We start from the raw sequence: 144,179 nt of genomic DNA, 5'->3' as shown, positions 1-144,179 counted from the left end.
CGAACCTGGGACCCTGGCGCTGTAAATCAACAGTACTAACCACTGTGTTACCGTGCTGCCCATTATTACACATTTCAGCATATTAATTCTGTTTTTACATTGGAAAAATATTCCATCGGAAACTTTGTTTTCAGTACTCAGTTGTTTGACTCTGTACTTTTTATTCCATTAGCTCATTCGCTAGCTATAATAGCTATAAAATAGACTTGATGTATAAACTCTGATATGTTCAGTCAGAATTGTTAAATCAGTATTTTAAAATACATTTTAATGCATGCACAGAGGGCAGAAAATATAAACCGTTTAGTGATATGATAGATATAGAAAGTAGAATTAAAATTCAATCAACTTGGGGTTGATCCAGTTTTGTAACTCCAAAGTGATTCACCTGTTAATAATTTTTAACATTTTATGTATGATCATATATTCATTAAGTTCAGCAAAATACAAATGTATTTTGTATTGGAGGGGCTGGTTTAGCTCACTCAGCTAAATCGCTGGCATTTAAACCAGACCAGGCAGGCCAGCAGCACGGTTCGATTCCGGTACCAGCCTCCCCGAACAGGCGCCAGAATGTGGCAACTAGGGGCTTTTCACAGTAACTTCATTGAAGCCTACTCGTGACAATAAGCGATTTTCATTTCATGTAACTAAACTGGCGTAAAAAATGCCAAACATTCGAAAGAGCATCTTTATACCAGGCGAGGGCCTATAATAAGTACTGCCTCTACAAGGTCATTTAATGTATTGTAATTTTGACATTCCCTTTGACAAAATAAAATACCTTAGCTGAGAAATTGGACATCTTAGCATTTGTTTTTCGTGCACTATGAGGGCTCTTAGTTCACCAAAATGCCATTTGCAAGTGTGCATACTTTTGGGGCAATTCGCATGTGATGCCATATTGGATTGGATTGGATTGGATTTGTTTATTGTCACGTGTACCGAGGTACAGTGAAAAGTATTTTTCTGCAAGCAGCTCAACAGATCATTCAGTACATTGGAAGAAAGGGAATTGAACAGAATTCAAGAAAGTACATGAGAATACATAATAGGGCTACACAATATATACAATGTAACTACATAAGCATTGGCATCGGATGAAGCAGACAGGGTGTAGTATTAATGAGGACAGTCCATAAAAGGGTCGTTTAGGAGTCTGGTGACAGTGGGGAAGAAGCTGTTTTTGAGTCTGTTCGTCCGTGTTCTCAGACTTCTGAATCTCCTGCCCGATGGAAGAAGTTGGAAAAGTGAGTAAGCCGGGTGGGAGGGATCCTTGATTATGCTGCCTGCTTTCCCCCGGCAGCGGGAGGTGTAGATGGAATCAATGGATGGGAGGCAGGTTCGTGTGATGGACTGGGCGGTATTCACGACTCTCTGAAGTGAGTGTGTGTGTGTGTGCAGAGGGTTCCCTTGATTTCTATCAGATATCAGGGCATCCTTTACCCCGTAATTCCTAGCTGCCATCATTTTTAACCCCTACACGCCCAGTGAAATGTGCCATGCCTGAAGATCTTTTCTGCACAGATTCTGCTGGATTATCTGGCGAGAAAAATCGACCATGCAGCCTGTGAGCTTCACTCTCGTTTTCTCACCTCAGCCAGCACTTTGTCGCAGAAAATGGAAAGTTTTGCCCAGTGTGTTGCCCCGGTTGAACTGAACAAAGTAGGCAACAGCCATTCTCTGGTTCATTTCTCAGGGCAATGTCTTGACCAATCAGAGTCAACCTGTGGAATTTGAATTTAAACAAGGCTTGGCAGTTCGTTGTCATTCGTCAGTTAACTGGTGCATTCTTCAAAGCCTCTAACAATTGGAATCCACTTCATAACCAATCAGCATTCACTTCTCATGACGCATAAATTGCTGCACCCTGCACATTTGGCTTTCTTGTCAATGTCCTGGTTTGTTTGTGTCAGACAAACAGCTTCAACAACATCCATGTGTTTTTATTCAGCAATGCTCAAAACTATAAATATTTGATAAGAAACAATGAAAAGAGCAACATTTTTCTTCTTCCTTGCGACATACTTTCAATTAACCTATTCAGCTGCTATCTTTCTGTCTCCGTATCTTGTTTCATTTCCATTAGTTTGACCTGACTCCATTGTTCTTCGCTGAAAATTTAGACATGGCTTCCTGTTAACCAGGTAGGTATAAAGAGGCTTAAATTTCAATGTATTTTTCATATGAATGATATTGAGGAAATTCCAGAGTATGAATAATTACATTTTCATGGAACTTAACAGACCACAAAATATCTCTCTTTTTATTTTTTTCCTCAACGACACGACCAGAAGTAGATAATTGGCCGTATTTGCGACTTCCTGAGTTTGTGAATATAAGCGAAGGTCATTTCTCTCCAGCCCCTAAATAAACAATAAATAAGGCGAGTTTACTCGCACCATGGTTTTTGAAATGCATACTCTTTAAAAATAAATGTACAAAATACATGCATGGCTCTTTGATAAAGCTGTGCTCATTATTATAAATGATTGCAAAATGCTGAATGATTTCCAATCGCAATAACATTTATTTCTAATCTTCAGCGACCTAATTGTGTTGGAGTATGTTTGTGATAATCCAGGCAGCCTTTTGTTCGTTTGAAAGCACTGCTGCTTTGCTACAATTTGTGTCATTTTGTGGAACCGAATTAACATTGGTTGGCATATGTTATAGATTTTAAAAATGTAATACCTCACATTCCTATCACATCTGGTTAAGCTTATGAAAACTGCTGTGAAGTAACAGGAAGTGTTAAGTGTTAACAGATACTGCAGTCTCGACTTGGACCATTTTAAATATATTCATGAAGTCTAAATTTGGCCCAATTTTAGATATTTAGATTTTGTTGTGTTTTTGCCTTTGTGAGAGTATATGGGTGGATGTGCACAGACATGGAATTTCATCCTCGAGGTGGGTAGTAGGAATCAGGCAAATTTCCAACTCGGCCCACCTGCCTCAGGGTAAAGTGACCACAAAGGCGGGATATTCATTGTTTGAGGGGGCGTGTGTGGGCTAGAGTCGGGCCAGCCAACCAAGGGGTTTAATTGCAGCCAGGTTGCCGGGTGTGGAAGTGGGCTGTTTCACAGGCCTGCCTCGGTGCTGTGGGACTTGTCACAGTTGAAATGAAAACACAAAGGTCCTCCATCCCTCACACTTTCTCACCCCTCCGAACAATGCCACCTCCTGCCCTCAGCCACTCCCCGTGCTCCTCATGTTCAGTAGGCCAAGTTATGCCCTTCCAACCATTCCCTATGGTCCCTCATGCCCCAGATGGCAAGGTCTGCCCTTTCACCCCTTTCTGTGACCCCCTATGCGAATCAATTATTTTCAAAGCTTTCTTTTCACACATCCCAATATCCACTCTTGGGCTAATTTGTTCCAGTGAGTGTATAGTGGGTCAATGGGAAACGGAAGTGGCGTAGTTTGGCATAGGGGAGATGAGGGTTCATCGGGTGTGGGTGGAATGGCAGGACAGCACGGTAGCATTGTGGATAGCACAATTGCTTCACAGCTCCAGTGTCCCAGGTTCGATTCCGGCTTGGGTCACTGTCTGTGCGGAGTCTGCACATCCTCCCCGTGTGTGCGTGGGTTTCCTCCGGGTGCTCCAGTTTCCTCCCACAGTCCAAAGATGTGCAGGTTAGGTGGATTGGCCATGATAAATTGCCCTTAGTGTCCAAAATTTCTCTTAGTGTTGGGTGTGGTTACTGGGTTATGGGGATAGGGTGGAGGTGTTAACCTTGGGTAGGGTGCTCTTTCCAGGAGCCGGTGCAGACTCGATGGGCCGAATGGCCTCCTTCTGCACTGTAAATTCTATGTAAAATTCTATGACATGGGACAGGGGATATGAGGAGGACCTTTTGAACTTACCTTTTAAAAGACCCCTCACAGACAGGGGTTCAGAACTCCTCTGAGGGGCCGTGAACCCCTCTTTAAAAACCTGGCCCAGCTCCAATTAGAATTGCGGAGGAGATGAACATCCCTATCTCCGCTATGGAGCCAGTTAGGTCGGGGTGTCAGCAGCTAGATTTTGACAGGAACCAGCCTGCATCCTTTAAAAGCACACCCCAAATGTCAGACAACCTGGGAATGGGGTGAAGAATTGCTGAACTGCCAGCTATATATAAAGGGTTCCCGAGTCGTCCTGACTTGGTAAAAACCCAATCTGACATATCTCATTAAAAAGATGCAATTTGACTTTCAGCACTGTTTTACCACTACAGTCTGCCTGGGATAATTTAAATGTTCATGAAAGAAGGGAAGAGTGATGGAGTTGGAATAATGTAGAATGATAGTTTATATAGAGCATTGATGAGATGGGGAAAGTAAGCAGCGATAGATTTACATGCCTTTCTATAATGTGCAGACAGAGGGTTTGGTCCCTTCCTGGGAGTGTGAAGAATCTAAAACTATACAATGGGACTTTAAGCATTTGAAGCTCCATCTAATGGTGGAAGTGAGCAGATTCCGAGCTGACAATGTTGTTGTTGTGGTGATGCCCAAACAAGGAGAGTGCAATATGCATAGGCTATTTAAAAAGATGTGGAGATGCCGGCGTTGGACTGGGGTGAGCACAGTAAGAAATCTTACAACACCAGATTAAAGTCCAACATGTTTGTTTCAAACACTAGCTTTCGGAGCACTGCTCCTTCCTCAGGTGAATGAAGAGGTATGTTCCAGAAACATATATACAGACAAATTCAAAGATGCCGGACAATGCTTAGAATGCGAGCATTTGCAGGTAATTAATTCTTTACAGATCCAGGGATAGGGGTAACCCCAGGTTAAAGAGGTGTGAATTGTCTCAAGCCAGGACAGTTGGTAGGATTTCGCAAGCCCAGGCCAGATGGTGGGGGATGGATGTAATGCAATATGAATCCCAGGTCCTGGTTGAGGCCGTACTCATGTGTGCAGAACTTGAAACGTTCCTCCGGGTGCTCCGGTGTCCTCCCAGAAGTACCAAAAGATCTGGGGTGGGATGCTCCGACCCCCTGCCAGGCCGGGGAATCGCCGGCGGGGGGCGGCGTGAATCCCGACCCGCCACCCCGACGCCGGCTGCCGAATTCTCCAGCATCGGTTTTCTGGCAGGGGCGGGAATCGCGCGGCGCCGGTCAGGGGCCGTTGGCAGCGCCCCCTCCCCCCCCCCAGCTGATTCTCCGCTCCGCGATGGGCCGAGCGGCCGCCCGTTTTTGGCCAGACCCGCCAGCGTAAATTACACAAGGTTTTTACTGGCGGGACCTGGCTCTGCGGGCGGCCTGTGAGTCCTCGGGGGGGGGGGGGGGGGGGGGGGGGAGGGCGCATAGGGATCTGGCCCCGGGGGGCCGCCACAGCGCCCTGGCCTGCAATCGAGGACCACCGATCTGCGGGCGGGCCTGTGCCGTGGGGGCACTCTTTCTCTCCACGCCGGCCACTATAAATCTCCGCCATGGCCGGCAAGGAGAAGAAACCCACTGCGCATGCGCAGCAATCATGCCAGCACTTCTGGGAACGCTGGAGCTCCAGCGCATGTGCCAACTCGCGCCGGCCAGCAGAGGCCCTTCGGCGCTGGTTGGCGCACCGCCAATCATTCCAGCGCCGGCCTAGCCCCCGAAAGGGCAAAGGATTCTGCACCTTCCAGGCGGCCCGACGCTGGAGAGGTTCATGCCACTGTATACCGGAGAATCCCGTCCCTGAGGTGGGATTCTGTGATCCTGAGGCTGAGTGTTGATGCCATCAAAAACACCGTTGTGTTTCTCGATGGCATCAACACGGCCTCAGGGTCAGCAATTCTGGCCCATACACGGGGCCAGCACGGCACTGGAGCGATCCACGCCACTCCAGCTGCTGATCCTGGTGTGAACTCGGCGCCGCGGGGTCAGCGCATGCGCAGTGGCGCCGCTTCTCCGTGTCGGCCCCGACGCAACGTAGCGCAAGGCTACAGGGGCCGTGTGGAAGAAAGGAGGCCCCCAGCCAGAGAGGCCGGCCCACTGATTGGTGCGCCCCAATTGCTGCAAGGCCACATCGGAGGCCCCCCCCAGGGGTCGGACCCCCGATCTCCCGATCCCCCGCTACACGCTGCTCCCGGACCCTTCCATGCAAGGTCCCGCCGGCTGAAAGCAGGTGTGAATGGCGCCGGCGGGACTCGGGTTTTTTACTACGGCCGCTCGGCCCATCCCGGGCCGAGAATTGACGGCTCTGCGGAGAATTGTGTCCCAGCGTAGGGGCGGCGTGGCACGATTCACGGGGATTCTCCGGCCTGGTCCTGGGCTGAGAGGATCGCGCCCATGCTGTTAGGGGAATTGGACATTCTTAATTCTCCCCCTGTGTACCTGAACAGGAGCCGGAATGTGGCGACTCGGAGCTTTTCACAGTAACTTAATTGCAGTGTTAATGTAAGCCTACTTGTGACAATAAAGATTATTATTATTATTGTGCTCGTTCATCAGCAATATGCATCTTATAATAATAAGGTTTATTATTGTCACAAGTAGGCTTACATTAACACTCCAATTAAGTTACTCTAAATCTGATGGGCACTTGCCTGAAACATTTTAAATGGGGCAGTATGGGTTGAAATTCCAACCAACTGGCTGCATATTTAAACTAGAATCATCTAGAAGCATGTAAACCCAAAATGCAATAAAAGGTCCATGAGATCATCAGAATAGGATGTTATATAATAACGCCTCTGTCAGTGATGAATAAATACATTATTGTGTCAGGAATGCAAGCCTCAGTAAAATGTCAGTGCACTCATATAAAAATGGTAGCTTTCCATACACTGGTGATATAGTAGTTGGAGTTTTCTTACACTGTGGAGCCTTTTATGAAATAGTTACCATTAATGACACTGGAAAAGTTAAATTGAAATTTTTTTTTACTGGGGGCTTATTCATAAGGGTCATAAAATAAAGAAATTTGCTTCAGTCTTATTATCTGTGCAATGTCCCCAGTCTGGGATGAATAATAAAGCATGTCATGTTCAACAGATGTCCTGAAATCATCAGTTGATTGCCATCGGATGTCATGAGAACTTTCACACAACTTTGTCTTCGTGGGAGGTTTACCTGAAGGTAGCCACTTCCCCTGGGAGCATTAAATAAATTGGAAAGAGTCCACAATAAATTCATACATTGCTTTTATATCGTTACAATGTCAGTCCCCACCCCAAAATGGGTCGAGATAAAATTTATGACACAAAGCCATTCATGACGTTAATCATCGTGATCCCTTTGCAAAATAAAAACCTTTCAAATACAAACTGCGGTTACACTGGGGAAAGACGCTAGAAATTATAAATCCATCAACAACGACAAAGCTCAAGCGGGACTGTTCCCTCAGCTTTCATTGAACTCTATAGGTTTCCGAATCTTTGAAGGTTTATTGGGTTAAGCGATTCGCTAGATTATCAGTTAAACACTCTATGAATTGCCTCATTGTGCTTGCATGTTAGCAGAGGTTCTGACTAAAGACAATTTCCTTTGTTGACAGTTTGATATCTACAAGGCATATATTCTGACATTAGTAACCCCCATATAACCCAGACGCTGATTTGCGGATAAGTATTTTGTACCAAATTCTTATTTTGCTAAATGAGTTCACTAAATATTTCCAAATCAACTGTTTCTCAAATATGGGTGGCAATTGGAACTTTGACACTATAATTGAAACTGGAATTAATCCAGCAACATCATGGTGTAGAAAATGCTCTCAGGCAGTTTTTACTGTGTTGGTGCCCAAGGCTGCGGAGTCACTTGGAAGCTGTGAATACAAGAAAATCAGGTTGGGAGAAACAAATGCCTGTAAGGGAGTAAGTCTAATTCTTATGCACATTTACACATACAAATGGAAAATGAGGGCTTGAGGGTGGTTTATTAAAGGCTTGTGTTCCTCGCAGTCACATCGCCCTCTGTTTATTGTATAATGAGAATCCAATAGTCCTAAGTGAAGGCAAGGGGGACTTTTGCCTATTTGTTGCTTTTTCCCGAGTTCACATGGGTGAGGGAATATTAAACAATGCATACACAGTCAATTAGTAGGATATGTGGAAGACTTAAATATATGGGGCGGGATTCTCCGACTCCCCCTCTGGGTCGGAGAATTGCCGGGGGGGGGGGGGGGGGGGTCGGCGTGAATCCCGCCCCGCCACTCCGACGCCGGCTGACGAATTCTCCGGCACCGGTTTTTTGACGGGAGCGGGCATCGCGCCGGTCGGGAGCCATTGGCAGTCACCCCACTGCCGGTTCTCCGGTCCCTGATGGGCCAAGCGGCCGCCCGTTTTCGGCCAGTCCCGCCGGCTTGAATTACACAAGGTTTGTACCGGCGGGACCTGCCTCTGACGGCCTGCAGAGTCCTCAGGGAGGCGCGAGGAGAATCTGGCCCCGGGGGGTCCCCCACGGTGGCCTCGCCCGCGATCGGGGCCCACCGGTCTGCGGGCAGGCCTGTGCCATGAGGACACTCTTTCCCTCCGCGCCGGCCTGTGTAAAGCTCCGCCATGGCCAGCGCGGAGAAGAAACCTCTTGCGCATGCGCAGGAATCACGTCAGCAGTTCTGGGAACATGCTGGCACTCCTGTACATGTGCCAACTCGTGCCGGCTGGCGGAGGCGCTTTGGCGCCGGTTGGCGCAGCGCCAATCACTCCAGCGCCGGCCTAGCCCCTGAAAGTGCTCAGGATTTTGCACCTTCCGGGCGGCCCGATGCCGGAGTGGTTCACGCCACTCTTTGGCGCCAGTACGGCCTGCCCGCCGGATACCGGAGAATCCCGCCCATGACTGTGAAGCCTTGGCAGAAAACCTGTTCACACCCATTCAAAAATGGGTTAATAACCGTTGGTGCTCTATTGGTGTAAAGTAGCTAGAGTCCCAGATTACCATAGGCTGCCTTCCCCTTTTGAGGGGGGAGAGCTCACTCGTGGTGATTTAACCTGAGGGTCACCACACCTCAGGCGAGGGGCAAGGTTCATGAATAACTTCAGCTGGTTCAGGAATTGAACCCGAGCTGCTGGCCTCGCTCTGCAACGCAAACTATCTGTCCAGATAACTGAGCGAAAATGACCCCCATTAAAAACTGGTATAATAGGATCCTGATTTGCATAAATTCATGAGGTGCCACCATGGGCACTCCATACACTGCCCACCGGCCCGGTTTCCATCACTCATGTTGGGTTAATGTTGAGCCAGTAGTCAATCTCAGTTGTTCCACCATTTTGAGTAAGCTGGAGTTTGCAGTTAGCAGCGAAGCAAGGCCACTCACTGACCATTGGAGTGCACTGAAAGTGGCGAGAATCTTACCTCTCTATCTAACTGATGGTGTCATTCATTATCTTTGTCATTCCCAATGTAGAGCGGCAGTGAAGTCATCAGGCTGTTCAAGTCACCAATCACATTAAAGGATTTTCAAAGACACCCAAACAGGAAACAAAGAGCAGTAAAACAAAATCACTTCTAAAAATCATTACACAAAGAAAATTAAAGGTGGGAACGTACACACGGGATGAACTTAGAAGCTATATTTAGCTTATAAAAATCTACTAATAAATCATTTGACAGCGCTCAATGATTTTTTTTCAGGCCAATTCTGTTGATGGTCAAATTTTATTAATCCTATCAGTATTAAAAGCTCAGTTATACCTGACTGAACAATGGGTAACATTGAAAGGGTTTCAAACAGCAATGTGGGGTGATGGGTGTGGGGGTGAGGTGGGGGGGAGGGGGAGGTAGGGGGGGAGGAGGGGTGAGGGAGTTGAAATTCTTGCTGATTTTAATGCTGCCTGTGGGGGCTGGATCCACAGCACAGCCTGCGTCAGGCCTCTGAATGACAGGCAGCAACTTCAGGATTTCTGAGCTGAACTGAGCCGAGGTTGTCGTCAGGTTCAGAGGGGTAATGATGGCAGACACCAACAATTCACCATCAACCTCCTCGACCCCCCCCCCCACCCCCCCCCCCCCCCCCCCCCCCCCCCACCCCCACCCCCCAAAATCTGCTGAGTATATATTAGGTTTAGAATAAAACGCTAGAAAACAAAATATCAAAAGATTAATGAACACAGGAAAATATTTAAGGATCTGATTCCCCTTTTGTGCTGTGTAAACAGAATTTCATGTGAAAACTGAGGAATTGGCACCAAAGCTGCTCTTGATTTATTTTTCCTTTCCTGATGATGGGTTACCCAAATGTTAAACAGATTTAAGTGTTGATGTTGCATATATCAGGCCTGCATTATTGTAGGCAGACAATTTCAGCCTGGTTACATGTCAAAGCAAGGACCTTTTGTTAATAATAATAATCTTTGTTAGTGTCACAAGTGAGCTTAAATTAACACTGCAATGAGTTACTGTGAAAATCCCCCAGTCGCCACACTAAGGCGCCTGTTCGGGTACACAGACGGAGGATTCAGAATGTCCGATTCATCAAACAGCACATCTTTTGGGACATGTGGGAGGAAACCGGAGCACCCAGAGGAAACCCACGCAGACACGTGGAAAACGTGCAGGCTCCGCACAGACAGTGACACAAGCCGGGAATCGAACCCGGGTCCCTGGAGCTGTGAAACAACAGTGCTACAGATACGTAAGTGACATCAGCTGAATATTTGCATGAGCTTTGGGAAGATCACCGCCTTTATTGTATGACTAACACCCCTTAATAAACCTCCCAACATGTTTTACAGGAATCCAGGGTGTGGCACCTTCATACCTTTTACCTTTGCAGCAACCAAGAAATATAATGGGCTGGGATTCTCCGTAGCCCGACGCCGAAATCAAGAACGGCAATTGGGCGGAAAATGGCTCCCGACGGGGAAGGCGCCAGTTTGACGCCGGTTGCCGATTCTCCGCCTCCTCCAAATTGCTGTCATCGGGACGCGTGCCGCGCACAGTTTCAACGGCGATGGCAGTGATGCCCAGCCTCCGATGGGCTGAGTTCCCGATGGTGCGGGCCACGTGCGGTCCCAGTGGTTGGGAGCCTTGCGAGGCAGCTGCGGACAGTGTCCAGTGCCGCCATACTCGGCCGATATCCGTGCCGCTGTCTGAGGGCCTCCGCTTGCACTGGGGGGAGTGGTGGGGGGGTGGCAGGGGGTGGGCTGTGGGGTCGGGGTGGATGGGTTTGTGGCCCAGCACAGCCGGTGTGGGTGTAGGCGTGCGTGGCTGCAGCTTGTTAGCCCAACGCATGTGCAGCCCGGAACCCGGCGATTCCCCAGCCATTTTCCGCAAGTTCCACGCATGTTCCTCGCGGTGCCGGTGCTCGCTCCTCACCGGTACCTGAATTGGTGAGGGTTTCGCAATGATTTTCCAATCATAGAACACCACAGATTCTCCGTTGGTGCCGGCACTTAACCTCAGAAACAAATCATCCAGCCCAACATCCTTTCCACTGATTTTAGCAGTTGTAAAATGTAGCCATGACCAAATAAAGTAGGAATTGTGTTGGCATGAGAATCACAAGAGTGTCGAAAGCAAATCAGTCTTGCTCCCTAAAATTTCTTCCAATCATCAGAGGACACAACTCTAGTATAAGAATACCTGCCATAGCAAAGATTAGTGTGGGATGGGGAAAGATTACAGTGTGATATGCTGAGACACATGACATGAAACTAGAGTTTCATGGACAGAGACCTGTGTAAAAACAAGCTCATAGCTTAGGATATGCCCTGTATATATGTACGTAAATATGTTTTATCAATAAACACTTATGTTCAACCAGACAAGACTTAGAAGCCCTTTGTGAGACCTACTGAACATATAGCGGGGCCCCAGCATACGCATAATTTGCTGTTAATGAAGCTCTCCACAGGTTCATGAGATGCCACTTTCAGTTCTTTTTTAAAAAATAAATTTAGATTACCCAATAATTTTTTCTATTAAGGGGCAATTTAGCGTGGCCAATCCACCTACTCTGCACATTTTTGGGTTGTGGGGGCGAAACCCACGCAGACACGGGGAGAATGTGCAAACTCCACACGGACAGTGATCCAGAGCCGGGATCGAACCTGGGACCTCAGCGCCGTGAGGCGGTTATGCTAACCACTAGGCCACCGTGCTGCCCTTCCACTTTCAGTTCTGATAAAGTTCAGCAGCTGGATTCTCCAAAAATGGGACTATGTCCCCACGCCAGTGCAAAAACGCTGGAGTTTTACTCTGGAGGTTCCTTAAAAATATTACCAGCTATTCACTTACCTGCAGGGGAATGGCAGCGACGCGGGGAGCTTCTCGTAGCTTCAGCTGTGGATACGGGCCCCCGCATTTCCAGTTGCAAGTCCGTGCGTGCGCACAGTGGCGATCTTCAGTGGCTGCACCGAACGCTATGGCAGACTCAGCCGACGGACCTGGACAAGGAAAGAAGATCCCAACGATCAGCCCCGCGCCACTACATCTCACACGCCCGATCGCTGCCCCGGCCACCCATAAGGCCCCCCCCCCCCCTGATCCCCCCCCCGGTACTTGATCCCCCCCCCCACCCGCCACCAGGGCATCTGCGGACTGAGTCGCGCGAGAGTCCCGACCGGCCAGATGTGGTTAGAACCACGGCGTCGGGAATTGGGCCTGTCGTGACGGGAGCATCGCTGGGAGGGCCTCTGGCAATGGTCCCCCAGCCGGGCCGTATAAAGCGTGCGTGAGCGCCAGGCCCGATCATGTCGTAAAAGTGGATTCTCCACCCAAGCGCCAAACGCGATTTTGGCGTGCGGCTGCGGAGAATCCAGCCCCAGAATTTTCACCTGAAGACAACTGGATGTGGCAAATCAAAAATCAAGACTGAGTAAAATCAAAAGAGTTACAAAATAAAGTTTTTTTTTAAATGTCCTTTTAATGTTTTGTTTATTAGTTATAAAAATATTGGAATTGGCTATGTCCAATCAGAGTTGGGAAACTTAAAGCACACACTGAAATCCCATTTATACTCTCAACCTCATGGAGATCACAGATTAGGTCAGGATGGCTTGAACGAACTGCAATTGGCACTGATTTCTGAAATATCTGCTCATTAAATTGCTTACTAGATGCAAGTTTGAAATTTGCAGAAGAATTGTTTCAGCCACACATCTCCCATTGTCCCTGCTGTAAGGAAAAGTTGCAATTTGTTTCACTGTGAAATCTTTATAATTCCATTCTTTCAGTCAAGCTCACTCAAAATAAAAACCTCTAACAGGGTGTCAATAACACGGCACTGCGGAATCATAGAATCCCTACAGTACAGAAGGAGGTCATTCAGCCCATTTAGTTTCATTGACTCTCCAAAAGAGCTCTCCACCCAGGTCTACTCCCCACCCACCCCACTCTATCTCCCTAATCCTGTAAACTGACCTGCATATCCCTGGACACTAAGGGGCAATTTAGCATGGCCAATCCACCTAACCCGCACATCTTTTGACAGTGGGAGGAAACTGGAGCATCCCGAGAAGACCAACGCAGGCACGGGGAGAGCGTGAAAACTACACACGAACTGTCACCGAAGGCTGGAATCGAACCCGGGTCCCTGGCGCAGTGAGGCAGCAGTCAATGTGCCACCATGCTAGAGTTTCATAGGAAATTTAACAAAAAGCTCATTTTCAGCTACATGGTAAATATATTTTCCGTTGTTAAGCCAAGAGAAAACATTTGAATTTTTAATCCATTGATTTTGCAGCCCAGCGATAGTAGCTCATCTGCACCCTATACTTGTCATGCTGAACAGAAGTTGACAGGCATTAATACAAGAATGGAGTGTACAGACGGAAAATAATTTAGAACAATTAAAAGTTATGAAACTAGCCAGCACAGAATTTGTGATGCTATCGTGTGTGTTCTGGGGAAGTGGTGGTACTGATACTGGACCAGTAATCCAGAAACCCAGGATAATGCTCTGGGAATTGGGGTTCGAATCCCACCACGGTAGATGATCAAATTCAATAAAAATCAGAAATTAAATATCCAATGATAACCATGAGACCATTGTAGTAAAAACCCATCTAGTTCACCATTGGCCCTGTAAGGAAGGATGCTTGCCACCCTTACCTAGTCTGGCCTGTATTTGACTCCAGATCCACAGCAATGTGGCTGACTCTGAAATGACTGAGCAAGCCACTCAGTTGAATTAGAGATGGGAAATAAAACATTCTTTTTTCTTTATCCTGTTAACTTTTTTAGGAAACAGCAGATGAACGTCGTGAGTTTTTTCCACAAAGCAATAATTTTTTGTTATAGTATAAAATAAAAACAAAGTGCTAGAGATATTTAGCAGGTTAGGCAGTATCAGCAGGTTGAATTTTTTTTACTGGCGTGCCATGGGTTCTGCCACCAGGGCCCAATGCATATCCTGAGCCCACCCGGGTGGACAGCGAAGCTATGGAAAGGGTTTTACCGGTGACAGCAAATTAAGAATGGAGGCCTCATGTACCATCAATTCGACTCAAGACACAATTAGGATCCGAACTGTGGCTTTAATCAGCTAGTTGTTAGCCCGGTGGTCGACTACAGAGTAAGGCCGACCGCCGGGAACTCTGGGTACTTATACCCCGCCTCAGAGGCGGGGTCTACTTGCCTCTCGACCAATTGGTGAGCAGTCACAAGACTAGTCCCAGCCAATCGGACGAGAGGTACATGACCAGCCAGAGCCAATGGGAAACCCATGCTCTGCACCAATGGCAGTGCTCACATTCATACTACCACAAGGCCTATGGCCCTAGTTGCCATCCCAATCAGAGGGCCAATGGCTGTGTAGCCTCAGCAATGCCAAGTATAGAGGTGACTACTGCTGAGGCTGGAGGAAGAAGGAGAGGACGCCTCCACGTTAAGACCCTCTAAGGGCCAGTCAGAAATGTTTTCAATGTTTCAAGGCAGTCAGGCAAGCCCTGAAAATCGGATGTGCAAATCCTCCAGCAGCAGTGAAGGAAGTGAGAGTGGAAATTACAGGGGCACTGGCCATAATCTTTCAGTCTCCTGTACACTCAGGGGAGGTTCCAGAGTACTGGTGAATTGCAAATGGTACGTCCTTGTTCCAAAAAGGTTGTAAGGATAGTCCTAGCAATTACAGGCCAGTCAGTTTAACAGCAGTAGTGAGCACGCTTCTAGAAACAATTATTCAGGATAGAATTAGCAGTCACATGGAAAAATGTAACTTGATTATGAAGAACCAACATGGATTTCTCAAGGGGAAATAACGTTTAACTAACTTGCTGGAGTTTTTTGAGAAGGAAGCGTGTATGAGGTTAATGCTGTTGATGTGGTGTACATAGACTTCCAGAAGGCATTCGATACCGTACCACAAAGCAGACTTGTGAGAAAAGCTATGCCTCAAGGAATAACGGGTACAGTAGCAACATGGATGCAAAATTGGCGGTATCACAGGAAACAGAGAGTAATGCTCAATGGATAGTTTTGGGCTGGAGGAAAGTTTGTCGACACTCGGGAGGCTAACAAGCTGCAGCCGCATATCAGCACTTCACCCCCCACACACACACTCTCATCCAAGCCAACAACATGGCACTGGTTACGTTAGAGCACGCCAATCCCGTTGATGGGTCGGCTGGGGCCAGAGGGTACTTAAGGGGCTGGCAGGGGGCACCCATACGACCTGTGGTGCTACGTTCACAGTGGGTAGTCAGCGGCATGTGCAGCCGCATGGTGTTCCGTGCCCATCCACCCCGACACTACAGCCCACCTCCGGGCCACCCTCCACCACTCCCTGGCAAAGCACCCAGGCCAGCGGCACAACTGTCAGCACACTATGGCAAATGTTGGACACTTTCCACACGCCCCCTCACCCCTTCATCAGCCGTGGCACCAGTTGCACAATTTATGAAAGCACAAGAGAACCTTACCATCGGGAATTCACTCCGGTGGAGGCGGAGGAGCGCGGAGACCATGGAGAATACCGGGTCATGCCCGCTAATGATATGCCAACGGCGTTTACTGTAAATGGAGTGGAACACATTGACGCCTCTGTCAAGGCACAGGAGAATTGCAATTTGGCGTGAACCCGGCGCCTGCCACAATTTCGGCGTCAAAATCGATTCTCCACCCAATCGCGTTTTGCGATTCTGGCGTCGGCCGACAGAGAATCCCGCCCCTTTTTTGTGATGTAGATTGGCATGTAAGTATTTGTCGGGACTCTGGAAATAACACCTCTGTTCTTCAAGATGGTGCCATTTTACATTTACCCGAGCAGGCCATGTGACCATTGTTTCATTTCTCATCTGCACTCTGACAGAACAGCCTTCTCTCAGTACTGCACTGACGGTCATCCTTGAGTTTTGTGCCTCAGCCCTGGACTAGAAATTGGACCAAGAAACTTAGGACGCAGTGCTATCAACTGAGTCATAGCGAGGGCAGCATGTGGTGCAGTGGTTAGCAGTGGGACTGCGTCGCTGAGGACCCGGGTTCGAATCCCAGCCCTTGGGTCACTGTCCGTAAGGATTTTGCACATTCTCCCCATGTCTGCGTGGGTTTCACCCCCACAACCAAATATGTGCAGGTTAGGTGGATTGGCCATGGAAAATTGCCCCTTAATTGGAAAAAAATATAATTGGGTAATCTAAATTTTTTTTAAAAACTGAGTCACAGCGGATGATGTGTAGATAGAATTTTTTTAGCCCTTTAGGCAGATCAACTATTTTTGGTGGTGCAATGAAAAATGAAAATGTTTAAGCCAGTCATATACAGGGTTATTCAACTAGCTCAGTGAAAGTGTGTATAGCTTGAAATTTGCTGAGTTCTTGATATATACTTGTACAAATGTTAAATTCTTTCTAGTTCTAGTCAAAAAATCTTTTTATTTCTTTAAACATAAGAAGTTATCCACAGCAGCGTTCTTCAGCAATCCATGCCCACACTAACATTTCATTAGAGAGAGTCAGCAGCATTAGGGAAACTAAATCGATTCCTCGGAAGAGCATCATCCAGGAAACTATAAAGTGTTCAAGTGCTGCCTGATGGAAAGGTCACTGGCCGCATTTGGGAAGTGCCAGAAGAAAGTGTCAAGTCCTTCAATACTTGTACCTGTATCTTTGATACATTCTCCAATCAATTATTGGAGAAGAGTTTTGGCATGATCCCCTTGTTATTTTGGTTGAATTCTGGACAATACAAAATTGGATTTCTTTTTAGATTCAGTAGATATCTGTCCAATTTTGGAAGTGTTCCCTTTGACAAGCATCATTTGGGAGTCTTCACCAGACTGCAAAGATTGAATTGAATTAGGCTTTTGTAACCCTGGTTCCAAACTTGGCCTACGCTAATAAAACTGTTTGTTCCTCAGATGCATCCTGTTGAAGCTTTCCTGAAGACATAATATACTTTCCTTTGGATATTTTCCATGCTGAATGAGTCTGTCATCTCTTCTATCTGTACTCCGTCCAATCCCTCTCTTGCAGCAGGGAAGAATCTATTGTCTTTGCATCCAGAGCTCGAGCTGTCTGGCAAAATCCCAGGATGTCAAAAAAAAAACAAAGCATGTGTTTATACTTAATTCAAACGTATTGTGTTCGGTCCACCTTTATCGTGTTTCTATGTGGGGCCTGTATTTAAATATCTCTACCCAATAATGACCTATTTGGGGTGTCAGTCTATCGGAACTAATTTGGAGATTAGCCATAGAAAAGGGTGGAGAAAATTCTCAAAAAGCAGCTGCAAGGGAGTATCTGGAGATTTAAGGGTGGTACAATTAAATAAAATGTCTTTGTTTCAAATTTTCTCTTTTTTTTAGTGCAGTCAGTGCACTTCATCTGCCTAATTTCAAAAATGTGGCCAAACCTGGCCCCTGTAAAAATCACAAGAAGCAAAAGGAAGTCTTGTGGAGGACATAATAAGCTACAAACCGGCAGGCTTTCTGAAAACTATACTGTGGTATGCCACTCCATACCAGTGCAGTGCAGTAAATTATAAACCATTGTACCATAGAATTCCCACAGTGCAGAAGGAGGCCACATGGCTCATTGGGTCTGCACCGACCCTCTGCAAGTGCACCCTACCAAGGCCCACTCCCCCGCCCTATCCCCGTAACACCATCGATACACATCTTTGGCATTATGCATTAAATTGCCTCACATTTTCCCTTAGTCGGACCTTGTCTTTTTTTAGAACAGATGTTATTAATTAAGATTCTACTCAGTATTTTTTACTATAGTGTCCATAAACTGCAGTCTATTAGGCAAGGAATGGGCAGAAAGCTCATGGTAAGGTCCTAAACTATCAGTCAATATACCATTATTGAATAAAGAGTGAAGTGCACGATAGTTTCATGAAAACGAATCATAGCCTCAAATTACTTGTGGACATATTGTACATTTACATAAGACAAAAACTGGCTGAGATTGTAAAATAATCATTTGGGGGAATATTCATGTGTGGATTACACTTGACTAACTGGCCTGGAGAGTACGGAATGTCACACCCATTTTCAGACAGTAACTTCAAAGGAAGAGATGCAGTGCAATGCAAAAACTATGCTGTAACCTCTTGTTGGTGCAGATTACCATCTCAGCAGAAACCATCTCAGCAGAAACCACCTCCTGTGAGTTATATCCCAGAGTGTGGATGTGATGTGAGTTGAAAGGAAGCTGTTTCTGGGAAAAGACATCACCCGAAACCTTCTGCCATTGTTTGCAGTCGGGGTTTTCAGTGCTGCTGAAAGTTTAGTATGAAATACATTTTATTCCAAACCTTATCAAATTCTCACATACAAAGGTATAACTATATAATACAAACAGTTTGTCATTTTTATCTTAATGAAGTAACAGTAACGACCTATAATCCCCTCTCCCCCTCAGCCCGACTATCCTCTCTCCCTCACCCCCTCCCATCCTAACATGTCCCCCTAACTGCTAGCCACAAACAGGTCCTTAAAGAAAGTGATGAATGGCATGTACCTGGATAGAACCTTTCTTCCAGCCCTCTCAGGGTATATTTGATCTTTTCCAATCATAGGAATTCTGCCAGGACCCCCAACCATGCCGAGGCCCTGGGGGGGTACCACCGACCTCATCCAAGCAGGACTCACCTCCACCCCATCAAGGAGGAAAAGACCAAGACATCAGCCTTCCCTCCACTCAAGGAGGTCTAGGGAGTCTGACACCCCAAAGATTGATAATAGTGGGCACAGATCCATGTTGACTCCAACAATTACCAAGAGCCAGAACCCAAATAGCTTGGTGCAGGACCAGAACATATGTGAGTGATTCACTGGCTCCCTTGAACACCGCTTACAGCTGACCTCCACCCCAGAGAAGAACCCACTCATACACGTCGTAGTTAAGTGCACTCTATGTACTAATTTAATCTGTATCAGGCTCAGCCTAGCGAAAGAGGAGGTAAAGTTCACCCTGTGCAAGATCTCACTCCACACCCCTCCCTCTAGCCCTGGGCCCAACTCATCCTCACACTCCCCCTTCACCTCTTCTAGCAATGGTTTCCCTGTCTCCAGCAAACACCCATATATATAGGAGGTCATCCCTTGCCCCATCTCATCCCGTGATAGAATCCTATAGCGCCAACCCACCCAATTGTAGCCCTCTCTCCAGGAAGACTCTCCTGGCAGTCTTTCCTGCTCAGGGAAAGGTAGAGATTAATCTATTAACCCGAGTGAAAAAAAGATTTGGGGAAGAAGATCGGAAGACACTGGAACACAAATAGAAACCGTGGCAAAATGTTAATTTTGACTGTATGTACTCTACCAGCCAAGGATAGCGGGAGGGCATCCCATCTCTTCAGATCCCCTTTACCTTCTCCATCGGACTGGCCAAGTTTAGCTTATGTAACAATACCCAAACATGCGCCACCTGAATTCTAAATACCTAAACTTCATCTTGGCTTGTTTAAAAGGCAGCCGCCCCAGATCAGCCCTCTTCCCCAGGGAATCTACCGGGAAAATTTCACTCTTGCTCATATTCAACCTGTACGGTGAGAAGGATTCAAATTTATTCAACAGTTCCATAATTTCTCCCATACCTGTGAGAGGATCAGAGGCGTACAACAACAAATGGTCCACGTAAAGGGACACCACAAGTTCCTCACCCCTACCCCCACCCCCCAATTTAGAATTTAGAACAGTACAGCACAGAACAGGCCCTTCAGCCCTCGATGTTGTGCCGAGCAATGATCACCCTGCTCAAACTCACGTATCTACCCTATACCCGTAACCCAACAACTCCCCCTTAACCTTACTTTTTAGGACACTACGGGCAATTTAGCATGGCCAATCCACCTAACCCCGCACATCTTTGGACTGTGGGAGGAAACCGGAGCACCCGGAGGAAACCCACGCACACACGGGGAGGACGTGCAGACTCCACACAGACAGTGACCCAGCCGGGAATCGAACCTGGGACCCTGGAGCTGTGAAGCATTGATGCTAACCACTATGCTACCATGCTGCCCCAATGTTTCTCCATTCCCTTGATGATCTAAGCGCAATGATCAATGTTTCAATCGCTAGCGTGAACAATGGTGGGGACAGCAGACATCCCTGTCCCATGCCCCTGTAGAGTCGGAAATATCATGAGCTCACAGCATTAGACTGGACACTAGCCACGGGGCATTATATAGCAGTTACACCCAGGAAATAAATGTTTAACCAAAGCCAAATCGCCCAAGACATCGAAGAGGTAGCTCCCCTCCGCCCAGTCAAAGGCCCTATCGATAGAGATGATTACCACTGGCACCTGCTCCACAGAGGGTGGCATGATCACACTCAAAAGCCTTCTGATGTTGGATGATAACTGTTGGCCCCTGACTAACACTGTCTGGTCCTCAAAAGATCACTTCTGGTAGGCCCCCCTCCAAAGCTTTCGCCAGAACTTTAGCTAGTATTTTTACACCAGTATTTAATAGTAAAATAGGCCTATAAGACCCACGCTCTCGGGAATCTTTGACCGTTTTCGGGATGCGAGGAATCGAGGCCTGTGTCAGTGTGGCAGGCAGCCCCCCCCAGCGGAGAGTCATTGAACATTCCAGTAAGTGCGGCGCCAACAATGCCATGAACTGTTTGTGAGGTTCCACTGGAAAACCATCCGCCCCCGATGCTTTTCCCGGTTGCATGAAACCAATACACTCCATAATTTCCTCCAACCACAACGGTTCCTCCAGCCCCTCCCTCTTCACCCTTTCCACCACCAGGAAGTCGAATCCGTCCAAAGATTGCTCCAACTCCAAGCCATCCTCCAGCGGTTCAGACTTGTATAGCCCTCGATAAAAACCCTCAAAAGCTCTTGCCCAGGACAGTAAACAGCTCTCCCTCCGCGTCTTTAACCTGGGCTATCTCCCATGTGGCTGCCTGCCGTCTCAATTGGTGAGCCAATAATTGACTGTCTTTATCCCCGTACTCATAAACTGTTCTTGAAGTGCTGAGGGTTCTGACCAAAGGTGGTATCATGACCGGTACAGACTTGGAGGGCCGAAGGGCCTGTTCCCAGTGCTATATTGTTCTTTGTTCTTGTCCCTCACAGATGGCAAAGCTGGCTCACCGTATGTCATAGGCCAGGGTTTAGAGAACCTCAAAGTGTATCATGGAGGTCACCTGACCCACAACTTTTAATAGATTGTGGTATGGGGAGCACACGGACCACTCTGCAGGTGTGGTACAGCAGAAATTGAAAAGTATTTTTTAAAGCAAAACAATGTTTATTCTATGAACTGAAGTTAATATTTTTAAAACATACAGTGAAAATCTTATCAACCATTAATTCAAATACAACCCCCAAAGAATACACTACGTAATCCTTAAGCTGTCCTTTTAACATCCGTAAGACTTAAACAAAATCTTTAAACAGAAGCACATCAGTTTAAAGTCACTACTGAGAGCGGTTATTAGTTTTAAATCACCACAGGATCGATTTACAGTCTTTAGATCACAGAGAGAGAGAGACTGATATCCCTTCTGGCTGTGACTGCAGCTATCCAGCTCTGAAAACAAAACTAAAACACACCCTGCAGCAAACAGCCTAAATCAAAAGTAAAAAGCTGACAGACAGCCCAGCTTTATCCACAGTCTGACATTACTGATAAACACGCATTTCTTAAAGGTACATTTCTTAAACACCCATTTTTTAAAGGTACTCTCACATGACACCTCCCCCCAAGAAAAAAACCCCATCAACTTCAAGATGGTTTAATTTTTCGCCTTTTCACTATCCTTTAAGAAATGCACACAATAAATATACTTTTTTGTTTCAAAAAAACAACACACGCAAACAGGTATAATAATATAGTCCATTTTTTTCATTCTTCTTCCTCCAACTGAAAACCTTCTCGATTGACAGTCTCTTTGAACAAGAAGGTCCTTGCACGATTCGTCCATTTCTCTACGCCTCGGCATTTCTCTTTAAAGTCATATACTTTAGTTCAATCTGATCACAGAGTCCCTTGTAATTCTCCAAACATGAGCATTAGTTATCACAGCTTTCAGGCAGTCAACTGCCTGTAGAAAGTCCGCTGTCCACTGAAATGTTTGCGTTTCTTCAGCAAGTCCATCAGTGGACCAACCACGCTACAAAAACTTTTCATCAATGTTCGATCAAATCCACTCATGCCAAGGAATCGCATTAATTTCCTTCATCTCGAGGGTATCAGAAACTCCTCAAGGAAAGTGACTTGGGCTTTTCCAAATTCACTTTTGGCTCGGTTTATCACCAAACCCGCCTCCTGAAGTCGATCGAATAACTCCATCAGATGTTTTAAATGTTCTTTCCATGTCTGGCTGAAAATTTCCAGATCGTCGATGTGTACCGCACAATTGGGTAATCCTGAAATGACTTCGTTAGTTAACCATTGAAATGTGGCTGGGACATTTTTCATGCCAAATGGCATAACTTTGAATTGGTATATACCATTTGGAGTCACAAAAGCTGAAATCTTCTTCGCCCTTTCGGATAAAGGTACCTGCCAGTAACCTTTAAGTAAATCCGATTTGGAAATAAAAGCTTTTCAATGCAATCCTCCAAACGTGGGATGGGATAAGAGTCCATTCTTGTAACTGCATTAACCTTTCTATCGTCCACACACAACCGTTGGATACCATCTGGTTTAGGAACCATCATTATGGGTGAGAGCCATTACGTCCCCCAATGTTCCACGTATCCAACCTACTGGGGGAGGGGGGTGTCTGGACTCTTGCTCTAGTAGAGTCAGTCATATCCCCTCCATGAGGACCTCCAATTGGGCCCAACCTAACTCAAACCCAGACACACCCAAATGGATGCTGCCTCCACCCGCACACAGGCCCATGCATAAAGGGACCATCGCCCCGCCAGCATTTTATCTACACCCTCGCCCCTCCTGACCACCTCCCCCCCCTCCCCCCCCCCCCACCTCCCGGCTATCCACCCAACCCAAACAGAAAGAGTTAGACACCCATTTACCCCGGTCCCTCATCCAAACAAAATCAAGAAGTACATATTAGGAAAAGACAATAATGAGTCCACACCCCTCATCGAACAATCAAACTACCCCATACTGTCACATGCTAGAAGAAGAACATAGAACCCCAAATAGCCAAACCACAAACAGTGACTTGAACTATGAACATGAGCATACAAAATTCAAAAAACTCCCAAAACACCCCTGAACCACAATCAAATCTCACCTTCTCTGCTCCTTAGACAAATTGAATTCACCTTCTCCAGCGTTTTGAAGTACTGAGCCTTGTTTTTCAATGTGACCCACAATCGACCTGGGTACACCATTACAAATCGTACCTTTTTTTTGTAAAGCGCTGCCTTAGCCTGGTTGAACCCAACTTGTCGCTTTGCCGGTTCAGTCCCGATGTCCTGGTAAATCCGCATACGGTGCCCTTCCCAATAGCTTTCCGTTGTGGCCTTCTCCCATTTCATGATCCACTCTTTATTGAGAAATCTATGAAGGCGGACTATGACCATCGCCGGCGGATCCCCAGATTTCAGTTTCTGTCGTAGCGACCAGTGGGCCCAGTTCACCTCAGGAGGATTAGCAAAGACCCCCTTCCCCACCAACTTCCCGAACATCTTCACCACACATTCTGTGGCACTTGAACCTTTTATCCCCTCAGGTAGCACGACAATCTGCAGATTTTGGTACCTGGACCAGTTCTCTTGGTCTTCAACTATGGCTCTTAAAACCTATTGGGTCTCCGCCAGCAACAAAACCTCAGCCTCCAAAGAGACACCCGAGTCGCTACGATCCATGACTGCCTCTTCCATCTCATGGCTCTTCATGCTTTGTTCGTCCATCCGCTGCTCTACCCTCGCCAAGGTTACCCGAAGCGGGGTGGGGGGGGGGGGGGGGGGAGCACCGCTTCCTCAATTGTTCTGGAAAGATCCTCCACCAGCAACTGCCTTTGTTTATGGAACTCCCCCACAAGGAATTCCATCAATTTCTCTGTTGGTTCCTGGGATGGAGTCGATGACCCAGAGGGCTCCGCCATGTTTCTTTTTCTCCTCACCACGAGGTACTGCCGAATTCGGTGTGGAACGTCCACTCGTCTGCTGCCTGACTTTACCCCCTGCAGGTATCCCACATCGGAGGAGAGACTGGTAAGTTAAAATTCTCTTCTATTTTTCCTCAAAATCCCACCCGTAAATTGGGTGACAAGGACCAAAAGAGCATCACTCAACGGGCTCCGCCTTGTACACAACCACTCACTGCATTGCCACAACCGGAAGTCCCGGTCTGCTGATAGTATTGGAGTTTTGACTGGCACACCCAATGTTCAAATCTCGCTCGCAACAGTTCCCACCACAGATGAGACCGGAGAATCCCGTCCATGGTTGTTTTTCCTCTCCCTTCCAGGAATACACAGGACAAGGGGTTAAAAGCCAACTGCAATCCCGCTCCATGTATACAAGACTGGTGTTTTAGATCTGCTATGCTAGTGTGTATTATGAAGGTCACAGCTGATGAACATCCACTAGTGATCCTTGCATTTGCAGGTAAAAAAAAAGCCTCTTTCACTCTTATTGCTGGAAGCAAGTCACATGTCAGCATGGCATTCTGTTTGGCGCCCGGCGTCAACCTCGATTTTCTGCTGACGTTGAAAATGAAACAGGTCAACTCCTTTCAGCTAAACTGTAGAACCAAGAATCCCCAAACCAACTGGTCAACTGCCACAGTCAGCACTACCTGAATCACCCAACTTAACGGCTGCACTGTTTTACCATCTACTCTTCACAGATAAGCCAAAGACTAATTTGTATACCTTTAAAAAAAATTTTTTTGGAATCACTTCTCCAGCTGAATTCTCCATTTGAGAGACTAATTGCTGACATCTGGACTGAGCTGTGAGTGCTCTACGTGGGCGAAAGCGGTATCAGTCCCAGAGCGAATCAGGTCCCGTTAATGGACGAGCACCGGCGTCACTCGCACAATTGCAATGCATGCTGACCCTCATCCCAGCCAAGGTGATGGCACTGGTTGTACTGGAGCATGCCCATCCCTTTCATGGGTTGACTGGGGCCAGAGAGTACCTGGGGGGGGTGGCCTGGGGGAGCACCCATACGACCCATGGCATTAAGTTCCCAGTGGGCAGTCAGCGACATGCGCAGCTGCATGGCTGCCTTGCCGGCTGCGGCAATGGCAGTCCGTGCCAGCCACCCCGACCCCACAGCACCCCCCGCTACTCTGTCCTAGTCCTGGCAGAAACCCCCAGCAAACAGCAGCATAACTGTCCGCACTACTATAGTGATGTTGGATACTGTTTGTACCCTCTCCCACACGCTGAGCAGCCACGGCGCCTGTTTCCGATTTGAAATACCACAAGAAAACCTCGCCATCGTTAATTCATTCTAACGAAGATGAAGCATCGTGGAAAGCTCGGAAATTACTGGGTCGGGCCTGTTAATGAAATGCCAACGATCTTTACTGTACAAAATTCATGCCCACGTATTCACACACTGTTGACGGGCCGAAGCATGATGCAAACCTCAATTTTCAGTTGACGTTGAATTCTCCGCCCAATCGTATTTCCCAATTCCAGCGTCGCTGGACAGAGAATCCCGCACCTCATTTCCAGTCTGTGTGTTGGATTTTATTTAATTTTTTTCATATGTAACAACTAATAAACTCATTCTTTCCTTAACTTATGAACGTCTGATTAAATTGGTTATTTTAAAACATAAATACATTTGGACTTGGGAAATGTTTACGAGGGAGGGGATCCTTGATCCCAGTGAAATTTTGGAAGGGTGTTTGAGAAAGTCCGGAATCGTACGTTTTGCCACAATCACCTGAGAGGTGATTATCTCACTCCTGTCAGATGTTCCTGCCTCCTGCCACCTAGTCCCCCTCCACTCTCCCTTCATTTCTTTTGTAACAGTGCTTTATGTGAGGATAAGCAGCTGGAACCTCAAGCCCTGCCATCACTTAACTCAATGGTAACGGTCAAAGGCTGCACAGCTGACATTCCTGCTCAGGGAGGGAGGCAGGAAAACATTATTGGGCCCGTTCAGGGGTAGACCTTCACCGATTGACCTCCCCACCTCATTCTTTCAAGCTGTTCGGCTCCAGAATCACTCAAAAATTAACACTTGCGACAGGGAAAATCCAAGACAAATGTCTGACAAGTTAAACTCAAAACAACCACTGAGTTGCCTCAAAGTTGATACACTTATTATGACATGCATACAAGATGCGTGTAGCATGATTAATTTTTCTATAGCAATGATTTCACTATGTGATGACAAGCTCTTCATTTTAATGAAGAAACAGAAAATGCAGGAGATGCCCAGCAAGTAAGCAGGATCTGTGGCGAGCACATGAATGTTTTAAGCATAAACTAGCACCAGAACTAAAATCATAAAATCATAGAATTTACAGTGCAGAAGGAGTCCATTCGGCCCATCGAGTCTGCACCGGCCCTGGAACGAGCACCCGACAAAATGTTTACTTCCCTCCAGAGAAGCGGGCAGATTTGCCGGCTGTTTCCAACACTTCCTGGTTTTATTTTGGAGTCTCGTTGCACCTCACTCTGGGATCACGCCAAACATTAACACAAGTTACCAAACACGCAGCTTTACTTGAAAAGTTAATTTCACCAATCCGCTGTGCAAGTTCTGTACTTGTTATGTGAGTGCAGAGAATATGATCAAAAGCTTGGCTAAAATAGAAATGTAGCTCTCAACAATTTGCACCTTTTATCATAGTAATAAAATGCCCTTTGCATAGGAAATTAACATGAGTACATTCTGTAGCCAGGGGTTATTGGGCGGTGGGAGGTGGGGTGCAGACAGGAAAGTAGATTTGAGGCCACAATCAGACCTGCCAGGATCTTATTGAAAGATGGAGCAGGTTTGAAGGACAGAAGGTACTACTCCTGCTTCTATGTTCTATGTTCCTGTGTATAGTAATAGAGCACGTACAAAACATCCCAATGGTATACTTGGGGCATGCGCTTCCAAGGTACAACTGAACACCTGGCCAGGATCCCGCATCGTAAGCGAGCTGGTCAGTTGTGGTGACACCACAATTAGCCTCAATGTCCTTTGGCAAGCGAGGTTGTCACAACTGATCACTGCCCAATAGCCTGTGCTTCAAAATGTAGGCACATTGCAGGTGAACAGATTTTGACGTAGCTGTGAATTCCCCGATGTGTAATAGCTACCAGCACACCCTTTCTAGGTACAATGGATAAGAGTAGATCATGTAGACAAAACCATATCCAGCAAAGACCAGGGTCAAAAATAGAGGAAAAAAGGAGAAATGGGGGGGAAAAAAAACGCGAGCTTATAGTCAGAGATGTAAATCTATGGAGAAACTTATGCAGAAAGTGAAATATAAATTTATCTTCTCTTACACATCAGTGAAAGAATGCTTGCTAATTTTCACAAGGGTTTGGAAAGACAAAGGATGGGTAATTATCGAACTGCAACTATCCATTATCCAGACCAGCACATACTGACACTGATATGAGAGGGAAAATGTGGACAAATTGAATTTATTAGTTTGAAAATGGCTGTGCGAAATGGAGTTAAAACAGCGCCCTTCAAAATCCAACAAAAATTACAATGGCATGAATGAGACTTCAGCTGACCCCCTATCTGAAACGAAATGTGGAAATTAGCAATGTGCTGGCAAAAGAACGCTTGACTGTGATCCTACATCCTCTCCGAGGGTGTGTCTTTATCAATGGAATTTACTATGCAGCCTCATGGGAGAGTCTGCAGCTCAAATGTTTGAATGCTTTGGTGTATGAGTACAATATTTCTGGCAGGCCTGAGTGGAACATATGTGATGTACCTCTGCTCCTCGGCAAGCGAACTTCAGTCAAGTGGGTAAACACCCGGTGCCACGAATAAATTAGTGCTGGGTCCTTGTTAATAAAAAGCATTCTGTGTGCTCAGGACAACAGGCCAGGAATTGTACAGCTATTTTGGCCCAATATTTGGGGTAATTACATTGATGAAATAGAAATTGGGTTGAAATCTGGATCCCTTATACTCTGCGATATTTCTGGGGCGTTCCTGAATTTTCCTGGATTTTCTTTCAGAAGTGCCCTGATCAGGTCTGTGGGATCTACATCTGAGAATGCATGTTCATTCCATTATTGGCTTCGGCCTAAAATTGTAAAGGCAAATGCTAATCTATTCCAGGCATTGTGCGATTTAAACCTTTTTTTTGACGTACCATTTCCTTGTTGACCTAAGGGTATCTCTCTGACAAACACCTCTGTTCCACCATTCCAGGTGATGGCGCCTGCCATATTGTTTAATTGAGCCCATCGCTGTGATGGCGGGAAGTTAGCAGTGGGTAGAATTTCAGTCTTACTAAACTTTTGACAGAAAAATACTACATAAAAATTGGAGTTTGAAATCTGATGTTAAAATGATTATGATTTTTCCAAAGCCAATACTGCAAAATGATAATGGAATTGCAATGGACAATAGCTAAATTCGCTTACCTGAGGACAATCTAAATGCTTCCATTGATAATTAACTCGTTCTAGCAAGGCAAAGTAGTAAAACATTAAGTTATAGGTAGTTGTGAATAAATTACTTGGAAATTAGACAGGACATGCTCTTTTACATGCAGTTTATCAAGCAGCCTGTTAAACTCAAGTTTTCCTGCAGCAAACACCAATTAGTGATTCCACCAGACTTATTCTGGGAGTCAGACTAGTGACCTGTTTTGGGAATTACTGGCTGTGGAAACAGATGAAAGTCTGCCTTAGTGCACTACTAAGTGCGAGAAGAGAATTGGAATACAAAATGAGTCCTGTGTGCAGCTTTTGCGAGCAGACACATTTAACCGTACCATTAAACCAAAATGAAATCATGAAAAGATTTTTAAAATAGTGAACAAAGTTTATAGTCACTTTTTTAGTTGTTCAATAATAATGAATTTTCACGATCAGAATTAAGAGTTCACTCGATTGCCTCAATAGTGACTCTATTTCAGCTGGCGAGTAACTTCTGGGTTCATGATATGCCAGCTACCTCACAAACTCGTGTGCTGGTTGAAAGATGCCAGTGTAAAGATTGGAGGAACAATCTGAGCAATGACGGTAGATCTGGGTTGTATTTCATTGTTGTTGGCAGCAGACCAATATGCAGCAGCCCAGTGGGAGAATCCAGGATCGCACAACCTGAGGAATCTGAAACACGATCACAGCAACCACGGGAACGTTAGACATAAGTAGGACACTGGCTGCAGCTTCTCGCGTGCAAATTTTGTTTTGGTATTTTTACCTATTAAAAAGTACTCTGTTTTGCAAACCAGTCAGTGGAATTAAATTTTAGATAATGGCTGTGACATTCGGGTCTGTAGAGACGCTGATCCCAGATCTATGGGAGTAACAAATTACAAAATAAAAATCACTGGAACGCTTGAGGCCACTTCTGATGTGCCCTGCGCTGACTGACAGGGTGCCAATGTGGGTGTGCCACGCTAGAAGCATCCAGCACGGGCAGACCGTGATATCAGAAAGCCTTGAACATTGCTATACCTCACAATCTGCCATTTTGAACAACACAGGTCCAGTTAACGCCCCTTTCTTATCGCTCTGAGCATATCTTCAACTGCACAAAGGACTCCCATCCCACAGCTAGTGCTATTTTAAAGAGATAGTTAGATGATGTGCTTTGCAATTACAGGGGAAGGGTTTAGGGGTTGTGTCAGGGGGCTTGAGAGATCGGGACGCCATTTACAAATTGCGCCCTGATCTGTCGCTGCACTGGGGAGTTCCGGTGAGCGGGTAGTACCCACCAAGGCTCTTTAGGAACTTCCACTTTGGCTGGGAGTGGAGTGTAAGGCACTCATGTTTCATCAAGGAGGTGGCCACTGAACTGTGTCACCTCCTCCAACCTGGCCTCCACAGTAGGGCAAGGAAAGCATCATCAGTGGCCATCAAGGTCATTGTCACCCTGAATTTTTATGCCAGCGGATCTTTTTACACCACCTTTAAATTCCATGTTAAAATTCTGGAATGGAGGTGGTTCCCACATGTTGTCCTTAGACAGGCCTTCAAAAATCAGCTTCTCTGAGCTTGTAATCTCCGCTCCTTTGGCACACTGACTTTCTTCAATCTGTGATGGTACTAGAGAACCCTCTGGTATTGCTATCCTGAGGGAACCTCACATTTCCTGACTGCACATCCATCAGGATCTTGTTGCCACTGATCAATGTGACGAAGCCCTAAGAATATGAGTAATACATCTTAATCCCTGAAAACCCATTCCAATGATGCCATGGAGAGGACTTCTTCATTTTGTCACCCAAAGACTGAACTCCACCAGTCAAAATCTTTATTTTGCATCCATGTTTTTGGGTGGGATTTTCCACCACAGGCTGGTTATTTTTAGAAAACTATTTTTTTCTTTACTCTTTCATGGGATGTGGGTATCACCGGTTGGGCCAGCATTTGTTGCCCAGCCCTATAGTTGCCCTTTAAATAAATGGCTTGCAAGACCATTTCAGAGGGAAGTATTGCTGTGGGTCTGGAGTCATATGTTTGCCAGACCAGATAAAGATGGCAGGTTTCCTTCCGTAAAGGAAATTAGCGAACCAGATGGGTTTTTACAACAATGATAGTTTCATGGTCACCATTACTGCGACTGTTTTTTTATATTCCAGTTTTATTAATTAAGTTTAATTTCCACCAGCTACACAGTGGGATTTGACCCCAGGCCCTCAGGGTATTGGGAACCGTTGATTGAATTGCTGCTTTATAATAATTACCTCAATGATCATTGTGTTATCCAATGACTCTCTTGCCTGAAGGGCCTCCTGCGGACCACATCTCCGCCATTACCCTGGGCCCATGCATGTGTGATTAATGCTCAGTTCACAACAGGTGAGTTCTGTGTTATTTTTAACATTGACATTCAGAGGAAGGAGAGAGAGAGAAAGAAAGCGTAAAGATAAAGGCTTGAAAGTGGCCTTCAAGTAAGTTAATCTTTGAGACAATTATTCTTGAAAAAATGTTAGCAAGTACCTTTCCACAGGATTACATTGGATAGGCAGCACAGGAACAGGCCATTTCGCCCAACAATACCGTCACACTCATCTATTCTAGAGATCAAAAGCACAAGGAATCCTCCCAGATGTAGAAGTTTCAAAATGCAAACTATCTCGGACACAGTGATCCTAGTTAAAATCAAAACCCAAGCTCTCAATTTTACCAACATCCAAGTCTACGCAACAACATTCGATGGTGAGGAAGGAGATATTGATCATTTCTATAAAGACCTAATTAAAGCCAAACATAAATGCAGAAGCAAATGTGGTGGATTTTGTAATGGACGATCTAAATGCAAAAGTAGGTTCTCTCAGGAAAGGCGACATAATTGGACCAGCCTCATGGTCTCGGTGATCCCAGTGAGAGAGGCAAAACGTGGACCAATTGGTGTGCTGCAAATGATCTGGTTAAACTAAGTGTTTGGTTGAAGGAACATCCAATAAGGAAATACACCTGGGCAAGTCCCGGTGACATGACCAGAAATCAATTTGACTATGTGACATTAAACAGCAGATGCAAAAACACAGTTCAATTAGTAAAGACCCACCCAGACTCCGACAGTGGATGCGAGCATCTACCTCTAGTTCACACCATCAAAATAAAGCTGAGGAAGTTGAAAAAAATAGGTGGCGGGATTCTCCGTTTCTAAATGTTGACGCCAATGCAGAATTCGTGGAATTTCATGAGAGAAAAACTGGCACCACATGTGGACTGATTCCGCTACTGTTAAGGGGCTAGCATGGGTGCCATGTGGAACACAATCAATTCCAATGAAATATGGTGCGAGTTTTGCCGGTTCCGTGATCAACACTTGGGAGGCTGACAAGCTGCAGCTGCATATACACATTACACTCCCCGCGCACACTCATCCCAATCCAACAAGATGGCACTGGTTGTGCTCGAGCGCGCCCATACAACTGATGGGTCGGCTGGGGCCAAGGGCACCTAGGGGGTGGCCTGGAGGTACACCTATATGGCCCGTGGTCCTAAGTTTACAGTGGGCTGTTGGCGGCGTGTGCAGCTGCATGGCTGCCTTGCCAGTTGCGGAAATGGTATTTTGTGCCCGTCCACCCCGACCCCACAGCCCACCTCCTGGCTACCCCCCACTACTCCCCCTGGCCCTGGCAGAAGCCCCTCAGCCACCGGCACAACAGCCAGCAAACTATGGCGATGCTGGATGCTTTCCATGCCCCCTCTCTCTCCCTCAGCAGCCACGATGCCGATTTCACGATTTTTAAAAGCACAAGTGAACCGCGCCAATGGGAACTCGGCCCATCTGAGGCGGAGCATCACAGAGCCCCGGAGAATATCGGGTCGGACCTGCTAATGACATGCAAACTGTGTCCACTGTACATGTGATCCAGACCGCATTGACGCCACTGTCCAGGAGACGGAGAATCATGATTTGGCGTAAAATCGGCACCCGCCGCGATTTTGGTGCCGGAACCTATTCTCTGCTCGATCGCGTTTCGCAATTTTGGTTTTGGTAGAAGGAGAATCCCACCCAGGGATTTTAAAGAGAATAGATTGTGAGCTACTCAACACAGAGACAAAACTGAAGTGGAAGTTCAAAACCATTACGAAGAGCTTGAAGACCAAGGAAACCATTTAACATAGGAAATATCCAAAGCATTATTGTTAGAATCATCAAAAAATGCCATCCAGTTAACGAAAAGAGAAATCAATGGAAATACAAGACAGGTGAAATAATGGACCTAATGGATAACAGAATAGAGGTGAAGAACATATATCAATGAAAATATCAATAGGTTGGCACGGTGGCACAGTGGTTAGCACTGCTGCTATCACAGCACCAGGGACCCAGGTTCGATTCCAGCCTTGGGTGATTGTCTGTTGTGGAGTTTGCTCATTCTCCCCATGTCTGCCTGAGTTTCCTCCGGGTGCTCCGGATTCTTTCCACAGTCCAAAGATGTGGTTAGGTGGTTCGGCCATGATCAATGCACAGAGTTTACGGGGTAGGGCGGAGAAGTGTGCCTAGGTAGAGTGCTCTATCGGAAATGAAAAATGAAAATGAAAATCGCTTATTGTCACGAGTAGGCTTCAAATGAAGTTACTGTGAAAAGCCCCTAGTCGCCACATTCCGGCGCCTGTTCGGGGAGGCTGTTACGGGAGGGTTACTGCATTCTTCTGCATTGTAGCGATTCCAGCAAGAATTGGATAAAAAGACCAAACAAAAATACTTTGAAGAGAAGGCAAAATGATTGAACAAAATTGTGAAAGGAATGAAATATGTAAAAGCAGAGACTCAAGAACAATGCAATCAGGAAGTCACAGGAAAAACTGGGTGCACATCTGGTGGATGCATCAATGGGAAACATAGGGAAGATGTCATTGAAAAGGACCAAGGGCTTGCAAGGGAGACTGAATACATGCAAGACTATTTTGAGGAAAATAGACGGAAAAAAGCCAACAATTAGAAAACACATGGGTGGCCGAAAGACCATGAAAGACGAAATAAGACCAGCAATAAATAAGAAGAAAAACAATAAACTCAAAGGCCCAGATGAAATAGTCACCAAACACAGTAAAAGATTTTGGAATAGACTAACTGACTCTTGTCATTAATGAAGTTTATAACGTGAGAGAAATTCCAAAAGTTTTAAGTAAATCAGTATTTATGGCGTTCTGTAAAATGCCCGGAGCAATTGAATGTGAAGTCCAGTGCATCGTCAGTCCGATGAGCCTAATTACTAATTCAAGTGCTGACGAAGAGAGTGGGCAGCAAGATAAAGACACAAATTTCAACTCTCCAATATGGTATTTCAGATGTAGAGTGGTGGAACTGCTATGGCTGTGGTACGTATTCTATCAGAAAAAGAAAAAAAATTGTATTCATGTGTTTTATTGATTATAGTCAGGCATTTGATAAGATGGAACTGGTGAGCATGTTTGAGTATTTTGACCTTGATGGCAAAGATCTTAAAGTCACACGAAATCTGAATTGATAACAAACTGCAGCTGTAAAAGTTGAGAATGATCTAAGCGATTTTGTGCAGATTAAAAGAGGGGGTCAGACCAGGATATGTTTTCACCCCAGATTTATTCAGCTTGTGAAGTGAAAATATTCTGAGCAAGATTTCAGGATCATTAATTGGAGGTGATAACTTTAATAAGATAAGGTTCACTGATGACACCGTTCTTATTGCAGAATCTGAAGAGGACCTGCTGAAGATTGTGGGCAGTGAGTGATATTGAGAAGAAAGGGCTGAACATAAATTGTAAGTAAACAAAAGTTTCCAAAAAGAAAAGCATTCCAGAAAGTAGATCACGGTGAAGAATGAAAAGGTCACACAGGTAGTCAAACTTTGTTACCTAGGATGTCTGTTAACATGGACAGAAAGTGCGACCAACAAATAAGACAAAGGATTGGAATGGCGAAGGATGCATTTCAAAAAGTAAAAAAGATTAAGAACAGCTCAGAATAAGTTACGAAAACAGAGCTGTGAATCCTGGAATGCTACACCGTGCCAATTTTGACACATGGAAGCAAGTGTTGAACCATCAGTGAAGCAATTGAAGATTGAGACTGTAGAGTTGCAGTGTGTGAGGTGAATAATAAAGATATCTTAGACAAGTCACACTACCAGCAAAGAGGTGCTGGTAAAATCTGAGACCAAAAGAACTCTGCTAACCAAGATCAGGAATGATGTGGCGATGATTGGACTGGGGTGAGGACAGTAAGAAGTCTTACAACACCAGGTTAAAGTCCAACATGTTTGTTTCAAATGCTAGCTTTCGGAGCACTGCTCCCCATTCACCTGAGGAAGGAGCAGTGCTCCGAAAGCTAGTGTTTGAAAGAAACATGTTGAACTTTAACCTGGTGTTGTAAGATCAGGAAAACAGAGTCGGAATTTCTTGGCCACCTAATGAGAAATCATGATTTGGAAAATCTGATGTCTAATCTCTCTGTTGCCTCCTTAAAAAGTATAGTAAAGTTGGTCAAAGAAGATTCAAAGATTCAAGCTTTTTTGTTTTGAAAACCATGCTGACTATTAATTATTATTGGCAAGATTTCCACCCTCACCCCCACCCCTCCGCTAAATTGACCCCTCTTGTGCCACAATGTGTTTTACAGCGACTGGAGATGGCCGTCCATTGACAGCGGAGGGAACTCCCACCGCTGTCAATGGGGGTTCCCACTGTTCGCACCTTCCGCTGCCTGGGAGCCCACGGTGGGATTTGCCGTCGGTGGGACCGGTCAGAAATTTCCACCCTATATTTCTCATTTCTGGATGTTCTTCTATTCTCTCCATTAGTAAGGATTCCATTATGTTTCAGACCACTGGTGCTAAGTAATTCTCTGGACATGACATGCCCCATTTCTTAAATATAGGATTTACGTCAGCTATCCATCGGCCCTCTGGCACAATATCTTCTCTAGACAAAAGATTAATATGAGTAGTAATACCCTTGCAATCCTTTCCCTAGACTCTTCCAAAATAAGTGGATGCACTTAATTCCTCGAGTCTTTCAGCAGTTTTGTTTTTATTTCCCTCAAATAGCAATAGTTTCCATTACAACACCGCCAGTGACAGATTGCTTGTTATTACTTTTGTACCAACTGGTTAACATGCCCTCTCCAGAATTCAGACCATTATCTTATTTGATATATTACTGGCATTAAGACATTTTGTAGCGCAGTCTGATGTGGGTTTTTTTCAATGTTATCCATTTGTTAACTAATCTTTCCATCCAGTTTTAGACGTCTGACAGCAAATAACTCCTCATTGACGCAGCACAGATTTTTAAAGATTGCCAGACACACAGGGTCAACAAAGTTCATTGCGCCTTTGCAGCAAATCTAATGCTGTCAGATAGCTTCGAGCAAGTGTGGCAAATTCTGAATCATGTTTCCTATCAGTTATTATCTTGTCATTTTTATTGAATGGTTTTCAGTACTCTTTACTAATGGCCCCTTTACTTAATAAAAAAAAAAGCTGCTCACAATTGGTTTGTTCAATTTAACCTCCGCCACCTAATAGAGCAAGGGCAGCAGACACATGGGAGCACCACCACTTGCAAGTTCCACTCCAAGCCACAGATCATCATTATTTGGAAATATATCATTGTTCCGTCGCTGTCAATGGGTCAAAATTCAGGCACTTCTGATCAGCATTGTGGCTATACCCAAACCACAATGACTGCAAAGGCTTAAGAATGCAACTCAACATTACCTTCTCAAGAGTGGCTTGGAATGGGTGGCCTTGCCACTGATGGCCTGATCCCATGAAAGAATTTTTTAAAAATACAGATTACCATTCAGCCATCCATTAATGAGTTCTCTGTGTAGTATATCTGTACGAACTCAAGGTAAGTAACTAAGAGAAGAATGGTAATAATAATTAATTAAAATTACTACAGAAATTCCATGAAAACGAGCCACTGTAGGAAAGAATTGTTACTTTGGTTTGTAAAATAGTGTGCTAATGCACCAATGGGAGCAAGGTGACTTTCTTCACGATAGTGACATTTAAGGGGCATCTTGACAAATACATGAATAGGCTGGGAAGAGTGGGATACGAACCCAGGAAGTGTAGAAGATTTTAGTTTAGACGGGCAGCATGGTCGGCACAGGCTTGGAGGGCCGAAGGGTCTGTTCCTGTGCTGTACTTTACTTTGTTCTTTAGTTTTGCATCATTGCTGATGATTTGCGTCTCTTGCTCATCGATTGTGAGTTTTTAAGTAGGAGTACAGTTTTATTTGAGCAAGGCATTGTCGATAGCAGTGGGGACATCATAGGTCATTATTCGCTGCTGAAGGGTTTACTGCCACATGCTCCTTCTTGCAAAGGTGCTTTACTGTGTCAATCTGAAGATGTAGGGTGGAGCATTGTATCCTCCCTCATGGTGGGTTTAGTGACAGGGATGTTTAATCGGATCAGAGGGTGGTGGGTAGAGGCCATACCACCTTCCTGACTCCACCCCCAACCAAGTCCAATGTGGGAAGGCAAGTAGATATCCCCCTGTCTCTCCCCCCCCCCCCCACCCCCCACCCCCCCTCCAAATGAGGCCCTTGTGAGTAATTAGTACCCACTTAAAGTCCTCATCCCGCTGCCACCAGTGTTAGCCCTGCAGCAGGCGGGGAGCTTGCCATGTGTGAGCATGATGAGAAAACCTATGTGCATTGCTTGTGGTCAACCAGTGTGGGGGAATGGATCTCTCGTTCAAAGACACTCAGTCCCTGAACAAGGGACCTGGCATCAGGAAAGGTGTTCCACCAAGAGCCGACCCCTGCCTTTGTTGCCGACCCTCTTCCCCACAATCCTCATCCTGTGATCCTTTTCCCACCATCACTCATCTGGGCCTATGTCCTGCCTCGGCCCTGAGGGTTGGGTGAGTGCAGAACCGGCAGCAGCTACTCCTTGGGTGGGTGCAGTACTGGCAACAGCTACTCCTTCCCTGATGGATCTGCTGAGTACAGAAGAACGGCCAGGCTCTGATTGGCTCACTGCTCTTGCTGGGCGGGCCATCGACATCCAGGGCCCCTGATTCCAGAGGAAGTCTTAAAACTGGCCTGCCAGGTGCCTGAGTGAAAAGAGCTTTCTCTGGCTCTCCAGGCTGTGGGCTGAGACCAAAGTCACCTCCACAAGATTCTCCCCGTAGTTCATTCAGTTCCTGTGCTCCAGTGTGGACACTTCAATGCCAAGTTCTTTGGTCACATACAGATTGTCCCCAGACATTGAAGTCAATCTGAAATATTTACAATACATTGCAGAATCTGGCTATTTGGAACAAAGGAAGTTGAAGTGCGATTTAAAATCTTTCAGGACAGGTTTAGATAACAAAGAAAAGTAGTATCCATTAGTTGACAGCACAAGTTCCAGGGGAACAGAGATTTAAGGCTTTCGGCAAGACATGCAGGGGGGTTGTGAGGACAAATCTTTTAAAGCGGCAAGTGGCAGTGATCTGGCACTCGTTTATGAGGGTGGGGAAAGTGGCTGATGTGACCATCAATTCACATGACACGTAGTTGGAAGTGAACAGTGGTTTTAATGATCTTACAACGGAGCCTGCCTGCGACGCGATGAACTGGCAGGCAGGCTCAGACTGCCAGGCTTTATACTTCTGGTTAGTGGGAGGAGCCATGGGCGGAGCCACGGGTGGAGCCCAGTACAAACTCCTCATCTCCCCCTAGGGGCAGAGCCGTGCAACTGCTCGTATACCGAGCTTACACAGACACAGTACATCATATATAATAACAGTGTGAATAACACGGACTGTGATTCACCACATTCACCCCCTGTAAAAATTGAGTCCAGCGGGGGTGATGTGTCTACCAATTCCCAATTGCGAATTACAAGTTACAAGTTACAATTTACAGGTTATAAATTACAGGTAAAGTCGATCTGGCGGCCGAGTCGTCCTCTGGGATCGACGAAGCACCGGGGTTGCAGCCTCTTCTGGTGGCTGGGCGGTGGCGGTCGACGAGGGAACCATGGCGAACTCCGGGGGTGATTCGACCAGAGCTTCGTATCCGACTGGTTTGACTGGTGACGGGGAGCGCCGGAAACCCAATGGCGCGGGGGCGCGGAGCACGGGCAGCGGAACTGCAGGCGTGGGAGTGCCGGGCGCAGGGGGTTGGGAGGGGTATAGTATGAGGGGTATCTCAGTGGCGGTGGTGTCGGAGTTGGATCCTGCAGGTGCCAGGTCCCGGAGGGAAACAGTGTCCTGATGGCCGTCAGGGTACTCTATAAATGCGTAGTGTGAGTTTGAATGGAGCAGGAGCACTCTCTCTGGGTCAGTCTTGTGAGTCCGGACGTGCTTCCGGAGGAGAACTGGGCCCGGTGTCTTTAACCATGCTGGGAGCGAAACTCTCGTGGTAATGCCCCTGGAAAAAACAAATAGCCGCTCATGAGGGGTCTGGTTGGTGGCCGTACATAGGAGGGACCTAATAGCATGGAGCGCGTCGGGGAGGACCTCCTGCCAATGGGAGGTCGGGAGCTTCCTGGACCGGAGAGTCAGTAGGACGGTCTTCCAGACCGTCGCGTTCTCCCTCTCCACCTGCCCGTTCTCCCTGGGGTTGTAGCTGGTGGTCATGCTCGAGGCAATGCCCTTGTCGAGCAGGTACTGACACAGCTCGTCGCTCATAAAGGACGAACCCCTGTCGCTGTGTACGTAGCTAGGGAACCTGAACAGAGTGAAGATACTGTGCAGAGCTCTGATGACTGTGTGGGAGGTCATATCGGGGCACGGGATAGCAAAGAGAAAACGAGAGAACTCGTCGATGACGTTCAGGAAGTACACATTCCTATTGGTCGAGGGGAGTGGCATTTTGAAATCGATAGCGAGGCGTTCAAAGGGCAGAGAAGCCTTGACCAGGTGGGCCCTGTCTGGTCTATAGAAGTGCGGTTTGCACTCCGCACAGATCGGGCAGTCCCTGGTGATGGATTTCACCTCCTCTGTGGAGAAAGGCAGATTTCGGGCTTTGACGTAGTGGGCGAGCGGGTGACCCCCCGGGTGGCAGAGGTCATCGTGAATAGCTTTCAGGCAGTCATCTTGCGCGTGGCGCACGTGCCGCGGGACAGGGCATCTGGGGGCTCGTTGAGCTTCCTGGGTCGGTACATAATATCGTACTTGTAGGTGGAGAGTTCCACCGTAAGATCTTATCATTTTTGATCTTGCCCCTTTGAGAGTTGTCGAACATAAAGGCAACCGATCTTTGGCCGGTGATGAGGGTGAACCTCCTACCTGCGAGGTAGTGCCTCCAGTGACGTATCGCTTCCACGATGGCTTGTGCTTCCTTTTCGACCGAGGAGTGTCGAAGTTCCGAAGCGGAGAGTGTTCGGGAGAAAAAGGCGACTGGTCTCCCTGCCTGATTTAGTGTGGCTGTGAGAGCGACTTCTGAGGCATCGTTCTCTACCTGAAAGGGGACGGATTCATCCACCGCCCGCAAGGCTGCTTTGGCGATGTCCTCCTTGATACGAGTGAAGGCCTGGCGAGCCTCATCCGATAGAGGGAAGAGTGTGGCCTTAAATAGTGGCCGGGCTTTGTCTGCATATTGAGGGACCCACTGGGCATAATACGAGAAGAATCCCAGACACATTTTGAGGGCCCTGGGACAATGAGGGAGAGGGAGTTCTAAGAGGGGGCGCATACGGTCTGGGTCGGGGCCCAGGACTCTGTTCTCCACGACATAGCCGAGGATGGCTAGCCTGGTCTGGCGGAAAATGCATTTCCCTGTGTTATACGTGAGGTTGAGTTTCTGGGCAGTCTGGAGAAATCGATCGAGGTTAGCATCATGGTTCTACTGGTCGTGGCCACAGATGGTGACGTGATCCAGGTACGGAAACATGGCCCTCAGCCCATACTGGTCCACCATTCGGTCCATTGCTCGTTGGAACACCGAGACCCCACTAGTGACGCCAAAGGGAACCCGGAGGAAGTGGAAGAGGTGGCCGTCGGCCTCAAACGCAGTGAAGTGGCAGTCCTCCGGGCGGATTGGGAGCTGATGGTATGCAGACTTCAGATCCACCATGGAAAAGACTTTATAGTGGGCGATCTGATTCACCATGTCTGCAATTCTGGGGAGGGGATACGCATCAAGGAGCGTGAACCGATTAATGATCTGGCTCTAGTCCACTACCATTCGGAATTTTTCCCCGTTCTTGGCGACCACCACCTGAGCTTTCCAGGGACTGTTGCTGGCTTCTATGATCCCCTCACGTAGGAGCCTATGGACCTCGGTTCTGATAAATACCCTGTCCTACAGGCTGTATCGCCTGTTGCGAGTGGTTACGGGTTTGCAGTCCGGCGTGAGATTGGCAAAGAGTAGAGGGGGGTCAATTTTTAGGGTGGTGAGGCTGCAAATAGTGAGTGGGGGCAAGGGCCCACCGAAACTGAGTGTGAGGCTTTTGAGGTTGCACTGGAAATCGATTCCCAGTAGGAGTGGGTTGCAGAGTTCAGGGAGCATGTACAGCTGGAAGTTTCAGTAGCTAGTGCCCTGGACCGTTAGGGTCGCGATGGTGCGCCCTTGGAGATGAACAGAGTGGAAGCCCAAAGAGAGGGAGATCGTTTGCCGTGCATGGAAAATAGGGAGTGAACAGCGTCTTACCAGATCTGGGTGTACGAAGCTCGCGGTGCTCCCGAGTCGAAGATGCACGGTGTCCTGTACCCATTGATTTCAACGGTCATCATGGAGTTGCGGAGGTGCTTTGGACGCGACTGGTCCAGTGTTACTGCGCTGAGTTGCGGGTAGTCGGCGGCTCGATCAGCTGTGCTGGAGTGGCCCCGTGATGACTGCCCTCTGAGTTCGTAATCTTCTAGTCGAATTTCTGAGTTGGAAGAAGATGACTGCCCCCGTGGATTGCACATGGCGGGCGGCGAGGAAGATGGCGTCCAAGGTGGCGGCCCCCGTGAGTCGCACGTGGCCAGCCGCGTGGAGGGGGGTTGCCAAGATGGCGGCCCCCATGAGTTGCACGTGTCATTTGGGGGCGGAGTCGGAGTACAGGCCGCAGCATTTCGGGGCCTGCGCGCCTGTGGATTCTGGAAACGGGTGCTCTGGGCTGCGGGGGAGTTAGAAGAGGAGGCCTGTTTCGCCAGGCAGACCCGGGCGTAGTGTCCCTTGTGACCGCAGCTGCTGCAGGTCGTGTTACGGGCTGGGCAGTACTGCCGTGGGTGCTGAGGCTGCCCGCAAAAGTGGCACACGGGGCTGCATGATGGCTGGGTGGCCGCGTGGCACAGGCCTGGGGCAGTCGCTGGTCGGGGGCCCAGGATGGGGTCGCTTGGTCCGCGGGGACCGAGGTGAGGCTGCTGAATGAGACCTCCATAGTGGTAGCTAGTTCTACCGTGTCCTCTAAGTTCTGGGCCCCTTTTTCTAACAACCGCTGGCACACATAATTCGATCTGAGGCCTGCCACGTACGCATCTCTAACGGCAAGTTCCATGTGGTGTTCGGCTGATACAGCCTGATAATTACAGTCCTGAACTAAAATCTTCAACTCCCGCAGGAATTCTTCTAACGACTCCGTGGGGCGCTGGCAGCGGGTCGTAAAAATATGGCGTGCGTAGACCTCATTGATGGGCCTCACGTACATTCGATCTAGCATGGTTAGGGCCCCCGTATACGAGTTGGTACTATTTAGTTGAGAAGATATACGGTGGCTCACCCTTGCGTGCAGTAGACTGAATTTCTGCGCCTCTGTAGTTTCTGGAGTACTTGATTCAGCCAGGTAGGCCGTAAAACATCTGAGCCAGTGCTGGAAGATTTCTCTTGCCTCTGCAGCCTGCGGGTCGAGTTCTAGTTGGTCAGGTTTGAGGGCTGATTCCATAATTGTTTCTTGAGTTGTTTCTTCGATTTCTTCTTATCGATTTCTTCTTGTTTCCTAAGATCATTAAATTGATGTGACCATGAATTCACACGACACGTAGTTGGAAGTGAACAGTGGTTTTAATGATCTTACAACAGAGCCTGCCTGCGACGAGATGAACTGGCAGGCAGGCTCAGACTGCCAGGCTTTATACTTCCGGATAGTGGGAGGAGCCATGGGCGGAGCCAGGGGTGGAGCCCAGTACAAACTCCTCATCTCCCCCTAGGGGCAGAGCCACGCAACTGCTCGTATACCGAGCTTACACAGACACAGTACATCATATATAATAACAGTGTGAATAACACGGACTGTGATTCATCACAGTGGCAATGGCCAATAATTTCAAAATCAAATCGGATGGGCACTTGAAGGAAATAATTTTCCATGGCTCTGGAGATAGAGAAGGAAAACCGATCTGACAGGATTGTGCTATGGAGAACCAGCATGGACTAGATAGGACGAACTTCAGAATCCTTTGATGCAGAGGGATCTGAATGTCCTCGTGCATGAATCGCAGAAAACTATCACAGGTAAAGTCAGAAGGCAAATGGAATCTTGGCCTTTATAGCTAAAATTATAAAAGTAGGGAAGTGTTGCTGCAGCTGCACCTGGAGTACTGTGTACAGTTTTGGTCCAGTTATTTGAGGAGGGATGTTGTTGCATTGGAAGCAGCTTAGACTAGGTTCACTAGATTGATTCCAGAGCTGAGGGGTCTGTTTTATGAAGAGCGATTGAGCATTTTCGGCCTAGATTCTCTCAAGTGTCGAAAAATGAGTGGAGATCTAATTGAGGTAGAGGGATGATTAAAGGTGTTGACAAAGTAGACGTAGAGTGGATTTTTGATTTTGATTTGATTTGATTTATTGTCACATGAGCCGAAGTACAGTGAAAAGTATTTTTCTGCCAAGGGAACGTACACAGTACGTGCACAGTAGACAAAAAGAATAATCAACAGAGAACATTAGCAAATGGTACATCGACAAACAGTGATTGGTTACGGTGCGGAACAAGTGGCCAAACAAAGCAAATACATGAGCAAAAGCAGCATAGGGCTTGAATAGTAAATAGTGTTCTTACAGGGAACAGATCAGTCCAAGGGGGAGTCATTGAGGAGTCTTGTAGCTGTGGGGAAGAAGCTGTTCTTATGTCTGGATGTGCGGGTCTTCAGACTTCTGTAACTTCTGCCTGATGAAAGGGTCTGGAAGAAGGCAATGCCTGGGTGGGAGGGGTCTCTGATAATGCTGTCTGCCTTCCTGAGGCAGCGGGAGGTGTATACAGAGTCAATGTGGGGGTGGCAAGCTTGTGTGATACGTTGGGCTGAGTTCACGACACTGCAGTTTCTTACAATCTTGGACCGAGACTGTGATGCAGCCAGATAGGATGCTCTCTATTGCACATCTGTAGAAGTTTGTGAGAGTCGATGCAGACATACCAAATTTCTTTAGCTTCCGTAGGAAGTAGAGACGTTATTGGGCTTTCTTGACTGTTGCATCAACGTGAGTTGACCAGAACAGACTGTTGGTGATGGTGACCCCCAGGAACTTAAAGCTATCGACCATCTCCACTTCGGAACCATTGATGCAAACCGGAGTGTGTGTCGTGCTACGCTTCCTGAAGTCGATGATCAGTTCCTTGGTCTTTTCGACATTTGGAGAGAGGTTGTTTTCGGTACACCATGCAACCGAGTGATTTATCTCCCTCCTGTAGTCTGATTCGTTGTTGTTTGAGATACAGCCCACCACAGTCGTATCGTCCGCAAACTTATAGATTGAGTTGGAGTTAAATGTTGGATGCTTCCTCTTGTGGCGCAATCTAGAACAAGAGGTCATAGTTTTAGGATAAGGTGTAGCAAATTTTAAAACAGAGATGAGGAGAAATTATTTCTCTCAAAAGAGTGTGAATTTGTGGAAATCACTACCCCAGAATTTGTTGGATACCAGGACATTGGGTAAATTTAAGGAGGGGATAGACAGATTCCTAATTGGTCATGGGTTAAAGGATTATGGAGAATCAGTAGGAAAGTGGAGTTGAGGCTGAGATAGGATCAGCTACGATCGCATTGAATGGCAGAGCGGATTTGAGGAGCTGAATTTACCTATTCCTGCTCCTAGTCCTTATGTCCTAAAAGTTTAGGTCCTATTTATGACTCTGGCTGCTATCTACTGGCTGCGTCACACCCGAATGGGGGCGCAACACATCCGTTAGATGCTGGGAGAGCTCTCTTTTGACTTCGCGTGATCTAACGGGATTGTGAGAGACATTGTGACCTGACAAATCTGCTAGTCTCACTCTAACATACAGCTCACCTGATCTACCTGAGTCCACAATCTGGGACCAAGCGGAACAGCACTCGGGGATGATCTCCCAGGGCATTGAAGGCCTATGGGCAGGGTGGCACCTTTGCACTGCTGGTGCCACCTGGGCACTGCCAGCCTGGCACCTTGGCACTGGCACCCTGGCAGTGGCACCCGTGTGCCATTGTGGCACTGCCAGGGGTGCTGCCAGATTGGCAGTGCCAAGGTACCAGGCGTCATTGTGCCCGTTCCAGGAATTGGGCCTGGGGAGCCCTACCCATGTGAAGTGGGTTTCAGGGGCTCCTGAAGACCCATTCATTGGGGCTTTGGGGGGTATTAGGGGGTCAGATCGAGGGTGTCAAGAGATCGAGGTGCCATTTAAAAATGGCGTCCCGATACCCTCCTGCATTGAGGAGTTCTGGTGAGCAGATCTCCTCAGTGCAGGAAATGGGACTAAATGCGGTCTCAGTGGGAAGTTCCCCGCTGAGGCCCTGGACGGCAAATGAGTCCCGTTCGATAGTGTGGTCTTTCTCGGCGCTGCAAGCGTCTGGAAACACCCGGATAAGAATGCTTCACACAGGACTCCATTGCAATTTGGTTAGATTGCGCCGTCTATCTGTAGCCCACCCAGAATTACCCATTTGAATAGTTAACAGAGGCTTCTGTGAAAGTATGTTTGAGCCCCAGTAACTCATTTAAAGATGTCTCAAACTGAAGGCATCGGATTTTTACAGATTCTGAATATGAACAAAATTATTGGATCAAGGGAAACTCTAAATTGTCTTAAAATGGCACAAGTTTTCAACAATCTTTCTGTTGCTGCCAGACCTTTCCTTCTTTCGCTGAATGCTGCAAGTATTAGGTCACATGTTCATCCATTATTCTATGAGTCTTCCAGCTTCTCTGGATTTAATAGTATATGTCAGATACAATTTAAAAATCCCTTTGTAACCCAAACAGGACATGGAAAGTATTCAGTCCACCAGGAAATGCATTAATGTAAGGAAAATAAAATACAAAGCCATTTTAGAGTCAAGCTAGACTTGCAGACAATCAGATAAGATTTCAGGGTTATTTTTGCTATTTCGGTGTTCTTAAATCCTCCGCTTCTATGTACTATTCCTCAATTGGTGTTGTTTATTCAATGTTCATGAAATCTGGAAGTCTGGGATATACTCTGCATTTGATAGAATCACTGCTCACAGTGCAGGACATTAAGATTAGAGAATAACTCTCTTAATATATATTGGCCAGAATTCTCCGTCCGTTACAATTCACTGGGTGGGATTCTCCGCAAACTGGCGTGGCGGGCAACTCCGGCGTGAAGGAGTGGCATGAACCACTCCGGTGTCTGGTGCGGAATCCTCCGCACCTTCAGGGGCTAGGCCGGCGCCGGAGTGGTTTGCACCGTGCAGGCCGGCGGGATGGGCTTGGCACCAACCGGCGCCGAAGGGCCTCTGCCAGCCAGCGCAAGTTGGCGCATGTGCGGGAGCACCAGTGTGTGCTGGCATCATCCCAGCGCATGTGCGGGGGGGGGGGGCTTCATCTCCATGAACTGTTACAGCGGCCGATGCAGAGGAATAGAGTGTCCCCACGGCACAGGCCTGCCCGCGGATCGGTGCTCTCCGATCGCGGGCCAGGCCACCGTGGGGGCACCTCCCGGGGCCAGATCCCCCTGCGCCCCCACGAGGACCCTGGAGGCCGCCTGCGGAGCCAGGTCCCGCCGGTAAGTACCTGTTGTAATTTACGCCGGCAGGACCGGCCCAAAAAAAGGCAGCCAATCGGCCCATCGCAGGCCGGAGAATAGCCGGGGGGGCAGCTGTCAGCGTCGCTGACCGGTATGGCGCGATTCCCGCCCCCACCAAATTCCCGGCGCCAGAAAATTCGGCAGCCAGCGGGGGCAGGATTCATGCCGCACCCCCGGCGATTCTCCGACCCGGCCCGGGGGGTGGGGGGGGGGGGGGGGGGGGGGGGGGAATCATGCCCACTGTACGTGCAGGCAGGACATCCCCGCTGGGGGGTTTCCCAGCAGTATGGGGTGTTTACAATGAGAAATCCCGTTGACAAGTAGCCGGAAGATAGAATCCAGCCACCAGTAAACGGCATGCCGCCGAGAGACATGGGGCTAGGGGACCGGAGAATCTCGCCCATCCCCAAATATATGGGGCGGGATTCTCTGTCCCGCCACACCCATTTTTAGGTGCCAGCAGCAAGACCCTCCTCCCTCTCGCCACATTGAGGTTTCCCATTGTGGGCATCCCCATGCCTTAGGGAAATCTACAGGCATGAGTGCGCTGCCGGCGAAATGGACCATCAAGCCGACTGAGAATCCAGCCCATGATCAATACTAAAATAACCATGAGGAGAATTCAAAACAGAAAGCCATTTCCTACCATAGCACAGATTGCAATTCTTAAAATATATACTCCTACTTTTGGTTTAAGTACTCCCTGAGTCATCAGTAATTTGTATAATTTGATTACTGGAAGCAACACCTCAGCTCAAATTGTGTTGGGAAAGCATTGTGCTGCCATTTCGGGGTTTGGCTTAAATATGGCAAACAAACTAAGATCAAGTATTATCTTTTGAAAAAGTAGGCATGTATCATCAATGTTGGTCATGAGCAAATTAATTTGGTAATTATAAAATTAATAATTGAAGTATTCTTTTTTGGAAAGGAACAAATTTCCAGATTCCTTTCCAAGAAACCATACACGTGCACATTCATCTGTGTTATTGTTTCTTGGTTTCGGATGGACAGAAGCTTGCTCTACGGAATTTAATTCATAATTGTCGAACAAAGTCATCTCAAAATTACCCAAACAAATTTCATTTGATGCAGCTTTCCTTAGCTGCCGAAACTGCTTTCCTTAGCTGCGGCCAGTATCCTCGACTGCTTCCAATAACTGTTTCCTTACACATGCGTTGCCCAAACAATTCTTCACTCTCCCCCCTCCCCCTCCCTTCCTTCCCTAGTTGCATCCTCTGGATCACTTTCTCAATTACATCTTATAAGGTGGGCGGCACTGTGGCTCAGTTTGATTTTTTTCTATCCTTCATCAATATAGTTTTGAAAAATATTCCGGCTAAATATCATCCAAAGACAGTGGCACGACTTGTCCCTTCCTGTACAATAATGGAGCCTTTAGCATCTTAAATGTGTAATAATTGTATTTTATTCATTAAATATATTCGCAGCCCAGAGGCTGCACTGCTGTGTAACTTACATTGACATTCATAGAAGACTAAGTAATCAGGTTAAACACATGCAAACATTTAACAATCCTATAGTACTAAATATAGACAAACAAATACAACAAATATCAGGAAGTAGTGGGTGGGAATTTAAAGGAAGCGCTATGTTAAATTAAAATATAAAAATTACAAACCAAAGATTCCTGCATTGTAGGCCTAAAGTACATACACATTTTGTAATTTAAGTAATTCATTGAGGATCCAAACCATGTATAAATAGGGCTCCATCAGTATCTTTCCATTCTAAATCTTAGAGGGTTAAATTTAGTGAAACATCTGAGCTGCCTTGATTGCTCCAGGCATGATGGGAGTAACCAGTTCACAGAGTCATAAATGTTTACAGGATGGAAACAGGCCCTTCGGCCCAGCTTGTCCATGCCGCCCAGTTTCTATCACTAAGCTCGTCCCACTTGCACGCATTTGGCCCATATCCCTCTTTACCCACCCTGCCCATGTAACTTTTTTAAAGGAAAAATTGTACCCGCCTCTACCACTGCCTCTGGCAGCTCATTCCAGATGCTCTGTGTGAAAAGAATTCTCCTCTGGTCTCTTTTGTATCTCTCGCCTCTCACCTTAAAGAATTGAGTAGATTGCACAAGGGATTTTTCCAAATCTAGCAGCACTATTAACTCTTCTTGCTTGTTGGGTTTTGAGCTCGAAATGTCATCAATGGCATTGGCATCAGGCAGGAGTACATTGAGAGCGGAATTCTCCCAAAAAATGGAGAAATGTCAGGTTCTGAATGAAAGCAAGCAGGTTTTACATCAGGATCTTCTCACACGTTGCCATTTTTTAGAAGGGGGGCGTGTTTTGCGCTGTCATTGTGAGGTGCGCAGCCTAAAGATAGAAGCAAGCACGGCTTCACAGAGATTGTAGCACCATTTTTAAAGGACACGCTGATGACAAATCATGGTTAAAGACTCCCTGCTCCTTCAACATTGCCGACATCAGCCTTCTCCACTGTCCCGCAATCTCTGGTTTTGGGGCTATGGTACTCCATATCCCCCCCCCAGCAAACACTCACTATGGGGGTCACCTACAAGCCTCTCCCCTTCAGCCCTGCCCCTTCAGGCTCCACCCATTCACACCTCACCCATGGCCAACCTGGGAATGCCAACTCGGGGGGCAGTGGGGGGTGTCAGGGGCACTGCCAGTCTCTGACTACCTAGGAGCTCCACTGGCTTCCAGACCCCCGGCATAGCTAACATATCTGGTATCCTGGAAGATTTGGCATTAAGCTGATTTCAAATATTAAACATTTATTTAAATTAATGGTAATCAGGTTCACGTCCTTGCTGAGCGTAAACCTGGTTATTTGGCCGGATAGGGGCAGGGAAGATCTCATTCTGAGATGCCCCCATTGCAAATCCTGTTATGGCCTGTTATAACCCCCACGTGGACTTAGGAGAAACCGTTGTTGATCTCCTCATGGGACTCTTGGAGTACGAGCTTCCCATGTAGGGGGCAGATGCCTCCCAGCTGGAGCTCGGTAAAGACTACACAGAAAAGTCGGCTCATGCAGGCCCAATGTGGTTGGTTCCCCCAGCAAGGACTAAATTGGAAGAGGGTTGCTGCCTTGAGCAGATTATTGTACATAGTTCAATAAATCCTTGTTCCATTACCGCTGGCTTCCTCAAATTACAATATGACCATTTTACAAGTGTCATTACGTGACTTGCTCCTGCACCGAATGGGCAGGAAATCGCCCCCTAAATGGTATGTGCCAAATTAGTGACAAAGCTCTTGAGTAGCATCCATGAAAAGATTGACTGAAGCTTTTGCTGTCACGGTATTGAATCTAATGATCCTTGAACAGTAACGGCATTTCCAAAAAAACTGGCAGTCATGTGCAGCCGCAAATCCAGAGGTGAATGTCTAACCCTAACAAGAAAACTGATATTTGTGCCTAAGGCCCTTTTATTCCATCTAGGAGCATTCTGATAAGACAGCCAGCATTTCAAACTCACTCATCTGTCTGGGCAGACAAAAAAAAACATTAAGTGCGCCCCTCCCACCCTGCTTCCAACTTTAGTTTGTGCTCCAGATAGACTGAGCTTTTCATTAGGCCAGGGGAGTAATGGAGTGAGAGGGAAGTGGGGAAGAGTGTGAGAATGGCATCAGGGTATTGGAACGAGGAAAGAAGTGTAACAACATATATCTGAGGGAAGGAAAAGGATATCCATGAGCAGAGGTGTGGGGAGAAATGTTTTTTGATTATTAATTAATTAATTAATTATTAACCATCTTTATTGTCATAAGTAGGCTTACCACTGCAATGAAGTTACTGTGAAAATCCCCTAGTCACCTCATTCCGATGCCTGTCCGGGTACATTGAGGGAGAATTCAGAATGTCCAAATTACCTAACGGCATGTCTTTTGGGACTTGTGGGAGGAAACCGGAGCACCCGGAAAGCCACGCAGACACGGGGAGAACGTGCAGATTCCACACAGACAGTGACCCAAGCCGGGAATTGAACCTGGGACCCTGGTGCTGTGAAGCAACAGTGCTAAACACTGCACTGTGCTACCGTGCCGCCCCTCTTGATTAATCTCGATTAAGCTTGATTAATAAGGGGATCAGGGATTACGAGGACAACGCAAGAGAATAGGGATAAGAAACATATCAGCCATGATCAAAAGGCGGAGCAGACACCATGGGCCGAATGGTCAAATTGCCTTATTCTACTCCTATATCTTATGGTCTTATGTTAATGTTTGAACAAATTTAGAAAAATTAACAATTGTATGTTGCAATAAAAGTACTGATGCATATCCATGATAACTCACAATTTCGCCTCAAGAAATTAAATTTTTTTGCCACAACTTTCCACTATTAATTTAATATTTGGTATATCTACAGCTTTATATGTCCTGCTTCATTTTAATTTTAACTACGTCATTCACTTATATTTAGAGCTAGTTTTGACCTTCTGTTTAAGATGCCGCATGTTGCAATGCATTGTGGGGGTACTGCCAACCAGCTGTAATTGTACCCGAATGTAGCCCAATGGTGGCCAGAGGAAAGGTTTGCTGTCCAATTAAGGGTGGCAGGTAGTTGGAGAACCAATCGGAGGTCCTTCAGTACTGAAGGAGCAGCTGACCTTCTCCCCAGGTAATTGAATGAACCACCAACATTCTGTCCAACAATTTAAAATACTTAAATAAACAAATAGAATCAACGGCCAGACCAACTCTGAGGGCTGGAAGCTCCCCAACGCCTATGGCTACACTGGAGATGAGGGAGGTGGGGAGGACACCAAAGCTTGCCTGGAGCGCCGTTCCTTCCGTCTGCTTCTGGGAAGTCACCTCTAGTCTGTTCCCTGATGCCTCTGAGTGCCTGGTAAATTCCAGTCGACTCATTTTAATGAGTCATAAGAGACCACCTGTAGTAAAAATAGAAATTGCTGAAAAAACTCAGCAAATCTGGCAGCACCTGTGAAGGGCGAAACAGAATTAATGGCAGGGATTATTAATTAATTCATTAATTATTAATAATCTTTATTGTCAAAAGTAGGCTTAACAGGGTAATGAAGTTGGGTGGGATCCTCTGGGCCCACTGAAGGCAAACCCAAGCTCAGGGTTCCCCTGCGGCACGGCCGGCAAGAAACGCAAGTGACCATTGATTTCAGCAGGACTGGAAGATCCCGCCAGCAGCCAATGGCGAACCATCTCTGGCACTGGAAAACATGCCGTGGGGAGGGCCAATAATTCAGAGTCCTGAAGAAAAGTCAGAATCCCGGCCCTGGGTCACTGTCCGTGTGGAGTTTGCACATTCTCCCCATGTCTGTGTGGGTTTCACCCCCACAACCCAAAAGATGTGCAGGTTAGGTGGATTGGCCACGCTAAATTGTCCCTTAATTGGAAAAAAAAATAATTGGGTTCACTAAAAAAAAATTTTAAAACCTGCCTCACAGTGGCAGGGACCCAGGTTCAATTCCAGCCTTGGGTGACTGTCTGTGTGGAGTTTGCATGTTCTTATTTCCTTCTAGGTGCTCAGGTTTCCTCTCACAGACGAAAGATTGTCCCTTAGTGTCCAAAAATGTGCAGGTTACGTGGCGTTATGGGGATAGGGCGGGGGAATGGGTCGAGGGAAGGTGATTTTTCAGAGGGTCGTTTTCTAATCTCTAGAACCTCCCCTTCCTACCCCACCAACCTCACCATATTTAGCCTTTAGGTGTTTCTAATTATCAGAGATTAGGGAGTACACCTTGTGTGTAGAAATGATGACAGACTCACAAATGCTGAAGCCATGACTGAAAGAGCCACAGCAATGATGGCCCTCCTGGTGCCTGGGTCAGGTGAACCATTACATAGATAGTTGCTCAGAATTGTGAAAGCATGAACAATAACAAAAATAAGCATATTATCTAAATGCTGAGAGATTGCAGAGTTCTGAGGTGCAGAGGGATCTGGGTGTCCTAGTGCATGAATTGCAAAAGTCTAGTACAGCAAGTAATTAGGAACGCTAATAGAATATTATAATTTATTGTGAGGGGAATTGAATACAAAAGTAGAGAGATTATGCTTCAGTTATACATGACATTGAGGAGACCACATCTCGAGTACTGTGTACAATATTGGTCTCCTTATTTAAGAAAGTATGTAAATGCTTTGGAAGCAGTTTAGAGAATGTTTTATAGATTAATACCTGGAATGGTTGTCTTATGAGGTAAGGTTGGACAGACTAGGGTTGTATCTGCTGGAGTTTGGAAGAGTAAAAGGTGATTTAATTGAAGTAGATAAGATCCTGAGGGGTACTGACAGGGTGGATGTGGAGAGGATCTTTCCTCTTGCAGAAGAATCTAGAGCTAGGCATCACTGTTCAAAAATAAGGGTTCACCAATTTAGGACGGAGATGAGAATTTTTCTCTCTCAGAGGGATGTGAGTCTTTGGAACTCTTTTCCTCAGCAGGTGTCTTTGAATATTTTAAAGGCAGAGTTAGATAGATTATTGATAACCAAAGGGGGTGAAAGGTTACAGGGGGTAGGTGAGAACGTGGAGTTTAGGTTACAATCAGATCAGCCATGATCCTATTGAATGGCGGAGCAGACTTGAGAGGCTACCACTGCTCCTAATCCATCTGCTTGTATGTTAGTATAAATTAAGAAAGTGCTTGAGTTTGCAATGATCTTTGAAGATGTCAGCATGCTAAAATGGAATATAAACACTGTCAAAGCTTAACCATATCTTGGCATTTTTCAAGTGAATTAACCATGAACCGCTCCTATTTTCTGCTTTTATGTAGAAAATCTGATGAAAGAACATAATTTCAGAGAAAAATGCATCCGTATTTATCTGGATTCAGCTGTATCGTGTTACAATACTCCAAAGCATATCTTCAGAAATATGAGAAGGCATCCATAAGTGCATACATGGAAATTATGTTGAAACCATCCTAGCAGCTAAATGGAATGCCTGAGATAAACATCCAAAGATATCTACTGTACATATATTAGATTTTTGATGGTAATCTTTATAAGATGAAACAGGAGGGAACAATAATCATTGCTATTGTCAGTCTTCAGTTGGGATGAATTCAATAGGTTTCATATAACGGTTGGACTTATCCACATAGTTCCACTTTTAAAAGAAGCAACTGGAGAGAGCGGCCAAGTGGTACAGAGGTTAAATTACTCTTGTAATTCTGTTATTGTAGGTTTGCGCTCTGTGAAGACTGACATGCTGGTTTGCCTCCCAATACATGCATATGGCTGATTGCGTATTAGGATTCATTGAAGAAGGATAAAAGTAAATTTCAGTGCGGGATATTTTCATGATGTAAACCTACTTTTTGTGGTCGCAAAACATGGGTGGTTGGGGGCGGGGGGGAGTAAGTAGGGGGGGGGGGGGGTTAGGTGTATGGATTACCGCTCTATAATTCCACTTGAAATTGGGCAGAGTCAAGAAGAAGAATATGGAAAACTCAAGAATCAGGTCCACCAACACCTTACCAAGCCACCTGGGGATTTCTCTCCTCCCATCGGTACTGCAGTCGGTCGCTATTTCTCCAAATTCGGAATTCCCCCTCTTCTCAGCAGTTCTGCTGCCCTGAGGTTGCCATACGGTCAGCCCTGGAAAGTGGTCATACAGGTCCAGAGACTTTCCCATGGAAAGTGAAGGTCTTGTCGTGGCCTCCTTTGTGTCCAGTTAGTCACAGAAACACACAAGCCAAAACCTTCCATCCATACCGAGGCATTCACTGAGAGCCATCCTTCTCATCTTCGTGACAGAGGGCAGCAGAGGAGAGCTTCTGATTGGCTGTTCCGGGGACATTAACATACGTGCAGTGCCGTCAGCGTAAGTTGAAGGTGCACCTGCATCAGTGACCCGAGGAGTTCGACCGAAGTCAAGCATCCAGCAGAGGGCAGCAGAGCAGAGCTTCTGATTGGCTGTTCCGGGGACATTTGCATACGTGCAGTGCGGTCAGCGTAAGTTGAAGGTGGTTTGTGAAGGGGCTGTTCTCGAGTGACAGCTTTACCCGAAACACTACTTACGTAGTGTCTCCCACCCATCCTCCTCCTCTAACCAAAAAAAAGTTCTGTCCGTTGGCCTAGTTTCAGCCGTTCAGAGGAGGAGGAGCAATCTCTGGGTGAGTATAAAAACTCACTTTAACCCGGGGATCGAGGTCCAGTTTCGGGAGCCGTTCAGAGGAGGAGGAGGAGCAGTCTCTGGGTGAGTATAAAAACTCACTTTAACCCGGGGATCGAGGCCTAGTTTCGGGAGCCATTCAGAGGAGGAGGAGCAATCTCTGGGTGAGTATAAAAACTCACTTTAACCCGGGGATCGAGGCCTAGTTTCGGGAGCCGTTCAGAGGAGGAGGAGCAGTCTCTGGGTGAGTATACAGACCTAACGGTAACTTCCTGTTTTCCACTTTTTTTTCAAAAGTGACTTCAGAGGGAAGCTGTGATCTGATTGGTTGATAACCAATCTGCCCCAAATTTAAAACTCGTAAACTTAAATTAAACAAATTAATTAATTAGAGATGGCTGGTCAGGTGATGTGCTTAAGCTGCTTGATGTGGGAGCTGGCAGATCCCATTGCGAGCTGCAGCGACCACATCTGCAGTAAGTGTTGGCTGCTCGAAGAACTCCGGCTCAGAGTTGATGAGCTGGAGTCTGAGCTTCACACACTGAGGCACATCCGGGAGGGGGAGGCTTACCTGGACACTTTGTTTCAGGAGGCAGTCACACCTGTCAGAGTAAATAGTTTAAATCCTGCCAGTGGCCAGGGACAGCAGGGTGTGACTGCAAGTCAGGCAGGTAAAGGGAACCAGCAGTCAGGAACTCAGGAGCCTCAGCCCTTGACCCTGTCCAACAGGTACGAGGCACTTGCTCCCTGTGTGGATGGCGAACAGGGCTGCAGGAAGGATGAGTCAGCTGACCAAGGCACCATGGTTCAGCAGGCCATTCAAGGGGAGGAAGTAAATAGGCAAGTTGTAGTTGTAGGGGATTCTATTATCAGAGGGATAGATAGTATCCTTTGTGAGCAGGATCGAGGGTCCCGGATGGTATGTTGCCTGCCCGGTGCTAGGGTGCGGGACATCTCTGACCGGCTTGAAAGGATATTGGAGAGGGAGGGGGAGGATCCAGTTGTTGTGGTCCATGTCGGTACCAACAACTTAGGCAAGTCTAGGAAAGAGGACCTGTTTAGAGATTATAACGAGTTAGGATTCAAATTAAAAAACAGGTCCTCTAGGGTCATAATCTCCGGATTACTGCCCGAGCAGTAAATTGGCATAGGGAGGCAAGAATAAGGGAAGTTAACACGTGGCTGAAAGAGTGGTGTGGGAAAGAGGGGTTCCTTTTCATGGGACACTGGCATCAGTTTTGGGACAGGGGGGACCTATACCGTTGGGATGGTCTCCACCTGAACCGAGCTGGGACCAGTGTTCTGGCGAAAAGAGTAAATAGGGTGGTCAATAGGACTTTAAACTAGAGATTGGGGGGGAAGGGAAAGTCAGGGAACCAAGAGGTGAAGGAATCAGTGGGAAGCGTAGCTGCTTAGGATTACAAAAAATCACGAAAAGACAGAGCTCAGGAGAGGTTACGATAGTCCCCATCTCACAAAATATGACACAGTGTATGGAAAGGCTCAGTAAACCAAGGTCCACCACACTAAGAAAACAAAAAGGGACAGTCAATAGGGAATTAAAGGTGCTATATTTAAATGCCCGCAGTGTACGGAACAAGGTAGATGAGCTTGTGGCCCAGATTGTGACTGGCAGGTATGATGTGGTAGGCATCACAGAGACGTGGTTGCAGGGGGTTCAGGACTGGCAGTTAAACATCCAGGGATTTACAACCTATCGAAAAGACAGAGAGGTGGGTAGAGGGGGCGGGGTTGCCTTGTTAATTAGAAATTAAATTAAATCAATAGCACTAAACGACATAGGGTCAGACGATGTGGAGTCTGTGTGGGTAGAGTTGAGGAACCACAAAGGCAAAAAAACCATAATGGGAGTTATGTACAGGCCTCCTGACAGTGGTCAGGACCAGGGGCACAAAATGCACCACGAAATAGAAAGGGCATGTCAGAAAGGCAAGGTCACAGTGATCATGGGGGACTTCAATATGCAGGTGGACTGGGTAAATAATGTTGCCAGTGGACCCAAAGAAAGGGAATTCATTGAATGTTTACAGGATGGCTTTTTGGAACAGCTTGTGATGGAGCCCACGAGGGAACAGGCTATTCTAGACTTAGTGTTATGTAATGAGCCAGAATTGATAAAAGATCTTAAAGTAAGGGAACACTTAGGAAGCAGTGATCATAATATGGTAGAATTCAGTCTGCAATTTGAAAGAAGGAAGGTAGAATCAGATGTAAAGGTTTTACAGTTAAATAAAGGTAATTACAGGCGCATGAGGGAGGAACTGACGAAAATCGACTGGAAGCAGAGCCTAGTGGGAAAGACAGTAGAACAGCAATGGCAGGAGTTTCTGGGAGTAATTGAGGACACAGTGCAGAGGTTCATCCCAAAGAAAATAAAGGTTATCAGAGGGAGGATTAGGCAGCCATGGCTGACAAAGGAAGTCAGGGAATGCATCAAGGCAAAAGAGAGAGCCTATAATGTGGCAAAGAGTAGTGGGAAGTCAGAAGATTGGGAAGGCTACAAAAACAAACAGAGGATAACAAAGAGAGAAATAAGGAAGGAGAGGATCAAATATGAAGGTAGGCTAGCCAGTAACATTAGGAATGATAGTAAAAGTTTCTTTAAATACATTAAAAACAAACGGGAGGCAAAAGTAGACATTGGGCCGCTCCAAAATGACGCTGGTAATCTAGTGATGGGAGACAAGGAAATAGCTGAGGAACTTAATAAGTACTTTGCGTCAGTCTTCACAGTAGAAGACATGAGTAATATCCCAACAATTCAGGAAAGTCAGGGGGCAGAGTTGAATATGGTTGCCATCACAAAGGAGAAGGTGCTAGAGAAACTAAAAGGTCTGAAAATTGATAAATCTCCGGGCCCAGATGGGCTACATCCTAGAGTTCTAAAGGAGATAGCTGAAGAAATAGTGGAGGCGTTAGTTATGATCTTTCAAAAGTCACTGGAATCAGGGAAAGTCCCAGAGGATTGGAAAATCGCTGTTGTAACCCCCCTGTTCAAGAAGGGAACAAGAAAAAAGATGGAAAATTATAGGCCAATTAGCCTAACCTCGGTTGTTGGCAAAATTCTAGAATCCATCGTTAAGGATGAGATTTCTAAATTCTTGGAAGTGCAGGGTCGGATTAGGACAAGTCAGCATGGATTTAGTAAGGGGAGGTCGTGCCTGACAAACCTGTTAGAGTTCTTTGAAGAGATAACAAATAGGTAAGACCAAGGAGAGCCAATGGATGTTATCTATCTTGACTTCCAAAAGGCCTTTGACAAGGTGCCTCACGGGAGACTGCTGAGTAAAATAAGGGCCCATGGTATTCGAGGCAAGGTACTAACATGGATTGACGATTGGCTGTCAGACAGAAGGCAGAGAGTTGGGATAAAAGGTTCTTTTTCGGAATGGCAACCGGTGACAAGTGGTGTCCCGCAGGGTTCAGTGTTGGGGCCACAGCTGTTCTCTTTATATATTAACGATCTAGATGACGGGACTGGGGGCATTCTGGCCAAGTTTGCCGATGATACAAAGATAGGTGGAGGGGCAGGTAGTATTGAGGAGGTGGGGAGGCTGCAGAAAGATTTAGACAGTTTAGGAGAATGGTCCAAGAAGTGGCTGATGAAATTCAACGTGGGCAAGTGCGAGGTCTTGCACTTTGGAAAAAAGAATAGAGGCATGGACTATTTTCTAAACGGTGACAAAATTCATAATGCTAAAGTGCAAAGGGACTTGGGAGTCCTAGTCCAGGATTCTCTAAAGGTAAACTTGCAGGTTGAGTCCGTAATTAAGAAAGCAAATGTAATGTTGTCATTTATCTCAAGAGGCTTGGAATATAAAAGCAGGGATGTACTTCTGAGGCTTTATAAAGCACTAGTTAGGCCCCATTTAGAATACTGTGAGCAATTTTGGGCCCCATACCTCAGGAAGGACATACTGGCACTGGAGCGGGTCCAGCGGAGATTCACACGGATGATCCCAGGAATGGTAGGCCTAACATACGATGAACGTCTGAGGATCGTGGGATTATATTCATTGGAGTTTAGGAGGTTGAGGGGAGATCTAATAGAAACTAACAAGATAATGAATGGCTTGGATAGGATGGACGTAGGGAAGTTGTTTCCATTAGCAGGGGAGACTAGGACGCGGGGGCACAGCCTTAGAATAAAAGGGAGTCACTTTAGAACAGAGATGAGGAGAAATTTCTTCAGCCAGAGAGTGGTAGGTCTGTGGAATTCATTGCCACAGAGGGCGGTGGAGGCCGGGACATTGAGTGTCTTTAAGACAAAAATTGATAAATTCTTGATTTCTCGAGGAATTAAGGGCTATGGGGAGAGAGCGGGTAAATGGAGTTGAAATCAACCATGATTGAATGGTGGAGTGGACTCGATGGGCCGAATGGCCTTACTTCCACTCCTATTTCTTATGGTCTTATGGTGACCTCCCTGCCTGCCACCTCCAGTGCTGCTACACATGGCTTCAGCACCCTTGTCTGCACACAGAAGGAAACACCAGTAAAACTTGGAAATGAAGGGTATCAGTAAAACCTGTCCAAACTGGTCTTGGAGACTTTAAATGGAACCCCGGTATTACTGGTGTCAATATTACTGATTGTTTTGTAACTGGGATTTGACTGGCTTTTCCTTCTAGGTGAGCTGCTTTGTGATGCACAGATAGCCTCAGATAAGCAAGTGGGTCTGGTCTGTGGTGGACAAACATCACCCCACCCCCTTTCCCTAAAGAGTAGAATCCTTCACCGCTGATCTCTCTATTTACTTGAAATCAATTGGAGGGGAAAATCCCAGCTATGTATTCCACAAAACATAAGCTTCTGATTCTGTTTAATAACAGACTGGTAATGGTGAACAGTATTCTCCGGATGAAAGCATTTTATTCAAACCAATGGAATCATTATTTTAAATGCTCCAGGTTTTACATTAACTGGCGTTTACACCAGCTGTGTGATTTGTATTCTAGCCATTAGCTCACAGTTTGATAACTGGCTGGAGCAACAGTATAAAAGTGGGTTGATTACCCGCCTCCAAAACCCAAAGTCAATCAGCACCTCGTTAATGTGAAATCCGACTGTGCCACAGCAACGATATGCTGTGGGCAGCCTAAATTGGATCAAAGTGGGACTTCTGCCCCTCGGGGACAGGATGCCCCACCTTTGAGAACTGCTGGTTACTTTGATTAGCTGGCAGCTCTGTAGTCCTAGCCGTGCCAGAAGACAGCAGTGGCCTACTAGGATTACAGACAGTCCCCATGAATAATAATAATAATCTTTATTGTCACAAGTAGGCTTACGTTAACACTACAATGTAGTTACTGTGGGAAGTGAATGGGCGCGATTCTCCACCCCCCCAGGGCCGGCCCAAGGCACCGGCAACTCGGGCAGTCGCCCGGGGCGCCATGTGCTAGGGGGCGCCTGACTCGGGTCCCGCGCATGCGCAGTTGGGCCGGTGCCAAAGGCGCATGCGCGGTGGCCGCCCTCCCCCAGGGCGGCCCCCTCCGCCCCGCCCCCGCGCCTCGGTCCCGCCCCCCTCGCCTCGGGCCCACCCACCCCGCCTCGGGCCCGCCTACCCCGCCTCGGGCCCGCCCACCCCGCTTCCGCCTCGGGCTCGGCCCCCCCCGCCTCAGGCTCGGCCCCCCCCCCCCCCCCCCCCCCCCCCCCGCCTCGGGCTCGGCCCCCCCGCCTCGGGCTCGGCCCCCCCCCGCCTCGGGCTCGGCCCCCCGCGGCCCCGCCCCCCTCGGCCCCCCGGCCCCCCCCCCCCCGCACCACGGCCGTGCCAAGGGTGGCATGGGCCTGCGATCGGTAGGCACCGATCGCGGGCAGCGGGTCCGAAACCCGCGCACTCTTTGTTCCTCCGCCGCCCCGCTGGATCAGTCCGCGGGGCGGCTGAGGGGCATGACGGCCCGCGCATGCGTGGGTTTGACGCATATGCATGATGACATCATCCGTGCATGTGCGGTTTGGAGCCATCCAATCCGCGCATGCGCGGCTGACGTCATCGTGCGTGTCAGTCGCCGTTACCCTTGGCGCGCGGGCTTAGCTATGTTCGCTAAGCCTGCGATGCCGAGGTTCACGGGGCCCCGCTGCTAGACCCGACCGGGGAGCAGAATCGGGTCCCGGGAGGGGGTGCGGAGGCTGCCGTGAAATACAGCCAGTTTCACGGCAGCCTTTACGACTCTCCGCATTTGCGGAGAATCGCGCCCAAAATGTCTCCCAACCTTAAGCTAACCATTGAACCATAGAATCCCTACAGTACAGGAGACCATTCGGCCTATCAGGCCTACACTGACCCTGCAAAAGAGCACCCTAAAAGATGTTCTTGTCCTTCCTGCCTGCCAGCAGTTTGTGGAGTGAAGGCTGTTTGCTATGCCCCACCTACCGTAACAGACAGAAAAAATGCAACGGAATTAGAATAAGGCCTTAAATTGCAGCTAATTGTCCACATAAAAGCCTAATAGCCCGAAGTGTGGTGGGCTGCTTAACACCTTACCTGTCCCTCCTGAACATTGGGCGAGGTTGGGCAGGTAGACAGCAGGCTAGAAACTCGCTTTATTTAACATGCCCCCCACCACCCCCGCACCCACCTCTGCCTTTAAATCGGCCATGAAATTCACCCTCGTATTACATGTTGAGCTGTATTGGAAGTCGATCTACAAACAATTTGCAAAACTCAAAAATCTATTAAATGTTTTCATTGAAAAATATTTTTATTCAAGTTTTCAACATTTTTACATTTTCTACAGCGCACAAATCCGATCCCAACACCAGCCCCTTCACCGAACTGCTTCCCCCGCCACCATCTCCTGATGTCAAAATCTATTAATATGCTATAACTTATTGATAGGTAAAAAAAGGACAAATCTCTATAGTTAATAATATCAAAAAGCTAATGATAGGACAAACTAGCACATGTATACTGCATTATAGGAAGGATGTGGAAGCACTGGAAAGGGTGCAGAGGAGATTTACCAGGATGTTGCCTGGTATGGAGGGAAGATCTTATGAGGAAAGGCTGAAGGACTTGAGGCTGATTTTGTTGGAGAGAAGAAGGTTAAGAGGTGATTTAATAGAGGCATACAAGATGATCAGAGGATGAGATAGGGTGGACAGTGAGAGCCATTTTCCTCGGATGGTTATGACGAGCATGAGGGGACATAGCTTTAAAATGAGAGGATATAGATGTAGGACAGATGTCAGAGGTAGGTTCTTTACTCAGAGAGTAGTAAGGGCATGGAATGCCCTGCCTGCAACAATAGTGGACTCGCCAACATTAAGGGCATTTAAATGGCCATTGGATAAACATATCGATGATAATGGAATAGTGTAGATGGGCTTTAGATTGGTTTCACAGGTTGCAGCAGGGTAGCATGGTGGTTAGCATAAATGCTTCACAGCTCCAGGGTCCCAGGTTCGATTCCCGGCTGGGTCACTGTCTGTGTGGAGTCTGCACGTCCTCCCCCTGTGTGCGTGGGTTTCCTCCGGGTGCTCCAGTTTCCTCCCACAGTCCAAAGATGTGCGGGTTAGGTGGATTGGCCATGCTAAATTGCCCGTAGTGTCCTAATAAAAAAAGTAAGGTTAGGGGGGGGGGGGGTTGTTGGGTTACGGGTATAGGGTGGATATGTGGGTTTGAGTAGGGTGATCATGGCTCGGCACAGCATTGAGGGCCGAAGGGCCTGTTCTGTGCTGTACTGTTCTATGTTCTATGTTGGCGAAACATCGAGGGCCGAAGGGCCTGCACTACGCTGTAATGTTCTTATTGTCAGAACACTATTAATGTGCCTGAGACTGAAACAGTCTTTTCAGTAACTAGGAAGAATGTAACATAGGTGTCAAAATTAGTCACACCATCATTTTAAACACTTCGTTTGACCGTATCTGTGTGAAATCTTTCAGTGTTATCTGTTTCAGAACGGCCTGAACTTGAACAGTATTTGCAAATATTCGGCATGATGTAAACCCATTCCACTCAAAGTGACGTTTGTGAAATCATCAAATATCTCCAATATTTAGTCAAATTCTACAATCAATAGTAAATATTTTCACATTTTGATCACTAAAACCATTGCTGTTGTTAGAAAAGTGGACCATAGCTTCCCCAACTATTTACAGGCATATTGAACCTTTTAAGGAAGACTGGTGTATTTTTTATTATAAATTTCGAGTACCCAATTCATTTTTTCTAATTAAGGGGCCAATCCACCTACCCTGCATATCTTTGGGTTGTGGAGGCGAAACCCACGCAGACACGGGGAGAATGTGCAAACTCCACATGGACAGTGACCCAGAGCAGGGATCGAACCTGGGACCTCGGCGCCATGAGGCAGCAGTGCTATCCACTGCGCAACCGTGCTGCCCTGGTGTATTTTTTGAAGAAACACAAGTAAAGACACAAATCAAAAATGGCCGGTCCTGTAAAGTGGCCACTTTCTGGAAAATTCCTGTATGGATTATACCGATAGGCCTCGATGAGACCATCAATTCATGAGACACGTGCTTTAAGATATGAACAGTGGTTTTAATCTACTTACAACAGAGCCAGCCTGTAACACGATGAACCCTGGATGAACTGGTCGGCTGGCTCTGGGCATCGATCTTTATACAGCAGTCCAGGGGGAGGAGCCATGAGCGGAGCCAAGGGTGGAGCCCTGTACAAACCCCTATGCATTCCCAGTGCTACTCCCCTAGTGGTCGAGCAACGCAACTGCGCTAACAATAATATGGTATCACATGTATTACAGTGTGAATTACATTCACCACAGGCCTGTCCTGAGAATTTTGCACTTGAAGAGTGTCAAGGCCTTCTTCAAATAAAGGCACTTGACAGAAATGCATAGACCATGCAAAAGGCTGGAATTTAGATTTTGTGTGTTTGTGGAGACATTGGACTGTTTCGTGTACATCTCACCAGAAATCCAAAAATAAATCTCCTGTTGATTTATATTTCAGAATGTGTAGAAAAATATTCTGAGATGGAAGCAAAATGGAGACTGTAGACGCAAGACATGTCCATCTTCCCCTCCTAGGAATACAGAGAGAAAATAAGTTAAAAACTGGTTGAAGACCAGTTAGAAAGCAGAAGAACAAAGTAGACCAGCAGGATTTCTCTCTCAATTTTCTGCCTCTCCCTCTCACTGTAAGCACATTTTCCAGAATGTTGCAAGCAGAAAGAAAGAAGACAGTCTCTTCAGTTAACCCTGCAGACACAACCAGGTCATTTCTTCCTCTGGGAACAAGCCAGCAGGTGTCTCCAACAGACTGGGAATCTGTCAAAGTCAGCTCTACCAAACCCGCAATGTATCACCATCTACGTCTCACCGACAAGCCAAGGACTGATTATACATTCGTTTAATCTCTGATTTGGACTTTTCATTTACTCATTTCTGGTATGTGCTTGTGTATGCGTACGTGTGCATGTGTGTGTACGTGTGCATTTGCGTGTGTGCATTCATGGCTCCTTATGAAAAGTAAATACACCTGGATTGGGAAAGGTATCCAGGGGGAAAGGATTTTAAACCAGCCTTTGTTGTGAACAACCAGGGGGGATTGGAAAAGAGGGAGCCAGTTTATCCCACTTCACCCGGCCGTACCACCATGACTGGCATGGTTCCTTCAAATGTGGCATTATAGCATTGCAGTTAATAAAAATGCTTTCCTTTCTCCCTGATGCTCCTCTCTATCTATTACTAGTTAATGATGGCAGACGATTTTCAATCTAGACAAGTGTAAGGTACTGCACATAGGAAAGGGTATGTAGTAAAAACATGTCCTTCATGGGTGGTGCTGAAGCAATTTAAAGTGAGGTTGAAAAAGGCTAGGAATACTTAGTAGACTTGATAACATGTCCTTCATACTCTGTACATATTGGCTCCTGTCAAGTCTTTGAAATATTCCTGAAACTGACGCAACTAAGCAAAAAAGAAGTTGCTCATTTTACAACCACATAAAAGTGCCAATTAACCATAATCATTAATACTTGTCGATATAGAAAAAAACTTTGATCCATTCCATACCTTGTAATCTTGTGCAATTAAACAAACAGGCATTGGAAAACAACATCAAAGATATAATAAATGATAACAAAGTAAAAAAGATGTCAATCAACAAAGCTAGTGTTTCCCAGCCTCATATGGAGTTTGCACATTCTCCCCGTGTCTGCATGGGTCTCACTCCCACAACCCAAATATGTGCAGGGTAGGTGGATTGGCCATGTTAAATTGCCCCTTAATTGGAAACATTTTAATTACATTTAAAAAAGTAAATAAATAAACAAAGCTAGTGCTCCACTTCAGGCTGTGAAAAAGGCCTCTACTGATCTGAATCCATTAGCCATTCTTGGAGCTCAGCCAAGCATTCATAATCAGGCCTTCTGGAAACTATATTTGTTTTCCCATATGGTCTGATGGATAAACCATTGCAAACCTCAAGAGACATTCCCATCAAGAACATAACAATTCTCTACCTGCCTTTCCCTGTGCACATCAATCTCCATTTTTTTTTACATGGTCATGGGATGTGGGCATCGTTAGCTGGGCCAACATTTATTGCCCACCCCTGAGGACATTTAAGAGTCAACTACATTACTATCAATCGGGAGTCACATGTAGGCCAGACCAGGTAAGGAGGACAGATTTCCTTCCCTAGAGGACATTAGAGAACCAGGTGGGTTTTTACAACAATTGACAGTGGTTTCTTGGTCATCATTAGATTTTTAATACCAGATTTTATTTTTTAGCAAATTCAAATTTCACCATTTGCCATGGCAGGATTTGAACCCTGTCCCCAGAGCATTACCCTGAGTTTCTGGATTACTAGTCCAACGACAATACCACTATGCCATTGCCATACCACTTCATGAAATCTATACCGTACCATGCACAACAATTTTATTCCAGTTTCAATTTTTCATAGAGAAATACAGCACAGAACAGGCCCTTCGGCCCACGATGTTGTGCCGAACTTTTGTCCTAGGTTAATCATAGATTATCATAGAATTTTGGACACTAAGGGCAATTTATCATGGCCAATCCACCCAACCTGCACATCTTTGGACTGTGGGAGGAAACCGGAGCACCCGGAGGAAACCCACGCACACACGGGGAGGATGTGCAGATGCCACACAGACAGCGACCCAAGCTGGAATCGAACCTGGGACCCTGGAGCTGTGAAGCAATTGTGCTATCCACAATGCTACCATGCTGCCCTTAGTAGTTCACACAATATTTGCATACTTACGATGTATTGTAGTTCTTGGTGCCTTCCGAATTCTTAAATCTCAATCTAGTTCTTGTTCCAGGTGTTAAATAAGTGGCAGGAGTGCACAAGGTGACTGAATGCATTGCATCAGGGCAAATTCTTTGTGACTCAGATGGGCATTGCATCAAGATAGCATAGTCCTCTAGGGACCTGCTGCAGCTTCAGCTTTTGAGTTCAAATGCAAACACAGCATAGGTAAAGGGTGCCATTTCCTTCATCACATTCTCAACTTCTTGCCTGGAGTATCATGAACTATAATTTCTTCACCGTGCTGAATCAGGAACCTGGATATTTTGCCATTCTGATACGCCAGTAAAATATTGCCACATCTTTTTCAAATAAACATAGACTCACTCCTCCTTTAAAAACTACTTATTTCCTGCCAGCAAAACAGCAAACTCCCAACCTCTTGTGGGTTACATGCCAGGAGGTCATTCTGCATGGTCAATGATATACATCTCAGATTTGTTAGGGTTGTCCATGATCAACTCAGGTGGGCACAATGCCCAGCCTACAATTTTATTGTTGCCTTCAAATGGAAATTCATAATATCTTTCCAGAAAAATAATTTGACTTTTTAAAAAGTATGTTGAGCTCTCTGTCAGATACACAGAAACAATGATCCTGCAGGAATCCATTGAGGCTATATGGGCAATACATGTGAATTTTAAACAGGCCAACACCTCAGATAAGAGAGTAGACAAACAACAGACAAAGGAATTTCTTATAGATCTAAGAGAAAGTCACAGACTAATGTCACAGGACTAAGATACATGCTTGCCTTTCCTTGTGTAGAACGTCTTTTGTCTGTTCTTTCTGTGGAAGTGCTAAGCAGCGACCAAGCACTTCACGACAGGAAGGGAACTAAGATGGCAAGATCCAATTCTAATTATCATGGACGGTATTTTCCTTAAAAATGGCAATGTGTCAGGTTCTGACTGAAAATCAGCCTGCTTCTCCAAACAAACACAACCAGGTTTACCCTCCATGTGAGGGATTCTCTGTTTCTCACTGCTAAGATTGGGAATCCCGATTGGGCAGAGCATCCTGCGTCGGGCTGAAAACGGAACCGATGCCAGTCGGCAGACCTGTCTCCAGTCTCTACTCCCACTCCGACAGCCACAGCGGGATTCCTGCTCTGCGTTGTTGGGAACATGCAAATAGCTGACTTGCATTGATTTAAAAGGGGGCTTGTTTTGTGCTGTCATTCTATGGCAATTTTAGTGAGGTGGGCCTGATAGAACCAGCAAGCCCGCTCCACAGAGAAGCAGAGGCATTTGTTTAAGGACTTCCCAATCGTAAAGCCAAAGTAAAGACCTCTCCCCTCCCCCGATGGACATCGAGGGCCCCTCAGGCAAGTAGAACACCCCCAACCCTTTAAAACAGAGGGACAGCCTTCCTTCCACCAGTGTATGTTCAGGTCAACCCCCGACCCCCACACTATGCAGGCACAAGGATGACCCAAATCCCCACCCCCACCCATCATCAGGACATCACCCCTCCCCCATCATCACCAGCATCCCAACACAATGGGAACCCCCTCCCCATGGTGTTTCCGAGAGGCTCTACCCCTTGGCCCTGTCCCTGGCAGTGCCAGGTTCCTAAGGTACCAAGGAACTGTGCCTGGCCATGACGCTCACCATTTGAGGGCTGCACTCACCTCTGAGCCTGAGGGGTGGGGTGGGGGAGGGGGAGGGGACATCAGATGACCCAGGAAGCAACAACATTAAACCTTTTAAGAATATTTTAATTCATTAAAATTCATGGTAACCATGCTTGCTGGATATGAACCTAATTACATCACCGGCGGGGAGAGGGGAAGATCTCAAACTGAGATCTCGCTCCACAAGTCCCGTTATGGCCCTCTTGCAAGAGTTAGTGGCCATGATGGGATTTGCACCTGCGGTGAACAGGCTTGGAAAACCACTTCTTTACCAAATAGCCAGCTAAGAGTAACCTTGGAGTGGATTATTTAATTGCATCATCAGACAGTAAGAAAAACATTAACATCACTAAAATAGAATGGAGCAGGGTCCAACTTCAGCTTATTGAACTATTCCGGGTATTAGCTTCTGATGTAATGGCATACAAAACTTTGAATTTCTTTTTAATATGAAATGAATGGTATCACAGTGAAACCATTGGCTCACATCTGGACTTCTTTTAAAGAAAATCTCACCCAACAAAAGATTTTGCAAAAGTGCCTTGCATTAGATAGAGCATCAGAGATATAACTTTCAAAAAATCTTTTGGAACAAGCTTCAATTTTCAAAAACAGGGATATGGGATTCCTGAAAAATTCCCAATATGGTAACATTAAATTTATTCCTTTTGGAGTTGGATTGTATTTGCATTCCTGAAATGTGAGCACATGACAGAAGCTCTATGCTATCTTCACATCTTTTTTATTTTTAATTGCCAATGAGGTTTACGGTTGCAAAAGTGATGGGAACCTGATAGCTCAAACACGGTAGCAACTGATACACCTTTCACAACACACTGACCTGATCAATGGATGTTCTTTGCTTTGCTTTCCTCTAATTTGTCTGAGAAAAACTCTGCTGCCTTTATCACTTTCGCTCATCAGACTTGGGAAACCATATTATCCAGTTTTGGAGATCCCTGGCCGAAATTCTCTGGCCTCTCGCTGGGGGAAGGATTCTCTGATCCCGCTGGCAGCAAACCCCCACCCATGGGTTTCTGGGTGGAGTGGGGTGGCTCTAATGGGAAATCCCATTGACAGCGGCAGGAGCAGAATATCCCACTGCTAGCCAACAGCGCGCCGCCTACCGCTGCTGAGAAACACACAGCTGGGACACCAGAGGAACCCGCCCCCCCCCCACCCCATTGTTGAGGAAAGAAAATGTGGTCAGCAACATGGTCCATGACATCGATGCACTAATGTCCTAGACAAGAGTAGTAAGACATGGCTTTGTGTTTCGCATTTAAAAAAAAATAAATTTAGAGTACCCAATTCTTTTTTAGTGTGGTCAATCCATCTAGTGTGCACATCTTTGGGTTGTGGGGGCGAAACCCACGCAAACACGGGGAGAATGTGCAAACTCCACACAGGTAGTGACCCAGGGCCAGATTCAAACCGGGTCCTCGGCGCCATGAGGCAGAAGGGCTAACCCACTGCACCACCGTGCCACCCCATTGTGTTTATAATTTTAAACGCATGTATGTGTTCATCTCTATTGGACCACGGAAAGCAGAAAGCAGAAGAGACATAAGAATATATCTTCTGAAAGTTAGATAATTCTAGATTGTCTTTTCTCTCAACCAGCAAATGGTGTACGATGATAGTGGAAGCAGAAAAATGGAATAAATAAGCATGCATGTAATTAAACCAAAATATTCTCTAATAGAATAATAAATGCAAGCTGTAAAGGAAACTATTAGGCCATCATTTAATCTGCTTTTGGAAACTCCAAGAACACAGTGCAAGTGATTTATATAAACAACTTGTTCTAATACAACTTGTAATTTAATTGCAACCCAATCTCCAACATGTTAATTACATCGTATATTACAAAAGTACACTTTCAAAATTATTTAATCGAAGCAATAGGGAGCATTAGAACTGTCTTCCTAAGGGAGTAACTGCTATAACATTTCTCGTGTATATATTCATGAAAATGAACAATAACTGATTGCTATATCCAGGAAACAGAATGGTCTGCAACTTACCAGGCAATTGACAGTATTTGCTTTTAACTTTGATTAAGCAGAAATGTTATAGTTCAGAGAAACTAATTTGCAAATGTGCAATTGCAAGGAGGCTATAACAATTTAATCATTCTCCTTGGCCCCAACTGGGTGTTGAGCGACAGGGTGACAAGGTAAATTGAAATTCATTTGCTGCTGCAGAAAACAGGACTTGCCTATTTTAACTCATTAACCCAATGCGCAGGTCAATATAGGGTTGAAGGTTTCTGGAGATTCATGCAGGAATGTAGTAGTAGTGGTGGGGAGGGGATATGTGGTGCGGTAAAGTCCAGGGCTTCACCATTCCTTGTCTGACTATAAGGAGGATTCCTGCTCCTCAAGAAAGTGACTTAAAAATGGACCTGTTCTAGCTTCATCTTTACGTCAGATTGCAACTCTCTTCAGATTGGCGGGAAAGCCACAGCAGCTTTCCTGCTCAGGTCCCAGGCGTTTAGTGGGTGGTTGACCTGCCTGCCCAGAAGTCTGCATAAAAATTGTGTTAGCAAAATCTCAGAGGGCGCGATCCAGAAAAGCAGCTCGCCACGACATAGTGTGGCCTTTGAAAGCCGGGAGCCCCCTCTCGCATGATCTACTCAGCTCACAACGCCTTGTGAGATTCAGCGCAATCTCGTGAGTCATTGCGATGTAAATCCCGCCCACAATGGGCAGGATTACCTTTTAGAAAATCTGCATATTAGAGCGAGGCAGTAAGCCTTACTCTAACGTGTAGACTCCCAAGGTACCTCCGGCGTTGGGATTTAATTGCTTCTCCTCGGGGATCTCAGGTGAGCACTGTTTGGTGCTGGAACCCGCAAACGGGAGCCAGACGGAATGGGAGGCCTCCAGCTGAATGCCCTTTGGGCAGGGTGATGCCCTGGCACAGTTGGTGCTACCTGGGAATGCTGACACTGCCAGCCTGGGTGCCTGCAAACATCATAAATCAAATATATCCGTACCGTGAGTGAGGTAGCATTCTGATCAGGGGTCATAAGACCAAAAACATTCGGGCTGAGGCCTAAACGCAGCAATTATAGGCTAGTCAGCTGAACATTACTGGTGGTAAACCAGTAAACATAACGGTAAACCCCCCCCCCCCCCCCACAAAGGGAATCCCCGGATGGTCCGCCCTGGCACTGCCCCCTGGCATAGGTTCGCACTGCCGGGTTGACACTGCCAGAGAGTGCCAACCTGTGCCTGCGGCAGTGCAAAATCTACTCCCAAAGGGTGAGAGTTTCCCGCCCCCTGCAGCAGGTTTTACAGTGGCAGAGGTGGCACGCCAGGCTGCCAGCGGAATCTTTCAGTCCCACCAATGTCTACTGCTTTTTGCATGGCCCGCCTGGCCAGCCACCGGCCAGGGACCGGAAGATCCTGCTGACGGGAAGGGCCAGGAAATCCCATTCTAAATCCCGAGACTGCACTTTTGGTAAGTACTAGGGGTCCCGGGTAGGGGATGATAGGGGATACCCAGGGAGGGGGGGCGGTCTATCTCCATGTCAGGAGGGTGAAGGAAGGAAGCAGGTCCAGCACTCCCCAGCCCCTTAGGGGAGGGCAGTCCCAGTCTGAAGGGGTCTTTCGACTGAAATGGCACACCAATTCCCCACTGCACCCCACCTCCCCCCCACCATTGCCCCCCCCACCCCGCGACAACATTGAGGGTGAGAAATCTTTCAGTTTCCCATTTCAGTTTCCCAGCAGCCACTGAAACAAGGTAGTTCATACTAAGGCCACACTCACCCTGGCTGACCTCATTCGGTTAGTGAGTCTTTCCTGGCATTGGGATCAAGTCCTGCTGATGACACTCACACTTTTGACCACGTTGGCGACCTTCTGCCCACATGGAAGGTGTCTGGATGGACTTCCTCCTCCTGTCGGGGATTGGCAGGAGCTGACCGCATCACTCTAATGCTGCTCTCAGGACTGCTCTGAGTGAACCCTCACTGAATCTAGGGTCTGGTTTGGCTCTTCTACTCCACCTCTCCCCTCACCCCGATGGCACAGATACCCATGTATGGAAATATGTAACAAATGTACAACTCCTCCATGCCAAGAAGTGGGAGACTTTGAGTTTTTCGTCCATTCGGCACACGCACTTAGCAGGCCCGAAGTGGGCGTGAAACTCGCTTGCAGCTGCGAGTGGCCCAGGATAGTGATTTCATGCTGGTTGTCCAACTGATGAGCAGCCCGTAAAACACACACTGAGAAAGGCTCACCAATGTCGAGGAAGGTGGGGAGAGAGTGGGCACTGAAAAAATGAGTTCCCTCGGGGGGTGGGGGGGGGGGGGGGGGTGGGGGGGGAAGGGGGGGGGGGGGGTGGTTAGCTGCTGTGGAAATGTCTCAGAGAGCTGCCAGCCTGTAAAAAGGAAAATTGCATTGGAAAATTGCAGCACATTCAAGCACAAATCTCAATCCACAGGCAGCTTTTAAATTTCATTTCAGCCCTGACATTTCACCTGCCCTGGATCGAGGTTGCAGCTAAAATGTGTGTTTTCTGAATTTTCTATTTCCATTTGGGATTTCTCGTATCTGCTGCTTCATTTCTCCAAACTTGTAAACCTCAGGGAGTTAGCAGCCACTTGGCCAATTACTGACCATGCAGTAGTGGACTCGCCAACATTAAGGGCGTTTAAATGGTCATTGGATAAATATATGGATGATGAGGGAATAGTGGAGATGGGCTTTAGAGTGGTTTCACAGGTTGGCGCAACATCGAGGGCCGAAGGGCCTGAACTGCACTTTAATATTCTATGTTCTATGTCACTGGCTACTTTACAGGTGACAGTGTTATTGGTCATGAAATAGGACAAATATTTGTTTTTATTCTTTCATAGGATGTGGGCTTCACTGGCTAGGTCAGCATTTATTGTCCATCCCTAAATGCCCTTGAGAAGGTGGTGTTGAGCTGCCTTCTTCAACTGCTGCGGTCCATGTGGTGTAGGTACACCCACAGTGCTATTAGGCAGGGAGTTTAAGGATTTATGTACTGTCAACCCTAAGTTCCTTAAAGCCACACTTTCATATGGACGGTTGTAACACTTTTCTGAGTTCACATCCAGTTTTGGATGAACCAGAACTTTCTCCATTTGAGCATTGGGAAAACCCAATCCATCTTATCCCAATCCTGCAAAAAAAATGAGACACTTTTGGCACCAGCTTCAATCCCATCCCTTGCCTCTAGCAAGGGCTGAACTAAGCAGCATCGAATTTCAGTCTCATCTTTCACTGAGCTGTGTTTTAAACTCCATGGCCTTTCCATCATCCAGACCTTATACTTCAACTTGCACAACATGGCCAACTTATGTCTTTACCTCATCGACACTGTAATAAAGCCAATTTAGTGGCATTTTCTGCTCTTGTAACCTGTTGCACACACAGAAATTAGCCCAACCTAACAAGCTAGATTTCCTCACCATTTAAGAGGAAATTAAATATGTCAATAATAAGCATTCACAGGTCAGGTTCAACAGGGCAAAGAGAAAAATTAATGCAACTATAATGAGCTACAACTGGTTGGAGGTGGGAATCTCATGGCCAACATCATCACTTGCCACTTTCAGCTCAAAATATTTGTTGTGCCATAAAGTTCTGGAAGTGCAATCTGATAATTGGCACAGTGAGTATAACAGTGAGTATATCTGGGACCTCAAAGAATGGTGAGACCAATGGTATATCTCCTGAAGCAATGAGTTTTGAGAATTGAGAGGAAGTGCTGGGAAGGGCACGGATTAGAATCAAATTATTAGAAATGAAGTGAGGGGAAGAAAGTTTAAATTAAGAGAGAGGGGAGAAAAAGAGAAAGTGAAGAACAGAAAGAAAAAAATTATGGGCAGGATTCTCCGGAAAGATTTCCAAGTGTTCTAAGATTTCTATGTGAGTGGGAATTGCCGCGAGCTTCCCGGTGCTCAGCCCAGCGAGGCCGCACTTGGTCAGCCAACCCCAGCCAACTTGCAACAATGGCGCTGAGGAGACCAGCCCCAAAACTCAGGGAGCTGACCTGGGGAGACTGCTAGACGCTGTGGAGGAGGCCATGAAGGATGTCCTGTTCCCCCAAGGGTCCAGGAGGGGCAGCCATAGGGCAGCCCGTGCTGCCTGGGATGAGGTGGTGGCGGCAATGAGCTTGGGGAGTGTGACCAGGAGGACTGGCTTCCAGTGCCGAAAAGGTCAATGACCTACGCCAGGCAGCATGAGTAGACACAAAGGCCACCCCTCTCCCCCCCCCCCCCAACCAAAGACCTCTCTCCCCTCACGGTAGTGCCTGTCCCCCTCCCCCTTCAACCCCCTCAATCTTTCCTCCACCCCCTCCCCTTCAACCCTCCCCAACCACTCCTTCACAACTCCCCCCCCCCCCCTCGCCCCCCACCACTATGAATCACGCATGTGGCTAACGATGCCCCCTTTGTGGCTGTGGCAGAGCGGTCATCAACGCGGAGGCTGGCAAATGCCGCAGAGGTGAGGAACCACCTGTCAAATCTGAGTTGTTATTGCCTTATTGCTTGATCCATCCCTCCTACTGACCACATGTCCATTTTCCCACAGGTCCTCCAGCCGACGGCTTCGGCCCATCGCGGGTGGCACCCTGTCCAGCCTCGCAGGAGACCACCTCGGAGGAGAGCTATGAGGATGTCACCAGAATCGTCGTGGCACAGCTGTCATCCCCACCATCCACCAGCGCAGATACAAGCACCTCAATGGGAAATGTTAGTGGTCAGGCTTCTGGGGCACATTCTGGTGAGCACCACACGGCTGATGATGCACATCAGGTGCAGGCAGGAACCCCCAGGCGAGACAGCAGTAGGAGGTCTGCTGGAACCCAGGACCCAGCTCGGTCCCAGCCTGATGCTGACTCTCTGGGACAGGATTGCCCGACGCTGATGGAGGCGTTAGGGTGAAGCCTGGATATTCAGAGGGAAATGTCAGCTATACTCCAGCGGATCCATAGTCATGCCGGTGGCACTGAGGCCAACATTGCTAGGGTGGCGACTCCAGTGGAGAGCCTGATGCATGATGTCATTAGTGAAGGTGTCCAAGGCGTTGCGCAGTCAGTGACGGCCGTGAATGAGGGTCTCGACAGAATGCCCCCCTCGCTGGGGGATGCTGCCCAGTATGAGGCTGACCTTGATGAGGTTCTGCGGGACATTCCCTCAGATGGGAATGTCCGAGGTGCTGCGAAGTTGGTCCCAGTCATAGGTGGGCATTGCCGAGGCACTGCAGAGCATGACCCAGTCGCTGAGGAGCATCGCTGAGGGGGTCGACATGATGGTGCGGACCATGGGGAACCGCACATCAAGAATCACTGAGTGCAGTGGGGGAGGGGGGAAGGGGGTGGAGGGGTAAGTAGAGGGTGAGGGGGCTGGGGGTGGGGAAGGGGGCAGCACCATTGGGAGGGTGGGGAATTGTAAAACACAATAAACACCTCTGTGCACAACTAGTATGATGCCCCTGTCACTCTCTCCCTCAGTTTGGAGTTGAGGGCAAAAGAGGGTGGGATTGCAGGCAGGCCCGCTGTGAAGATTAATGTGGCAATAGGCTTCACATGTTTCAGGTGTAGCATGTTTTAATTGTGCACACTTGACATTTTCATTCCTCCTAGCTACAGATAATGCCCCCCAGTGACCACCCAGTGATCCTCTCTCTTCTTGATCTTTCGGAGTCTACGGCTGCATCTAGGCGTGCCCCAGGATGCACATCAGACGTGGAGGCAGCCTGTTGCTTTCCATGCCCTGTGGCCTTTGATGTCCTTCATGGACGTCCTCTGGAAGGCCAAGAGCCGGAGAGCTCCGGCCAACTTACCAGTGCCACTGGCGTCGCTGTGCCACTCTGTTCTGCCCGCTGCCCTTGAGATGTGCCGGTGTCAGGAGAGGAGGATTCGGAAGAACTAGAGACCGCTGTTGTCTCCTTGGTGGCAGGCCCCGGGTTGGCCTCCAGCGTTTGCTCCTTCCTGATGGTGTCCGCAAGGCCCTGGGGGTCTCCATGGGGCGGAGAATCAGCTGGAGTGTGCTCCAGAGGCCTCTGAGTCATCTGGCTCTGCCAGTCCTGGCGGCTCGCCATTGTCTGCACCATGATGTCAACGCCCTCAGCAATGATCCTCAGTGACTGGGCCATACTTTGCAGCCTCGGCAGTGTCCACCTCCATCTGGGATGTGCCCGTCAGTGACTGAGACTGCAGTCATCACCCTGGCAGGGTTGATCTCGTGCCATGCATTGTTGGCATTTCCAGCACCCATAGCGTATTGGACGCCCCCAATCAGCTATGCACCTGCCAGAACATCGCTGATATCACTTCCTGAATTTCACAGATGTGTCCTATCATCTGCATCATCTTTGGGATAGCCTTGTCCAGAGGCTCGACATCTGACTGAGATTCAGCTGTGTCCTGGGATCCGGTAGACATCCAACTGTTGACCCCCTTGGATATCCCTGCCCCCACCTGATGTGCATCAGCAACTGTGTGGTGCTCACCAGATTGTGCCCCAGAAGCCTGTCCACTAATTTCACCCACCGAGGTGTGTGTCTCTGTGTTGGTGGAGGGTTCAGGTGACAGCTGTGACACCTCAATGGTGGTCTACTCAGAGCTCTCCTCAGAGGTGGTCTCTTGGGTGGTGGGGGGGGGGGGGGGGGGGGGGGGGGGCGGGGAGAGGCGGTGCATCAACTCCAGATGGCCCAGCCCCATCAGATGATGGAGACCCTGCGAGACAATGGAATGTCGTCAGTGAGACGGAAGGATCATTTTGTCTGCCATTAACAACTCACTTGAGCCGAATCATCTGGGTGAAGGGGCAATGGATCCTCACCTTTGTGGCGCAGGCCAACCTCAATATAATTGAATGCTCTCACCTCACGCAACCCCGTGATTTCCAGGGCCCGTTCCTCATAGGGGGTGAGGACTGCGATCTATGGTACCACCACCCCTCCTCTCCAGGCCTTGGCCCTTTCCCACTTATTATGGGCTACTTCTCCTGCGGGGACAAAGAGAGTGCATTGAGAGCCGCACGATTGATAGGTCAGTGGATCCTGTAGCAGATGGTGTATGTGGGCACTGCACCTGGATATGAAGGGGTTGTGCTGATGATGCCAGTGGGTTCTGAGGAGAAAGCACGAAGCTCGAATATGGGGAGGGTGCGAGGTTTCACCCAGTGATTTGTTGGGGGAGGTGGGGGGGTTATGAATTTGAGGGGTGGCAAGTGGAACTGATGCCAGAAAAGAGATGGTAACTTACTCTTGCAGCTCGGTGGAGATCATTGGACTTCTTCTGACATTGGATGCCGGTCCTCCTTGTCGTACTGCCCGCGCTGACAGCAGCTGTGACTGCTGGCCCTGCTGCTGGTCTTCCGACCCCTTCGGGGGAACAGGATGTCCTATCTCGCATCGACGGCATCGAGAAGCCTGGCCAGATTGGCATCCCCAAAGTGAGGAGCAGGTCTGTGCGCTGTCATGCTTGTGTGTTGATCGAGAGTGAGTGGTGAGGGAGCTCCCCCTTGTTAGTGGCGAGACGCTGAGGCACAAGTCTAGCAAATCAAATGGTGAGACAGCCAGGAATAGCTCACTTCCTAACTGCCTTTAAACACTGCCCAAAGTAGCACTGAAGAAACTCTCCATTAAATTGCACCCTAGGTATTATTTTCTTTGCCAAGCAAATGGCAGAAGGTTGTAGATCAACCAGTAAGTTCTGGAGATTCGCAGCTCACGGGTATGTGACTTAATCTCTTCAACTTGCTGCTCGATACACACATGGGTAACGATTTACATCTTTCACACCCCGTTATTTTTCCAACGAGATTCAGGCCAATGACTCTCAACCTCAGATCACTCCCTATTACATAAATGTCAGTTTCTCCGGTTCGCACACTATGTTGTAAGATGCTTTTTTTTTCCCAGTGAATTTGCCAAAGTTATACTAAGTAATCGGCAGACATATGAAATGGATTAATGCCCAGTTTTAAGATGACCTAAACTAATTACTTGCAGCGTTCTCACAGCTGGAATAAAAAGAAAGGTGACTGCATTCCGATCAGTCTGAACGGATTTGGTCTGAACCCAATAGCGCTCCAAAGGTTCAAAAGTTAATATTTCTATGAAAGAAATTCACATCTATAATGGCAGCAATTTACAAACCTAAGGTTTCAATTTGGATGAAAATTTCTCTCCTCCAAAATTTTTGGCCTGATTACGATTGATTCTCGAAGGGAATATTGTGAGTATTTCAGGTTATTGGAGACTATTCAAAATAAATTAGAACCAGCGAACAGCAAAATTGCTGCAAAACGTTTTTTGAAATAATATTCAGGAAACAAATAGCCAATTGGAAAATTTCTTCCAGGTGGAACATCTTTAAACACAATAGTGAACAGAAAGGAGAGCTAAGAACATATTGTCTTGTAACTCTTAAAACAGTCCAAAGATGTGCAGGTTAGGTGGATTGGCCATGCCAAATTGCCCTTAGTGTCCAAAATTGCCCTTAGTGTTGGCTTGGGTTATGGGGATAGGGTGGAGGTGTTGACCTTGGGTAGGGTGCTCTTTCCAAGAGCCGGTGCAGACTCGATGGGCCGAATGGCCTCCTTCTGCGCTGTAAATTCTATAATACACAGCTTCCACTCATGTTCAATATAAAAGTTCAGAGAGGAGGCATAAAGATGCTGGTAAGATTGTTTCGATAAAGTGGAAGAAAGATTTCTCATTCTCGAGCCATTCACTCCCTTGCAAACTGTCTGACGTGCGACCAGATATGGTGACATGTTTGACCATGAGATGATTCTCTTGGAGAAGATTCTGAGGGATAGGGTCTATTCACAATTGGAAGAAAATAGACTTATCAGTGATAGGCAGCATGATTTTGTGCAGGGAAGGTCATGCCTTACAAACCTAATAGAATTCTTTGAGGAGGTGACAAAGTTAATTGATGAGGGAAGGGCTGTAGATGTCATATACATGGACTTCAGTAAGGCGTTTGGTAAAGTTTCCCATGGCAGGTTGATGGAAAAAGTGAAGTCGCATGGGGTTCAGGGTGCATTAGCTGGATGGATAAAGAACTGGCCGGGCAACAGGAGACAGAGAGTAGTGGTGGAAGGGAGTGTCTCAAAATGGAGAAGGGTGACTAGTGGTGTTCCACAGGGATCCGTGCTCGGACCACTGTTGTTTGTGATATACATAAATGATCTGGATGAAGGTATAGGTGGTCTGATTAGCAAGTTTGCAAATTATGCTAAGATTGGTGGAGTTGCAGATAGCGAGGGGGACTGTCAGAGAATACAGAAAAATATAGATAGATTGGAGAGTGGGCAGAGAAATGGCAGATGGAGTTCAATCCAGGCAAATGCGAGGTGATGCATTTTGGAAGATCCAATTCAAAAGCGGACTATACGGTCAATGGAAGAGTCCTGGGGAAAATTGATGTACAGAGAGATCTGGGAGTTCAGGTCCATTGTACCCTGAAGGTGGCAACACAGATAGAGTGGTCAAGAAGGCATACAGCATGCTTGCCTTCATCGGATGGGGTATTGAGTACAAGAGTCGGCAGGTCATGTTACAGTTGTATTGGACTTTGGTTCGGCCACATTTGGAATACTGCGTGCAGTTCTGGTCGCCACATTACCAGAAGGATGTGGATGCTTTAGAGAGGGTGCAGAGGAGGTTCACCAGGATTGATGTGTTGGGTAAGCTGGGTCTGCGAGGACTGTGTTTACTGCAGTGGTGAGAGAGACAGGCCTCCAATACTTGAAGAAATGCAACTCGATTTTATTGAACACTTAACGATAATACATGCTTTCACTGTGGGTTGACACTATGCTGACTTGACTGGAGACCTGAGGCTAACCTGACCAGACTATCTTACAACCACATGGTGTTTGTTCTAGTTGCTGCTCACGAGCTCTGACTGTCTCAGAGGCTGGATCCCGAGAGAACGGGAAAACTAGTGCCCTCTGGCTTTATAGTGGTCGTGTCCTGTCTGATGATTGGCTGCTGTGTTCTGTGTGTTCACTGGTCATCCTATGTGTCAATCACTGCCTGTCTGCACACCATCATATACCTGGATGTATATTATGACATCTCCCCCCCCTTTTAAAAAAAAATGTGTTCAGGTCAATAAATAATGAGTGTGTGTGTACAGGAAATGACTATATACAAAATATGCTAATGTATTTACACGGGAAGGTGTCCAGTGCAGATAGAGGGCAGATAACACATTAGAAAAAAAAACCAATATGTACAGATGTGTAAACGATGAGATAACAAGGTAAGGCAACATTCAGTCTATAAGTTCAGTCTCTGTGGTGGGCGACGAATTCTGGTTGACTGCCTCAAGGGTGGGTCAGGGGTCGCCGGCACTTGAACGGGTGGAACTGCCTCCAATGTAGAGGGCGGTAAAAGAACTGGCAGATCGGTGGCCTCGTGGAAGGGCGCGTCCTGAGGAAGCAGCGTGCGAGGCTGGACATCATGGTTAGGCGGCGGGCGCGGAAGTAGCCGCAGTGCCCGCCTATTACGCCGAAGAAAGGAGCCATCAGGCATGCGAACGAGGAATGATCTCGGGGCCACTTGCTTAACCACCACAGCTGTGGCAGACCAGCCACCGTCAGGTAGCTGAACACAAACTCGGTCAGCAGGGACCAGAGCAGGGAGATCTGTGACGTGGGCGTCGTACGCCGAATTGCATTGGGCCCGAGACTGTTGCATCCTCTGTAGGACCGGGAAGTTGTCAAGGTCTGGAATGTGGATAGCCGGCACCGTCGTCCGCAGTGTGCGGTTCATTCGGAACTGCGCTGGGGACAGGCCAGTGGACAGAGGAGTTGCCCTGTAGGCTAACAGCGCCAGGTTGAAATCCGAACCCGAGTCAGCAGCTTTGCACAACAGTCTTTTAACGATGTGGACCCCTTTTCCAGCCTTCCCATTTGACTGGGGGTAGTGGGGGCTGGATGTGACATGCCGGAAATTGTACAGCCGGGCAAAATCTGTCCACTCCTGGCTGACGAAGCAAGGGCCGTTGTCAGTCATAACTGTGATTGGGATTTCATGCCGGGCAAAAGTCTCCTTGCATGCCTTGATTACTGTTGCTGAGGTGAGATCAGTCAGTTTGACCACATCGGGGTAGTTGGAAAAGTAGTTCACTAGGAGGACATAGTCTCGGCCCTTGGCATGGAAGAGGTCAACATCAACTTTGGACCATGGAAAGGTCACGATTTCATGCAACTGTAGAGTCTTTTTAGGCTGAGCCGGCTGGAACCTTTGACACGTTGGGCAATTGAGGACCATGTTGGCGATATCTTGGTTGATGCTTGGCCAATATACTGCCTCTCGGGCTCGACGGTGACACTTTTCGACCCCCAGGTTGCCCTCATGGATTTGGCCGAGGACCAACTCTCGCATGCTCTGTGGGATCACAATTATGTCAAGCTTACGTCCACCAGCGCTAGATCGTCCTTTACATTATAAAACTGGGGGCACTGCCCCTGTTGCCAACCATCCGTGAGATGTCGCATGACCCACTGGAGTAGAGGATCCCTGGCCGTCTCCTAACGAATTTGCACAACACTTTCATCAGTGGCCGGAAAGTTGGAGGCACAGAATTGCACCTGCGCGTCTATTTGACAAAGTCAGTCTGCTCACACGGTGTGGTGATGGATCTAGAGAGTGCATCGGCCACAATGAGCTCTTTGCCCGGGGTGCAGACCAGGTCGAAATCGTAGCGGCGGAGCTTGAGGAGGATACGTTGTAGCCGTGGCATCATGTCATGGAGGTACCCTTTGTGGATTATGTGAAGCAATGGCCTGTGGTCCATCTCGACCGTGAATTTGGGGAGGCCATACAAATAATCATGGAACTTGTCGATCCCTGTGAGGAGGCCCAGGCATTCTTTTTCAACCTGAGCCTATCGTTGCTCAGTGGGTGTCATGGCTCTAGAGGCATATGCGACAGGGGCCCAGGAGGGGGAGTCCTCCCGCTGGAGGAGCACTGCCCACTGCCAGCCTGGCTCGAGTAGGTGGATATTTTTGTCTCCTTGGCGGGGTCGAAAAACGCCAGCACCGGGGCCTTGTGAGTTTCGCCCTGAGCTTACACCACTCTTGCACATGAGCGGGTAGCCACTGGAAGTCCCTAGTTTTTTTAATGAGATGGCGGAGAGTTGTGGTGTGTGATGCAAGGTTGGGGATAAACTTCCCAAGGAAGTTGACCATCCCCAGGAAGCAGAGGACCTCCTTCTTGTCCTCCGGGGTCTTCATGGCGTTGATCGCCGACGCCTTGTCTGCATCTGGCTGCACACCGAACTGTGAAATGTGGTCGCCAAGGAACTTGATTTCTGATTGACCGAGCGAGCATTTGGCTCTGTTGCGTCGGAGGCCATGCTTGTGATCCTGTTGAACACCCGCTTGAGGCGATCGATGTGCTCCTGAAGAGTTGTTGACCAGATAATGATATCATCGACGTACACTCGCACCCCCTCGATGCCCTCCATCATTTGTTCCATTATGCGTGGAACACCTCTGAGGCGGAGATGATGCCAAAGGGCATTCGGTTGTAACAGTAGCGACTGAACGGGGTGTTAAATGTGCACAGCTTTCGACTGGACGCGTCCAGCTATATTTGCCAAAACCCCTTGGAGGCATCCAGCTTCGTGAAGAACTTGGCTTGAGCCATTTTGCTGGTTAGCTCTTCTCGTTTAGGTATTGGATCGTGTTCCCTCATGTTCAAATCTTTGGGGTCGATACAGATTCAAAGTTCCCCAGACGGCTTTTTGACACAAACCATGAAGCTAACCCAGTCCGTGGATTCCGCGACCTTAGAAATGACGCCCTGGTCCTGGAGGTCTCGCAGCTGCTGCTTGAGGCGGTCCTTAAGGGGTGCCGGCACCCGACACGTGCGTGGACCACAGGGGTGACATTTGGCTTCAACAGGATTTTGTATCAGTAAGGGAGAGTGCCCATACCTTCAAAATCGCTATGATATTGTGCTATGATGTCATCGAGTTGGGCTTGGAAGTTAACATCTGGCGAGGCCATTGCCTCTGCGGACGACATGGTGTGAACCCCATGCACAAGGTTCAGGAGTTCGCAGGCCCGAGCACCGAGCAGGGAAGCTCTGTTGGTTCCAACAATTTCAAAATGCAGCGTTGCTTTTGAAGAACGATGGGATATCGCAAGCTGGCATGAGCCACTGGCAGCAATGGCATTGCCATTGTAGTCGAGGAGCTGACAGGCCGGTGGAAGAATGCTTGGCTTGATGCGGATGGTGTCAAGGCCAGACTTTGAAATAAGGTTTGCTGAAGCGCCGGTGTCCAGCTTGAAGCATATGAGAGCCTTGTTGACCGTTAGGGTTGGCACACCATTCGTCGTCCGGATCAATGCTCATTACTGGGAGTTGTTGCACCATCGTTGATAAAGGCAGCGTATGCTTGGTGATGATGCCCACCCGGAATGGGGATGTGAGGCCCTCGGTGTCGGGGTCTGGAAGAATATCGGGGTCGGGGTCTGCGACGGGTTGCTGTACTGATCGGACGCTCCTGCGGTGTGGCTGGGATCGCTGTGTGTTGGGCAGTTGAGCAGATCTGCAAAGGGCAGCGTAGTGGCCAAGCTTGCCACACTGGAGAAAGCGTCGAGATTTCGTGGGACATTGCCGCTTTAAGTGGGCGGAGCCACAGTTGTTGCACGTCATGACGCTGACGTCAGGACTTTCCGTGCGCCACCACCCATGCGCAGGTTTCGATGGCGATGGTAAGGGTGAGCTGCTTAACTTTGAGGAGCTGCTGGCGAAGGGGATCGGAGTGGACCCCGAAAACGATCTGATCCCGGATCATGGAATCGGAAGTGGAGACATAGTTGCAAGACTGCGCGAGGATGCGGAGATGGGTTAAAAAGGACTGAAAAGGTTCATCCTTACCCTGAAGCCTCTGCTGGAACACATAGCGTTCAAAGCTCTCATTGACTTTGATGTCACAGTGGCTGTTGAACTTCAGCAGGACTGTTTTAAACTTCGTCTTGTCCTCGCCTTCAGCAAAGGTGAGGGAGTTGAAGATGTGAATAGCGTGGTCCCCGGCTGCAGAAAGGAAGAGAGCGATCTTCCTGGCATCCGATGCGGCTTCGAGGTTGGTGGCTTCAAGATATAGCTGGAACTTCTGCTTGAAAATCTTCCAGTTAGCACCAACGTTGCCGGCGATGCGGAGCTGCGGGGGAGGGCGGACGCTGTCCATGTTACCGGATGGCTGATCGCTGGTCAAAGGCAGACTATCTCAAGGTAGGTCTGTCAAACTCGAGCATAACACACTGGTACCATGATGTGTTGGGTAAGCTGGGTCTGCGAGGATTGTGTTTACTGCAGTGGTGAGAGAGACGGGCTTCCAACACTTGAAGAAATGCAACTCGATTTTATTGAACACTTAACTATAATACATGCTTTCACTGTGGGTTGACACTCTGCTGACTTGACTGGAGACCCGAGGCTAACCTGACCAGACTATCTTACTACCACATGGTGTTTGTTCTAGTTACTGCTCACGAGCTCTGACTGTCTCAGAGGCTGGATCCCAAGAGAATGGAAAAACTAGTGCCCTCTGTCTTTATAGTGGCCTTGTCCTGTCTGGTGATTGGCTGCTGTGTTCTGTGTGTTCATTGGTCATCCTGTGTGTCAATCACTGCCTGTCTGCACACCATCATATACCTGGATGTATATTATGTCAAGGATGTTGCCTGGTATGGCGGGTGCTAGCTATGAAGAAAGGTTGAGTAGATTAGGATTATTTTCATTGGAAAGACGGAGGTTGAGGGGGGACCTGATTGAGGTCTACAAATTTATGAAAGGTAAGGACAGCGTGGATAGCAACAAGCTTTTTCCAAGACTGAGGGTGTCAATTACAAGGGATCACGATTTCAAGGTGAGAGGGGGAAAGTTTAAGGGAGATGTGCGTGGAAAGTTTTTTATGCAGAGGGTGGTGGGTGCCTGGAACGCTTTGCCAGCAGAGGTGGTAGAGGCGGGCATGATAGCATCATTTCAGATGCATCTAGACAGATATATGAATGGGCGGGGAACAGAGGGAAGTAGATCCTTGGAAAATAGGCGACAGGTTTAGATAAAGGATCTGGATCAGCGCAGGCTGAGAGGGCCGAAGGGCCTGTTCCTGTGCTGTAATTTTCTTTGTTCTTTGTTCATATCTGCCTAAGATTACCAATTTCCACCTCCGTGACATCGCTTGACTCCACCTCGTCTGAGTTAATCTGTGGCTAAAACCTTCACTCGTGCTTTTGAACTTCTAAACTGACGAATCCAACACACCCCTGGCCAGCTTGCTATCTTCCAACATTCATTAACGTGAAGTCATCCAAAACTCTGCTGCCTGTGTCCTAACCCACACCATGTTCTGTTTGTCCATCACACCTGTGCCTACTAACCTACCTTGGCTCAACAAGCATGCCTCAGTTTTAAAATTCCTGTACTTGTGTTCAAATTCCCCCCCCCCCCCCCCCCCCCCCACCACCACCACCACCAAAAAATATCTATGCTTCTCAATTCTGGCATCTCTAATTTTCAGTGCTCCACTAATGACAGGCCTGTCTTCAGCTGTTAAGGCCCAAAGTTCTGGAATCTCCTCCCTAAACCTCTCTGCCTCTCGACCTCGCTTTCTTCCTTTAAGATGATAAAAACAAGCCAAAACCCAACTCTTCACTAAATCTTTGTTCATCTGTTCTGACATATCTTCTTGTGGTTGTGTCAAATTCTGTTTTACAACTCTCCTGTGAAGAACCTTGGACCTTTTACTCTGTTAAGGATGCTAAATGATTAGTAATGATTGTAGTTTTTTTATTGTGCATTGGCCAAGTGACTCTGGACGACTATAATAAAGGTGTGGAAAATTGGTGGATCTGTGCCAAAAAATGCCGACTGTCAGTGTCAGTGCATTCCAACTTGCCATCGATTTCAAATATTGAGACATAATGATTTACTATACAAAAAAAACATTTGCTGGTTGAGGTTTTGTTAATGGTGGCTGCTATGTTCCTCTTCATTGTTAATACTTCTGCACGTTAAGACAGGGTAGAACCTCTACTTGCCTGACTGTTACATCACCGGTTTTGGTAAATCTTTCTCAGCCATACTAATTTCACTTTCGCAGGCCGTTCGCCCAGCTGCATTGACAAACCTGCCTTGGAAATGAAAGCAATCATGTGGGAAGATGCTCACCCACTAAGTTGAAATCAATGACTGGACAGCGGTAACAGCTGCTGCCAGAGTAGCCTTCAAGCAGTAATCCACCACGCTCTGAAAAACGAGTCACATTACCCGTTTCGGCCACCTAGTAGCAGCGTGTAAATATTGCTTTGGGAAAACAAATTGCCTCAGCTAGCAAATGGGCCCGGCCGTAACAAAACAGCTGCTTTATCCTAATACAAAACCTGTGCCTTGAGATGTGCAGAATTAGATGAGCAGCTGTGAATGAGTTTTGCCAATTGTCACATCAGGATTCCGAGTGAAGAGAAGGTCATCACTGCCCTAAGATCCTCCTCTTTCTGGGGGACTAGGTTAACACCGGAGTGGTTCCCACAGCTCCAGCCGTAACCAAAGAGCCGGCGCGAGTTCGTGCATGCGCGGAATGGCCGGCGTATTTCCATACAAGTGCAGAATGGTCAGCGTATTTCTGCGCATGCGCGGAGGTTCCCATCTTGGCACTGGCCCCCGGGCAATATGACGGAGCCCTACAGGGGCCCGGCGCGGAGTAAAGTAGGCCCCCACGGAACCAGCCCACCCACCAATCGGTAGGCCCCGTTCGCAGGCCAGGCCACCATAGGGGCCCCTCCCGGGGTCGGATCCCCCACCCCGCCTCCCCCAGGCGGCCCCTGCACACTTACCTGCCAGGTCCCGCCGTGTGTGTGGTGAGTAATCCACGCTGGCGGGACTGGGCCAAACCCGTGGGCCACTCGGCCCATTGGGGCCCAGAGAATCGCCGGGGTGGGGGGGGGGGGGGGGGGGGTGCGCGCTGTCAACAGCCCGCGACCAGCGTGGCGGGAATCCCGCCGGCACTCGAAAAATGGCGGCGCAGTATAGGGAAGGCGGCGTAGGGGCGGTGGGGCTGGATTCGCGCCTCCCCACGGGGATTCTCCGATCCGACGCAGGGTCGGAGCATCCTGGCCCATATTTCAGCAGCAAAGAAACAAAAAATGCTGGAAAATCTCAGCAGGTATGACAGAAACTGTGGAGAGAGAAGGAGCTAACATTTTGAGTCTGGTTATCTCTTCGCCAGCTCTGACGATGAGTCATCCAGACTCGAAGAGTTAGTTCCGTTCTCTCTCCACAGATTCTGTCATACCTGCTGAGATTTTCCAGCATTTTGTGTTTTGGTTTCAGACTCCAGCACCTGCAATAATTTGCTTTCATCATTTTTCAGCATCAATTTAAGGCAGAAGAATTTGTCTTCTCAAATTGCTGCCTTCCTGTAGATGGAGGGTATTTATGACTGCACCTGTGCAGCCATTTACGTACCTCCCAAGAATCTGAGTACGATTCCATCAATGCCTGAGCAACGTAGGCCCGGCAGAAAAATAAAACATTCACTTCAATGCCCATTCCCCAGTTTCAATATTGATGCTTGTATTTTGATACAGTCCAACATTGCAGAGCCTGCTCCTGGGATCCACCTGGGCTCACAATGCCTCGCGAGATTCAATGCATTATGGCAGCATCACATTTTAGCAAATCTGCATGTTAGAGCTAGTGAGTTAGGTTCACTCTATTGCGTAGATTCCCAAGGTGCTTGATGCTTTGGGTTTCAACCCCTTGGCCTCAGAGACCTTGGGCGAAATTCTCCGACCCCACGCAGGGTCGGAGAATCGGCCGGCAGCGGCGTTAATCCCGCTCCCGCAGGGTTTTTAAATCTCTGACCGGCCAAAACCCGGCGCTGTGCAAATCCCGCCGGCAGCCTCTGAAAACAGCTGGCGCCGGCGGGATTTCATTTTTTTTTTAGTTGCCACAAATCTCCGGCCCGGATGGGCCGAAGTCCCGCCGACGTGGCCACGGGTCACGTCGGCGAAAATCACAGTTACTTTAAAACGGCGTCAACCATTGATGATGGTTGACGCCGTTCAGTGTCGGGGGGGGGGGGGGGGGTTGCGGCATCGGGGGTGGGTTGCGGCATCGGGGGGGGTTGCGGCATCGGGGGGGGGGTTGCGGCATGGGGGGGTGGGTTGCGGCATCGGGGGGGTGGGTTGCGGCAATCGGGGGGGTGGGTTGCGGCATCGGGGGGTGGGTTGCGGCATCGGGGGGTGGGTTGCGGCATCGGGGAGTGGGTTGCGGCATCGGGGGGGTGGGTTGCGGCATCGGGGGGTGGGTTGCGGCATCGGGGGGTGGGTTGCGGCATCGGGGAGTGGGTTGCGGCATCCGGGGGGGGGGGTTTGGGGGCAGCGGCGTGCAGAGAGGGGGGGGCGACGGATGCCCGGGGCCAACGCACCGTCGCCCCCCCCCCTCTGTACGCCGCTGCCCCTACCCCAACCACCCCCCCTCACCACCCCTACCTCCCTCCAACGCCCCTACCCCCCTCCCCACCACCCCTACCCCCCTCCCCACCACCCCTACCCCCCTCCAACGCCGCCCCCACATCTCTCGCAACGCCGCAACCCCCCACCCTCAACGCCGCAACTCCCCCTCATCGCCGCAATCCCCCCTCTCAACGCCGGGTCCCCCCCTCTCAACGCCGGGTCCCCCCCCTCTCAACGCCGGGCCCCCCCCCCCCTCAACGCCGGTACCCACACCCCGTCCCCCTCCCTCTGAAGGCCGGTACCCACACACCCCCCCCTCTCTCCTCCTCCCCCCCTTCCTTCCCCCCCCCTTCTTCCTCCTCCCCCCCTTCCTTCCTCCGTCCCCCCTCCTTCCTCCTCCCCCCTTCCTCCCTCCGTTAGTGGGGGGGGGTGCGGCGTTAGTGGGGGGTGGGGGGTGGGGGGGTGCGGCGTTGGAGGGGGGTAGGGGTGGTGAAGGGAGCAGGGGTGGTGAGGGGAGGGGGTTGGGGTAGGGGCAGCTGCGTGCAGAGGGGGGGCGATGGTGCGTTGGCCCCGGGCATCCGTCGTCCCCCTCCTCTGCACGCCGCTGCCCCCAAACCCCCCCCCCCGATGCCGCAACCCCCCCCCGATGCCGCAACCCCCCCCCCCCCCCCCCAAATGCCGGAACCCCCCCCCCCCCCCCCGATGCCGCAACCCCCCCCCCGCCAAATGCCGGAACCCCCCACCCCCAAATGCCGGGTCTGTCTCTCTCCTCCCGCCCCCCCAAATGTCGGGTCAGTCTCTCTCCTCCTCCTCCTCCAAAAAATGCCAGGTCTCACCACTTCCGCAGCTGGTGAAACTGACGCGTATCGCGTCAGTCAGCTGCTGGCCCCTCCGGGAATGGAGAATCGCCGCCTAAAAGAAGGCCCCCACGCCGGAGTCATCTACTCCAATTTTGCTCGCCGGAAATCGGCGTTACGACGGTCTGCAGAGAATTTCGCCCCTTGGGTGAGCACCGTTTGGAACTGGTCCCCACAAACGTGCCAGATAGAACAGCACTCATGGGGTCTTGCAGGCGATCGGGGGAACCCAGCTGCATGCCCTTTGGCTGTACCAACCTGCCACCTTGGCAGCGCCACCTGGGTGTCAGACTGGCACTGCCAAGGTGCCCAGGAGGCACTGCCTGGCTGCCAAGCTGCCATTTGTTGTGTGCACACAATTGGGCCGGGGTGCCTGATGTGGGTGTTGGGGAGGGTGCAGGGTGGGCTAGTCATCCTCCCATATTGCGTTTGGGCTGAGGGGAGGTCGGGTTAGTTTTGGGGGCCTCAATTAAGAATGGCAGCCCAATCTCTTGCTACAATGGGGAGTTCTGGCAAGCAGAGCTCCCCACTGCACAAAACGGGTTTTGTGCGGCCTCTGCCACGCGTTCTCTATTCAGGCCCGTTATTCAACGCGAGTCGCACTGCGAGTGCCGGGAAACCTGCGGCTAAATGCGCTCGCTAGGGGGCTTTGTTCCCCTTTGGGAGAATCGGGCCCTACATGTCCAATTGCTCTGTGTTTGGTTATGTGAGTTCAGTAACCAACATATGCTCACCATGCTTGATTGGTCAAGCCTGTCTGTGGACTCAGAACAAAGTAAACAGGCACCACATAACCTACAGGAGCTCAGCTTGAGTGCAGACATTTTGGGATTGCAGAGATACTTTAAAGCTGTTGTGAATAAACCTGTTGCACACTTAAAATGAGTGTCACCTCTACATTGCTCTAAAATGTATAAAGTATACAAATAGAATGCAAAAATGTATATTGGTGAACAAAGGTGCTCACTGGAGTTTCAGAGGTCTTGGCTGGGATTCTCCCACCCCGCGCCAGGTCGGAGAATCCCGGGGGAGGCGCAAGAATCGGCCACGCCGCCCTGATGCCGGCTCGTCGATCTCGGGCGCCGAATTCTCGGGCTCCCGCGGGATCGCCCCACGCCGGCCGGGGGCTGTTGAAAGCGCCCCCCTCCCCCCCCCCCGGCGATTCCACGGCCCCGACGGGCCAAGTGGCCGCCGAGTTCGGCCGAGTCCCACCGGCGTGGGTTACTCAGGCAGGGCCTGGAAGGTGTGTCTGCAGCGGCCGTCCTGGAGAGGGGGTGGGGGATCTGACCCCGGTGGGGGGGGCCTTCACGATGGCCTGGCCTGCAATCAGGGCCTATTGATTGGCGGGAGGGCCGGTTCCTTGGTGGCTACTTTACTCCGCGCTGGGCCCCTGTAGGGCTCCGCCATATTGCCCGGGGGCCGCACGGTGACGGGAACTCACACATATGCACAGAATCATGCTGGCCGCGCTCTGCATGCGCAAACTCACGCTGGCTGTGCTGCGCGGCTGGAGCTGCGGGGACCACTCCGGCGCGACCTAGCTCCCGAGGAAGGGGAGCATTCCTGATTGTCGAGGACCGCTGACGCCGGAGTGGTTGGCGCCGCTTTTCACGTCGGCATCCCAGCCCTAATTTTTTAGGCCAGCAATCTTACATTTTTGAGAAAAGGAAGAAAAGAGTGACAAAGTATTACAAGCTGCACAATATCCCATGCAGTTGAAGGGAGTACAACAGCAGGATTATAAAACATAGACAGGCCCTACAATTCCATGTAGTTTTCTGATCTCCTACTGCAACTTTGGTGGAAGGTGTTATACATGTGGGTTGTTGTTGTGTTGTTGTATGAACACTTTAAGAGTTTAGTCACATGATAGTCCGTAATGTCATTGGCTGCTTCGCCGTCTTTTGCCTCAGTCGAGATGAAGTCTATGTACAGCTCACAGCCATCTAATGAACCTCTGCTGATTATTGCATTTGGCCCCACGTGCTTCAGCATTATATTCTTTTCTCCTGCAGATTCAACGCACAACAGAAGGTTGGCAGAAATACTGAACAAATCGCTGCTTTTAGATTTTAACACCCGTGCTCCAGGCGCTCTGCCTGCTCAGAATCCCACCCTGGAATATGTTCCAGGCAACGGTGTTCTTTTTGACTATCATGGGGATATTTTATCAGAAGAAAACTTGGGCATAAGCTAATTTTAGGCAATAGCTTGAAGTATTATAGTTACTGTATGAAACAAATTTTAATGAAATCCATACGTTTCTTATAATTCATGCACGGACTGGTTTATCTGGTTTATATACTGAAATTTCTCACTATTCATGTGCATTAATGTTGATGGCAATACTTCAAACTATTATAACATTTTATATGAGTACAGTAATAGATTAGGTGCCCAGTGGCACAGTATTATAGGATACAGGGTTCCTCCCTAACCCCTCACACTGCAGTGACATCTCCATTCTACCAAATGCATTGTGTTGGATGGGCTAAGCACCAATGCGCCATCATCACAGAGAGAAAGGAAGGTTGCAAAGTAATTCAATCCACGTCGCAGTCGAGAGCTACAGAGGTAGTTAGCTGCTGACTTGTGCAGCTTTCCCACCACCTCGGCACAGCATGGTTCAAGGGAGCAAAGAGGTGGTGGGGGGGGGGGGGGGGGGGGGGGGGAACAATGGGGTAGATATTCATTTTCTTTTAATCTTGCAAACTGAAACCATATGACATCCCAGAGAAATTCAATTCATATGGTGGTTATTTTTTTCATTAGAAGTAGCAACATCCAGCCTCGACTTGTGCTACTGAGTATTTCAATTCAGAAAGAGTGATTCCAAATTCTGGAAATGTGCTTCAGGCTGAAATGTTTTGTTAAGTGCACAGAGATTGCCCTATTAACAATGCACTACCTGCTGAAGGTCAGAGGCTTGGCCATTCTACTATTTAATTGGGATAAATGTTATACAGGATATTCCCTGATCCAATGCAAGATGTGTTAAAGAGAACAGCTTCCCTTCACTTCCCTTGTAAAGAAAATAGCACCAGCCTAGACTAAAGAGCCTCAGGGAACATAACTAGTTCCAACTAGATTCTACACCAACAGATGACTGGCCGAATAATAAAAGCATTGAGCAAATATCATGCGATGGTCTATATGTGGTGAAGAAACAATGGACCTTGTGTTTATGTATACTGCCCCATACTATTGTTTGATGTATGCATATCTGCAAACTGTTTGTGCATCTATTTTTACCACCTACTGCCCTCCCACCCAAAACATAGAAATCATACCAAGCTCCCACTGATACTGCAGAGAAAAAGCAATGAATGATTCCGTTAACTCGTGATACTGGTTTAGTTTTGCAACTCTGTGGCATTAAGTAATGCAAGGAAGCATTTTTATGGTTTTCAATACCACACCTTTGGTTGTGGAGCCATTTCAGGTTTTACAAATGGCTGCGGCTAAGGCAGGGATTAGGAACAGAGGCAATACCCTCGTCATTTCACGTTGGCCAACTGAAAGCAAAAAGCATTTGCTAACATAAATGAGACTGGTAAACGTGAAGACAATGCAGAGAGTTATAATGTTGCACAGGCAACCTGCTCCGGAAAATAAAATGCTTTGTACAGTACCTCAGATAATGTCACCCACTCCTATATTTTCATTTTAATATGACTGAAAATTATGGAGAAGTATTTGGCATCCTTCGATTTATAAATAGAACCAGTTGAGTGAGTTTTTCTGCAGGTGAGGGCATCCTGACAGACGACTGTTTCCAGGTCCTGAACTCAAGCTTTTCAGTAGCATGGCTGACAGCTTACAAGGCTAACGTGCAGACATCTCCACTTACGCCATCCAATTAGATACGGCAGCAGACATGGATGCCAGTGGGTCATTCGGAAGTGCTGAAGGGAAGGCTGACCAGCAGCCCAGCCGGGAAAGGTGAATGTAACTCAGGCTTACAGAGAGCAAGGGGGTGACACAAAGGTGCTCACCTAAAGGTCCAAACGACTTCATATAAGTAGCAACCAGAAACATCTCAGGAATCAGCGCTCAAAGGAAATAACTACAAATATCTGCCAACGTGGTGCTTACCGGCTCTCTACGTCTTTACACATGAAATTGGCAGATCATATGCTGGCGCTCTGACGTCCCATTGTACAGGTGTATCTGATGCATTGCTGGCTTGGGACCCACGTGCCATGTGTCAAGTTTCTTTATTGTGGTATTTTAAGGTATTTTAAATACCTTAACTGGCTAACACCTGGCATTGGCTACCTCAATCCCTTGGCAGGGGAGATAGCTGTTGCCACTAGAAGAATGCCTCCAGCAAAGGTGCAATAAAGTAGGAACGTAGCACTTCAGTGTGAATTTTTATGTGCAGCTCCCTCCCCACCTCCAATGTCACCTTTTTAATTCTTTCACGAGATGTGGGCATCGCTGGTGAGGTCAGCATTTATTGTCCACCCCTAATTGCCCTTCAGAAGGTGGTGGTGAGCTGCCTTCTTGAACTGCTGAAGTCCAAGTGGTGTAGCCCGAAGTGCTGTTAGGGAGTTCCTGGATTTTGACCCGGCGACAGAAGAAACGGCGATATAGTCCTAAGTCAGGTTAGTGTGTGGCTTGCAGGGGAACTTGCAGGTGGTGGTGTTCCCATATATCTGCTACCTTGGCTAGAGGTTGTGGATTTGGAAGGTGCTATCGAAAGAGTCTTGAGTTGCTGCAGTGCACCTTGTAGGTGGAACACACAGCTGCCACTGTGCGTCGGTGGTGGAGGGAATGAATGTTTAAGCTGATGGACAAGGTGCCGATCAAAAAGGCTTGGTCCTGAATGATGTTGAGCTTCCTGAGCGTTGTTGGAGCTGCACTCACCCAGACACGTGAAGAGTATTCCATCAAACTCCTGAAATGTGCCTTGTGGATGATGGACAGGCTTTGGGAAGTCAGGAGATAAGTGAATATCCAGACTTCTCAGACCTGTTCTTGTAGCCACAGTATTTAGATATTATTTTTATTTCATAGGACGCAGTGTTGCCGATTAGACCAGCATTATTTCACCACTCTCCGGGTAAAGACGGTCCTTCTGAATTGCAGATTGGATTTCTTGGTAACTATGTTATATTGATGGCCTCAGTTATGCTCTTCCCACAAGAGGAAACTTTCCTTCTTCATGAAATTTACCTTTTGGTGGAAACAAAGAGTGTAGCAGTGGGTGAGAAAGAAAGCATTGTTTCCAGTACTGTCAATAACCTCATCTCCCCTGAGATCTTCCCTCCACAACTTCCCACCTCATAGTCACCCAACCCCGCACAGCTCACTTTAAATAAATCCTGTCGTCCCCCCCCCCCCCACCCCTCCCCCCAATCAACAGAGAACGAATTGTAACTGGTCAGAATTATGAGGTTTATCAGGAAAACGGATCAAACGATCAAAGAATGTGGGAAAAGATTCATCGTGTGCAGTTTATTTTCTGGAACTTCACAGAGCCATTGTTCTTTCAGATGAACAATTAGCATCCCAGAACTTGTGGAATGGTTGATCGTCATTCTAGGGAAGCATTCTGTCAGCGAGACTGCTTCAATTCAGCAGGGTCATACGAAATCCATGAGCTACAATTTCCAGAATGAAGTGTAAAAGCTGATCCCGTTCAGCAATTCCACATTCTGCAGTGAGAGGACAGATAATGCAGCAAGATTAAAACAGAAACAATTGACAGTAAGACTATCCAATCACAAAGGAAGCCAGAACGTTTATATTTAGAAACTGTGTCATTCTGAACGGTTCAGGAATGAAAAGAAGTAAGGGTCACAAAATAGGATTATGTAGTGCTCATTTTCTTGATGCATTGGATGCCATTTAAGTTCGAAAAACGCAACAGAAGCATCCATGCACTCGTTTGATGCTCGTCATGCCAATCCAAAGATATGCAGGTTAGGTGGATTGGCCATGCTAAATTGCCCCTCAGTGTCCAAAGGTTAGGTGGATTGGCCATGCTAAATTGCCCCTCAGTGTCCAAAGGTTAGGTGGATTGGTCATGCTAAATTGCCCCTCAGTGTCCAAAGGTTAGGTGGAATTACTGGGCTACGGGGATAGGGTGGAGGAGTGAGCTTAAGTAGGGTGCTCTTTACCAGGGCCAGTGCCGATTTGATGGGCCGAATGGCCTTCTTCTGCACTAAATTCTATGAGTCTATGACACCATTTTAATAAGGGCGTAGATTGGATCCAGGGAGGGTGCACCAGAAATTACAGAGGAGCAGAATGTGATGTCAGTCAGTTTGCAACACTGATTTGATTTGAACCATTTTTGACTTGAGTGCTCCAGCTAATGCCCTCCCTCAATCCTGTTCAGCTTACGTTGTAGCCACCTGGGGTGGCCACGACCCGATTCCAAAATGGATACTCGCAAAGAGTGCAGGGAGAAATGGACAGCACTAGAAAAACAAGCAGGTGCAAGGATTCCTGTGGATTGGAACTTGCAGAACCCAGACAGAACTGAAACTACAAGCCATTAGCATAGTAATGAGCTATCTCCGGGGACAAAAAGAAACGTTGAAACAATCGGTAACAGGACAGACTCCCCGGCGCCAATGGAGGTTAAATCAAAGGCAGGCCAATGGTTACCTAGAACCCGCCCAACGATCGGGGAACGACCCCATTATTGGAGAGAATCGATACAAACGATCGGGACATGGTCCAATTAATTGGGACCAGGTCCAGGGTCCGCCGAGAAGGGCGCGAAACCCTGGGGGCTATAAAACAGAGCTCCCAAGGTCAGTTTGCTCTGTTATTTTCTCCATCTTCACCTTGGCATTTGGCTCTCAGCGACGAGAGGCCGCCAAGCACCAGCCAAGTAAGTCTAAGGTCAACGCACACTACGAGATAGACGCTCCTAGCTACTATTCTACACCAGTTCAAAGCCAGCAGTATGAGACAGGACAACGGCCATTGTTCCTCTGACTGAGTGGGCACGCAAAGCTAAGTATAGGCTTTTAGTAGTAGTTGTAGTTTAGCGAGTAGAGTTTATGCATGAGTAATAATTGACTGTGTGTGTAAATAAATGTGCATTGATTTCAAACTTACTAACTGGTGTATCGAGTCATTGATCAGTATTCGGCTTTGAACCTTGTGGTGGTATCAGAAAGATACCTGCCGACTCCTGAGCAAAGGTAATTAAAACAGAGCAAATTAAGGAAAGCACAACGAGCAACAACGTTCAACAACCAGCCATCCTGCCCTGTTTGAAGTTGTCACCAACTCCTTTCAGGCCAATTGCTGATTGATTTGTACTGACTGCTGCTGAATTAGTAGAAGTCTATGGGAATTTGTACTGCTATTTAAAGCTGTTGAAGTCTACAGGGGGTGGTGTGGCATTTGATGAAGGCTTTGGTTGTTCGGACCAATTGCTTCCAGTCCTCCTGATGGTGCCCAACCTACACACACACAACCCAGGAAGCACAGAATGTAAACCATGCTGCCACACAAAATGCCATCGAGCAGACCATTTGGATACTTATGCTTCCTCTGCCTGGACTGCTCAAGAGGACCATTGCAGTGCTCTGCACAGCATTTGCCATGATGCATTGCAGTCTACTGCATCCCCCCTGCACAACCTCACCATTATGAAGCAGGGCCCTTTACCGTTAACCACATGATGGGCAGCTGCGAAGAAGGGCGAAAGCAATCCATTCTGCCCAGACTATGGACCAGGTGCTGAAAAGTGGAATCGAAACATAGAAAATAAGAGCAGGAGGAGATCATTCGGCCCTTTGAACCTTCTCTGCCATTCATTATTATCATGGCTGATCATCCAACTCAATAGGCTCATCCCGCTTTCCCCCCATATCGTTTGATCCCCTTTGCCCTAAGCGCTATATCTAACTGCTTCTTGATATTACTCAATGTTTTAACCTCAACTACTTCCTGTGGTAATGGATTCCACAGGCTGACCACACTCTGGGTGAAGAAATTTCTCCTCATCTCTGTCCTAAATGGTCTACCCCGTATCATCAGACTGTGACGCCTGTTTCTGGGATTAAAATGACTAACTGGTTTCTTATTTCTCTTTATTTGCCTGTGCAGACATGATGGAATCAATGGCCTCATTCTGCACTCAGACTGTCTGACTGCAGTACACGTAGTACACGTGAACGTAACCCCAATTTTCAATTCAATATCATCCCAGAGCTGACCTTTCCTCTGTTACTGACTATTACAGTGTTCTCGTTCACAGTGCAGAAATAAGACACCACAAAACATACACGTCAATTTAACATTATCCATAAAATCATCAATATTCCATGCAAAAATAAACTATTCACCCTTTGGCATTCTTATTTTGTCTGTTTTCCATGTGCCTTTGCCTGTCCCAGTGCATTGTTACGGACAGGAGAGGGATGAATTTAAACAGCCCTGATTGATCCTTTTACTACCCATTCGTAAACAGAAAAATTGTTTTGGTTCGCAGCACGGTAGCACAGTGGTTAGCACAGTTGCTTCATAGCTTCTGGGTCCCAGGTTTGATTCCCAGCTTGGGTCACTGTCTGTGCGGAATCTGCACGTTCTCCCCATGACCGGGTTGGTTTCCTCCGGGTTGACCACTTTCCTCCCACAGTCCAAAGACATGCAGGTTAGGTAGATTTACCATGATAAATTGCCCTCAGTGTCCAAAAATGTTCAGTGGGGTTACTAGGTTACGGGGATGGGGTGGAGGCTTGGGCTTAAGTGGGCTGAATGGCCTCCTTCTGCACTGTAAATTCTATGATTCTATGAATTCCCCCTTTATAAGTGGTGGCATATTTTTCCCAGCTCTTCGGTTTGACGGGCTCCAAACCTCTATTACTAATCTCACATAAAACTCAAGATAAGATAAAAATAAGAGGTTTGGTTTATGTTACACACACACAAAACGCAGGAAAGGGTTTTTGTAATGTCCGCCCTTTTTGCCCTTACACAATAGAAGAGGGATAAGTGAAAGAAAGGATACAGGGGAAGACCATGATAAAATAAGAGTTATGGTTTCATGTGAGTCCAGACTCCAGAATCAAAAGTCCAAAGGTCTATTCTAAGTTTCCGTGGTTCTGTGGTATTCTTTCAGAGGGTAGCAGGCATACTGTTGCGGGTGATTTGTTTTTCCAGAAGTGAGGATTCCCATGATGGGAGAAGGTACATGTAGATCAATTAGTATTTAGTCTTAAAGGCACAGCTACAGAAGTTCCAATATTCTAGACCTTTTCAGTGTAGATGAGGACCAGGCAATTTTAAACCCAGATAGCACCCTTTTTGATGCTACCCGCTATCTGGTTGATGGTAGATACAGCCAAGCTGCTTCTCTTCTGAGGTCAAACAGGGATTGAAGATAAAATCTAAACCTGTATGATTACAGAAATTCAGACAGTTCAAGTCTCAGTCATGTGGCAGGGTGGCTTCAGTTGAGCTGTTCAGCTAATGACGCTCTGTTTGAAACCCATTCTGTTTGGGAACAGGTAATGGTGGGGCCATTAGCACCGCATTGGAGATTAGGAGTCACAAACAGCTACTTTTATCCATAGCTGTCTGGGGCAAACATCTTATCTGCTACCCCATTGTGTTAGCTAAAGTGGAATGTTTACATGCCATGTGGAGTGTGATATTCCAGGAGGTGTGAGGTGTTAGCGTTTGATCGCTTTCAAACTTCTCAGAGGCTTCTGGAAGTCAGCATGTGGTTGTCTGGAGCCATTTTTATCAGCCCAGCAATCTTCCTTTTCGAAGAACAGAAACAAAATAATTTTATGAAGTACCCAGCCTGCTGGAGAGATATATTTATAAATACACACATATATTTTTTCCTGTCCTCTGGCTGGGACAGCTTCTATAATCCCATGGATACAGTATGGCTGGAGGAAAGGTGACTTATACTGGGAAGACTTCAGATGGCCTTGCAGGATGACCTCATGAGAGCTCTGGTCCTGAAGAACTGGCATCAGACTTGGCGTCGGTGACGACAGCAAAACTAATAATAATCATTATTGTCACAAGTAGGCTTGCATTAACATTGCAATGACATGACTGTGGAAAGCCCCTAGTCGCCAGGTTCCGGCACCTGTTCGGGTACACAGAGGGAGAATTCAGAATGTCCAATTCACCTAACAGCACGTCCTTCGGGACAGCAAGGGTGGCTTGCTGTTGTCACTGGCTCGGTGCGACGCCCCAGCAATCCTGTCAATGTGCTGAAGGATGTATTGTTTGACCGCTTGGAGATCCTGCAAGCCCCTTTGCACAGTGCTGCCCACAGCCATGAAGGCAGCAGTCCGAGCAGTGAGGAAAGAAGCTGGGCTTAATCTGAGCTTTCCTTGCAGCAGCCGAGCATTGGATAATCTCTGTTTGTGCAACAGTGGAAACTGAGATATTGGTCATCAAAGGCTGCACCATGGTCTGCAATTGTGCTGATGGAGTAAGTCACCACTTACACACTGGAAAGGATGGATTTCAAGGTTCATGCAGAGTCCTCTGCCAAGTTGCTGCCAGACTCTCCGAGCTCCTTGACATTGACCACAGTCTTTCTGACAGCCCTGCCAATGTGCATAATCAACAGTATTTTTTGAAGGCTTCTGTCTTCCTACCTTTCCATCTCATCTTCAACCATTTGCTTGCCTGATTGCAGTCTTGTATAGCTATAAGGAGAGAGGCACAACATTGCGATGAGGGGAAGCAGATGGAGGTGGTGGGGAGAAAACAAGAGACACAAACTGAAACCATTGGTGCCTTGGAAATCAGAAATGGGTTGTGAGAAGGAGGATAGGGTAAATGCTTATTGTCATCTTCATAGGCATCAGGGCCGCTGCTGGCCATGGCCTCAATCCTTGCCACTCCAATGCTGCAAATGCCTTCTGTTCCAGGGGCGGAAAGATGTACAGGCATCCCTCTTGCTGCTTCCAGAAATGTGCCACTTTGTCCTGCGAGAAAGGAAAGTGTGATAGTTGGTGTGGTACAATGTGTTTTGGGTTATGTGGGTGTCACAGTTGAATAGGTGGCAGTGTGTGCAAGCTGAGTTGTTACTGTGAGGTTGCAGCAGTGCTAAGTGTGTGAGGGTGAGGTGAAGTTAAAAGGAGGCACTTTTTAATGCATGTAAGACGGGTTCAAGGCAGACATATCAAAATCCTCATGGCTAGGAAGGATTATAATCAGGTATAAGTAAATCATTTTCATTTGTTAGTAAGACTGAAATGATATAAATTTAAGTTAATTAGGTTAAAGTTAAAGTGAAGATTAAAAATTGATTCCTGCGACAAAGTGGTTAGGATTTGGAATATTTGCTACAAATCATTTTTTGGAAGCGGATTTGAATGAGATTTAGATTTTCAAAAAGAGGAATATTAAATGGTATGGAAATGGGTGAATGGGAATGTGCAAACTAAGACCATCGTTTCACCTGTCGCATAAGCAGGGAGCTCTATCCACTCTGCTTTACGTGGCCCATGCCTGATGCAGTCATTTCCTTCCTTCTTAGGTTGGTCCTTCTGAGCAGAACGGAATGCCACTGGAAACCTGCCTGAATTAAACACATGAGGCTGGCCCTGTAACATTTGCCAAGACCAATGGAAATTAGCTGGGCATGTGCAAAACCCTCACTGCTGGCTTTAAACTAGGTCTCCACCAGAGTGAAAAGTCTTCACGGATATTTGCTGCACAGCCAGAAATGTGTTTCAATCGTTTCAAAAATGCTAATAATTACACTTCAGGCCACAGGCCATCATTTTGTAATGAGGTCATCATATTGCCGTCCTCAGAAGTGCCGTACATCTCTTGTGTAATGTAAAGAAGGCAAGTCATTAATGGAATCAATCCAAACTATTAAACATGTAGTCATCGTTTAAGTGTCATATCATATGCCAATTGGCCTAGGGAATTATTACTACGTCATTTTGAAATGGCAAAGAAATACTCGGGTAATTATTCTTGTAGTTCATAGATGCATGAAGTCTTACGAATTTTGAACAGAAAGCACGTGTGTAGGCACCATGCTCATAAAAGCAAATGCAACAACTTGCAATATTTTTCTACTTTATATTTGGGAGCATAGTTGATCTACATACAGGGAACAGGTTTGGAGTGGAGGGGATGTGGGATGTATGGGGCGGAATTCTCCGCTCCCGCGAAAAATCGTGAAGGCCGTCATGAAATCGGCCGAGTTTCACGACGGGAACCACGTAGGCGATGATGCCAGAAGCGAGTGACGCCCAAATGACGGCAGAAAGACGCCGCTCCACGTCGTAAAAAGGCGCGGGCGACAAAATCAACAGATGGAGAGAAGATGATGGAGCCAAGGAGGGCTGCCCCGAGGTTCGGAGAGACTGACCTCGAGACCCTCCTCGATGAGGTGGAGCAATGGAGGGGCATCATCTGCCCTAGAAGAGGGCATCGCCACCCTGCCAGCATTGTGCGACGGGCCTGGCGTGAGGTGGGCACGGCAGTGAGTGCTGTGGGGCAGTCCCCTCAGTCTGGGGAGCAATGCCGGAAGAAGCTCCACGACCTCACCAGGGCTGCCAGGGTAAGTGCCAAGAGGGTGCCCCCGGGTCACAACAACCCCCCCACCCAAGTCCCTCATCACCCACCTCCCCTCCGGGCACAAGGGGGAGGGGGAGGGGGGGCGAGAGTGAGTGGAGGGTGGTTAACCAAGTTGTCACAGACCCACATGAGCGCTGTGACCCCCTGGAGAGATGCCATGGTTTAGCTGCAACTTTGCCCCCAACCTGTGCCAATATCTGAACGCTGTGCTGATACCTACCAAATTGTCATGATCTATCTATGCCCCCCCCCCCAAACAGGACAAGACTGCTCACAACCGGGAGCGCAACAGGACCGGAGCGGGTTCACCCATTTTCCACCCCCTGACCGAGTTTGAGCAGAGGGCTCTGGACCTTGCTGGGGGATCTGCCACCCGGGAGGTCGCGCAATGCGAGGTTGGAGGTGCAGAACCAAGTGAGACAACCCTGCATGACAACCCCCCTTCCCCCCCCAGACCATCCTCTCTCCCCTCACACTCAGCCCACTGGACCCCCCATCCTCTCTCCCCTCACACCCCGCCCACTGGACCCCCCCATCCTCTCTCCCCTCACACTCTGCCCACTGGACCCCCCCAGCCTCCCTCCCCTCACACTCTGCCCACTGGACCCCCCCCCCATCCTCTCTCCCCTCACACTCAGCCCACTGGACCCCCCATCCTCTCTCCCCTCACACTCAGCCCACTGGACCCCCCAGCCTCCCTCCCCTCACACTCTGCCCACTGGACCCGCCCCCCATCCTCTCTCCCCTCACACTCTGCACACTGGACCCCCCCCATCCTCCCTAACCCTCACACTCTGCCCACTGGACCCCCCATCCTCTCTCCCCTCACACTCAGCCCATTGGACCATCCAACGCCTGGCAGAGCGTGTCTAAATAACCCCGTTTTATTCTGATCCCTAGGGCGTGCTGACGAACATCCAGGGCCGTCTGCTGCCACACCCAGCCGGACATCCGCCACCACCACCGTACCCAGGGCCGCACGCCAGAGGGTGGCAGGAGGTCAGCAAGGAGTGCCATCCTCCCAACCCGGGACCTTCGAGCAGGACGCACACACGGCAACACCGTCAGCAGACTCAAATGAGGGAGAAGAAGACATGGGCCGCATGCGCCCTGCGGCCGAATATGATTGGGACGATGACACTGCGGAAATAATGACAGACAAGGACCTAGAGCTTGCGGCACTGCTGTCTCCCACACCATCCAACATCCCAGAGACACTCACCTCGGTTGGGCAATTAAGTGATGAGTCTCCTGGGTCACGGTCTGGTGTGCGCCACACAGCTGAGCCGGTACAGTAGGTGGAGGTCGGATCAGCCGAGGGGCGGGACTGTCGGAGGGCAGCCCAGGCCCAGCATCCAGCTGGCTCCCAGATGTTTCCCGGATTCCTGGATTTACTTGACCCACCCGCAGAGCCGATGCATTTTGAAACCCAGGGACACAATGACGGGATGAGGGCTGCCTTCCAGCAGCTGCAGACGCAGTTAGAGGAGTCAAACCGCGTCCAGGAGCAGGGAGTGGTGCCGCTCATGGCAGCAACCCAGGCCAACACCGCACGGGTGGCGTCCGCGGTCGAGGCAATGGGTGAAATGGTTTCGGCCATGGGTCAGGTTCTGCAAGGCATTGGGCTTAATGTGCACCCGTCACCCATGGCCCTGGAGAAGGTTGCCCTCTCACAGGCAGCAATGCGCCAGAGCCAGCATGACATTGCCGGCGCGCTACGGGCCCTGGCCGAGTCTCAGCAGGCCATGGCCCAGTCCCAGCAGGCCATGGCACAGTCCCAGCACGCCATGGCACAGTCCCAGCACGCCATGGCACAGTACCAGCAGTCAGCCGCAGAGAGCATCAACTGCCTGATACATGTGCTGGATGGCGTCGCGCACTCACAGGTTGAGGTCGCACAGTCCCTGGCGGGAATGTCTCACTCCCTGGACTCCGTCTCAGCGAACCTTCAAACCCTGGTCAATACGGTTGCAGGCCTCCAGGACTGGCAGCGCCAGGTGTCGGTGGGGCGACGGGGCACCTCCCCGCTTGCACCTCTGTCCCACAGTGAGGCCCGGGAGCCACCGGGCTCCCCGAGGGAGGAGGAGGTTCTGGGGCCCGTCCTATTAACTCCATCACGGGATGTCCCTGAACGCTCGGAGTCCCCCCGTCCCATCCCTGGTGCATCGGGTGGGCAGCGGGCAGAGCAGGGTGGCGCCATGTCATCCGAAACACCCGTGGAGCAGCATGGCCCATCAAGGCCTGGTCAACCCTGGAAACGAGTGCCGACGGGGAGACATGTCGCGGGGCGTGATTCTCAGCAGTCCGCCTCCACTCCTGCTGTATCATCTGGGGATTCACTTAGACATACTGGTAGGGTCCGTAAGGCAACGAAGAGGGACACATAGTAAGTTGGCACGGGTGAAGGGCACAGATTAGTTGTAGGGGCTAGGGCATCTGTACATACTGTTAACCATTAAACTCTCTGTTACACCTAACTTGTAAGACTGTGTGATTTTTCCATTGCCACAGGGATCGTGATCGTGACCGAGTGTCGCTGGGGTTGACGAGCGGTGAAACTTCGGTGCCGGGTGTGCAGTCCCTTCCCCCCCCACCCCCTCCCACAGCTTACCCACGCGGGCATGTGATGGAGTGTCCCTGACGAACTCAGCGACCACCGAGATGGATGGTTCAGCTATTGCCATGAGTCAGACTCTCTCTAACGATTCTGAGACTCATCGCAGAGCGGGCTGTCATCATTCAACATGGCACTGATCACACCCGCTGACACAGCCATCAATGTCGTGCCATACCGTCTGGCCCCAGTGGTAAGGGTGATTTAGAACTGGAGCGGTGTACACAGAGCGGGGGTGGGGGTGGGGGGGTGGCAGTTGTGTGCTGACCGTCTGCACGACTGGCGATGCAGGTGGTTGTGTTGGTGTTCAGCGGTGACGTCGCGTGCGGCGCATGAATCTTGCTGCCACCAACGTGTCGCGTGCCCGCTGTCCTCGCCGGTGCCGTCGTGCCGACTCCTGGACATTACCAGCACCCGGGTCCTGTCTGCCTGCTGCGCCCGACACTCCACCAACCTCCTCCTCCACCTCCTCCTGCTCCTCCTCCTCCTCCTCCTCCGTGTTGGCACCACTGCCACTGGCTTCTCCCTCCGCCTCCTCCACCAGGGCATCAACCCTCTGCATCGCGATGTTGTGCAGCGCACAGCAGACCACGACAATGCGAGCGACCCTCTCAGGCTGGTACTGCAGGGCCCCTCCAGAGCAGTCCAGGCACCTGAATCTCGTTTTCATGAGACCAAAGCAGCGCTCCACCACATCCCTGGTTGCTGCATGGGCCTCATTGTAAAGGGTCTCCGAGTTGGTCTGAGGCCTCAGTATGGGCGTCATCAGCCACGACCTCAGTGGATAACCCCTGTCGCCCAGCAACCAGTCCCTCAGCTGGGGGGGCTGTCCCTCAAACAGAGCAGGGATGAACGGCTGCGCAAGAATGTACGCATCATGCACACTCCCAGGGAACCTTGCGCACACGTGCATGATCTTCATGTGGGGGTCGCATACCACCTGGATATTCATGGAGTATGTCCCCTTCCTGTTTGTGAACACCTCCCTGTTGCCTGCAGGCGGGCACATGCGGACGTGAACACAATCGATTGCCCCCTGCACCATCGGTATCCCGGCCACGCTGGCAAATCCACGAGCTCGTGAGTCTTGACTTGCTCGGTCCTCGGGAAAGGTGATGTAGCGGTTGGCGATGGCCACATCATGGCCACAGAGGGCGTCGGTCACATCCCGGATGCACCTGTGCACCGTTGCCTGGGAGATCCCGGAGAGGTCCCCGCTCGGAGACTGGAAGGAGCCGGTTGCATAAAAGTTCAGTGCAACCGTCACTGTGTCGACAACCGGTATCGAGTGTCCTCCTCCCGTTCCACGTGGGGCGAGGTGCGCCCCGAGGTGACAGATATGTGTCACCGTCTCTCTGCTCAACTGGAGTCTCCTCCTGCAGGTGATGTCCTGCATTGTCTGGAATGAGATCCGGCACGGTACACCCTAGGCCTCGGTCGTCGCCTCTGGTGCCTTGGCTCCACCATCAATGCCTCCTCCTCCTCCTCCACACCCCCCCAAGCTGCTCGACGACGGGCCACTCCGCGGCCATTCCCTCTGCTCCCGCAGCTGGCCCTGCATCCACTGTGAGATGTGGCTGTGGACGCTGCTCGATCTCCAACTGCAGTGCAGTGGCCCCAACCACTGCGCAGAACATAGCCGTTCTGTTTGAATACATTGTGCTGACCTACAGAAGGGTGGTGGGGGGCACAGAAATGACATGTTAGACGGAGGTTAGTCGACACCTTGGCAGCCGCCTGCCACGGGATACCTCTGTGTCCCGGTGGCCTGGTCGCGCTGCTGACACGCGGCCAGTCTAACCCCTGGTCACTTTCTGCGTCCAACGGGCAGTTAACAACACGTCCTCCTCACCGGTGCGTCAGTGGCCTGTGGCCGTAAGCCACAGGGCAACCAGCGGCCGTGTCCTCGTGAACGTCCTGCCATGGCAGGGCGGCTGAGATGTTGCATCCGGGGGTGGACGACCCACTCCACTCACTCCCTCTCCCCCCTCCCCCCCCACTACTTGCTCTCCTCCCCCTCCCACTTCTCCCTCCCTCTCTCCCACTTCTCCCCCTCCCACTTCTCCCTCTCTCCCCCCTTCCACTTCTCCCCCCCCACTTCTCCCCTCCTCCCACTTCTCCCCCTCCCACTTCTCACCCCTCCCACTTTTCCCTCCTCTCTCTCTCCCCCCTCCCACTTCTCCCCCACTCCCACTTCTCCCCCCCTCCCACTTCTCCCCCTCCCACTTCTCCCCCACTCCCACTTCTCATCCCTCCCACTTCCCCCCTCCCTCTTCTCCCCCTCCCACTTCTCCCCCTCCCACTTTTCCCTCCCTCTCTCTCTCCTCCCCACTTCTCCCCCTCCCACTTCTCCCTCCCTCTCCCCCCACTTCTCCATCCCTATCTCTCTCCCCCCCACTTCTCTCCCCCTCCCACTTCTCCCTCCCTCTCCCCCCCACTTCTCCCTCCCTCTCTCTCTCCTCCCCACTTCTCCCCCTCCCACTTCTCCCTCCCTCTCCCCCCCACTTCTCCCTCCCTCTCTCTCTCCCCCCCACTTCTCACCCCTCCCACTTCTCCCCCCCAACTTCTCCCCCTCCCACTTCTCCCCCACCCCCACTTCTCCCCCCCTCCTACTTCTCCCCCCTCCCTCTTCTCCCCCTCCCACTTCTCCCCCCCTCCCACTTCTCCCTACCTCCCACTTCTCCCCCTCCCACTTCTCCCCCTCCCACTTCTCCCCCTCCCTCTTCTCCCCCTCCCACTTCTCCCCCTCCCACTTTTCCCTCCCTCTCTCTCTCCCCCTCCCACTTCTCCCCCACTCCCACTTCTCCCCCTCCCACTTTTCCCCTCCACTTCTCCCCCACTCCCACTTATCCCCCTCCCTCTTCTCCCCTCCCACTTCTCCCCCCTCCCACTTTTCCCTCCCTCTCTCTCTCCTCCCCACTTCTCCCCCCTCCCACTTCTCCCTCCCTCTCCCCCCCACTTCTCCCTCCCTATCTCTCTCCCCCCCACTTCTCCCCCCCTCCCACTTCTCCCTCCCTCTCCCCCCCCACTTCTCCCTCCCTATCCCCCCCACTTCTCCCTCCCTATCTCTCTCCCCCCCACTTCTCCCCCCTCCCACTTCTCCCTCCCTCTCCCCCCCACTTCTCCCTCCCTCTCTCTCTCCCCCTCCCACTTCTCCCCCTCCCACTTCTCCCTCCCTCTCCCCCCCCCACTTCTCCCTCCCTCTCTCTCTCTCCCCCCTCCCACTTCTCACCCCCCTCCCACTTCTCCCCCCCAACTTCTCCCCCCCCACTTCTCCCCCCTCCCACATCTCCCCCCTCCCACTTCTCACCCCCTCCCACTTCTCCCTCCCCCCTCCCACTTCACCCTCTCCCCCTCCCACTTCTCCCTCTCCCCCTCCCACTTCTCCCTCTCCCCCTCCCACTTCTCCCTCTCTCCCCACCCACTGGCCGCTGCATTCTCGGGGATGCCTTGCCCAGTTTGCCGAGACTCCGGGACGGTCCGCTCACCTCCTCACTCCTTTTAAAAGCAGGTGTGGATGGCGACGCCATGACATGGCGTCACGAGGTCGGGACTTCGGCCGGAGAATAGCGGGGATGCTGGAGAGTCGCCATTTTCGCTCCGTCAGACGACTCTCCGTGGTTTTGCGCGCGGAACCCGATTACGGACATTTGGCCGATCGGGAGAATAACGGGAGCACGTCGGACCGGCGTTGCGGGGAAAAATGGTGCGGCACGCTGGGCGAGATTCTCCCAAAACGGGAGAAATCGTAAAGCTGCCGTAAAACCCGGGCGGGTTTTACGGCAGCGCGCCCCTTCCCGACGGGGGACCGATTCTGGTCCTCGGTCGGGGCTAGCAGCCCGACGCCGTAGGCTCCGGCAAGACGGGCTTAACGAAAATCGTTAAGCCCGCTTACCGGAGTTAGCGCCGGCTGACGCGTCATATGACGTCAGCCGCGCATGCGCAGTTTGGAAGACTCCAACCCGAGCATGCGCGGGTGATGTCATCGCGTTTTTGCGCGAAACCCGCGCATGCGCGGGCCGGGTTGCCCCTCAGCCGCCCCGCGAATGGATACTGCGGGGCGGCGGAAGGGCAAGTAGTGCGCGGGCATCGGGCCCGCTGCCCGCGATCAGTGCCCACCGATCGCGGGCCCATGGCACCCTTGGCACGGCCGTGGTACTGCCGTGCCAATCGGTGCCATGGTTATAAAAAGCAAGTTTGTGACGCCGTTTTTACGAACGGCAAGACCAGGTGTGTTTGCCGTTCGTGAAAACGGCGGAAAGGGCTGGGACTTCGGCCCATCTAACAGCTGTGAATCGCTGCCGGCCGTAAAAAAACGGCGGCAGTGATTCGTGTCGGGACTTCGGCGGGGGGGTGGGAGAATAGCGGGAGGGCGGCAAAAATGTCAGGAAGGCCCTCCCGCTATTCTCCCACCCGTCGTGGGGGGGCGGAGAATTTCGCCCGCTATTCTTCGAACCGGCGTGACATCGGAGAATCGCACCCATGGTTTGGAGTAGAGGTGATGTGTAATTTGGGTCTGAATGAGTGTAGGGTTGGGGTGGAGGGGGTTTGGGGTGGATGGGGTGGAGGGGTGTGGAGTTTGGGGTGGAGGGGTGTGGAGTTTGGGGTGGAGGGGTGTGTGGTTTGGTTTGGAGGAGGTGTAAGGTTTGGATTCGAGGGGTTGGGGAGTATAGAGTTTAGGAAGGACACGGCGTGGGGTTTAGGGTGGAGGGCGTGTGAGGGTTGGTTTGGAGGTGGTGTGGGGTTTGGATTAGAGGGGGTGGTGAGTTTGGGGTGGAGGGTGTATGGAGTTTAGGCTGGAGGGAGTATGGAGTTTGGGTGGAGGGAGTATGGAGTTTGGGGTGGAGACAGCGTGGGCTTTGGTTCAGAGTGAGTTGGGTCAAGACACCGGAGAAACCCTTAAATATGGTAACCTAGGTGTAGGTCCTGCAAAACTTAATATTGTTATGGGCCAGGGTTCAAAGAACCCCAAAGTGTATCATGGAGTTCACCTGACCCACAACGTTTAATAGATTGTGGTATGGGGAGCCAGGCCACCGTACCACAACTCCGGCACCAACCTAGCCCCCTAGGAAGGGGAGAATGCCTCACTTTCGGGGGCCGTTGCGCTGGAGTGGTTGCAGCTGGTTTTCACACCGGCGTGGGGACATAGCCCCATTGTTAGAGAATCCCGCCCAGTTTCTCCCTATCAACTCTGTCCAGCCCCCTCATGTTTTCAACATCACTATCAAATCTCCTTTCAGCCTTTTTCTCTCTAAGGAGAACAGTCCCATGGCAGAATTCTCCCAAAGGGAGACCAAACAGCCGACGCCGGAGTGAACCCGGAGTGTTTCACTCCGGCGTCGGAGGCTGCACATCGCCCCCTATTCAACCCCCCCCCCCCCCCCCCCCCCCCCCGGGGGAGCGGCGGCTAGTAGCGGCGCCGCGTCAATCCCGGACGCCGGGCCTTGACGCTTGCGTCAAAGCGGCGTGCTGGGAATGACGCGGCCGGCGGTGCCTAAGTGACGTCAGCCACGCATGCACAGTTTGGCCGGCACCAACCTGCGCATGCGCGGTTGCCGTCTTCCCCTCCGCTGCCCTGCAAGACATGGCGGCTTGATCTTGCGGGGTGGCGGAGGGAAAAGAGTGCGTCTTTTAGAGACATCTCCTGAGCACGCCCGTGGTGCTCGATCCTCCCTCCGCCCCCCACAGGCCCGAAACACAGAGGTCGCGCGCTGTTCACGCCGGCAGCGACCAGGTGCGGTTGGCGCCGGCATGAAGCGGTCGGGTTCAGCAGGCCAATCGGCCAATCCGGGCCGAAGAATTAAGGGAGCTTTTAAGACACACCTTAAGGAAAGAAGGGAAGTAGAGAGGTGGGAAGGTTTAGGGAAGGAATCCCTATTTATGAAACAGAAGTTTCTCTTCCCTCCATCCCTGGAATCATTCTCATGAATCTTACCTGCACTCCCTCTAAAGCCCTCAAATCCTAGAATTGAACACAACACTCCAGTTGAGGCTGAACAAGTGTTTGATACAAGTCCATCACAACATCCTTGCTTTTTTACTCACTGGATCTATTTATAAATCCCACAATCTTGTACGTTTTAACTGTGATCTCAACCTACATGTCAACTTCAATGGTTTATGCACGCATACCCCTGTTGTGTTATGTAGCATGTTGTGTCATGTACTCTGGGATAACACAGGCTGCAACTGGATGCAGCTTTAACCAAAAGATATTCCAGACCTTGAAGTTAGTTCAATCTGATTTATTGAACCAGTAGCACAGTTAGCACAGTTCTCTATGAGTTTGACTCTCTGCTAACCTATGTGTGGTTACTCTGACTGAACCAGACCAGCTCTTAGCCACGTGCTGGAGGTGTGATACTGTACATACACCCTGACTCACTCTGTGGATGTTCATCAGTGGAAAGAGGCGGAGTGTGAGTGCCTCGTGCCTTTGTAGTGAGATACCACCCCTGAGTGTCCTTCCTGCTCATTGGTCATGTCCTGTTCCCTGCGTTCATTAGCTGTCTGTATGTGCCTGTCTGTATATCATTGTCTGCATGTCTGCATATCATGACAACTCCCAGGTCCTGATACCCCTGTACCCCCTTTGGGATTGTATCCTTTAGCAGCATGGTAGCATGGTGGTTAGCATAAATGCTTCACAGCTCCAGGGTCCCAGGTTCGATTCCCGGCTGGGTCACTGTCTGTGCGGAGTCTGCACATCCTCCCCGTGTGTGCGTGGGTTTCCTCCGGGTGCTCCGGTTTCCTCCCACAGTCCAAAGATGTGCGGGTTAGGTGGATTGGCCATGCTAAATTGCCCGTAGTGTCCTAAAAAGTAAGCTTAAGGGGGGGGGGGGTTATTGGGTTACGGGTATAGGGTGGATATGTGGGTTTGAGTAGGGTGATCATGGCTCGGCACAACATCGAGGGCCGAAGGGCCTGTTCTGTGCTGTACTGTTCTATGTTCTATGTTCTATTTCATACTGCCTTCCCTTTTTCTTGCAACCAAAATGAATGACTTCACACGCCTGTGCATTACACAAACATACATATGAATTAGGAGCAGGTGTAGGCCATTTGTCTCCTCGAGCCTGCTCTGCCATTCAAACAATTTCATGGCAGAGATCTGGTAGTTACCTCAATCCCAAATTGGCACCATTAAATTTAATCTGCCTCTTGCCCACCCAAGTGTCTTACCAAATTAAATCTTAATTCTTCAACAGTGTCAAAACGCAACAGAGACAGGTCAAATCAAAGCCATAAATTCAATTCTTCCCCAAACCATGAGTCAGTTATCCATCTCACTGCTCTCTCTGTGTTACTCTTCTGTCATCCACTATTTAGGCGACCAGCAAAGTTTACATCAGAATGTTGGACAGGTAACTGATGACATCATAATGCTGGTAAGGAAGGAAAACATTAACAGGTCAGTGGATATTGTGTCCTCAAAAGAGTGTGACTTATTTAAAAAAAAACCATATATACTTTTTTTTTATTTTCAAGTTTCCACCTGAGGTACATTGTAAGTTGCAGTGCAGTGTTACACCAGTCCCAACTATTGTTAGTAAATCATCGACGATGTGATATAGATGATTGGTGAAGAAGCTAGTTTATCGAATGAATACTGTTTGGCATGTCCTGAAAGACGATGGTTGTAAAATCAGCTATCAAAGCCTGAGATCCTTGGGGAGAAAGCTATCTAGTAATCACTTGGCCATTGACATGCACGGCATTTGCTGCAGAATATAACCTTATGGCAAGTGCTACTGATTCCTAAGGCGTGCTTCCCTGGACACATTGCGATTGAATAACTTTCTTTTGTGATGCTTGGCTTAGTGGAGTCGACTGGCCCATTTGAAGGTTGAGGTCTTGACTCTGAATCTTGCCGTTTGAACTTGTAGTTGTCATCCAAAGCACCTCTGTAGGAATGTCTCAATTTGTATTCCTGAAATGTATCTGTTTGCGTTTTCTTCAGTTTATCTTCCTCAATTAGCTGTTTCACAGTGCCAGACATATATGCTATATATGCAGGCCAGGCTTGAGGGTAGGGAATTAAGCTGATTGGTACCCCAATGTTCCCTGGACATGATCGCAATTCTAGATGGAAAAAAAATTGTTTTAATGGGATATAGGTAAGTTGAAGAACAATTATGTCTTTGAGCCATACATAGCCATTAAGACCTCAGCCACATTCAGGTTTGGGCTAATATCTGGCAAGGAATACCCACATTAAACAAGTGACAGGAAATGGCCAGCTCTCAGAAGAGAAAGTTTAACCCTACTTCCCTTGAGCATTAACGTTACTACCAATGTCGAATCCCTCACCATCAACGTCCTGAGGGTTACCATAGACCAAATGTTGCCAGCGATATAAACACAGTGGCTGCCAAGAACAAGCCAGAGGTTGGGAATTCTGTACCGAGTAACTCACCTCCTGATGCGCCAAACTCTGTCTCACCATCCATAAGGCAAAATTCAGGAATACGATGCAATACTTTCCAGTTGCCTGGATGGGCGTGCCTGTAATAACACTAAAGAAGCTCAACACCCTCTTGGTTAATGTAGCCTGCCTGATTGACACCTGATCCAGTACCTTGATCATTCACTCCCACCACTACTAGTGCAACATAACTGGAGTGCGCACCATCAACAAGTCACACAGCAGCAACTCGCAAAGGCATCTCCGAGGGCACTTCCCAAAGCTGAGACCTTCACCATCTGAAAGGGTAGGTGCAGCAGATGCTTGGGGACAACTGCTCCAAGTCACACAGCATCCTGACTTGTTGCTGTTCTTTTATCATGACTCGGTCAAATCCCATGATCTCCCTCCCTAACAGCACTGAGGAAGTTCAGGCACCATGCGGTCTATTGTGGTTTAAGAATGTTGCTTATTTCCACCTTCTCACGGGAAGTTGAGATGAGCAACAAATGCTGGCCTAGCCAGCAATGCTCACATCGCATGAATGAATAAACTAATAAACTTAAAGAACACATGTCACATTAGATTTTGTGTGCCTAATAGAGCAGTTGTGAATGATCTGGAATCAGGAGAAAAGACTGTAGTTTGTTTCCACAATCTAATGGTTTTCACATTCTACATGCATCCACAGTCTGCTGCTGCCTTATAAAGGCTGAACTCAACTTAACCCTCAAAAATGGATAAATGGATGATTTGGGGTCGGGAAATAAATTAATTCGCAAACCCCCCCCCCCCCCCCCCCCCCCACACCACCATACTCACCCACTTCCTTTTCTACTTTAACAAAGGCTGGTTAAGGGGTGGGTCAGCCAATTCACCCTCAAGCAGCTACCCTTATATTTTCATAAGCAGGTACCTCATTCCCTGCTCTGACTGTTCAAATGCTTGTGACTTGTGTCAATTGGATTATGGTGCCCATGATTTCAGGACCTGGGTTCAAATCACCATACCATTTACATTCCATCAGCATAGCTGGTGATGGAATGTAAATTCAATAAAATATCTGGAATTTAAAAGTCTAATGATGACCATGAACCGCTTGTTGTAAAAACCCATCTGGTTCACTAATGTCCTTTAGAACATAGAACATAGAACAGTACAGCACAGAACAGGCCCTTCGGCCCTCGATGTTGTGCCGAGCAATGATCACCCTACTCAAACCCACGTATCCACCTTATACCCATAACCCAACAACTCCCCCCTTAACCTTACTATTATGACACTACGGGCAATTTAGCATGGCCAATCCACCTAACCCGCACATCTTTGGACTGTGGGAGGAAACCGGAGCACCCGGAGGAAACCCACGCACACACGGGGAGGACGTGCAGACTCCGCACAGACAGTGACCCAGCCGGGAATCGAACCTGGGACCCTGGAGCTGTGAAGCATTTATGCTAACCACCATGCTACCGTGCTGCCCTACTTAGGAAAGGAAATTTGTGGGTCTGGCCTATGTGTGACTCCAGACCCGCAGCAATGTGGTTGAATTTTAACTGCCATCTCATGGGCAATTAGGGATGGCCAATAAATGCTGGCACAGCCTGTGACGCTCACCTCCCATGAACGAATACAGAAAAAAGACCGCCACGTCTGTGCAGGTGGAAACTCAGCTATTGGGAGTCAGCACGCGGGGTTCTGACAGGGAGGAAACCGGGGGGAGGATGAAGGGGGAGGGTGAATTATTTGAACAGAGGCCCCACTTTCATCTTCAATTTCTTTGTCATCGCCCTCATGGTTAACCCCCACTTCTTTATGAGGCAACACTTGAAGAGCAAACTTTAGCGCTTGATTGAGGCACTGAATGGTGACTTTCCTCCATCCTATTTAAACTGGGGAAACTGAATGTATGGGCATTCATAGTGGTCAGCATATACGTGGTTGTTGCCATTTCTGATGTTCCAAGCAAGTGGCTCTTTCCATGGATGTAGACATCAGCATGGTGGCCCGAGATATCGTGGCACACACGTTAATGATGGACTCCTCCAATCTCTCTCCAATAGTGTGCAGTATTTCTGGAAATGCTGACAGAACTGTACACGTTTTCTGCTGCTCCAGAATAGTCCTTTCATCAATGGCTCCCAAAGTTCAACATTTGCAACCAGCTGAACAGTGCTTGAAGGTGCTCTCCGATGGGGCGTCTCCGCTACTGTCCCTGACTCCAGCATCTGCCCTTGTTCACCTGTGTCACCATGTGACAATCCAACTCTTGATGTGGCAGTCCCAACGAATTAGCTAGATCTGAGCTACGAATGAGTAACCTCTTCTGACGAATCTTTGTCCTTGTTCAGTATCAAAACTCCTGGACGTTGCTTGCAGGGCCCGTGGAAGATGAAAGGCTTAGATTAGAGCTGTCACCACACACGAATTCTAAGTCATCATTGTGTAGAAACATGAAACATCATGTTTCATTGCATACTGTCAGCAAGTAACTGAGAGATCGCTACCTCTTCATCACAAATGGCCATGCGTGCTTAGACTCTTATCTCCAGAGTGTCTTCCTCAGTCATCAGGGTCACCATGACTGGAGGGCCATCTCCACTTTTCAATCGCTGTCTGATGTTATGGGCTATCTTCTGAAAAGAGAGAAAGTAAAGAGTTATAAGTGTGAGCAATTGGAACTTGTTGAGAAGAAAGAAGGAAACATTTGTGGAGGGTATGTGAGGGATGTTTAGATGGGGTTATGAGGTGATGCCTCAAAATTGAAGAATAACTGGACCTGAAAATTGTGTTGGTTTGAAGAGTGCATGAGAAGGTTGGGAAAGTCAGAGTGAGGGGGGTTGTACTTAAATGTGGCATGCCACCATCAATGCTGCCCTGAGGAGGCCATTGAACTTTCATTGACACTGTTTCCAGGATTGAGATACTCCTTCTCTTCACCTCCTGTGCTACCGCCAGCTTCACTTACTTGGTCTTCGAAGCTTCATCCTTTTGTCCACTAGGAATAACATGCCCATGCAGCATGATGCCCTGAGATATGTGACAGAAGGGGGGGGGGGGGCAGCCTTCCCTGATTAAGACTCCATCACTCTAGTTTCTGGATCTCTGTTGACAATTCTAAAATGGCTCCATTCGGACCTCACATGTCCCCTTCAAACAGTGAAGCTTTAACAATCATCAAGCCTTCCTGCTATATTTGGTTGGGAAGGCCCGAAACAGGAAACTAATGTTGTGACCTCGATGAAGAGACACCAAAAAACTCGCTCCTTTGGCGGAATCATTTCAGAAATCGGAAAAGTCCGATTCCAGGCGGGGAAAGCTGTGATTAGCTCGTCGACAGCAATGGCATCCTTGTCTGCCCTAGAGTGCGGCACTAGGCAAAATAAATTTGCAGGCATGGGCTCCAGGCCGTATTGCTGGCAGGTGGCCTCTGATTCACCCGCCCCCACCATCACCTCATTGCTACAATGAGCTAGACGCCATACTTAAAGGCCACACCTGCACAGAGCTAGCATACTTTGGAGTTTGCTGGGATGTGATTGCTGCCAGACCAAGGAAACATTCAGCACCAAAATGTACTGATGCCTCCCTCGAACACCTGCCAGATGCAGTGGAGGCTTGCCGTGATGTACTGCACCCACACTCTAGGTGAAGGCCTGCAATGAGGGTGGTGGCTGCCACCACCTCTCCTGCTACCCGCCCCCTCCATCCCATTATCTTCTGCCTCTGGTGGCACTGTGTTCCTCAAGGATTCAGCACAGGGATAATGTCATAGAATAAGGAGAGGTTAAACTTTCCCCATTGCATCATTATATGACCCTGGTCATTGAGAGCAGGTGATCAGCCAGACAGGAGTCAGAGATTGACAGAAGCTCTGTGAGGATCTATGCACTGTCCCCACGGCAAGTCATCATCATTCTCCTGGAATACAGGGACTATGGCGATCTTCTGCATCTCCATGGCAGGAGCCTTAATACAGAGGATAGGTGTACTGCCATCAGTCAGATATGAGAGCAATGCTCACAGACGCCATGTGACAGGGTCCACATCACCCTCCATGAATCGAGCAGCAATGAGTGTATCCTGAGTTCATTTACCTTGGATGGAGATCACCGTTGCCTCATAGCCAACATCCTCTCCCTCAAGAACCTTCTCAGCCTCACCTCTTCGCCATCCTTGTCATCGGATGATACGTGCCACTCCTGCCTCTCCTCCTCAGTTTCTCCCCCCGTTGCAGTGTGACTATTACATGCAGCAGACAACGACGATGTGTGAGACAGTTTGGGGACTATATTACCGGGCTTTGCCAGATCAGTACAGGCAGCAGAACCTCATCTTCAGCATCCTTATGGTCTGCTCTGCCAAAGTGTGAGCAGCAGCATGAGCCTCATTGTATCTTGTCTCTACAGCACTCGGTAACCTCCGCACAGGTATCATCAATCATATCCTCAGTGGGTAGCCCTTGTCCCCGCAGCCCCTGTAAACCCTGAAAGATGTCAGAATGAAGGATACTAAAGAGAAAATGCTGGAAAATCTCAGCAGGTCTGGCAGCATCTGTAGGGAGAGGAAAGAGCGAACGTTTCGAGTCCAGATGACCCTTTGTCAAAGCATGTAGGAGTTGTGCACACTCCCTGGGAACCGAGCACACACACTTGCAGGATGCATTTGGTATGGTTACAGACCAGCTGAACATTCAGCAGGCAGAGGGCATACGGGTCACATAGTCGATAGTTTGATGCAACAGAGCTCTGAGTACCGTGTGAGTGCAGTCAATGTAGAAATCAGAGATCTGCGCAAATCCCATTTCTCTTGTCCCCTGTGGTAGTCACCACTGTTGTATTATATTGTATATACTGGTATTACGGTAAGGCCCCTGTACTACAGATACGCGGGTAGATCCCTGCCTGCTGGCTCCACCCAGTAGGCAGAGTATAAATGTGTGTGCTCTCAGAACAGCAGCCATTTTGTCAGCTGCTGTAGGAGGCCACACATCTCTGTGTAATAAAGCCTCGATTACTCTCTACTCTCGTCTCGTCGTAGTTGATAGTTCATCAATTTATTGCACAGAGATTTTTCAGAGATGGACCTCCGCATCAAGCCGAATCACCTGCAGCTGCATCCTCAGGCAGACAACGCCAAAAAGAACATTGGCTAGCCTGTTTTGAAGCATATATCGGGTCTGCGCCAGACCCAATCTCAGAAGCACAGAAGCTCCAGATTCTGTGCACGCGGCTGAGCTCCGATGTCTTCCCCCTCGTCCAGGACGTGCCTACCTACGCAGAGGCCATGGCACTACTGAAGGAGAATTACACTCAGCAGACCAACAAGATCTACGCCAGGCACATCCTGTTCACGCGGCACCAACTTCCCAATGAGTCTGTGGAAGTTTTCTGGCGTGCCCTGCTCACCCTGGTGAGAGACTGTAATTGCCAGGCTGTTTCAGCCACTGAACATTCGAACTGCGAATGAGAGAGGCGTTCGTTATGGGCATAGGGTCTGACTACATCTGCCAGCGCCTCTTAGAAGGGGCCACGCTTGACCTCGCGGCGACCAAGAAACTAGCGCTTTCGCTCATGGTCGCCTCATGCAACGTACATGCTTATGCCCTCGACCTCACGGCCCACCCCCCTGTGCATCGTGGACCCCACCAGCCAACCCCACACCTGCGCCGCGCGGCAGCCAACCAACCCTGGGGGACCCAAGTGCTACTTCTGTGGACAGACAAAACACCCCCGGCAGCGCTGCCCAGCGCGGAGTGCGCTCTACAAGGCCTGTGGCAAGAAGGGACATTTTGCTGCAGTGTGACAGGCCCGCTCAATCACCGCTATTGTCCCTGCACCGCCCACGTACGGCCAGTGGGCACCGCCATCTTCCTCTCCTCAGACCACGTGCGGCCCATGGGCGCCGCCATCTTGCTCCACTCACATCACGTGCGGCCCGTGGGCGCTGCCATGTTGCTTGCCTCAGAACCAATGGGCGGCGCCATCTTGCCTGCCCCAGGACACGTGCAGCCTGTGGGCGCCGCCACCTTACCCGCCTCAGGAACCCTGCCCATCGGGCACCTCATCGGGCCACTCAGCGCCTGCGACCGCCGACGACCAGCCGCATTTTGCCTCAGTCACGATCGACCAGTCTCAACCGCACAACCTCACGACCGCTTCGACAAAGGTGAAGGTCGACAGGCACGAGATATCCTGCCTTCTGGACTCCGGGAGCACTGAGAGCTTCATCCACCCTGATACGGTAAGGTGCTGCTCCCTTGCGGTACACCCCGCTAACCAGAGAATCTCCCTGGCCTCCGGATCCCACTCCGTGGTGATCCGGTGGTACAGCATCGCCACCCTCATCGTCCAGGACGTAGCGTTCAGCGGCTTCCGGCTCTACGTCCTCCCCAACCTCTGCGTTGCCCTGCTACTCGGCCTGGACTTCCAGTGCAGCCTCCAGAACCTAACCCTTAAATTTGGCCGGCCCCTACCACCCCTTAATGTTTGCGGCCTCGCGAGCCTTAAGGTCGACCCGCCTTCCCTGTTTGCAAACCTCACCCCGGATTGCAAACCCGTTGCCACCAAGAGCAGACAGTACAGAGCCTAGGACAGGAACTTCATCTGGTCTGAAGTCCAGCGGCCGCTGCGGGAAGGTAACATCGAGGCCAGCAAAACCCCTGGAGAGCCCAAGTGGTAGTGGTGAAAACCGGGGAGAAAAACAGGATGGTCCTGACTACAGTCAGACCATCAATCGGTACACGCAGCTCGACGCGTACCCCCTCCCACGCATATCTGATATGGTCAATCAGACTGCACAGTACCGGATCTTCTTGACAGTGGACCTGCAATCTGCCTACCACCAGCTCCCCATCCGTAAGGCGGACCGCCCATACACTGCGTTTGAAGCAGACGTCCGCCTTTACCATTTCATTAGGGTTCCCTTCAGCGTCACCAATGGGTCTCGGTCTTCCAACGGGAGATGGACCGAATGGTTGACCGGTACGGACTGCAAGCTACTTTCCCACACCTGGACAACGTCACCATCTGTGGCCACGACCAGCAGGACCACGACGCTAACATTTCCAAATTTCTCCACACCACCACACTCCTCAACCTAACTTACAACAAGGAGAATTGTGTGTTCAGCACAAACCGATTAGCTATCCTCGGCTATGTGGTTCAGAACGGAGATCTAGGGCCTGACCCGATCGCATGTGCCCACTCATGGAACTCCCCCTCCCCCACTGCCCCAAGGCCCTCAAACAATGCCTGGGGTTCTTTTCGTATTACGCCCAGTGGGTCCCAAACTATGCGGACAAGGCCCGCCCACTCATTCAATCCATCGCTTTCCACTGACGGCCGAGGCTCACCAGGCCTTCAACCGTATCAAGGCCGACATCGCCAAGGCCACGATGCACACGGTCGACGAGACGTTACCATTCCAAGTCAAGAGCGATGCATCAGATGTCGCTCTGGCCGCCACCATCAACCAGGCAGGCAGGCCCATGGCATTCTTTTCCCGCACCCTCCAAGCCCCTGAAAGTCGGCAATTCTCTGTCGAAAAGGAGGCCCAAGCTGTGCGACATTGGAGCCATTACTAGCCGGCAGGAAATTCACTCTCCTCAATTACCAATGGTCGGTTGCCTTCATGTTTAACACACAGCGGGGCAAGATCAAAAATGATAAAATCTTGAGGTGGAGGATCGAGCTCTCCACCTACAATTACGAGATTTTGTATCGCCCCGGTAAGCTCAACGAGCCCCCCGATGCCCTGTCCCGAGGTACATGTGCCAGCGCACAAGTGGACCGACTCCGGACCCTGCACGACGATCTCTGTCACCCAGGAGTCACCCTCTTTTACCACTTCATTAAGGCCCGCAATCTACCCGATTCCATCAAGGAAGTCAGGGCTATCACCAGAGACTGCCAGGTCCATGCGGAGTGCAAACCGCACTTCTACCGGCCAGACCGTGCGTGCCAGGTGAAGGCCCCCGCCCCTTTGAACGCTTCAGCTTCAAAGGGCCCCTCCCCTCCACCGATACAGCATGTATTTCTTAATGTGGTTGACGAATAGTCCCGATTCCCCTTCGCCATCCCACGCCCCGATATGACGTCTGCCATAGTCATCAAAGCCCTCAACACCATCTTCGCTCTGTTCGGCTTCCCCACCTACGTCCACAGCGACCGGGGATCCTCATTTATAAGCGATGAATTGCGCCAGTACTTGCTCAACAGGGGCATTGCCTCGAGCAGCATGACCAGCTACAACCCCAGGGGAAAGGGGCAGGTGGCGAGGGAGAACGGGACGGTCTGGAGGGCCATCCAGCTGGCCTTACGGTCCAGAACTCTCCCAGCCTCCCGCTGGCAGGAGGTCCTCCCCGACGCATTTCACTCCATTCGGTCGCTCCTGTGCACTGCGACTAATGAAACACCCCATGAACGTCTCTTTCCCTTCCCCAGGAAGTCCACCTCCGGGGTTTCACTCCCAACGTGGCTATCAGCTCCAGGACCTTCTCCTCCGCAAGCACGTGCGGTTCCACAAGACGGACCCGTTGGTTGAGAGGGTACAGCTACTCCACGCAAACCCGCAGTACGCCTACGTAGCGTACCCCGATGGCCGCCAAGACACATTCTCCCTCAGGGACCTGGCACCAGCTGGGTCCCCACACACACCCCCCTCTGCCCCGATGCCACCCTCCCTTCCCCCGGCACACCCCACCGCAGCCCCTGCTCCAGGACAATCCATCCTCCCCTTGCTCCCACCCGGGGATGAAGAGGATTTCAACACGTTCCCGGAGTCACCGAAGACCGAACTGACGCCTGACTTGCCACGAGCACTGCGACGCTCTCAACGACAGATCAAGGCGCCTGATCGTCTAAATTTGTAACCTTCTCTCTAATTTTAAAACCAGTCTGTATGTATATAGTTTTCCACCACCCTGCTGGACTAATTTTTAACAGGGGGTGAATGTGGTAGTCACCGCTGTTGTATTATATTGTATATACTGGTATTACGGTAAGGCCCCTGTACTACAGGTACAGGGTCCAGTAGGACCCAGGTGTGGTTGCCGCCGTCGTGAACCGGTCGGGAACGTCAGGCCGCTCGGCCCATCCGGGCCGGAGAATCGCCAGTCGCCGTGAAAAACGGCGAGCGGCGATTCTGCGAGCGGGGGGTGGGAGAATCGTGGGCTAGGGTGGCGTGTCGTGAGTCGTCCGGCCCTCCCGCGATTCTCCCACCTGGCATGGGGAGCGGAGAATCTCGCCCTAAGTGTCTGAATAGAAAAATATTTAAATTTCCAGCACTAACGTCATTCACTCTGATGAACACCAAATTCGTAATGAAATGTACTGACTATTTTCGTTTTTTCAACAATGTAATTGATAGTTTATCTTTATTGAAAATGGATATATTAATCTGAGTCCTGAGGCATAATGAATCACAATTTGACAAGCTTGTTTCAAGGTTAGCTGTGTCAGGCTATACTCAGTTCATTTATTATTTTCTTGCATCTGACCTATTACCCTTCAACTACTTAATTATTCGTTTGGAAAAGAATGATATTTGGCCTTTGAAAATAAGGAGCATTTTAAGCAGTTTTTGCAGCCATAATAGTTACAGAGAGCTGGATTTACTAGCCCTCTCGAGATGTGCTGAAAGGTGAGAGGCCTTATAAAATGATGGCATGAGATGTTGGGGAAGGAAGTCCGATGTCTTCCTGCTACCATCGGATATTGCCAATGGCTGGAATCTTAGCATGTCCCTGTCCACCAAGCAGCCAAGTAAGCCAATTAAGTGCCTATGAATGCCCGCTTCCCGCCCCGCCAGTGGTTTTTCCAACATCGGGAGGGGCTTTCTGGGGGGAGGGGACCACCAGGTAGACCTTGACGACCATCCAGATGGTTCCCAAGAGTGACCTCCTTTAAGCTCACACCATGGACCATGGAGGGGGCACCCCCTTGTTGTAAATGGCTGCCCCCATGGCTTCACACCACTGCTGGTTGGTACACGCCCTGATCGCTGGAACCTGCTTACTTTGTCTTTGAGGGTGCCTCACCATGCATGCCTCCCTTTCCTCCTTCCTGTCGCCTTGGTTGCAGCCACCTCTATTGGACAGCAATCCCAGCGGAAACCTCTTAATTAACTGCCACCAGTAAAATGGTGCCAGGGCCCTGCTGTATCCCTCTGTGCAGGCCTGAGTTCCGCTTTCAAACCCAGCGGTAGGAATAGTTATCTTTCTATAAAATTCCAGTCAGAATCTATATTTATTTGGAAAGGAATATGCTTGTCAACTCCTTATTTGATAGAGTTTGAATCTGTGCCAAATAAAAGTGTCCTGGGGACAGGAAATCATCGATCTGATGCATTTCAAAGCAGCATTTCTATGTTTCACAATATCACTTTTGCAAACTACTATTGAATCCATTACCTCATCTCACCTGCCATTGCTCCTTGAGTGACAGGCTTTCCAAGTACTGAATGGTAGCTTTATTCTCTGGCAGACTTGCAATATTGTTGCAGCAAGTATCCAAGTGCAAATATTCATGCTGAATTATTAGACTTTTGAAAAGCAGTGCTGATGACATCGCATGACTTAGGACCACTGGGGATTATGACACATGTACCTTGAATATTGAACTTTTAACTATCAACGCAGAGGTAGCAAGGTGCAGGCAAATACTTAATTTCTTGACATTAAGAAGCCCAGAGACAAATCAGCCTTCGTAACAAATCTCTTCCTAATAGTAATCGATAATTATTTAAATATAATCCACAATTTATTTTATTGTGTTACTCTCTGTCTGCACATACAAGAGAACAGGTAACTAATATAACAGACAATTGTTTTGCATATCTTTCTTTCACAGGTTTTTAATTTTTCTGGCAGCGTCAATAAATATTTAAGTCTGAGACTCAAATCACAATTATTAAGGTTTCCAACATTGCCTTTCTTAAAGGGCGGTCAATGGGAGTAGGAGGAACATATTCACATCATTGATACTGTAGGATGCTGCCTCACCATTTCTGCACACCCACTTGTATACAACAGCAATCTCGCTTCAAAGACCAAAATGCATCACGTCAAATACAATGCTAATTATTACACAGCGATTTCTCAGTAATCACTTTGCATTACAGCTCACTGTCACCTACACACATAGCACACATATAAAGCAGAAAATCGTCGAGACTGCCCACAGATCACTGCATCAGTTAAATTGTTTAATTTCCTTCTGGGGGTTTGCGATTTATAAAAGAAAGTCTGCCAGTAATCACTATTAAACACATCCTTGTGAGTTGGAGCTGATGAAAAAGATGAACGGCTAGCTGAAAATATAATGATGTATTGGATGTCAATCTGAATTCTCCTTCGGCGGGTTCCTCCGGTCTGCCGCAGTGCACCCACGCCCCAGATTTCCCGACGGCATGAGGTGTCCACAATGGGAATCTCCATTGGCAGGCTGCGGGAATGGAGAATCCTGCTGCCAGCAGGGGCTCGCCACCCCGGAAAACGCGGCTAGCGGACCGGAGAATTCCATATTTTGTAGAATTCAGGTCTGACATATAGATAAATACTTATAGATTAAAGATTTAAGGGCGGGAACCTCCCTTCTGGGGACTAAGTCCCCACGCCGGCAGGTAAACTAGCGCCAACAACTCCCACGTCAACGGCCCCCCACGGTGAGGAATTCTCACCTTTCTCGGAGGCTAGGTTGACGGTGGTGGGGTTGGCGCCGCTCCAGTCGGCACCGAAGGGACGACGCGAGTTCGCGCATGTGCGGAACCGCCAGCGTGATTCTGCGCATGCACGGACCGGCCGGCATATTCTCGCACATGCGCGGGGTGTTCTCTTCTCCGCGCCGGCCCCCAGGCAATATGGCAGAGCCCTACAGGGGCCCAGAGTGGAAGGAGGAAGTGCCCTCACGGAACAAGCCCGCGCGCAGATCGGTGAGCCCCGATCACGGGCCAGGCCACCATGGGGGCCTCCCCTGGAGTTGGATCCCCCCGTGCCTTCCCGAGAACCACCCACGCATACTCACCTGCCAGGTCCCACTGGTATGTGAGTTGAGTGATTCACGGAGGCAGGACTGGCCAAAAATGGACAGCCTTTCGGCCCATCGGGGCCCGGAGAATCGCCCGGTGGGGGGGGGGGGGGGTGCGAACAACGGCCCTCGACCGGCGTGGCGGCAATCCTGCCCTACCCAAAAAACGCGCCGGAGAATACGGCAGCCAGCGTCGGGGCGGGATTCGCACCTACCCCAGGGGATTCTCCGACCCGGCAGGGGATCGGAAAAATCCGCCCTTCGTTTTTAAATTTCTTAGCTCTGTGATTTCTTTTTACAGGTTGTGTTCTGATAATTTATCATTCACGCCACAATATCGTTTACTTGTCACTGACATCTGAAAGAAGTTCTGTCTAAGAGGTATATTACACACTCTGAAAATATTGTTTTATGTACCCAAATATTTATCTCCTTTATTTCTGTAGAGGAAAACAAAATGTTCTCTCAGACATGAGAAGTCAGGTTGAGTATTATACACTCTTACTATTTCAAGAACAATCCTTGCCACACTGTAATCAATTAGTAAATGTATTGGGAATAATAACAGCCGCTTTATGGTATTTATTCTCTTTTCTGGGTACAGTTTCTTATTGGGCGTGAATCAACCACCGTGTTGGGCCCGGCGCAGATCTAGGCATGATGGGTAAATCGCGGGAAAGGCCAAAATCGAGATTCACGCCGGGCGCAAACCAGTTTGCAATTCTCCCGCCACTCCCTTTGGCGAGTTCTGGATCACGCCCAAAAAAGGTGAGTATATCATTAACCCTCATCTGCATTCATTTCAATCTCATTAATGAGATTGAGGTCAAATGAAACGGCCTCCTGGGAATTAACCGCCACTTGTGAGATTTGAGGGTCCCGGGATGGAAGCCCTAACAGATTGTCGGTCTCTCCCCCCTCTCCGGTTCTTTACAGGTTAAAAAATGTTTGCTGCTGTGTATCCCAGAGCGGCTGCCCTCATGATGCTGGTGGAAGCTGGGGCAGGCAGGCCCTGGAGAAGGCGACAGCAATGGTAATGCAGCCTGGAGGCAGCACCGCATGTGCAAGGGGCCACTGCACACCCTGAAGACTTCGCCATCCATCAGACTGAGAAGGAACCCAGAGGGGGATGCCAGCGATGGCACAAGGTCTACAGGCATCATTGGTCTTTCGATATGACAGACAGGAGACACTATCTCAACAAAGAGACAGTGTGGCACATGTACCATAGCCTCGTGGATTTGGCGCCCCAAGGAGGAGGAGGAGGACACCCGCTCCTGGTGGCCGTAAAGGTCACCACAGCCCTGACCTTTTATGCAACCAGCTCTTTCCAGGGCTCGACCAGGGACCTCTGTGGCATTTTGAAAGCTACAGCCCAAAGATGCTTCTGGAGGTCACGGATGCCCTGTATGCCCATGCATCGAACTAGATCACCTTCAATTTGCCAAAGCCTACCAAGTTGGCCAGCTGCACGATTCTCCAACATCGCCAGGATGCCCCAGGTTCAGGGGGCAATAGATGGCATGCATGTTGCCTTGCGCACAGCAGGACATCAGGAAGTGCCCTATCACAATAGGAAGGGGTTCCACTCACTGAATGTTCAGATTGTGTGTGACCACCACTTCCAGATCATGCACATCTGTTTGGGCTTCCATGCCGGCCATCGTGGGGGCAGGCATGCAGGGGGGGGGGGGGGGGGGGGGGGAGTGGGAGTGGAACATGCGGGGGCAGAATTTTAATGCCAACTGGTTCCACCGTGTACCTTTTTGGACCTGGTTGTGCATGGGGGTACGCTCCATGCTAAAATGTCAGCCTTGAACCCCTGCAGACAATGGATATTGGAATACAACCAGCAATGTGGCTTCCTCCTCATTGCCGCAGCCCTGGAGGATACCTTGCGCCTGTGTGAGTTGAAGCTGCTCGAGGAGGAAGAAGCTGCAGCAAGGGAGCATGCAACAGCGGAGCATTCCCCAGAGGAACAGGAGGCAGCCACCAAGGATGGAGAGCCAGCCACCCAACAGGCCGAGGAGGAGGCTGGACTGAGCATGTCGTCGAAGACTCCGGCTGAGCAGGGGGACAGTGTGGCATATCTGCCAGATCATGACGTCCCTGGCACCATGGGGGAATGAGGGAGGACACCCGCTTCCGGAGGCCGCTAAGGTGATGGTCGCCCTGAACTTTTACACCACGGGGTCCTTCCAGGTGGTCAGTGGGGACCTATCCACTATCTTACAGAGCTCGGTGAACAAATCCATCTGCACCATCCCGGAGCCCCAATATGCCTAGTCGGCACAATACACCCATTTCAATGTGGAATGAGCCCACCAGGATGCCCACTGCTGCCATCACCAAGATGGCCCCGGGTCCAGAGGGTGATCGGTGGGACGCCGGCCCCCATGCATCCTCCGTGAATCACTCAACTCACATACCAGTGGGACCTGGCAGGTGAGTATGCGTGGGTGGTTCTCGGGAAGGTTCTCGGTGGGACAGGCTGGTCTACACAAACTGAAAAGGGTTGCATTCCATGAACATCCAGCTGATATGTGAGCATCAGATATGCATCATGCATGTAAGCACCCGATACTCGGGCAGTGTGCACGACGCCTTTCTCCTGACACTGTCGATGATCCCCGGTCTCTTTGAGGCACACCACTGACTGGGCGTTAGCTCCTGGCGACAGGGGTTATCCGGTGCGATCTCGGCTGATGATGCCTATCCAGAGGGCACAGACCAATGTGGAGATCCGCTACAGTGAAGCGCACGCAGGGACCAGGGGCATGATCGAGCGGTGCATCAGGATCCTGAAGGTTCAGTTCTGTTGAATCACTCCATTGTAAGATAATTTTTCGTCTGATGCTACTGGTAAAAAAAACGCTATTTATCTTATTTTTTGACTAGTTTATAGATTGCGTCATATCCAGCGGGGTATCAAACTGTTCCATGAGGGAGATCCAATGCAAATATTTAAAAAGGTAATATTTGTATGACATGTTTTGCAACTTGAGGATGTCCCAAAAAGTTTCACATCCAATAAAGTACTTTTAAAAATGTAGGGCTGGATTCACCGCAGACCAACACCATAATCGTGGCCGGCGCTGGGGCGGAGAATCTAATTTGATGCCGTAATCGACACCCACCGCCAGTCTGGCGATTCTCCAGGCACCAGAAATTGTAGTCGCAGCGGAGAACGCCGCGCGGCCGGGGTACCATTGCCAGAGGCCCGCTGAGCAAACCTCCACTCCTAACCGGTCGCGTTCCAGACGGTGTGGAACTAACCACCTATTGCCGATCAGGATGCTCACGTGGTGGCTGCGGACTCAGTCCATGGCAAGTCCACGGCCGCCCTGGTTGGGGGTGGATGCATCGGAGACCAGGAGGGGCCTTATAGGCGGCCGAGGTTTCAAACTCGGGTGTGCGGACGATCGGGAGGTTTATTTTTTTTGTCTGGCTCCGCGGCACAAGTCTGCCATGGAGCACGGCGCAGCCGCTGGAGGTCACCGCCGTGTGCATGCGCACCCTCTGACCCGGAAGTGTGGGGGCCCGTATCTGCAGCAAAAGCTGCGAGATTCACTCCGGGTCCCTGCTAGCCCCCTGCAGGGCTTAAATTTCATTTAACTTTTTTCTAGGAATTTCGAGAGTAAAATACCGCCGTTTTTATGCTGGCATGGGGTCATAGTCTCATTTTGGGAGAATCCAGCCCGTAGACCCTGGGTGTGATTCTCCGGTTCCTCCAGCCCCATGCTTCTTGACGGTGCGCCGTTTGCTGGCAGTGGGATTCTCTCTCACGCCTCTTGTCAATGGGATTTCCCACTGTAACCACCCGACCCCTCCGGGAATTCCACGGGTGTGAGCGTCCAGGAAAAGGGAATCGCAATGATAGGAGAATTCCGGCCATTGTTACAATGTAATTTTACACACTCCCATCAAGCCGATAATGATCTATTCCTGGGGACGCTGTTTAATATGATTTGGGCATCGCAAGATACTTACACTTGTGCTCAATATGAAAGCTACACCAATATGCAAGTCAAAGCTTAAACAAGAACTTGAGCAAGGCCTGTGCAGGCGGTAATCTGAGATAGTCGCTTGGCAGTACAGACCCTGAGGGTAGCCAATACTACCAAGCGACTATTTAGATCAAAGTCTCTTTGTTGCATAACTTTCTCATCTACACTGCTGACAAACTGAAATGAAATGAAAATCACTTATTGTCACAAGTAGGCTTCAATGAAGTTACTGTGAAAAGCCTCTAGTCACCACATTCTGGCACCTGTCCGGAGAGGTTGGTACAGGAATCGAACCGTGCTGCTGGCCTGCTTGGTCTGCTTTAAAAGCCAGTGATTTAGCTCAGTGAGCTAAACCAGCCCCTGACAATCTTTGTGTCAATTACAAACCTGAGTATGGCTCCCTTGTGTTATTCATAGAACTTACAGTGCAGAAGGAGGCCATTCGGCCCATCGAGTCTGCACCGGCTCTTGCAAAGAGCACCCTACCCAAGCCCATACCTCCACCCTATCCCCATAACCCAGTAACCCCACCTAACACTAAGGGCAATTTATCATGGCCAATCCACCTAACCTGCACATCTTTGGACTGTGGGAGGAAACCGGAGCACCCGGAGGAAACCCACGCACACACGGGGAGAATGTGCAGACTCCGCACAGACTCAGCCTCAATATTTACATTACTTCCATTAATTGCTTCCTTTTCACATACACCTCGATGTTTTATATGCCTCTTGTTAGTTTGCTGTCATACTCTATTTCGTACTTCTTTATTGTCCTTTTCTGAATTCGAAAATCTTCCCAGTCCTCCACGATACTACTTTCTTGGAAACAGTATACGCCTTTTCTTTTTTAATGTTATGTTATCACTGACTTTTCTTGTTAACTGCAGTCAGACCATTTTCCCAATGGTGTTTTTTATTCCTTAAGGGAATGTATAATTCAATACGAATGATTAATTAATTAGTTAAGTGTCTATCATCGCTTATTAACTGTTAGATCATTTGATTTTGTTTCCTGAGCTACCTAACCAACTATTTATTCATCCCGAAACAGTTTGTATTTCAGAAACAGCTGAAGTACTCCCAAACTCAGTCTAAAATGCTGTCACTATTTGATTGCTATCTCACAGGTGCTCCCTTCGCAAAAGGTTATTGATTAACCCTTTTCTCACTGTACACTGTACAACACCAGCTCTTGCCACTCTGCTCCAGAAAGCCATCCTGAATGCATTCCAAGTACTCACTGTTCCTGCAGATTTGTCCTACCTAATCGGCATGATTAAAGTCTCCCGTGATTATCGATTAACCCTTGTAGGATGCATTTCTTGCTTTATACTCTGTCTGAAACTACTACGACTGTTACAGGGCCGACAAACTACTTTCTGCCCCATGGTGATTTTTAACTTCAACTAAACTGATTGATTTTCTGAGCTAAGATCCTGGACTTCCTGACTGTCAGAGGCCCTCAGATAGGCCATACAATGGTGCAAATATGATCATGTCTTTCTGGGTCAGTGTTGCACCTGTCTGTAAAAGCTGTAAAAACAACTGGCTGGATTCTCCGTCGGTGGGGTCCTCCGCTTCGCCGGCAGAGCACTTGCGCCCATGGATTTCCCGAGGGCGCAGGAGTGCCCACAATGGGGAGCCCCATTGGCAAGCTGCCGGGATGGAGGATCCCGCTGGCGGCAGTGGTGCGTCGCACCAGAAAGCGGGTGCGGCGGGACAGAAAATCCTTTCTTTCTACTTCCCTTAACCCGTCTTTTATTATCAGCACTACACCTCCTTTTCCATTTTTACCTCTTAAAAATCAATTCTGGCTGTTCGCTCCAGCCAAAACGCTATTCACTTTCAGCGGCACAGAAAATCCCAACTGCAAATGAGGAGAGAAAATTTTGTCCACAGTGGCCTCTTATTTTAATTAAGCTCTCAGTCCCTTTCTGACACATTCTATTCACATTTACCCTATGTCACAGCTCTGCTATACATCCTTAAACTTCCCTTAACATTTTTGAATTCACTTCCCTCAATGCTCCCAGTCCTCTTCCTCATCTCCCCAGCCTTTGAAACAACGGGTTCTAATTGGATATATTTATCAAATGCTCCCCCAGATATTCTTTTTGGTAAGGTTTGTTTTATTTTTGAAATACAATTCCAGATTTGGGGCTGTAATAAATAAGATTCAGATTTCATTCATAGAACAGTACAGCACAGAACAGGCCCTTCGGCCCTCAATGTTGTGCCGAACAATGATCACCCTACTTTAAACCCATGTAACCCGTATACCCGTAACCCAACAATCCCCCCATTAACCTTACACTACGGGCAATTTAGCATGGCCAATCCACCTAACCTGCACATCTTTGGACTGTGGGAGGAAACCGGAGCACCCGGAGGAAACCCACGCACCCACAGGGAGGACGTGCAGACTCCACACAGACAGTGACCCAGCCGGGAATCGAACCTGGGACCCTGGAGCTGTGAAGCATTGATGCTAACCACCATGCTACCGTGAGGCCCAAGAAAGGGTCCATATGTTTATCGAATGACCATTTGAATGCCCTTAGTGTTGGTAAGTCCACTACCGTTGCAGGCAGGGCATTCCACACCCTTACTATTGAGTAAAGAACCTACCTCTGACATCTATCCTATATCTATCTCCCCTCAATTTAAAGCTATGTCCCCTCATGCTAGACATCACCATCCGAGGAAAAAGGCTCTCTGACCATCCACTTATGGAAGGGCCTACTCATGTTCCTACAATCATTTCCCAACCAAGCATACAACCTTGGAATTAAGTCCTGGAATTAAGTCCGTCAGGTCTCTCAGCTATTCACTTCCCCCAAAACTTCCAAACATTTATCCATCTTGTATTGGCCTTTGGAGTTTTTCTTCCCGCCAACAATTAAAACTTCAATCACCTCTTAGACTAACTTTGTTCAAATGCAAGCAATTTCCACATTGGGTGCAAATGGTAATCCAGACACAAACAGATGTTTATGTGATTAAAATACCTAATGAATAGAGATACCACAGTAGGTCATTCAACGACTCGGACATCAGCTGCCTCTCAGCTCCAGGGACCTGGGTTCAATTCCAGCCTCGGGTGCCTGTCTGTTTTAAATGGAGTTTTCACATTCTCCCCGTGTCTGCGTGCATTTCCTCCAGATGCTCCGGTTTCCTCCCACAGTCCAAAGATGTGCAGGTTAGGTGGATAAACAAAGAACAAAGAACAAAGAACAGTACAGCACAGTACAGGTCCTTCAGCCCACGATATTGTGCCGATCATTTTGGCCATGCTAAAGTGCCCCTTAGTATCCAAAAAGGTTAGGTGGGGTTACTGGGTTACAGAGATAGGGTAAAGCCTGACCCTACGTCAGGTACAGACTTGATGGGCTGAATGGCCCCCTTCTGCACTGTAGGGAAGTAAACAAACCATCTTGTGTCTGGATATTCAGTTCAGTTTCATCGCATCAAAACCCACATCCTGTTGTCTAAACCACATTTTAATTCTTTTCCCCTCACTTCAACCAGTCTGGAAAACGCCTCAACGTCCTCTGCTGAGGCCCAACCGGCAACAAAAATAAATGGTTTATTTAATAATATTTGTCAATGAAAGAGAATGTGCCACAAGTGTTTGTTTGGAATGGGATTAAATTGGCAGACCATTTGTACAGCTTCCACTGACGTACAGTCTGCCACAGATGTTTCAAGAACATTTTGCAGTCTGGAATATATTTTAATTGACGAAAAAAAATCTTAGTCTGAGAAGTACATAAGAGCAGCAAGTGGAACCTAAAACCCTGACTGCAGAAACTGCAGCCAATGTTCCAAATGAGTTGATGTAATTTTCCAGTTGAATTTCTGTTCCCCGTTCCAATATTGCCTTTAAGCTTATTATCCAGTCTTCAGATTGCCTATTTCTACAGTTCAAGGAAAATATCGGGCTGGATTCTTCGGCCGCGCCCGCCGCAAATCACCACGTACGGGACGGGAACCATGTAAAGGTCCATTCACCTCAGGCGGGAATTTCCGGTTTCCCAATGGGCGTGGCCAAAGAATCCCGCACTCATACTTCTGATCGGTGTAAAGTGATGGATACCAATATTTATATGATCAGGACCACTAATTTCCAATATCTAAATGCGAAAACACCTGTTCTTATTGCAGGAGTCCGGGACTTTTACTGGTGCTTTGAAGATCACACTATGCCAATCGATCATTTAAAACATCTTTGGATGATAGAAGCAATCGCAGAGGTGATTCACCAGGATGTTGCCTGGGACGCAACATTCAAGTTGTGAAGGGAGATTGGATAGGCTTGGGTTGTTTTCGCTGGTGCAGAGAAGACTGACGGGCGACCTGATCGAGGTGTACAAGATTATGAGGGGCATGGACAGGATGGATAGGGAGTAGCTGGTCCACTTAGTTGAAGGGTTAGTTACAAGGGGGCACAAGATCAAGGTATGGGGGGATTTGAGGAAACACATTTTTACCCAGAGGGTGGTGACAGGCTGGAATGCACTGCCTGGATGGGTGGCAGAAGTGGGTTACCTCACATCCTTTAAAAAGTACTTGGATGAGCACTTGGCCCGTCATAACATTCAAGGCTACGGGCCAAGTGCTGGAAAATGGAATTAAGTAGGCAGGTCAGGTGTCTTTCATGTGTTGGTGCAGTCCCGATGGGCTGAAGTGACTGAAAAATACAATTTACATTGTTATTACACGCACAATCTAACCAGAGGTCCTCAGTGCGGAAAGAGAATGGCATCCCAATCTCCCGAACCCCCCCCCCCCACCCGACCCTCGCCCCTGCAATGCCCCATCACAGCTGTTGGGGGGGTTCCTTGAGCCCCCTCCTACACCTCACCTCACACAGGCAGGGTACTCCCAGGCCCAATCCCGGGCATGGGCAAAATATCACCTTGGCACTTTAGCACTGCCAGTATGGCACCCTGACAGTGCCCCTGCTAGCCTGGTTGTGCCAGCTGGGCACCCTGGCAATGCCAGGCTGGCACACAGGTGGCACTGCCAGGGTGCCAGGCTGGCAGTGTCAGGGTGCCCAGGAGACATCTCCAGTGCCAGGGTGACACCCGGCACAGATGCCAGACACCTGGGTGCCTCCGGTCACCTGGGAGACCCTCCAAATGCTGTTCTCCCTGGCCCCCGTTTGTGGGGACCAGTGATGAACGGCGCCCCACTGCAGTCTCCTTGGCGAGGCTGGTAGATACCGCGAGCCGGTTTGATCTGCCGCCAGCAGAATTAATTGAGCTTTTAAACTCACTTAACTCTGCAAGTCTGGGCCCGGCCCGTGTCCCGTTCCGATTGTGGCGGGATGTGTCTGGCAAATCGCTTCCTGCATGTGAAGCATCTTGGGGATGTTTAACTAAGTAGGAGCAGAAGTAGGTCATTTGGCACAACAAGACTGCTCCACCATTCAATGAGATCATGACTGATCTGATTACTTTCCCACCTTATCCCCATAACACAATGATTCCCTAACTGATTAAAAATCTGTCCATCTCAGCCTTGAACATTAATGACCCAGCTTCTACAACCCTCTGCGTTAAAGAATTCCACAGATTAACTACCCTCTGTGGGAAGAAATAGCTCCTTATCTCTGTCTTAAAAGCGCCCCCCCCTTACTCTCAGATTATGTACTCCAGTCCTAGACTCCCCCACAGGGGAAACAACCTCTCAGCACCTACGCAGAAAATCTTACATAACCCAATAAGGTCGCCTCTCATTCTTCTGATCTCCAATAAGCTGCTGTTGTTGATTCTGAGATTTATTTAAAACTGGTCTTTAGGTAATCAAATACTGCAATTCTATCCTTTTTTTCACTCAAAATTGATATTGCTTTAACTGAGCCATTATTTTTCCGCTCGATCTTTTTTCTGTAAATGCAGGCATACAGAGGTTCATCTCGGGATAGATCCAAAGCGCTCCTCTGCCAAGATGAATCAGTCTTTTCCATTCATTGATTCATTCGTGAGCCCATCCGTTCTCCTCAAAATAAAAACGGTCTACAGCCCTGGATTTAGAGTGACACTGAAAAAGATGTCGAACATGTGCATACAATATCAGACTCATGATAATCAACAAATCATCATTTGTGATCAAAAAACCAAATTCTGTTTTCAAGGAACATTTATCATCGTGTTAGCAAGAGAATATTTTGAGAAAATTTCCACATGTAATAGGCTAGATTGAATGAACAGAGAAATATTGTACGACATTCAGTATTTCAAAATGCTGAGGTATCAAATTATTCTCTGACCTCACCAATAACCGATTTTGAATCAGCATCCTAAGAGATTCCTAAGAGATTCCTTGGTTTCCTGAAATTAAGTTTGTATGCAAACCAAGGTTAACTCCCAACCAAGATGAATCATTGTTTCTCTGAGGCAAGAACAAAATAACTCCTTGGGTGTAGGTTGATAAGAGCAAATGAAGACACTCCAGTCGTGGTATTAAAGCAACATTAAATAAATAGAGCTCTCACAGAGACATTGCTGAAGACTTCCGGTGGTGGCAATGTGGAGCTAAGCCGCAGCTCCCGCGAATAACGGACTTTGGGGCTCTTTTCAGGGCCCCCAACGGAACTTCGCCGACGAATCCCGACGTGGGAAGGGGACTGGAGTCGATCCCTGGGCCCTGGTCCTGACCAGGAGTGGGGTAAGAAGAGTGGGGTAAGAAGAAAAACGGGGGAAGCACCCCGGAAAAGCGGGGGAAGAAAAACAAAATGGCGACCGGCGGAGGCCCGGAGCAGTGGAGGCAGTGGGCGCAGGAGCAGCAGGAGACTCTGCTGCGCTGCTTCCAGGAGCTTAAGGTGGAGCTGCTGGAGTCGCTGAAGGCTACCACCAGAGAGCTGATGGAGACTCAGACAGCCCAGGGTGCCGCGATCCGGGAGCTGCAGAAGCAGGCACCGAAAGGGAGGATGAGGCCGTGGCCGTCGCGGGGAAGGTGGAGATGCACGAGGCGCTCCATAAAAGGTGGCAGGAGCTGGACAACCCGTCGAGGAGGAAGAATTTGCGGATCCTGGGTCTCACGGAGGGGCTGGAGGGGTCGGACCTGGCGGCCTATGTGGTCGTTATGCTGAACTCGCTGTTGGGATCTGGGTCCTTCCAGGGGCCCCTGGAGTTGGAGGGGTCCCACAGAATTCTGGCTAGGAGGCCCAAGCCGAACGAGCCGCCGCGGGCGGTGTTGGTGTGGTGTCACCGGTTCGTGGATCGTGAGTGTGAGCTCCGGTGGGCCAAGAAGGAGAGGAGCAGCAAGTGGGAGAACACGGAGGTGCGGATCTTCCAGGACTGGAGTGCGGAGGTGGCGAAGCGGAGATCCGGGTTTAACCGGACGAAGGCGGTGCTCCACAGACGGAGTGTAAAGTTTGGCATGTTGCAGTCGGCGCGTCTGTGGTTCACCTACAAGGACCGGCACCATTATTTTGAGTCCCCGGAGGAGGTGGGGGCCTTTGTGCAGGCCGAGAAACTGGACTCAAACTGAGGGTCTAAGATGGGGGATGTTGTATAATAATGTATTTGTGTTTGCTCTGTTTAATGCAAGATGTGGGTTGGCCTTAGGGTGGGTGGGGTGATGTTGTTATGTCTTTTTTGTATGGGTCTGGTGGACGGGTTCGGGCAGGTGGGGGAAAACGGGGAGTGCGGGGAGCTGGTGGGGGGGACTGGCAATGGGAGTTGCCCAAGAGGAGGCGGGGCTGGGCAGGGCGAAAGCGCGGGCTTTTCACTGGTTTCCCGCGCTTTGAGATGGTGGGGGCGGAGTCGGGGCTGGGAAGCGCGGGCCGTTGCTGGCTGTTTTTTTTTTCCCGTGCAAAAAGAGGGCATGCTGATGGGCACGAAGGAGGAGGGGTAGTCCCACGTGGGGAGGAGTCGGAGGTAGGGCGGGAGTCGCCAGGGTCAGCAGAAGTTAGCTGGCTCATGGGAGTGCTATGAAGGGAGGGGCGCGGCTAGGAGGGGTCCTAGCCTGGGGGACCGGGGGATCGGGGGGGGGGGGGGGGGGGGGGGGGGGGGGGGGGCGGTACCGGTTGCTGCTGAAACGGTCGGGAAGGAGCTGGAGGATGCAGGGGGTGCTGGGGGGGTGGGGGGGGGGAGGGGTGTTGCCGCCGTGGGGAACTGGCAGAGCGGGGGTTGCTGGCCAGTGGTGGGCAGGGGATGGGTTATGGCTAGTCGCCGGGGGAGGGGGGCAGGGAGCCCCCTGATCCGGCTGATAACCTGGAATGTGAGGGGGTTGAATGGGCCGGTCAAACAGGCCCGGGTATTTGCGCACCTGAAGGGGCTGAAGGCGGATGTGGCCATGCTCCAGGAGACACACCTGAAAGTGGTGGACCAGGTTCGGCTGAGGAAGGGATGGGTGGGCCAAGTATTTCACTCAGGGCTGGATGAGAAGAGTCGGGGGGGCGGCGATCCTGGTGGGGAAGAAAGTGACGTTTGAGGCATTGAGGGTGGTGGCTGACAGTGGCGGGAGGTATGTGATGGTGAGTGGTAAGCTGCAGGGGGAGCGGGTGGTGTTGGTGAATGTTTACGCCCCAAATTGGGACGATGCGGGGTTTATGCGCCGTATGTTGGGCCGCATTCCGGATCCCTGGAGGTGGGGGCCTGATCATGGGGGGGGACTTCAACACAGTGCTGGATCCCCCATTGGATCGATCCAAGTCCCGGACGGGTAGGAGGCCGGCGGCGGCTAAGGTGTTGAGGGGATTTATGGACCAGATTTGGGGGGGGGGCTCCAGGGAGTACTCGTTTTTATCCCACGTACATAAGGCCTATTCGAGGATTGATTTTTTTTGTCCTGAGCCGGGGGCTGGTTTCGAGGATGGAGGATGTTGAATACTCTGCCATTGCCATTTCAGATCATGCCCCGCACTGGGTGGACCTCGGGCTGGGGGAGGAGAGGGACCAACGTCCGCTCTGGCACTTGGAGGTGGGGCTGCTGGCAGATGAGGAGGTGGCCGAGAGGGTTTGGGGGTGTATTGAGAGGTACCTTGAGGCCAACGACAACGGGGAGGTCCGAGTGGGGACGGTCTGGGAGGCATTGAAGGTGGTGACTAGAGGGGAGTTGATTTCCATCCGAACCCATAGGGAGAGGGGGGAGCAGAGGGAGAAACTGATGGTGAGGGTGGATAGGGGATATGCGGAGGCTCCGGAGGAGGGATTGCTGGGGGAGAGGCAAAGCCTTCAGGCCAGGTTCGACCTATTGACTACCAGAAAGGCGGAAGCTCAGTGGAGGAAAGCACAGGGGGCGGTGTATGAATATGGGGAGAAGGAGAGCAGGATGCTGGCACACCAGCTCCGAAAGCGGGACGCGGCCAGGGAGATTGGGGGAGTGACGGATAGAGCTGGGAAGGTGGTGCGGAGGGGGGTAGATGTTAATGGGGTCTTCAGAGACTTCTATGGGGAACTGTACCGGTCTGAACCCCCGGTGGAGGGGGGTGGAATGGGGCGCTTCTTGGACAAGCTGCGATTTCCGAGGGTGGAGGGGGGGCAGGTGGAGGGACTGGGGGCGCCGATCGAGCTGGAGGAGTTGGTTAAAGGGATAGGGAGCATGCAGTCGGGGAAGGCGCCGGGGCCAGATGGGTTTCCAGTGGAATTTTATAAAAGGTATGCGGACCTGTTGGGCCCCCTGTTGATCCGGACCTTTAACGAGGCAAGGGAGGGGTGTTCTTTGCCCCCAACTATGTCATAGGCGCTGATTTCCTTGATCCTGAAGCGGGACAAGGACCCTCTGCAGTGTGGGTCATATAGGCCGATCTCGCTGCTAAATGTAGACGCCAAGCTGCTGGCAAAGATCCTAGCCACAAGATTAGAGGATTGTGTGCCGGGGGTCATTCATGAGGACCAGACGGGGTTTGTGAAGGGAAGGCAGTTGAATACACACGTACAAAGTCTCCTCAACGTTATTATGATGCCGGCTGTGAAAGGGGAGGCGGAGATAGTGGTGGCAGTAGATGCGGAGAAGACCTTTGGTAGGGTTGAATGGGGGTATCTGTGGGAGATGTTGGAGAGGTTTGGATTTGGGGAGGGGTTTGTCCATTGGGTGAGGTTGCTCTATGAGGCCTTGATGGCGAGCGTAGCCATGAATAGGAGGAGGTCGGAGTACTTTCGGCTGTACCGGGGGATGAGACAGGGGCGTCCCCTGTCCCCCTTGCTCTTCGCGTTGGCAATTGAGCCCCTGGCCATGGCATTGAGGGAGTCAGGGAACTGGAGGGGCCTGGTGCGGGGTGGGGAGGAGCATTGAGTGTTGCTTTATTCGGACGACCTGTTGCTGTATGTGGCGGACCCGGTGGGAGGGATGCCGGAGGTGATGAGGAATCTTAGTGAATTCGGGGGCTTCTCTGGGTATAAGCTGAACCTGGGCAAGAGCGAGTTGTTCGTGGTGCACCCGGGGGATCAGGAGGAAGGGATTGGTAGGCTCCAACTGAAGCAGGCAGGGAAGAGCTTCAGGTACCTAGGAGTCCAGGTGGCTGGGAGCTGGGGGGTTCCTGCACAAGCTCAACCTCACAAGGTTGGTGGAGCAGATGGAGGAGGATTTCAAAAGGTGGGATATGTTACCATTGTCACTGGCGGGGAGGGTGCAGTCCGTTAAGATGACGGTGCTCCCGAGGTTTTTGTTCCTGTTCCAATGCCTCCCCATCCTTATCCCGAAGGCCTTTTTTAGGACGGTCAACAGGAGTATTACCGGATTTTTGTGGGCGCATGGGACTCCGAGGGTGAGAAGAGTGTTCCTGGAATGGGGCCGGGATAGGGAGGGGGGCTGGCGTTGCCCAACCTTTGTGGGTACTATTGGGCTGCCAACGCAGCGATGGTGCGTAAGTGGGTAATGGACAAGGAAGGGGCAGCATGGAAGAGGATGGAGGCGGCGTCATGTGTGGGCACGAGCCTGGAGGCGCTGGTAACGGCGCCGTTGCCGCTCCCTCCAATGAGGTATACCACGAGCCCGGTGGTGGCGGCTACCCTCAAAATTTGGGGGCAATGGAGACGGCATAGGGGAGAAGTGGGGGGCTTGATAGAGGCCCCGATAAGGGGGAACCATCGGTTTGTCCCAGGGAGCATTGATGGCGGATTTCTGGGCTGGCACAGGATAGGGGATAGGAAGTTGAGGGACCTGTTTGTGGAGGGGAGGTTTGCGAGCTTGGAGGGGTTAGAGGGGAAGTTTGGGCTCCCCCGGGGAACATGTTTAGGTACATGCAGGTTAGGGCGTTTGCCAGACGGCAGGTGGAGGGGTTCCCCTTACTGCCGCCATGTGGGGTACGGACAGGGTGCTCTCAGGGGCGTGGGTTGGAGGAGGGAGGATTTTGGACACATACTGGGTAATGCAGGAGGTAGATGAGGCCTCGGTGGAGGAACTGAAGGGGAAATGGGAAGATGAGCTGGGTGAAGAGATTGAGGAGGGGACGTGGGCGGATGCCCTGGAGAGAGTGAATTTCTCCTCTTCCTGTGCGAGGCTTAGCCTTATACAGTTCAAGCTGCTGCATAGGGCCCACATGACTGGGATGAGGATGAGCAGGTTTTTCGGGGGCGAAGACAGGTGTGCTAGGTGCTCGGGGAGCCCAGCGAATCACGCCCATATGTTTTGGGCGTGCCCAGCGCTGGGGGAATTTGGAAGGGGGTAGCAAGGATTGTGTCGAGGGTGGTGGGATCCAGGGTCGAGTCAGGCTGGGGACTCGCAATTTTTGGGGTTGCAGTGGAGCCGGGAGTGCAGGAGGCGAAAGAGGCCGGTGTTCTGGCCTTTGCGTCCCTAGTAGCCCGGAGGAGGATCTTGCTTCAATGGAAAGATGCGAGGCCCCCAAGCGTGGAGGCCTGGATCAATTATATGGCGGGGTTCATTAAATTGGAGAAGGTGAAATTTGCCCTGAGGGGATCAGTATAAGGGTTTTTAGGCGGTGGCAGCCTTTCCTGGACTTCCTGGCGGAACGGTAGGGAAATAGGCCGGCAGCAGCAGCAACCCAGGGGGGTGTTTGGTTCAGTGGGAGGGAGGGAGGGGGGGGGGGTTTGGTTCAGTGAGAGGGAGAACTGTGTACATGGGTTTGTGGGATGTGGCGGGTGTTATCTCTTTCCCTTTTGTTGTTTGGGTTTTTTCTTCTTCTTTTGTTTGCACTTTCTTTTGTAGTTGGGTGGGTGTTCTTGGGTTTTTACCACGGTTGTTTTGTTAATATTGTTTTGTTGTTTATATTTTGTGAAAATCTTAATTAAAATTATTTTTTTTTAAAAAGAGACATCGCTGAAGCAGAGATCTGGAATGAGCCCAATTCCGTTAAGGAAAGACAAGAGCGGCTGGATTCCCCGTTTCTGTGACTAAGTGTTGATGCCAACAGGGAATCCGTGGACTTCTCCGACAGGAAAATCACGCGGCACATGCACCGATTCCACTATTGGTGAGGGGCTAACACCAGCGCCGCGTGGAACACCATCGAATCCCATGAAAAACAGTGCAGGATTTGCCAGGTTTCATAGAATTTACAGTGCAGAAGGAGGCCATTCGGCCCATTGAGTCCGCATCAGCTCTTGGAAAGAACACCCTATCACACCTCCACCCTATTTCCATTACCCAGTAACCACACCCAACACTAAGGGCAATTATGGACCCTGAGGGCAATTTAGCATGGCCAATGCACCTAACCTGCACATCTTTGGACTGTGGGAGGAAACCGGAGCACCCGGAGGAACCCCATGCACACACAGGGAGGGCGTGCTGACTGTACAGACAGCGACCCAAGCTGGGAACTGAACCTGGGACCCTGGAGCTGTGAAGCAATTGTGCTATCCACTATGCTACCGTGCTACCCGTGATAGACACTCGCACGGCTGACAAGCTGCAGCCGTGCATAAACAATACTCTCCCCACATACACAGTGATCGAGGCCGAAAAGATGGGACAGGTTATGCTGGAGCGCCCATAAATCTGATTGTTTGGTTGGTGCCAGAGGGCAGCCAGGGATGCCAGGTTTAAAGCGGGCTATCAGCGGCATGCACAGTTGCATGGCTGTCTTGGCGGTTGCGGTAATGGTGTTGCATACCTGTCCACGCCGACCCCACAGCCCACCTCCTGGCCACCCCCCACCCCCACTACTCCCCCCAGCCCTGGCAGAAGCCCCCCAACCAAAGGCATGACTGTCGACAAAGCATAGCTGTACTGGACATTGTCCCTACACCTTCTCTCTCTCCTATCAGTCATCATGCCAGGTTCATAGGGCTGGATTCTCTGTCTTTGGGATTATCTCTCCACTCCGTCGCAAAAACTGTGGACTTTCACTCCAGAAAAACAAGCATGAAAGGGCTCCATATCTCTAGCCCTGCAGGGGGCGAGCAGGGCCCCGGCGTAAAACTAGCAGCTTTTGCTGCAGATACGGACCCCCGCACTTCCGGGTCGGAGGCCGCACATTCGCACGGGGGCGGCCTCCAGCGGCTGGGCTGTGCTCCATGGCTGACTCAGACCGCGGAGCTGGACATTAAAAATAGACACCCTGGTCGGCCGCACATCCAACCCTGACCACCCGCCCAAACGTTGCCCGGCAGTGTATAAGGCCCCCCCCCCCCCCCCTGCCCTCCGATCGGGTCGCCCCCGAGCAGGGCAGCCCCAGACTGAGTCCGCATCACCACGCTAGTTTCCTGACCGGTAGGACTATGAGTGATCCACGCCGTCGGGGCTTTGGCTGATCGGGGGCGGAGAATGGCGAAGCGGGCCTCCAGCAATGGCTGTAGGTATATAAGCCGCTCTTCAGGACCCGCAGAATCGGGGAACCAGCGCCGGTCCCAATTCCGTGCGGAGAAATGGATTGTCCGCATTGTCCGCCCTGACGCCGGCCGCGATTTCGGTGTCGGGGTGCAGAGAATCCAGCCCACGATGTTTCAGAGCACACGTGGACTGTGCCATCGGGAACTCGCCCCATCGGAGGCGGAGAATCGCGCGTGGGCACACTAATGATAAGTAAATGGTGACTAGAGTATGCGTGGCGTGCATTGCATTGAAGCTGTTTTCGAGGTGACGGAGCATCCCGATTCAGCGTCAAACCAGCGCTGCCGCGATTTTGGTGTCGGGAGCTATTCTCCGCCCGATCGCATGCCCCGATTCCAATGTCGGCTAATGAAGAAACCCGCCCAAGTTCTCTCCATATGGAGGTAAATATTCCTCAGGGTAATTAAGGGCTAATTACCTCTGCCACGAAAGGTGGTGGAGGTAATATTTTCCCCCCTGGTTATTTGTCTCTAAATAATATATCTCAAGAAGTAATGGATGGATTTTAGCATAATGGGTTACAGGGAGAAGGCGTCGGACCTGCACAGAATAAATAGTTCTTCTGGAGAGGCGATGGAGACATGATGGGCTGAATGGTCTCCTTCTGTGCTGTAATACTTCTGTGATTTACTGAGAACTTGTTACGGAGATAGGATATGGTCCAAGGAAGAACTGATTTCCTTATGGCAAAGATGTAGATTGGAATCCTGTCATTTCATAAAGGATTTATTAACATTGGGAGAGTGGGAAAATTGACATTTTCATTTAGGATATTGTGGGTTGTTTGATTTAGAATCTTGCTGATTGTTTTACAACATTGTCTCAGTTGTCATTTTGGAACAAGATACAGCTGTCAAACTGTGAGCAGAGCTTTCAGGGCAGGTTGTTGAAGTGGATTAGGCTGAACCCTCCTTACGTAAGGGTAATGAAAATATATTTTTTTCCATCTTGGGAGTTACAGAGCACCAACCAGGCAGGGAAAAGCCTCAAGGAAAAGTTGCGTAACTGTAATAATATTGAGTTAACAAAGTAGACCTTCTGCTGGCCCACTTAATGGCAGGACCTGCCATGGCGGGGCTGGAGAATCCTGGCCGACTTGTGCTAGTTTTCTGCAGCCCTCAGCCAAGTCTCATAACACATAAGCTCGGAAAAAATTCTGTGCTGAGTAACTGTGATTCATTTGTTATGGGAACAACAGTTGACTGATGATTAAATTATTTGAGATATATGATATTTTGTTAGGTATAGCTGTGTGTAATTATGTAAAAAGAAAATGCTGGGCTGCAAGCTGTATGCTATGGTGATGGCAAGCCATTTCTGCTTGTGACTGTTTGCAGGTAGCTACTTCCCCCTTCTGTGAGCTGAAGTAACAAAATGAGAAAACATGAGGTAAAGACTAAATTGGCGAAATATTGAAGCAGGAAAATCAACAAATTATCATAATGATTGTAGATTTGTGTTGGATTTTAGAAAGCAGATTTACCAAAGTGAAGGAGGCCTGAGGACATTAGCTACAAGTACATTGAATAATCAGTATTCGCTATTTGAATGGTCACAACGTAACTCTGCCTAGTCTGCCACGTTAAGTGAAATACCTGCGTTCCTGTGTTTAATAACTAGCATTCACTTTTATGTCAATTGTTCCCAGAACCACCTCATTTCAGTAATAATAGTAATCTTTATTGTCACAAATAGGCTTACATTAACACGGCAATTAAGTTACTGTGAAAAGCCT

The sequence above is a fragment of the Scyliorhinus canicula genome, chromosome 18 (genome assembly GCF_902713615.1).
Source record: "Scyliorhinus canicula chromosome 18, sScyCan1.1, whole genome shotgun sequence".
Classification (NCBI taxonomy): Eukaryota; Metazoa; Chordata; class Chondrichthyes; order Carcharhiniformes; family Scyliorhinidae; genus Scyliorhinus; species Scyliorhinus canicula.
This window is presented reverse-complemented; position numbering follows the sequence as displayed.